Below are 128,893 nucleotides of genomic sequence, written 5' to 3' on the forward strand. Positions count from 1 at the left end.
GGACTTTGGGACACCATTTCGGAACACCGTGGCCTTACACGAGCCACCTGGGTACTCTCCCCACCTTTCGCCTTTAGGTGCTCTAGCCATGGGCTTAGAGCGAGGTTCCGTTGAGCCACGCCTGGTATCCAAGTAGGTAGTGCCACCCACACTTGGACTGGGAGCATCGGCCAGTCGATCTCCCGGGGGAACTAGAGCCGGCTCTTGAACACTTCACCAAGCTACCCCGCTTGTCGGTCCGTGTTCACTCTAGTTTTGGACTTCCCAGTGGGCAGCTCATCACCCAACACTGGGTCCGGCCTTCCTGGGCCAAACTGGCCTTTCCTGGCCAAACTGGCTCCATTGCAGTCCTCCCCCCTACTATACTTTTGGAGCTCACCAAACCCCCCAGGGTCTGGGAGACGAACGCTTTGGGCTTTCACCCTCTCAGGCTCCGGACTCGGACTCGGACTCGGACTCGGACTCGGACTCGGACTTGGACTTGGACTCGGATTCGGACTCGGACTCGGACTTGGGCTCGGCCTCGGTCTCGGTCTCGGGCTCGGCCTCGGTCTCGGTCTCGGTCTCAGTCCCGGTCTCGGTCTTGGTCCCGGTCTCGACTTTGGACTCCATCTCAGGTCCATCTCGGACTCCAACTCGGACTCCATCTCGGGTCCATCTCGGGTCCATCTCGGGTCCATCTCGGGTCCATCTCGGACTCCATCTCGGACTCCACCTCGGACTCCGTCTCGGGTCCACCTCGGACTCCGTCTCGGGTCCACCTCGGACTCCATCTCAGGTCCATCTCGGGTCCATCTCGGACTCCATCTCGGACTCCATCTCAGGTCCATCTCGGACTCCATCTCGGACTCCATTTCGGGTCCATCTCGGGTCCACCTCGGACTCCACCTCGGACTCCATCTCGGGTCCATCTCGGGTCCACCTCGGACTCCACCTCGGACTCCACCTCGGACTCCATCTCGGACTCCAACTCGGACTCCACTTCGGACTCCAACTCGGGTCCATCTCGGACACTTCCATGTGTCATGTGTTGGTCCCTTTGGGTCCCTTTTTGGAGCCTCGCTTATTGCTCGCTTCGTGCTCATTCCTCGAACACTTTGTTGGGAGTTCCACTCCCGCTCTCAACCTTTCAAGTCGGAGCTTTTAGTCCAAACGTTTTACGCTCATTTGGCTTTCGCTTCGGCCACTACCACGTGGCACCTCTCCAGCTCCACTCTGGGGCCTAGGGACTTTGTGTCTCACATCACGCATGAGATAGCTAATTCTTTTGTGGTATACCTGTTTCTTTCTAATATGATCATGTCTGATTTGGAGTATGTTCATGGGCATAGGGCTAGGGTGGATTCCATTCAGGAGGAGTTTCGTGACGTATTTCCGAATGAGTTACCTGATGGTTTGCCTCCCAAACATGGCATTCAACATAAGATTGACTTGGTTCCTAGAGCTACTCCTTATCAGCGACAACTGACTTGTACTAGTCCTGCTGAAGACAAAGAGATTAATAGGCAGTTTGCTGAATACCTTCGGAAAGGGTGGTTACGGATTAGCAAGTCCCCTTAGGCTGCTTCAGTGGTGATGGTCAAAAAGAAAGATGGTACATAGCGTCTCTATGTGAATTACAAGGGATTGAATGATAGGATAGTGAAGAATATGTTCCTGATCCCTCATATCGATGATTTGCTTGATCGTCTTCATGGTGCTCAATATTTTTCGAAGATTGATTTGAGGCAAGGGTATCATCAGATTTGTGTCAAGCTAGAGGATGTTCCAAAAACTACATTTTGGACAAAGATAGGTCACTATGAGTTTGTAGTGATGTTGTTTGGTTTGACAAATGCTCCTACAACTTTTTAGAGATTGATGAATCAAGTTTTACAACCTTACTTAGGAAAGTTTGCAATTGATTATTTTGATGATATCCTGGTATTCAGCTTTTCTATGGAGGAATATGAGATGCATGTGTGAAGTGTTTTACAACTTTTGAGGGACAACAAGTTCTACTCAAAGTTATCCAAGTGTGAATTTTTTTTAGAGGAGATTGAATATCTCGGGCATTTGATTTTAGTACATAGCATGAGAGTTGATCCTGCAAAGATTTAGGCCGTGGTTGATTGGCCTATACCTTTGATAGTGCATGATCTCCATAGTTTCTTTGGTATGGCTGGAGTTTTTCGACAATTTGTGAAGGACTTTTCAGGGATAGCAGCCCCTTTAACTGATCTTCTCTAGAATATGTCAAAACATACTACTATTCATGGTTGGGATGAGAACTGTGAAGTGGCATTTCAACGTTTGAAATAGTGTTGTATCTTTGCTCCAGTGTTGAAGATTTTTTATCCTAAAAAGCTTCTTGTGGTTGAGATAGATACAAGTGACATTGTTATTAGAGTTGTATTTGTCGCGAATGTGACTTTGGATATCGAAAGTTATCTGTCGGTCAGTCCTTACGGACACTCTTTCCTTACTGCCACGATGGTAGGGGGTTGGTATTGCTGAATTCGTTATCAATTTCCCACTTGAGTTAGTTGAGAAACTGGTCAATGACCATGTATTTAGATTGGATAAACATAAGGTAGGAACCCTATGTGTTTCTTGTTGAGCATACTCGGCCTGGTTTGAGAAACTTGAGTCATTGGCTTGCACTTACTAGTATCAAGAACCCCCGCGATATTAAGACTAGTCCCTCAGTATTTGCTAAATGATAGCTTATTGTGTTTGCCAAACACCCTCGCTATCATGCCTTTTGTGTTAGTTTCATTTCGGTCTTAAATGCTATTTATAGATTTGCTCATTTGGCATATCTACGGAATGTAGAGATTGGCCTGAACACAATGGTGTTCGTCCCGTGTCCAAATTCGCAATCTAGCGCCATTTCATATTTAGTAAGTTTCGAGCTTGTCCCAGAGATTAACTCCTGATACTAAGGGAGGCTTGGGGTGAAAACCCAAAGCATGTGTTCCTCAAGGGGGGGGGGGGCTGTGGGGGGTTCCAAATATATAGTAGGGATAGTGGCTAGGTTGAGCATGGCCGACCAACTTGAGGCATAGTCTAGCTCCTGCTTGCGTGCTTGTCCTTGTTTTGCATCCGGCTTGGGTCTAAGCCCAAGTTCCATTCCATGCTAGCTGGTGGAGTACCCATGTCCATGCATTAGGCCACCGATATGCCAAAATAGCACTAGACTCAATTTGGCTCTGTTTTGCGTGTTGGTCCTGGCATTGGGATGCTAGTTACTTTAAGACTGTTCCAAGTCGCTCTGGGCTCCTGTCCCTTCGCTCCTTCAGCTGTATGCTCGAGAGTTACTCCGTGGTCCGGTTCCGTCACTCCTTAGCCCCATGCTTGGGAGTTTGGCACCGTTCCTTTGTTTAGTAGCCCAAGGCCCTGAACCTTGGGTTCCACACCACCATCCTTTGGACACATGGCATGTGTCACGTGGCATAAAGAGGGTTTAAGTTCCGCTTCGTGGTGTTATCCTATGGTAAACCACCATAGGATAAAGGTCAAAACCACATGCGCTACAGTATTGCTTCAAGTTGGGCATCCTTTTGTGTACATGAGCCATAAGTTTGATGCCATACAGCAGAACTGACTCGAGACAAGGAGTTGTATGTTGTGATTGCTGTTATGAAGGAATGGCGACATTATTTATATGGATCGGACTTTTATGTGGATTTAGACCATCAGTCTCTCCAATATTTTAGTCAACAAAAGGATCTTCTTGGCTGCCTTGCTCGTTGGCAAAAGTTCCTATAGGAAATGTCTATTAAGATATGGTACAAGCATGGAGGTGAAAATAAGGTGGTTGATGCATTATCCAAGATGGTAAATTCTATCTCGTTCGTGAAGTTATCCAACGATCTCTTGGATGAGCTTAAGGAGTTTGCTGACTTCGACTCCTTTATCACTGATATTTGCGTGAAGGTTTTGTTGAGGGACACCTCTACAGATTTGAAGAGTGACAAGTTTGCGTCATTTGAAATACAAGATGGAATCCTGGTGAATAAGGGACATGTAGTGGTTCCTTCATATTGACAAACTCATCAAACGGATTTTGGTTGAGTGTCATGATGTGCCAAGTGCTGGGCATCCGGGGGTATTGAGAATGTATATGTTGGTGAAGAGGCATTTCTTTTGGCCTGGGATGAAGTCAGATGTTGAGAAGTACGTACTTGGTTATTTGATCTATCAGGTGGTCAAAGTTGATCATCAAAAGCTTGCTGGCCTCTATCATCCTTTACATATATCCGAGAATAAGTGGGATAGCATCTCAATGGACTTTATCATTGGTTTGCCCAAAACCTTTCAAGGAAATGATGCTATTTGGGTTGTTGTGGATCATTTGACGAAGGTGGCTCACTTCTTCTTTGTGAAGACAACAATAAAAGCTTCTGAACTTGCTCAGTTATTTGTAGACCAGTTATTCAGTCTCTATGGTTTGCTGGGTGACATTGTGAGTGATCGGGATCCTAAGGTCACATCCAAGTTTTGGCAAACGGTCTTTGAAAAGCTAGAGACTAAGCTGAGCATGAGTAGTGGTGAGCATCCACAATCTGATGGGCAAACAAAGCACATGAATCAACTATTAGAAGATATGCTAATATCTTTTATGGGAAACTTGACTTGATAGGGAGTATGGGAGAAGTATTTGCCTTTGCTTCAGTTTGCTCACAATATTGCTCATCAATCAGCTATTGGCATGTCTCCCTTTATGGTGATGTATGGCTATGAGCCTAAGTCTCCTGTGAATTTGAATTTAGCTTTGGTTCGGGTTCCTTATGCTTATGATTTCCTGGAGGATATGCAAGACAAGCTTGAGTTGGCAAAATTGAACATGAGGCAAGCTCAAGAGCGAGACAAAAGATTGGCTAATGAATATCGTCGTTATCAAAAGTACAAAGTTGGTGATAAGGTTTTCTTTAAGCTGTTGTATGCACAACAGTCTCTAAAAGGAGGTGGCAGTGCTAAGTTGTTTCCATGGTATTATGGACCTTGGATAATTTTACAGTGTGTGGGGGATTTTACATACACTTTGGACTTGCTAGTTAGTTTGAAGATTCATCCAACGTTCCATGTGAGCAAACTTAAAGCATGTTTGCACTCTGGTGATATCGTGGATCAGTCCATCATCCAGGTTCCAAAGATTGATGCAAAGAAGGCTGGTCCAGCCAATATTCTTGCTCAAAGATTGGTGAAAATACACCAGAAGACAACTAAGGAGTTGTTAATTCAGTGGAATGGTTATTCCATGGATAAAGCTATATAGAAAACTAAAGATGACATGAAGAGAGTGTTTCCGAGTTTTGGTTATGACTTGGATGACATTCCTGAGGAAGGGGAGAATTGAATTCTATAGCCGTATTGCTATATGATTTGAGCCATTTATTCTATTCTCATTCTTTTGTTTCCATGACCGTATTGTCATGTGAGAAAGCTGTATTGCCTTCTTTCTTTTATAGTTGTTTGTCACGATGTTGGTGTTGCTATTTGCACATTTTTTCTCCATGGCCGTATTGCCTTGAACTCCCTTCATGTGAGGCTTGTTTAGCTTCTCGAAGTTGTTATATAATGCTAGGTTATGAGGGAGGGGACACAAACTATATGAATATTCTAAGAATATTCCATGGCCTATGGGATTTAAGGCCATAATGCCTCAAGGGTTGGGAGGCTAGCCTAGGGTTCACTCTCTTGTTCGTTTCACTAGGCAGGATTAGAAAGAAAAACTTTCTAAAAAATTTCTAGCTTCAAAGATGACATCATCCTTTAAAACCCTCTCCAGAATCTGCACGACAGAAAGTAAGTTTCACCAATCAAAGTTGCACCATACCTTTGGATAAGAAGATTTTACAAAATAATGATTCTTTTTTAGAACTAGTTTTACTTTGCCATAGTTGAGAGTCAACTCTTTGCCATTCCATCACTGTAATAACTATCTGAGACTCAAGACCAATGGAGAGAGCTGCATACAAAGAATGTGGTGTGAGATTGTACTCGTGCATATGTTCTAGCCTGGAATAAAGTTTCAAAGAAAATACTTGAGTGTAAGAACTTCTAATATCAGCGAGACCTGAAGCTTATTGACACACCAGCTTGGCAGTCACAATGAGAAAGTCATATGCTTGCTTGTGTAGCAGAGAAAATGTCCTATCAGGTCCAACCCAGAGTGGTCTCTTCTTGTGGTCTGGCTTTAGCTCGAACTTGCTAAAATCCATTACCAGTATGGGGATAAAGAAGAGGAAGAGCAACACAGTTCACAACAAATCCTATCCTTCTAAAGGTTAAAAGGAACTAGAAAGAGAAAAAAAAAAAAAGAGAGTAAAGAGATGAATGCTCTCTTCTTTTATGCCGTGATCAACAAGAATTTTGGGGGGTGGGTGGGGGCTTGACCAAAATTTCATCAAGGAAGAGATCTTATGGTGACTGTTAAATCAACCTTAACTAGAGCTGTTATACATTAAGACTGAATTGTACAAAATATTTCACTAAGGTTTTTGAAATGGAGAAAAGAAAAAAACTTAAAATGATAGGGCAACATTGAGAGTAGCACCAGCCAAAGTGGTAGTAACAGTCACAGTGGTAGTAGCTAAAGGAACATCAACTGATTTAAACACAACAATTGGAGAAAAGAAAGAAGAGTGCTGGCAATTTATTTCTATAAAGGTTTAACATTTGGTTAAGTCATTTAAATCGCACAATGAGATTTTGAAGAGTTTTTTGAAAAGGTGTGCTCTATTAAAATTTATATGGAAGTTACATTAAAATTAGTATTAATTCAATAGTGACAACATCATGTGCTAGAAGATTGGTGTGGTTCTTTTGGGTTATGTTTGAGTGGTTTACTTTCCCATGCGAAAAAGAATCAATTACTCTTACCTGTCCAAACATCCTCCAAAGCAGCCTCAATTCTCTCTCAAACCCCTCTGGTGGTGCTGGTCGGCTTGCGAAGGCAAGGATCTAGCTCTTCTTCTGGCATTGCGTTGGCAATGTCAAAATTCATAAGGTCTTTTGATCTGCTTCTGTGACACTGGCCGAGTTGCGAAGTTCAATTGAATGTTAGTCAGTCGTCACGATTAATGTTAAAATGTCTGAGCCCAAGTTCACACAAGTGCCCGACAGAAAATTACCATTTGACAATTGAGATTATAGAAACAGCTTTTGTGTTAGGAAGTGCAGATTATTTTCTGATACGATCTCAAAACTGTGGCACTAGGAACGTCAAATTTCAACTACAGTCGCTTTGGTGCAAGTGACCGAGAAGGTAACCAGACTTCCAGTGAGGCTCATAGGGGTGCGGACAAAGATGATTCTTTGAAATACCTCTTGTTTTCCCGTTGGCGAGAAGTAGAGAGTCCGGAGAACTTGGAAGAAGAGCAGAAGAAAGAGGAATTCCTCCAGGGAAGTCAAAAGCTTCAATCTGACAAGTCTAGCTTCTCACCAGACACAAGAAACTTTGGACTTTTTCTAGAGCTTTTAAACCACTTTACACGTTTCTGCCATGGATCATCACAGCGTTTCCCTTCGGGCTCGTGGTGGTGTTGATCACTTCATTCGCCAGCTCCACCGCACAGCAATTCTCTTCCTTCTGCAACAAGAGATGCGACTTTGCACTTGTTCTGGCAGCCCCATTTGCAACCTTGTTAACCAGACTTGCGATGGCAATCCAGGAGATACCCCTTTATTGCCCAATTCCCGATTGTGAGCCTGCCCAGAGCGGGTAGAATGCACAATTCAGTATCCTTTTTTATTTATGGTGAGCCCCATTTGCTTATTTGGATTTGCATGCCACTTAAAGATTCTCAATAAGATAAGAAAAAATAAGATTACTATCTTGAGCATGATCTAAAGAGAATGATGAAAAAAAAGAAAATATAAAAAGGAATACAAAACACAATGAAGGAAAACTTAAACCAAGCTTAGGTTATATACTTATAAATCCACTACCAGTTAATAACATCTACTAATTATAATTTAACGTTACTAATTTAAATTTAGTCGCTCAATATTTAGGGCTGCGTGGCACAAAGCACCAAGTGAGCGTGGCAAAAGAGTAACCACGTAAGAGAGGGTGCATTTCTCCCCCAGAGCTTCATCTACTTGAATGCCACCGCCCACAACCCAGGTATCAGTACTTCACTTGCTCACTGTGCCCCTCACGACGGTCACGATGTGAGTCTTGTCCTTGTCGATGAGCTTTGAGAATCCAAAGTCGGCGGGCGCCCATGTGGTGCCCATCTTCTTATCCAGCAGGATGTTCTGGGGCTTGATGTCGAGATGGAGTTGGCATCCTTCGTGAAGATATGTGAGCCCTCGGGCAACATCAAGCGCGATGAAGAGCCTGGATGCCCAAGCCAGGCACTTGTCCTTGGCGAATCCAGCGAGTAGACGAGCAAGAGTGGAGGCAAAATCCAATCATCTTGACGAAATTGAGGTTGTGAATGCTGCCGATCGACATCACGTCATGATCGACATCACGCCTTGGCAAATCCATGAGATTGCCGAGATCAAGCGGCCCCACGGCAGCTTGGAAGTCCGTCGCAAGAACTTCCACCACACTAGCCTTAAGAGCGCCAAGCTGATGAACGGCAGCAATGGCAATCTGTCTAGAGTTGGAATTCTCGCCCTTCCAGCTCCAACCGACAGCCAAATCGAAGTAGTGCTTCTCACACCACTCGCGTCCCTCCCACCACCTCGATGCCGTGAAATTAAAAGGTTCCGAGTGCCTCCATTCTCGTGTCACGCACAAGACCGACGTGTTCCAAAACCTGTCCCGGGACCATGGGGGTATGGTGGAATCTTTGGTTCCAACCTGAAGTGTGCCGGGATTCGCGACAAGCAGCACCCCACGATTTGGAATCGTCCTTCTGCTGTTTGCAGCATAAAGGCCGTGGAGTGTTCCTTGGACTCGGACTCGCAGATGGACGTCGTGTTCCGCTTTCAACAAGCTCCACAATGGAAACTCCGTAGTCTACGACCAACTGCTCAAAGCCAAGGATGGTTTCTTACCAACTGCTCAAAGCCAAGGATGGTTTCTTTCTGAGAGGCTTTCGAGCACATCGTCCAGATCGGGCTATGATCAGTTGGATCCCTTGCAGCGACCAGTTGTGATGAAGATTCTCAAGGGGTGCCATGGATGTGTTGGTGTTCCCTCAGCTGGAGAGACCTGCTGCACAGGCTTCGTCCCTCCTCATGAGCAGCAGTGCAAGTTCAGGAGTATAAATCTCTATCTCAGATAAGAAGGCGTTTTTACAAACAAGGAAACTTTGCAAGAAGAATTTATTCTATAGTGAACTCTTGGAGCAAGATAAAAATTATTTTTTTGGGTTGCTTAAGCAAACCTGTACATAGATTACGATGGTAATGGATATACCTAAAATATACTTGAATATTCTAGAATATTCTAGAATATTCTAGAATATTCTACCATCTAACGGTTGTTATTCATTTAGATTAATTTTGTATTTATAATTTATAAACTTTCTTAAACTTTTCAAGTATATTCTTTTTTATTCTATCATATGCAATAAGATTAATTATAATTATAAAATTTACTTGATTAATTGAATTAATAAGTAAAAATAACACTACTATTAGAAAATCAAACATTGCAATTTATTTCTTTTTCATAAAGAAAATTCTCTTATATAAATACTGTTTTAATCACCCACCGAATTTGTTCTTGTAGTCTGTCCACAAATCCTGTAAGCTCTTTCCAAGCAAATCACTGAACACAGACTCACTCCACGCATCATTTGCAAGCCTCGCATTCATCTGCCACACAAAATCTCCCCAGAGGCTATTGCAGTAATCGAAGAAATAGGCAGTAACATCGTAGCCCTGGTCCCAGCGATCACCACCACCCGGCTTCACCCAGTGAGATGGAGCGAGCCCGGCTTTGAGCCGGACATAATCAGCCACTCCTTCAGTCACTCCACTGGGAGTTCCTTGCCCAAAGTACTGCCAGACGTGAGCCATCTCGTGGTATATTACCCCTGTGATCCCCTCGTAGTTATCGGCAGATGGAGCATTAAACTGGATCTGGAACTCGCCGGGACACCGTCCCAAATGTGATAGCAACCGCACCCTGCTGGAGCTGCTTCTCGACCGTGAAGACAACCTTGGTCACTAGTTTTGTGGGAACACTGTCGAGACCATTGTGCAACAGCGGCGGGATGAAGTTGATTGCATCGCCCAGGACTTTGAAGGCCCCGGAGATCCCCATCACCGAGTTGAAGCGCTTGCCACCGTCGGTGTCCTCGGCATTGTTTGCTCCGACCAGGACAATGTCTGCATGGACACGGGAAGTGATAACGAGAACAAGGGACAAGCAGCTCAAAAGATGTGCAGTGGAAACTCTCAGACAAGTTTGCGTCATTGTTAATCGCAAAAATCAATATCGTGTGAGGAACGCAGAAAGTTGGCTCATGAAGGGGTTTATAAAGTGTTTGTACGCGGTTATGGCTACGAAGTCAACGTATTTTGACTACGCGGATTTGGCTTCGACACGGCACTATATGGAAAAATGCTTGAGCCCGGGTTGACTTCTAGTGTGTGAGACTAGCGTGATGACCAACTACACCACCCAGACTGTGACACTAAGTTGGTTTCCACAACTAATTTACAATGAAGCTGATTGCTTTTCCAGAGATATTTCTTGTGGGACGTTTTAGAGTTTCAATATAGTGGTGTAACATTACAAACTGGTGGAGCTGAAGGAGGATTCAGGTGGTCGCAAGCTAAAGTTTCTCGAACTACCATCACTTGAAGGTGGTGGCAACTCAAGAACATCTATGCTACCGTCGAGCATATCCAATACGTTTCTCATGGAGGGTCGCATTGCTGGTTCGGCTTGGATACACCACAATCCAATCTTCAGGTATCTCTCGGCATCCTTGAAATCCAAGCCACTGCTGCTGGCGATATCGTCGTTTAGATTATTGACAAAGAGCTTCTCGTCAATGAGCTCCACAACTTTGCCACTGTAAAACATGCTCAATGCGGCTGTACCAAGGAAGTGCACTGTCGGTTGTGAGGAGGAGGAGGAGGAGGATGTCAAAGGATGAAATTCCAAGGCCCGCTTGGAGGTTACAAGCTCAAGCAGCACAATTCCAAAGCTGTAGACGTCGGTCTTGTCCGTGACTTTGGTATGGAGCCACTCGGGCGCCATGTATCCGGGAGTTCCTCGCATGACAGTCACCACCTGACTCTTTCCTCGCTCGGCGAGCTTGCTCAGGCCAAAGTCGGAGATCCTGGCTCGCAAGTTCTCGTCCAGGAGGATGTTTTGCGGCTTGATGTCCAGGTGAAGAACTTGCTCCCGGCATCCCTCATGGAGATACGTGAGTCCTCGAGCAACATCTATCGCGATTGAGTGTCTCTGGTTCCAGTCCAGCAGGATTCCGCCAGCTTTGCCATCATTGTATTCGGTGAAGATCCACTTGTCCAATGAGCCATTGGGCATAAACTCGTAGACAAGCAATGCAGCTGGTCCCTGGATGCAAAATCCCCGGAGCCTTACCAAGTTGAAGTGATGGATGCTTCCAATGGACATCACCTCGGCCTTAAACTGTGACTGTCCTTGTGTAGAGCCTTCTATCTCTACATCCATTTTCTTGACAGCAACCAGGCTTCCATCTGCAAGCTCCCCCTTAAAGACGGATCCAAATCCGCCAGCTCCGAGCATGAACTGTGGAGCAAAGTTTCCAGTCGCTGCTCTCAAGTCGTGATAGCTAAACTGGTGTGGAAGTAACTTATCGAGCCTCATTCCATCCATGAGCGCTTGCTCATCTTTTCTTCGCCTCTCAAGAGATCTCCTCCATCGCCTGGTTGCTGTGAAGGCTGCGACACTAACCAACACCACCACCACAGCACCCACTATGCCAGCAATTAATCCCAGCTTGCGGTTCATGCGTCTTGGAGACGGTAATTGTGGAGGATTACTGTTAGTAGTGATACTCCAGGTGATATTTTCTACGATTCCAATGCCTGGATCATACCCAAGCTGCCTCCACACTTGCTCGTTCGCTGCCACGGCATTTGGAGCACAGGGCTCCGTGAACGAAAAATTGCCGAGACACCCTCCCCCGGAGTAGCATTGAGCCACGACTCTGGCCACCACAGTTCGTCCATTTGGAGCTAAAACTTGGATATTCGTGGAGCACAAGCTTCGGTCTTGGTTATACCACCCAGTGGCCACCGCCGCCATGAGATCAAAATCCCACCCGAAGGACGTGCACGACCTGAGAGAACCCGGATTTGAGAGATTGAATCTTGTGACATATAAGACGGCATTGTTGGTCTCTTGAAAAATTGGAGAGCAAGTGAAAGTCCTGTAAGCCAGGCCTGGGACGCAGCAATTTGGGCAGTCTGGAGCGATGGTGTCATTGAAAACAAAGCTGGAACTGGGCTGGCAAACGTCTGAATCGCTAAGGTATGGCTCGGATCGATTGCTCGCTTGGTAGCAGGACGAGTTCCGGAGTGAACGGTTGCCGCCGAGCATGGGCTCCGGGAAACAAAGGGACCCATTTTGGCAATCGGTCGACGAAGAACATACCTGTTGTTGGGCTTGCGAGTAGTGGAAGCTCTTTGCGCTACATGCTAGGACGATGATGAAGCACAGGAGTACCTCCATAGCTGCAGACGACCACTGTTCATAGCGACGACCATGGGATTATATGATCAAAACTTCAAATAGATGAGATCGGAGAAGTCGCATCAGTGCTTTTTCTATGGTCATGTTTAGTGTGAAGCTCTGGCAGTATCCTGATGGCAAGTAAGAAAAGTCAAACAAGGATCCTTGGAAGGTTCATATAGCGCTTCCAATTCTTAAAGTTTTTCATTGACTTTTAGATAGAGCTTTTAAACTAACTTACCTGGTCCAGGGCAAGCTCCAGCCATGGATCGTCGCACCACTTTCTTCGCGCTCGCGATGATCTTGATCTCTTCACTCGCCGGCGCCACCGCACAACAGTTCTCCTCCTCCTGCGGCACGAGATGCGACTCTACGCGCGATTGTTCTGGCGGCCTCGTTTGCAATCCTATTAGCAAGACCTGCGATGGCGATCCATCAGCTAGCACTCTTTCCTGCCCAATTCTCGGCTGCGAGCCCGCCCAGACCTTCGTCTACTCGAATGCCACCGCCCACAACCCAGCACTTTGCTTCGACAACACCACCTACCAGTTCTTCAATTGCTCGCCGCAAGAACAGCCTCGCAATTTCGCGGCATTCTACTTCATCGAGCTGGAGGAGTCCCCTACGAGTTGCAATCGCTCGACGCCGCCAAGGAATTCGGAGCTCCTGGCGTCCATGTCCACGGGGTGGTTCGCCAATGGATCGTCGTGCCACAGAGAGATCGTGATCACGGCGGAGAATGGGCTGAGCGTGACGGCGACAGTGATCGACCAGTGTGGATCGAACATCGGGTGTACCGCAGACACTGGATTCTATGGGCCGTGCTCGCCCAGATCGCTGGGAGGGACGAGAGCGGTGTGGGAAGCGCTGGGGCAGACCTACTTTGATAATGTGTTGGCGGTCACTTGGAGCTGGAAGGGCGAGGATTCCAACCTGAGAGATCGCAATATCGCCATTGCCGTGGTTTCCAGTGGAGCGATCGTCGTCTTGGCGCTCCTAGGGCTAGTGTGGTGGAAGTTCTTGCGACGCTCATCCAATGCTGCCGTGAGGGAGCGGCCGCTCGATCTCGGCAACCTCGCGGATTTGCCACGGCAATTCAAGTACCAGGAGGTGTATCGAGCGACCAAGGGATTCCAGAGCAAGGTGGGACAAGGAGGATTTGCGAGTGTGTTCAAGGGAACGTTGCCCGGCGGGGAGATTGTGGCAGTCAAGAGGATCGGAGGTGGAGTGCGGCAGAGGGACAAGCAATTCAAGGCGGAGGTGATGTCGATTGGCAGCATCCATCACCTCAATCTGGTCAAGCTGGTTGGATTTTGCCTGCATTCTCCACACAACTTGCTCGTCTACGAGTTCCTCCCGAATGGCTCGCTAGATGGATGGATTTTCGCCAAGGAGAAATGCCTGTCCTGGGGATCCAGGCTCTCCATCGCGCTCGACGTTGCCCGGGGGCTCGCCTATCTCCACGAAGGATGCCGCGAGAAGGTACTCCATCTAGACATCAAGCCCCAGAACATCCTCCTGGACGAGAAGATGGGCGCCAAGATCGCCGACTTTGGGTTCTCCAAGCTCATCGACAAGGACGAGAGTCACGTCGTGACGGTCATGCGAGGCACGGTGGGATACATGGCTCCCGAGTGGCTCCACTCTCGAGTCACGGAGAAGACTGACGTCTATAGCTTTGGGGTCGTCCTTCTCGAGCTCGTTTGCGGCATGAAGGCCGTGGAGTGTTCCTCGGGCTCGGGCTCACAGATGGACGTCGTGTTCCTCGGACAAACCGCTTTCAACAAGCTGGACAGTGGAAACTCGATGGACTTGGTGGACGATCGGCTGCTCAAAGCCGAGGATGGTGGTGGTTTCTCCTTGACTGGCTTTGAGAACATCCTCCGGATCGGGTTATGGTGTACGCAGGAGGATCCCTTGCAGCGACCAACGATGTCTGTGGTGGTGAAGATGCTCGAGGGTGCCATGGATGTGTTGGCATTCCCTCAGCTGGAGAGACCCGCTGCACAGGCTTCTCCACTCCTGGCGAGCTCGGGGCAATTCTCCATCTCGGTCTCAGGAAGAGATCGTCTCAACTCTCGGATGGAGCTCGATAAAAGCTAGCGTGTCAGCTTTCGAGTGTTTGGCCTGGATGAATGGAGTGTTTTGCTTTCCTGCTAGAATTCTTTGACCTTCGCTCGCGTGATCTTTCTCTTCTCTACTTTCTTTATTCTTGGCTAGTTAATGGAGCCACAGTTATATCGGATCTCTCCTCCAGGTTTGTTCACTTCCAGCAGGCTCATCTTGAGCATCGCGGCTGCAAACTTCTGGAAGAAGATCTCTGTGTTGTTAGCGAACTGGACAACAGTAGCTCTCGTGATGGGATCATTCACCAGCGTCTGGTCCGATGTAAATATACTTTTGCTTCGAAGGATGTCCCTGTAGTAGACTGTGTTCACCTTGGAAGTGGAAGGCTCCGACTCCATGGGAACCGTGTCATCGCTTGTGGCTGACTGGGGGCATTTTGCCTTGAGCTCTCTCGCATATGTTGGATCCAGTGATGGATCCTGGTCACCATTTCCCGTGAAGTTGTACAAGCGATCCTTGAACGAGGAGCAATGCGATTCTCCAATGGTGTGAGCTCCTACAAAAGAAGGTTTTTCTCAAGAGTTAATCGGAGTTTTCGTGACAAGTTTTACCTGAGAGAGTTGCGAGCTCTTCGAGAGTGAAGTTCTTGGCTGCAAAGTTGGCCTTAAGCTCGCTGACGTTCATTGTTGGCAAGGGCAAAAATTGTGTAGCTCTCGAAGCTTTAGAGACTCGACCGTCTAGTCGTCCGCCTGGGAGAGCATAAAAAGGCCCTCCATCCTAGCACAAAGAAGAAAAGTAAACTTTGGAGTGATTTAAAAAATTTTCTTACCAGCCGGACTCCATCGCGAGCTGCAAACTGGATGATATCAGCACACGAGACTGTGTTTGGGCACAAGATCTCGAGCTGAAACTTTGCAGCGTCTATCAACTCAAAGCCCTCCAGAAACTTATTCACGGACGCATTCATCTCGGCTAGATTTCCCGGCGTGGACTTTATCAAAGCTGAAGCATCGCATCCCTGTCAATGAAAGAGTTCACAATCACTATCAAACCCGACTTGAATGAATTACCTCTACAAAAGCGTCGTGGAAAGCCAATCGAGTAACGTCCGAGGTGATACCGGCATGCAGCTGCTTAGCAATAACCATGGTTTGATAGATAACTTGCTCGGCTAGCGGACAGCTCTTGGAGTAATAGTTGTACGCCATACCCGCCGGAAGAGTGTCTTCCGAAAAGAAAAGTCTAAAACCAAACGCCAGGAAGAACACTAAAACCAAACAGCCATACGTCATTTGTGGCAAACTACTTGGTTATCAGCTTCACAAAAAGCCTTTAAATTAGAAAATCATATTAAATCAGCCACAAGACCGTCATTTTATGGTTATCGGCTTCACAAAAAGTCTTTAAATTAGAAAATCATATTAAATCAGCCACAAGACCGAACTATAAGAATCATTTTATGGTTATCAGCTTCACAAAAAGTCTTTAAATTAGAAAATCATATTAAATCAGCCACAAGACCGACTGACTGTAGCTAGGTGCAACTATATGAATCAATGTTGTAAGCATGACTTACGCCATAAGACTTTCAGAAAACAATGATTGATGTGAAGCAAGGAAATCGAGTAGTACACATGATGCTTTGGAGGGACACAGTACAAGTTGAAACTTTCAGAACAATCAGTGGTGTCAAGCAAACGAATCAAGTAAAAGCTTCCTACCAGACTTTCACGCTTTCCGGATGCTTCGGAGGAACATTTGCTAGCCTGATATCTAGAAAAACCGAGCAAACAAGAATGAGAACCCGTAAACTCTAGCTTGATCAGTATAGACTATATAAACAAAAAAAAAAAGTTCCCTACCATACTTTCTCCACGTTTAAAATCGACTCGATCATCTTGTCAATGCCGAAACAAGGTCACACAAAGAGCTCTTGGAATTCTCCATTTGCCATCTGACAGAGCTGGTTGTAGATCGACATATCTAGCAAAAGAGAAGACAAAAAGAATCGAATGAGGAATCCGCAAAGAGAAAGAAATGTGGGTACCAAAACCGCCTCCAAAGCTCGTGCACGTCTCCGCCCGGATGCTCCTATCGCCCTCCGCAACGCCGATCACCTCCACGAACTCGGTGAGCGCTCCCACAGGAGGCGCCCCCATTTGCTTGACAGTCACCTGGACATTGTCCGCCGTCTGCCCGACGATCACACTGCCCCCGGCTTCCATCCTCGACACCCTGATCACGCAGCGCACTCGCCGCCCAGGGTAGCGCCTCAGCAGCTCGCCATTCACCATGGGGCACGGCGACGATGTGTCCATGCCTCCAACGCTAGAACCCTAAAATGTGAGCAAGAGCCCTAAAAAATAGAAAAAGAGAAAAATTTGCCCCCAGCTGGCTGTGGAGCCGGGAGCCGGGACAAGGCCGGCAGCTCGGGAGATTTTAGGGATCGATCGACCGATGAGCGGGGGATAGATAGCCGGCGCGCGGAATGGGAATCATCTCGAGGCGCGTGCTGCCGCTGTGTGGGCATTTGTGCGTGTGCTGCCCCGGTTTGAGGGCTAGATCGCGGCAGCCGGTCAAGCGCTACAAGAAGCTCCTCTCTGATCTCTTTCCCAAGTCCCAGGTGAGTTTCTTCTTCTGGATTTCCCAGCTCTGGTGATAGAATTTTCTTTTTCTTTCGCTCACAGGCCGAGCAACCGAATGATAGGAAGATCTCGAAGCTAACGGACTACGCTGTGAAAAATCCCTTCCGGATACCAAAGGTTTGGGGGAATTCTTCTCTTTTATCTGTAGCTCATTTTCCTTTGCGAATAGATTGCCAAGAACTTGGAGCTTCGAGGCTACAAGGAGCTGCGACACGAGCACCATGGATCGGTCAGGGTTATCATGCGCACATTTTTTAAGCTCTTCTCGACGTGCAAAGATCAAATGTGAGCAGCGAGAGAGTATCTTTGTGTCAGCTACTAACATGTCAGATGCGCAGGCCTCTACTGGCCGTCAGTGCCTTAAACATGATTCATGTGCTACTGGAGCAACAAAATGATGAAATGCGTGTTCTTGGATGCGTCACAGTCGTGGAATTTATTTACCAACAGGTAGCAAGCGCAGATCTTTTCGTTTTGATGGCGTTCTTAAAGGCTTGGAACAGGTTGATACCACGTATATGCACAACCTGGATAGTTTTATACCGAAGTTTTGCGCTCTTGCCCGAGAAACTGGACCCGAGCCGAAGCGAAGTATCTTACGAGCTGCAGGACTGCAAGCTCTTTCCGCGATGGTAAGAGATTTCTGGCTGTGGTCTATCCTGTGTCCTATGATTTATATCTTGTCTACTTCCAGTTATGGTTTATGGGGGAGTTTTCTCACATGCCCTCCGATTTTGATGAGGTGAGGTCTATTTTGTGCTTTAAGATCTTGTGTTTTGACGTCAAACGTGCAGATCGTGCGTGCTGTTTTGATGAACTATGAAGCGACTGTGACCGCAGTAGAAACCGAAGGCGGTGAAAGGGAGCCGGCACAAAATCTTGTGAAGGGGTTCCTGAAAGGAAGTGTTATGCGTGATGCACTGGCGCGAATGTCCTTCAACATGGAAAGTATTCGCATCAAGTATCCCAGAAACCTCACCAAGTATGTATCGATCGTTCTTGAGTTTGTTTCTGATCATCTTTTTGTCTGTTGCCAGAGAAGAATCTGAAACGCCTAAGGTGTGGTCGCAGATCTGTGTCCAGAATATGGCATGCTTAGGCAAGGAGACAACAACTATACGCTGCGTTTTGGACGCTGCCTTCAACTATTTCGACTCAGAGAAATCATGGTCGCTAGAATCTGGAATCGCTCTCCCCGTTCTTCGCGATATGGTGTTTCTAATGGAGAAAACAGGTGAAATCTTTTTCAGCATCAAAGAAAAGGTTTCTTATGCTTGAGCTCTCTTTGCAGGTAACGATCATCTTGTTCTTGGCGCGCTAGTGAGACACCTAGACCATAAAAATGTTGCGAATGAGCTGCCAGTGAAGACCGAGATTGTCAGGGTCACAACAGTCCTAGCACGGCATTCGAAACCCAAGAGCAAGCATTCGGAAGTCGGTATCATCAACGATCTGTCACGCCATCTTCGTAGAAGTTTGCAACTCTCTTTGGAAATGTCTAGTGGTGTCAACATGGAGCACTTGAACGACTGTCTTCAAGCAATCGAGCGATGTTTGATAGAGCTAGCACGGAGGGTAAATTTTAAGTGCTCTATTTCAGCTGATGTTTAACGTCGTGTGATTAGATCGGCGAAGCAACTCCTATCCTGGAACAAATGGCCGTTATTCTGGAAAAGCTTTCGTCCAAGAATACAGTTGCCAGAACGACTATCGAAGCAGTGGCCGTCCTTGCACATATTGTTGTATCACTTCCAAATGAAGATCTGCACATAAAGGTACCATTTTTGCACCTAAAAGGCCAGGAATTTCATGCTGTAATTGCAGGCATTTCCAGAGGCGTTGCTTTACCAGCTTTTGCGAGCAATGGTACACCCCGACGTCGAAACTCGTTTGGGTTGCCACCATATTTTCTTTGTTTTGTTGATACCTCCTTCAGGGGGAGATGCGGTTCTCGTTAAGAGCGACGTGAAAGTTCTATTCCGGACACCTTCTAGTGCAGCATCTTCTCTATTTGAGAAAGTTATGAAAGACAAGCAAAAGAGCGTCGAAAACATTGACGAGTTCAAGGACGCTGAAGAATCTCTCGCCGTGAAGGACACATCCGCCAAAGAAGTTGTATGTATGTTCTTCAAGCTGTGATGATTGGACTTACAATCTTATTTGCAGGAGATGACGCCTGCCAGGTTAAGCGGATATCAAGCATCGCTACTTCTTTCGAGCTTATTAATTCAGGCTACAATGGCCGACAATGTGCCCGTCATCTTTGAGGCGCTTGGCCATACTTTTAGCTTAACGCTGCTTTTTTCTCGACCCAAGGTAAATTCTTGATCGTGCGAAGGTCTTTGTTTCTCATCTTATGGTTTTCAGACTTCCAGCAATAACACTTGCATACGAGCTTTTCAGCTTGCTCTGACTCTGCGAACTCTTGCTTTAGATCCCAGCGGTATGTCATAACGTCGGGATTACTTGCAATGTACTTATCTTTCTTTACAGCTGTGAAAAGCTCGTGCCAGCGCCGGTCGCTGTTCACACTTTCGACTGTCATGCTTATCGTTGCTGCCACAATTTACGATGTTCCCCATATCATACCCCTTGTCAAGGCTAACCTTACAGCTGAAACGGTATTGTTGACGTTGGCTGCTTTACTTTATTGACGCATTTTTCCAGAGGGATCCGTTCCTGGAAGTTACGGAGGACAACAAGCTTAAGCTTTGTTCCGGTGCGAATTTTAAGAACTACGGCTCTATAGATGAAGAAAGATCGGCTGCAGCTGCCATGTCACAGATTTCCATTGCATCCGATGCTTCAAACGAGAGCATTGCTTCCATGATAGTCAAGCTCGCACCACCACACCTTGAGGTACATTTTTTTCTGCATATAACGATTTTTCCTTCTGGCTTTTGACTCCACGTACTACAACTAGATGAGTGGACCTGAGCAGTTGCTCCAAAAGTTTACTCCAGACGACACACTTGTTTTGGGCTCGAAGATACACTTGGAAGCTTTCAACGGTCACATGGGCATGGAGTCTATGTCTTTTGACGACGTGAGGATAAAACAAGTAGTTTGTATTCAATGTCTTACTTTTCGCTGTGTAGGTTGTACCCTCGGCTGATGAGGATGCTTTGAGTCCAATGGCTTCTATTGGTCTTCCTCCACTACTGGCTGATGTCCCGGTTCCTCCCCCAGCTGCTATGGGCGTAAATCAGCTTCTAGAATCGGTAAGACGCTCACTTTCCTGCGTGCTCAAGCAAAGGCAATGTGTTTACAGGCACTGGAAGCTGCCGGCCAAGTCGCCAGCATCACAACCCCGAACTCTCCGGTTTCTTATCATGCTCTTGCAAGCCAGTGCGAGGCCTTCGTTGCGGGAACGAGGAAGAACATGTCAATCGTGATGAGGCTTGATAGCAATCTGAAACCGAGCACGCCATCAGCGGACGTAAGTTTTCGCAAGGCTTTTGAGTTTTTATCAATCGCTTACGCTCCCTTGTTTCCAAAAGGCCAAGGGAAAGTGGACGCAGGCTATCGGCTCCAGGAGCAAGAGCTTGAACGAGAGCCCCGTCTTTAGCCCTCCGTGGTTAACACCATCGGCTGACGAGACATGGCCGCTGGTAAAGCTCCCACCCGCGAGCCCCTACGACAATTTCCTCAAGGCTGCCGGCTGCTAAACTGCGACGGTTTGGTGTAAATAGCTCGGTATGTTATACTGTTTTTTCGTGTTTCTAACTGCGGGACATTTAAAAGGTTGAGAATGTTCGAAGGTGCTGCAAGTGTCGGCGTCCTTCATACTCAAAAGTATTAAGCATCTGATGTCAGAGTGCATAAGTAAGTGCCTAGAGCCATCGCAATCAGCCACTAAGTTGCTTGCAACTGGCGAGAACATTGCGGGGACACGGTAAGTAATTTCGTTTAGAACAAATGAAAGTTTTGCTTTCTTCTTCGTTTGTCACTCTGGCTTTTTGCTCTTTGTAACAGCAGGTCGCCTAACAATCCATCACGCCGTGTGTTGAGAAGAGTTAACAAAGAGAGAAGAAAGCACAAGCAAAACAAAGCACAGATGTATGAGAGTTTGTCTCGACGGAGTTTGTTCGCTCTTGAAGAGTTGAAAGCACGCAGCGTTTGGCGGGGAAAGAGCGAACAAAAGGAGGAAGAAAAGTTGGCGATGGCGATGGCGACTCTATCGTCTAGGGAGGTGTTTAAGGCTGGGGATTAGGTGCTTGGCCATTTTTTCTCTCCTCTCCTCCGACTGTATGGTGAAAGAATGTGACCCACTGTTTCTATCTCGCCACCGGCGGTAAATCTGGAGCGGTAACAAAAAAAAAGTGAGAAAAATTTGACAGCGGAGTTTCAAAGGGAACTTCAGAAGAGCTGCATTTTTCAGAGAGATCCTCATGTATCTCTGCATGCATGCAGCAGCAACAACACCACCACAAAGAAATCTGTTAAGTGTGTGAGTATGTGTGATAAATATTTAGATGGTGATTGTTTTGCTTTGCTTTTGGAGGGTGTGGTCGTGACATCATTCAATTGCCCACCTTGTGGAATGCCCTAAATTGAATGCATGTGTGTTCTTTAAAACAGATCTTAGCAGATCACCAAGGATGTTCCTCCTATTATTCTCACCTAACAAGTTTCTGGGTGGTGGGGAATTCTGGGAGACATATGCCCGGTCTCATTCATCCAGACCCCCCACTAAAAACACATTAACCAAAGAAAGTGTTGTTTTACTTTTTTTTTCTTTCACCTTACACTGTTTCTAAGCTATCTAATTATTGACTTGATAGAAAATAAAATATATTTTCTATTTATATTATTATTTGGTATTATTAAAATTATCACTATTATGATCAAGGAAAAAACAAGCTGTATTGTCACAAAGTGTAGCCGTATCTATGGAAATCTTACCCAACTGTGGTGACAACACACGCATAAGTTTCAAGCCCCAACTCCATCTCTCTCACTCTCTCTCTCTCTTCTCAAATCTTTAAAATACTTGCTCGATCCGTGACAAGTTTTCGTAAGCACACGAGTGAGGAATAAGGTGGCGGATTTGTTGTGTTGTCGTGGATTCTATGCCCTCTTTCTTCTTAGGTAGAGGATTCCGCGTCTTAGTTTAGCTTAGGGAAGATAGGCCAGAGCTTACACACATATTATAGGATTAAAGATTTAACAATTTGTATGGTTGTGGCAATGTGATTCATAAGCACAAGTAGATGGGCACTACCAAACAAGGAGCCAAATCTTGTTTGTTAGCTGTGCCCAACTGTTTGGTTTTGTGTGGTGGCGGCCAAAGATGGGTCACACTCATTCCATTATCACTGTTCCTTATTAGCGGTAAGTAACGTTGGCATTAACAACAATTAACTCGGAGATCCATTCCCCTCGTCTTGTTCTTCCTTCTCTTTTTCTTCCATCCCAGGTTTTCATTTTAATTGACGAGTCTTTAAAGAGAGGATTTCATGTCTTTCTTAGCAAGGACAGGACTGCTACGAGAGCGCTGATCTTTTTAATCTATGCTGCGATCTCTCCTTCAAAAGAATATATAGTTTGGAGAGGAGGATGTCCACAAGGGCGGCAATTCGCAACAGTGGCCAAGAGCTGGAAAATTCGTGATTGGAAGCGCAAAAAAACTCCACGAATTTCCAGAGCAGTAGAAGGAGAAGGAGAAAGAGATCGGCTACTAGCTCGATCGATTCGAATGGCAGCTATGGAAGTATCCTCGGCCTCGCCTCCTGGTTTCATGGCTGCTAGTTCTCACTCCCAGCATGGATCCCCGTCTAGCGGCCCCAGTAACAAGAGGAAACGACGTCCTGCTGGAACTCCTGGTAAGTTTGCTTCTTCTTTCTTGGATGGCATCTTCTTCTTCATGATTTTCTTTCTTCTTCTTCACGGTTTCTTTCTCCTTCTTCATGGTTTCTTTGCTACCGGAGCAATCAAAATTTTCTTCTTGCTATACTGGATGATCCATGAATTCCCTTCAAAAACTTCCTGTCTTGTTCTTTTGCATTGGCTTCTCCGGTCAAATTCCCTTGATGCTGCACCGCGTTGTTGTGAGCTGTATGGCTTGTTTTCGCGCTGATTCGAAAGAAGTTCTTATCGTTTTTTCCTTTTCCTCGTTTTGTTTTGTTCTTCTGTTTCCAGATCCCGATGCCGAGGTCGTCTCCTTGTCACCCAAGACGCTCATGGAATCCGACCGCTACGTATGCGAGATCTGCAACCAAGGCTTCCAGCGCGACCAGAACCTGCAAATGCACCGCCGGCGCCACAAAGTTCCATGGAAACTCCTCAAGCGCGCCACTCCGGAGGTGCGCAAGCGCGTCTACGTCTGCCCGGAACCGTCGTGCCTCCACCACGATCCCTGCCATGCGCTGGGCGACCTGGTCGGCATCAAGAAACACTTTCGCCGCAAGCACAGCACTGAGAAGCAGTGGAAGTGCGACAAGTGCTCCAAAGGCTACGCCGTCCAGTCCGACTACAAAGCCCACCTCAAGACGTGCGGGACGAGAGGCCACTGCTGCGCTTGTGGGCGTGTTTTCTCGAGGTAAAGATCACATCCAGATCATGCGCAAGCTTTCTTCTTTCTCTCTCTTGATCGAGTCCTCTGAGAGTTTTTTGAAATTGATGCTCGATGATCTGTGGCTGACGAGCTTAATTTTTGATCTTGCAGGGTCGAGAGCTTCATAGAGCATCAGGACACTTGCACGGTGGCCAAAGAAAAAGCGTCGCTGGGTGACAGCGATGTGAGCGCGAGTCCGTCAAGCAATTTGCATTTCCTGCTCCTGGGCGGCCAGAGCACCGGTAGCAGCGGTGTTACCACCGCCACCACTCGCGGCGGTGGCCACTATCCTCCTCCCACCTTCACGCCCAGCTCGCCAGATCTTCACCATCCAGGCAGCGCTAGCGTGATGAGCACCAGATCTCTCTTCGAGCCATCGAGCAGTAGCCGTAGTCCGCCTCCGCCTCCCAGCCACCGCTGTCCAGAACAACGCCACGAGCTCCAGCTCATGCCAACGAACAGCGATCCTGGACGAGTTTTTACGCTGCCGACCAGCTATAATACCATGCTCGCCAACAAGAGCGCGAGTTTGCAGCCCATTTCAAACGTCTACCGGTTCGTCTCAAGACCCTCGTCCGTGCTCGATGACTGTCTCAAGAACAGCACGATGATGGTCCCGGGAAGGAAGTGCCATGATGGTGATCGAGCATCACCAGGAGAGGAGTCGAGGCTGCAGCTATCGATCGGGCTCTCGACGTCGAGCGACGATCCAGTCGACACCTACGAGGCCAAGCCGAGGAGCCCATGGCGGGAGGAGAGGCTACTCCACCACCAGCAACATCATCACCCGTCCTTGGGAGCCGGGCATGGCGCCATGAATGCAGCAGCCACTGTCGGGACAGATTTGCGATTGTCCTCCCCGCTCATGGCCGAGTTCGCAGATCGGGGGAAGCAGATTCTCTTGGAACGGCAAGCCAGGGGAGGAGGATTAATGTTTGGCGCCAACGAGCTCAACAGGCTTGTGCAATTAGAGAGCGCCGCAATGAGAGGCAACAAGGACAACACTAGCATACACACGACGAGCAACAGCGCCGGTTTCTACTTATACAACGGAATGCTGCTGCACAATCACCACCATGATCACCGCCACCACCTGGATGCCACCACCAGGCAGCGAGCAGCCGCTGCTGCTGCAGAGATGCATCTTTGGCCACAACAAAGATCCATTCCGCAGGTGCCGCAGGGTGGCGGTGGCGGTGGTGGTGGTGGTGTGTGTTTTCCTGCTCCAGGGGGTGGCATGATGATGTTGAGGGTGAATGATAGCCTGCTGCACCGTGCGGGATCGTCTATCCAGCAGCAGCAGCAGCAGCGATACCAACACGATCAGATGGAGCACGAGGAGAGGAGCAAGAGACATCTGTCGGATTTGAAACTGGAGCAGCTCAGACACGAGGCCCGGACGCAGCTGCGTCTCTCGACAAGCGATTCCAGCGCTGCTGCTTCCAGTCTCGCGTCTCGAGGTCATGGTACCGATCATTCCTCTGATCATCTCCACGGCAAGTATCAGATCGTTGGACAGGCTGTAAATGGCGATCAGGTGGGCGAGAGCAGCGATGATCATCCAGTTGCCCAGCAAAGACAAGCAGCAGTATTTGGGAAGAACATCATGGCAGCCCAGAGCCACGAAGAATCCAATTATGCCACCAGTGTAACAATCAACAACAACAGTAACAGCAACAACAAGAACAGAGACTCTGGTTCGCAGTCGGGCACAACTTCAAACTCGGATTCAAACTCAAATTCAAATGCTTCGACTGGTCAAGTCGAGTCTCTGACTGCTGCTACTACTAGTTTATAAAAGAAGAGGAAAATGGAAGTTTTCAAAGCAGGTGCGTCAACTTTCTGGAGGTTCAAAGGCCCAAAATGCTGCCTGTTGTTCATAGAATACAAATTTACACATCAAAAAATTGATTGATTACATATCCTCTCCTTTTGCTGATGAAATGTGGGGGCTCTGATATTGTTTATGATGAGCAACACGTGCAGTGGGCCTTTCTAGTGCTCGACCTTAGAACAACACATCAATATTTTACAAATATTTTCATCTCATCCTTTCTATGCATAAAAGAAAAAGGTGGTAGAAAAAAAAAGAAAAGTTTGAAGCTCTCTTTGTCTTTTCTTGAGCTTTAGTTCTGCAATCCTTTGGAGGGAGCTCCAAGACATTGGTCTGAGTTCATCATACGAGTGAGAACTTGTTTATGAGAAAGAGCACTTTCTCTCTTTGAAGAGGTGGTTTATTTTCTTGGAGAACTTTAGTTGTGTGCTTTTAGGATGGTGGCATTTGGTGCTCTGCTTGCCCCCATCATTCCCAAAGCCATGTTTTCTCCAGTGTCCTTCCTCGCATATATTTGTCCTTGTTTAAAACCACAGGCATCATTGGGTTATGCCAACTTGGGGCGCGGGGAATTCACTCCATCCCCAAACTTGTGACTTGGTAAAATGCCAAGCAGGGGCAAAACATATCCTGAGGGGTAAAAACTGGAACAAGGAAGCTATGGCTGTATAGAATACGAACAACATCACAGCACCATCACTAAATGCACAGTCTCCCAAGCATAAACAATCTTGCAAATTCAGGGAAGTAAAACTTTTCCTCGAGACTGTTGAATCTTCCCAAAACTTGGAGGAGAGAACTTGTCAAATTTAGAGAGTGTTCATGTATGGCCACTAGAGACAAAGAGCCCAAGATTTATACCCAGCAGCGGAAGCCAGCATCAGCGTGACGTTGTGCAAAAGCCAAGCTCTCCACCCTTAAAAAACGATCCGGATCGATCAACTATTGCTATGGTGCTTTGGTACGATCTATGAAGCAAAGTAAAAAACTAAACTCCTTTACACGCACCATGGAAGCTTTTAGGGGCATGTCTGTCGTCAAACGGAGCGTTTATGATATTAATCTATGGGTGATTCATCTGTTTTGTCTTGGATTGGGAACAAGGGGGCCACCAAGTTCATATCTACAGACAAAATAATCTTCCACCCAGCGCGATGTGGCGATCAATTTTTTGGAGGTGGCAAACATTTACCTCTTTGTTTATATCCCCAGTCAAGCCAAACCACGCACGCAAAAGAATTCCAGTGTTGCCGTGTGGAAGAGTTACCGGGATCCTGCAAGCATTTTCTTCTGGATTTGTCTCCTTTTGTTGTCAAGAATCATTTCTACTCATGCTCACCTCTATTGTTTTTCCCATCTGGGAATATATCACTGATTCGCTTTGATCGAACTGGGCCATGCCATCCATCAGCCCCCAATCACTGCGAATCCAATATAAAGAGAGCTCATAATCCTGTCTTAACAAGAGAGAAAATTATTAGATCACTGGTTTCAAGGATGTTGCAAGGCATGATTCTACTTCACAAGCCAGTGTTGCCACCCATGATGAATCCAGGACACAAGCCAAGAGAAAAAACAAAAGGACTTGATGGTTTAGTTCCACTCACCGCAGAGATTTTGGTCCCTTTTTTTAAAGTGAGACAAAGCAGCCTCCTCCGCCTAGCAACAGTGACACTGATACAAACGAAAGCGAGTGAGCATTGGCAGCGATTGAGAATTTCTGGGCTACGTACTTGGAGGTTCCTGGGAGCACTTCAAACAGCTTAAAAAACAGGGTCGCTCCAACATGTAGCTTGTCCCTCGTTGCGTTTGGTCCCCACAGCCAAAGGGAGCCGCTCACTGCAAAAGATAGAAAACGCGAAACGAAAAACAGTTTGAAGGGACCCATCAATCTACATAGTTAGAATGGTTCTATGTCTGGAACTGAGAGGAAAATAAAAAAGAAAAGAAAAAACACGCAAAGTACCTAACACGCGTGATCACCTCGTAAGACAAGGAGCATGGAGACAAACATATTATGCCGTATGGAGCCTTCTCCCAGCAGTCCCTGAGATGAAATAAATAAGGAGAAAAAAAGAACAAGAAAAGTTGAAATTGTTATCTTGTGAGGAAAAAGTCGCGGATTCTATCCTCCAACTGGATGAATCTCAAACTGTGGTGCATCCGGACAAAAGGATACGCCAGATTACCAAGTCTTCCAGGTAGTTTCGTTTAAGCCGGGTCTGCACAAGATTGTCCCACTTAAATTTGTATCTAGATAAAATCAAAACAGAAGACGCGTACCTGTGTGCGTATCTAAATCACTCGGGATGGCACCCCCGACTCGCCTAGTTGGATTCGACTTTACCTCCTGGGAAACTGTTCACAAGCGACCAGAACCAAGCGCTTGACTTGGAACTTTCAAAGTCTGGATCGTCGACAAGCTCTGCCGCAGTTACCGCCTCGGCTTGACCCAAAAGTTTGAGGGCCGGTATGGCGTCTTGTTCGCGTCCGCATTGCACTGCGACACAGGCGAGGTTGTAGAGCACGTCACACTGCCGCGAAAAGTCTATATCATGCTCGCCTACAGTTAAGAGAAGCGACTCGCATCAGGAAAATACAGAGTGAGACATAAAGTAAGGAGCTCTTTATGACCCACCTGATTTCAAAAGTTCGATGCATCTCATGTGGTAGGTCGTACTCTGATCGGAGTGATCATGTGAGCCTCGACTGTTCCCGAGAAGCCTTGACGATCTCGATGCCAGGCGATGAGCTTCGGCAATACCAAGAAGCGCATCCATGTTAGATGAATTAATTCGTAGAGCGGTTGTAAAGCTCTCGACTGCAGACAGCATGGTGCTGTATCGCTGTGGGATTAAACACAAGACGGATACAGATAAGAACTCAACGCAAAACAAGTTACCTTTTCGAAAAATGGTGGCTCCTCAGGTAGCCTCTCGAACTCAGCAATGTAGGAATCTCCCAACGCAGTGAAAAGAGCTATACGAGTTGGGCTTAGCTTTGTGGCCGCACACAGCTTCTCACGAGCAATTCCATACAGCTCCAATGCTTCCAAGTAGTCAGGTACATGCTGGAAGTTTCATACGTGAGTAATTGCCAGGAAATGAAAATAAATAAATAAATACCTCGGCTTTAGAAACTAAACCTGCAGCCAAGTTTTCCAAGAGCGTGGACAAATCGTCACCCTTCTTGGTATCAGCCACAGAGCAAACATATTCATAAACTTCGAGTGCCCGGTCGAAGAGCAACTTCGCTCGATCCCACGACTCCGACGAAGAAGGTCCTTGCGATAACAGTTCTGCCTGCCTAATGCAACAGTCAGCCATGTTCGCATGAACATCTAAATCGTCTGGTGACGCTGAAAGAGCCGCAGAATACCTATACTGCAACAGCACATTGAGTGTAAGCCATAGAGAAAGAAATGGATATAACACACCGTTCATAAGCGTCGGAGCAGAGCTTCATTGCAACACCCAAGCCTCCACCTTGAGTCTCTGGAAGCTCAACCAACACTTCCACTAGCTCGCATAGAACGCTCCCACTATTTGTAAGAGCTTCAGCCTTGAGCTCGCTGAGCTCTATCTTATCGAAAATCTCAAAGCTCTTCCTGAAAAAAGAATGAACAGAGATTGAGCTGCTAAGTAAAAAAACAAACAAACAAAGATAAAAAGAAAAACATACGTGAAAAGTGGAGCAGCGCGAGCAAATGCCTCCAATTTCAGTACTTCTGCTCTCGCCTTCTTGGTATCACCAGTTAGAGGAGTTGCGAGCGATGGAACAGCCGTAGCGATGGACTTGGCCCACAGAAAACAAGTGTCCGCCTGTTACGCAAGCAACGCAGTCAAGAACAACGACTAGAAAGGAGAAAGTGCGAAAAAGAGACAGTGATCTATCCAAATAAGAACAGTACCAGGTCAAACAGGCACTCATCGCGATCCTGTTGCAAGGCCTGCTGTCCAAGAGCTGACTCAAAAATCTCTGCGCTACGCGCCAGCAACGGCTCTCTGGCGATGCCCGATTTCCTCTCCGCCTGTTGCTTAAGCCTGCGCGCCTCTGATCAACGCCCGGGCGATCAGAAACCACGCGAATTTCAGGAATATCTCACCAGTTAGCAGTCCTGGCTCCGCCGATCGACGCGCATTCCTCCCGCGCCCGGGCGCCATAGCCAAACCCCTATAAACCCTAACCTTTGGAACCAAATATTTGCTTGTTGCTTGCATTGATAGTTTACTTCGTATTTACACACAATCACTGGCCTCTCACTTGCGAGAATTCTCGTCATTGGCACAGAGGAAGGCGCTCTCCAGTGCCTGGAAGAACCACCAAAGGAGCAATCGATCAACCAAATGGAGAGCGAGCAAGGGGGAATCGCGAACTAACCTTGGGCGCAACTGGAGGAATGAGCTTTCTCACGGGCCGGCGATGGTTCCTCCACAGCAATCCCCGCGAGATGGGCGAGACGAGCGAGTCCGTGGGGCTCAAGTACCTAAGAAGAAATCTCTCCATCTCACTCGGAACCAGAAGAATCGATCCCTCTTACCTCTCTGGATGGGAGCCAAACATCATCCTAGGAGGAACCCTCACGACTGGCTTCGCCGCCGCCACCTTCTTGGATGCCTCCACGCTGCCAAGATCGTCGAAGCGCTTGTTCCTCTCCTGGAGCACGGACTGAGAGCAAGAAATCGCGATTTCGATCGCCGGAGCCGCTGTAAGCTGCTGATTTTGCTCCAGCGGCGCCGCTTCTTCCATTGCCATATCCATTGCCTTGACCTCGCTGGCGATGGCGCTGGCGCTGGCGATCTCCATGCCCTAGACTCGGTGGAAGAAAGAGGATAGAGCTTGCTTTCAACGGTAAAAATTGGCGGAAATAATATGCCGAGAATATGCTACACTTAAAACAATATCCTTGACAAAATGCTTTTCCCATTAACTGCGTTCTTGGAGATCTCGATGATCTCTTCTTCCTTTCGTTCTTTTCTCTCGCCTTCCCTTTAGCTGTTTGATACGCTCTTGGCTCGATGATCGATCCAGTTGCGAAATCTTTGCGCTCGGCCGCGTCTCGAAGCTATCGAGCAAGATGAAGGGATCTTTCGTCTGGCAGGGACACTGTTGGTGCGATGGAACAAATCCTCTGTGTCGAGTACGTAAGACACCTACATTCATAGACTATTTAGTTCCCGACTCGAAACTACTAAGCCTCTACAAGCCTGAGGTTGATTTACCTTCGAGGTTTTGCAGGAGATTTTGTATTCCAGGCCGTTCAGCACTCGCACGCCCTCCATGGCGGTGGTCACGTCTTGAGGGTCCTCGTTAAATGGTGAGCTTCGCTTGTTCCTAGAAGGACGAGCGTAAGCGAAAGGAAAACATCTACACGCATGGCTTACCTCTTTAGAAATACGCCTTTGGCGGCTTTCGCATCCGGAACCGTTAGTAGGAACCCGTTCAAGTAGTTTGAGAATGAAAACTCCATTGCGCTTGCCGGCACTTCGAGCTTTTCAGAAGCGCCGCTCATCAGCTGAATCGATAGCTCTGTTGAGTTTGGGTCCTGTTACGTGAAGGAATTAGACGCGACAATGCGGACTCCAGAGTGAAAATAGCTTACAAGTTCGAAGCGGTAGATACTCTCGTCGTGGAGGAGAACGCACGTATTAGCATGGTACACGGGATCATAGAATCCACCCGGACCACGAGACTTCTCGTACGCATAAAGCGCAAGAAGCTTAGTTGCGGTTTCATCCGCCGCGACGGCTTGCAGCTGCAACATCCAGAGTAAGGATCGGATGGCATGCAATCAGCAGATTACCTGTTTTACAAGCTTGTATATCAACTTATCCAGCGTGAATAGAACATATGATTGTGTTCCAATTATTGACCTGCACTCGTCCTCAAACTTCGCGTTGTCGGCCGTGCCATCAAGGAGATCATAAAGGACACGCACAAACCTGGAGAGTTTATCATGAATTAATGCATGACAATTAGAAGGAGAGGTTACTTACTTTGCATATAAGTTTGGAGGTGTGTTGTCCTTCAGCGACTTCCACTTTTGCTCCGCCGCAAGAGAATTTGTCTTCGCGGAGTGCATGCGCTCGTAAAAGGTCTGCGGCTCTGTGTTAGCACAAGCAAGACTATATCAGAGTCTTTACCTGATGAAGTCTGAAGAGAATGTAGAACATGTCGTTCCCATAAAAGACTGTGCTGTCTTTCTGAGCGTCCAGAGAGCCTGCATGAGATGCAAGCGGCTTGCAAAACACGGAAAACCGGTCGGGAGAAGAGATGCCGTCGGCGTCGGTGTTATCTGCATCCGCCATGCCTTCACATTCGCTCTCAACCTTTTGTTCGTGTTCTTCATCTGCGTCCTCTTCTTCATCCTCGTCATGGTCATCCCGTGAACCATCGGGATCACCAGCATCACTGCCAGAGACTTCTTCACCTGCCTCTGAAGCGTTCTCATTTTCACTATCATCGCTAGACTTTTGTCCACTTTCTTCCCCCTCGTCACCACCATCTCCATTGTGATCTACATCAGCGTCTGCATCACCTGAACCGTCTTTTCTCAGAACATTCTTTCCCTCGTTCCTCTCAGGTGATAGCTCCCCTTCCTCCCTCTCACCCTTTCCATGAGCACTTGTTCTATGAGAAGATGTTGCATTCCTCGTTGTCTCCAACTCATGCTGCAAAATAATGTCAAATAAAGAAGAAAAAAACTAATTTATCCGCAGACCTCGTGCCTCGAAGAGCTTTTAGCCTCTGTAGCTGCCAAAAAAGAAAGAAAAAACAAGACAGCCTTAGGAACGGAACTTACCAACAAAAGCTAAAATTTACCATCTAAGCCGTCTTTCCTTTCAAGACTGGCTTCTCGTTGCATGGCAGCGTTGTCACCATGTCTTCCTTCCTCACCTTTACGTTTTCTTCTGGAGTCGTGCACAACTGAGTTTGCTACGGGCCGACTAGAAGCCGTTGCGCATTCTTCCTGAGCATTCTTTCCCTCGTTCGCTGGGCTCCCTGTTCCACCACTTGCAGCACTTTCACCGGAGCTCGACTGTTCCTCTTTGGAGACACAATTCGCCCTCACCGCCTCCTCTGTATCGTCGGTGCCACGAGGTCGAGGTGGCACACCAAATAAAAGCTCCAGGGACATGGTCCATACACGCATTATTTTATCGGACTGCTCCATGGTGTTGCATACTTCGTCCGCAGAGTACTTCATGATTTGGAACAAATCTTCGTGAATAGACGAGTCGGGATAGCCGAACTTCATATCGGGAGTAGGTAGCCTCTTGTTTCCCATTATCAAATGAAGAACAGACTCGTCTTCTTTCCTCTTCTTCTCGTGCACATCCTTGATTTCGGCAAGAAGTCCTGAAACCAACCGCAGCATGCTATGAGAAAAAACGAAAACAAGCAAAAAGAAGAATACCTTTAGAGCTCAAGCTCTTTTTGTCTTGCTGCTTGAAGTAGAAACTTCGATGATCTAGAGACTTGTGATAGTTTTTAGTATATACTTCTGCCCACACTTTGTTCATGTCGGCTCGACACTTGGCCCATTCCTCCTCCTTTTGTCTGAGACGACAATGGACAACAGCAAGTACCGAAGATGCGTTCTTTCTCATCAAATCGATTATATCAAGCCCATGATCGCCATATATTCTCTCGATACAGCGTAAGTTGATCGCTGCACCATAAATGTTGTAAGCTTTCTGAAACTAGATTTAAAAAATTGTACCTGACAGGTAATCGTCAATACGAATCGAAGGGTCTAATTGCCCGGAATCTAACTTCTCAACCAGCTCTCCAACACGTTTTGCGGTCAAGGCGGTTGATTCCAGGAGCATATCGAGCTCAAACCTGAATATCAGTATTAGAGAAGTTCAAAAGCATCTATAGCATGCCATACCGATCGTCTTCACAACGAAATAGACTCTCTTCGTATTGGTTCCGTCGCATGTGTTTGAAAGAAGAATCCTCACTTCCAGAAGTTACAGACACCCAAGAGTCGTTTAAAACAGAATTCGCTAGCTCGTTACGATGGTTCGATGGTAGACGAGGGTACTGAAATGTTGCGTTAAGCACAAAAGGCAACAGGCAAATACAAGACTTACATTCTTTGGTAGCAGACGATAGCTTGGAGTGCATGTCTCGCAATTGGAAAGATCAAGTTCGGATATTGGTTTGTTCGTAAACTTGTCTTTGCTAGGCAGTAGAGACATTTTCTGGCCAGTCTTATCGGACGCATACCGCTCCTTATCCTTGTCTCTATCCTTCTCCCAGTCTTTTTCTCTGTCATGATCTTTATCTCGGCCTTTCGAGGCTACACCTTCCGACTCCAATCCTGTCAAAGTACACAGATTAGAATGACACTGTCTGTACAAATGCAGCTTACTTCGAGCAAAAACACCACCCAAGCATCCCTCTGAAAGAGAGACGGAAAAAAAAAAAAAACTGAGTGATTGTGCAAGACACACAAACAAAACAGAAGAAAAAAAAACAAAAACAAAAACAACCGGGAAAGCCAACAAATACTTACCGGCGTTTTCACCTTGAAGAAAGTTGTTGAAGCCTTCCAGAAGATCAGGATGCTTTCCTAAAATGTCTGTAGCCTATACAACACAAGCACAACACCAGGTTAGGCAAATTTGTATGATGGTATAAAGTAACTTACAAATGAATGCAACTCTCCACGATTGATAATCTGCTCGGTATACAGATTAATAATCTTAATCAGCTCTTTGTACGAATCACGATTTCGCAGCCTTCCTTTAACCTTTTCAAAAAACGCATAATCTATCTGTGTGCTTGTACCTGAATAGAGAGTGAATTACTGGCAAAACAAATCGCAAGTTTCTTACCTTCCGCGGTTTGAGATTGCTTTCGGATAAGTTCATCGGCTCTCCGAGCTGATTTTCGTTTGTGCGGCAAGCGTTGTCCATCTAAATCGTCCCGATCCAAATCCTCTTTGTCCCTGTCTCTCTCGTGCTCATCATTCCGATCTCTCTCTCTCTCAAGTTTTCTTCGGTGCTCCTTCTCAGCTTTGAGAGATGAACGTTCTGTCTCCTTCTGAACAGAGAAATTTTCAGAAAGAACGAAAGCACACACGCGAGTTTCACCTTAATCACAGGATACTGAGATGATCGGCCTGAAGGACCCTTTTCCTCTTTCCGTTGGTTGGATGTTCCTTGTCTAAAGGACGTCTGAACAGCGTTTCCTGTGTCCGGAAGAAACCGAGTGAACTCGTCCAGCAAATCCGGATGGTCACGAAATAATGAAGCAACCTACACATTGCAATTTATCACATTGCAAGAGATGGAATGAACAAGCTTTACCTCGTCATATACTTCATTGATCGATTTCGTGCCCTTGCGGTACTTATTCAAAATTTCCAAAAAAGCTTTGTACACATGTTCATTGTCGTTGAAGCGGTTCTGCGCCACAGCAGCGAACGAGCTTAAAACACATGGGCCAAAAAAAAAGAGAACAATACCTTGATTTTGTTGACAAAATTAATAGCCTGATCGAACTCCACAGGCTGTTTCTTCTCCTCGGGAAGTACTATTTGATAATTCTTAGGCAAGAACGTGTTGAAGCCAAGAATGAGCTTGTTGTGACCCTTAAACAGGTCTTTCACCTTGGCGATAACACCAGACGTATCGATCCTTCACAATCAAAGAACCACAAACATCAGATCGCGTCCCAAAACCCATAAATCCACCGAGAAACCAACCTTTGCGCCTTGAAGTCTTTCATGACCTCAAGAAACTCGGCATACTTCCCATTGTCATCTTTAAACTTCTCCTTGACCGCCTTGAGATAGAGCATGGCATCCTCGGTTGTGAGGCGTGGCTGCTCCGACCTGAGACGAACAGGGAAAAAAAGTTAAAAAAAACATCCATGAAGAACACCCAAATCTGAAACAAGAAGAGGGGAGCGGCACTTACGATTCACCAGCCGTGCGCTTGAGCTGTGGCCCGGATGTACTATCTTCCCTAGCACGCTTCATGCTTGATACCTTCCTAGTGACAATGCCTGTGCTTGCGCATGCTTAGGGAGCTGGCGCCCCCCAGCCCCGAGAACCAGAATGCCAAAATTGATCGATTGCGCGGGTCGAAACACAGCCACAATGAAGGGAGCGCTGCCACTGCAATCACCGGAATCAAATCGGCCAGATGCAAGAAAAGGAGCGCCCAATCCAGGATCTCCCCGCGCCTTTCGAGCCGAAGCTACGCCCTGGCAGCCGGGGCTCAGCGAGGGCCAAGGAGGAAATTTCCCAACACCAGAAATCTGGCCAGACCTGTGACAGCCGCGCGCCGCGGATTTAGCTCCAAGCTCCAAGACCGCATCAAGCGCGCCCCGGCGCCGCGAGCGATACTCGGTTCGTCGCGCTCGTCACTGATCCTTGCGTCTCTCCCGTTTTGAAATACCTAAACCAAAACCACAACAATGAACACGTCGCCCAATGGAGAGGCGGGTTTGCAATTTTATGTTCTTTACATCCAAGGCGAATGGTTTAACCACGACTGTGTGGTTTTGGCGATGGGTTAACCCTCTGGGTGGTTAAAGCTGACGTGGACGGGTGACGTGTCACCCCCCGTCGCGGGCTCGACTCCGGTCCCTTCACGAAAACACCAAACGCGTCGCGGTTCGAATCGCCTTCCCGTGTTTAGCCGGGTCGCGGGTTCGAATCCGGCCCACTCCCAAAAAATCCAGGCGCGTCGCGGTTCGAATCGCCTTCCCTGCCAACCGAGTTTAACACCTCGAGCTTATCGTTGTGAGAGTGCGTGAAGCCAATGCGACGTTCTTCCTCCACGGTCTCTTTGCTGCGAAACGCGATCACCCAAGCTCTCCTCCAGCTATCCGAGCTGACATTGCCACTGGATCCATGGAGCAAGCGTTCGTGGTGGACGGTCACGTCGCCCCGGCGGATCTCCATGGCTTTTGGAGCATCGGCTGGCGCGAGAGTAGCGAATAGAGTGTGGGATTTCTCGCGATCGCCGTGAGCCGGGCCGTGGTCGCGGAGCTGCTGCTCGAGGTGTGTTCCTGGGACGAATTGCAAGCAGCCATTCTGGATAGTGGAGTCGTCTATGGCGAGCCAGAAGGAGGCGGTCCTGGTGTCCTTGGTCACTGGCCAGTAGGCTAGATCTTGGTGCCTGGAAGAAACCATGACGAGCACAGTGATGGAGAACTTGGGCGATCTTACCACTTGAATACGGCGTCCGGCTTGTTTGGAGGCTTTGCGAGGAGTTGATCGTAGTCGAAGACCATGCCATCGCCCAGGAGTTGCTGTGAAATCGAGGCGGCTCTCCGCTGGTAGATGTTTCCTTTGAGAGAGGGATTGTATCTGGAAGAGGAGATGGATCACTCATCGATCTATCATCTATCGATAAGAATAAACGAAAGTTCTTACTTGGAAGGAAGCATGATGTTGATGATCGAGAAGCTCTCCACTGGCTTGGAGTAATCCGCGGACATGTCGCAGAAATCCCGCCCTTCCACGCGAATCTCACGCCTCAGGAACGCCATGAATTCACGCTCGAGCTGCGCGATCTCATCCTCCGCCAAGACTCCCTAATCCGGAGAGAGATCAATCCATCGAATCGATCGAATGGAGCTCTTACCTGGAGATGCACGTAGCCATCGCGGTGAAATGCCGCGATTTCTTCCTCGCTAACGCGGTAAGAATCCCCTTGGCGCCTTTCCCACGCAATGCCATCATTTTCTTGAGGAACCCTAGCCATGGAGGTTTAGGGCTCTTCGATTTCCTTGTATTCCAGAATGGAAGCGGGCGTTCCAAGCGCCAAGAAAGCCCGGCGGCTTCCCGAGGTCCTCCTCCCAACAGTGCCATCGCAATCCATGGTAGGTCTCGTGAAATCCAAGCAGCAGCAGCAGCAGCTACCGATGATCCAGCCCTTCCAATTCCAGCCGCCGCCGCCGCAAGAACGCAAGCGATCGATGCTCACGCCGGCGCCTCCTCAGGGAGCCCCGATCTATCACTTCTACCAGCACCAAATCCAGCAGCAGCAGCAGCAGCAGCTCCATCGAATTCCCTCCCAGAATCTCCAGCAGCCTCCCGTTCCAAGACGAATCCACAAAAGAATCGAAGAGTTCCACGACGACAGAGAGCCGCCCTCGAATCCTCCATGGGCCACCGCCCCCGCCGCGATGCCTCTCCCGGTATCTCTCACCATGCCGCTCCATGCGCTCTCGCCAACGAGCTACGCGGCCGCCATAGCTTCCCCGCCACCTCCTCCAAACGCTGGCCCGGTACGACGAGTGGGATCAAAGCGAGCTCCAGCGCCAGCGACGGAAGATTGGAGATTTGCCAATGGTGGCGGTATGAATTTCATGGCAGGGCCGCCGCCACCGCCGCCACCTCCGCCAGGAGCTCTCGCTAGCGGTCCTGGAGGATTCTTGGTATCGCCGGCTAGCTTTGCGGGACCGGTTAGCGTGTCCGTGGCTGGAGGGGCGTCGCAAAGGATGTCTTCCACACCAAGTCCTCGGCTCTCTCCCGTGACTACTACGAGCACTGCCAATCCTGCTAGAGGTAAACAATGTGTTCTAGCGCTCCAAAGTTTTATTCCTTGGTGTTCTAACGTTTCTTTTTCCAGCTGCTGCGATTGAGAAGAGAAGATCCAAGCTCAAACAAGTGTCCGCTGCTTACCACCTGGAGTTGGAGTCTCAGTGCCAAAAACTACTGCTCCTCCAGCGCGAGTGCCGAGATGTAAGTTAGTCTCTTTCAAGACTCCATTGTGTTGTTGTGATCTAACTCCAAGATGGCCAGAGCGATTGTACTGCTGCTGCTGCTGCTCGAGATGTTTCGGGTATCGCAGTGTGAGTGAACGACGAGCTTCCGGGTTTCTAGATTTTCTACTTCCCCCACATCACCGCGTCAATCTCGTCTCGGGCGTTTTTGTACAGCTCCAAGCGCTTTGCCAGTGCGACTCTCCGCTCCATCAATGCGGGGTCTTCGTCGAGCATTTGGAGGAGCTGCTTCTCCTGTGCCATTAAAGAGGGTGTCACGATCGGCCGGCCAATAAAGCGATCTACACGACGTGTTACCTCTTTTTTGCCAACTTGAGTATAGAAAGTATCCAGCAATGTGCGCTTGGCTTCACGCACTTGACAGTGTACTACTGCCTTTGGAATGGAATGCCGCAAGGTTTCACATACGATCATAATGTAAGAGGTTACGTGAGACCCTGGAAAGATAGAACTGGTAAGCTTTTGAGACCAGAGAAAACGGCAAAGAGAACTCTACCAATCTTGCGGAGATGAGCTTCGGTGTAGCGATCAGCAGTCGGGGCGGAGGGATTCCCTCCCTTTTCCAGCTCTGGTGGAAGCTTGCGAAAGTACTCCACAGTCAAGTAGCTGGCTTCCATGTCCACCAGTCTGAGGACAAACTTTCGGCTCTCGTCCCGGAATCTTTCTAGTGCCTCGGTCGTGGCAGCAGCTAACTCGGCTTGGAGCGTTGGAAAACGCTTCAGTTCCTGAGATAAAAAAACTGACAGTGATGCAGAGCTGAAAGAGTACTTACTTGAGTTTCCGCAATTGCTTTCCTTACGAGCTCTTTCAACACGGAATGTACCTGCACGAGATTTATCAGTTAAGATCCAGCATGAAGTTTTGGCATACCGCATCCACAACCGCCTCTGCTGGCCCTCTGAAAAGGCCCAGTGTCCCTTCGATAAGGCGTCTATATCCTTGTTCCGGAGCGATCAGGTGTGGCTGGTATCCATCGGCCTCCGTTACAATCTTTCTCACGTTTTGCATGGATAGATGCTTGTCGACTGGTAGTTTCTTGAGAGCGGCAGGAAGTTGATTGTCAAACACGACATAGATGCGCTCACCGCCAGGCCTTCTGCAAGGATCTGTAAGAATAACTGACTTTTGTAAAAATAATATTACCCTCCATCCAAGTGAGCTTTGAAAACGTGATCGAAGGCGCGGCAAAGCTCCAAAATCGTGTACAGTTGCGCCTGAAAGAGATAATAGCCGAGTAAGAACTTACGCATGAGCAAACACGGTGGAACCATACTCCGGCATCGTGGGAGATCGGCCGCCCGAGCTGATTCAGTTCCTGTTCTAGTTCATCAATACTCTTGTTTATCAACGCCAGAATGCTCGGCAGGCGAGTTTTGATCACAGTTTCAAGGTGCTGCGACAAGTAAAAACAATGTCAGAAGTCAGTTGCACATGACACGAAAACCGCACCTTGGAGAGCATTTTTGCTAAATACTCCGATCCCATACGGTTTGCCAAGTGTCCATAGTCAGGGCTGCTTGCAAAAAACTCGCGTTCCTTTTTTCGCGCTGCTATCATGTCCACGCTTTTGTTAATATCGGCTTGCGAACGATTGACAACGCCAACCCACTGAAACTGTAAACGATACGCACGACCTTCCAGAACCTGCGAGAAGCACGATATTCTCCGATTATCCCAAGTAAAGAAAATCGATAACCTCGAGAGCGTTTGTACCCTTGTCCATGAGGTCAAGTTTTGTCAGCACTCCAAAAGTTCGTTCGCCTGTCTAACAGATTTGTGGCATTCACAACTAAATACGAGAGCATGAACTCATACCTGTTGGATCAACTTCTTTCGCCAGTTTCATGGCATCAGAAGTAGCAATGTCTTGGTTTGCTGGAGAGATGGCTAGAATGATGCTGTTTTGCTGTACGACTGTCTCAAGTAAACAATTTGGAAAGTCAGTGAACACTAGCATACCTTTTCGACATAAGATCGGACCATATTTTCAATGTCTGCCACTATGCTATCCGGTTGACCCTCTGTAGCGAAAAAACACGTATAAGAAGGCACATCATCTTAGAAAAAGAAATGCACTTGCCGACAGCAATTTTAGTCAATCCGGGCAAATCAATGAGAGTCAGGTTGACAACTGAATAGACAAACCACGGCATTGAAAACTTCACAGGATGAGAAAGACAAGTACCATTTGGAGAGTAGATGCTCAAATGAATAGGTACTGGTGATATTTGCTTCGTATGGCCAGTCATTCTGTCAGTCTCATCCTCGATCTCCTTCCTCACAAGTGCTGCCAGGGAACTAAAATAAGGAAATAAATTTCCAAAAGCTTGTTTGGAAGATTGGAAACTTACAAAAGTCCGAGAACTTGGTCTTCGGGTTATGCAGAAACTCCGCATACTCCTGGCCACCCTCTGTTTTGTGGAGCTGGAGCACCAAAGGCCTCCTGGTAACAATGCCTACGTAGCAAACGCTGATAAGATCCAGATTCTTTGTGGTTCTTTGCTTTTTCTTGTGATTACCTGATCCTCTGGGAAGAAAGTCGCGGCCGACGACGCTTTCCAGCACAGATGATTTGCCCGAGCTCTGATTGCTGTCAAGATTCAGAAGAAAGAGATAAAAAGAAGCCCTGGCATTTACCTGACCTCCAACAACAGCCACGGACGGGAGCGATTCCCACAGCGTCGGCATGGAGTGATCGCCTCCATAATCTCCGAGCACAGTGCACGCCCTCTGGATCTTGTTCACGAGCCCGATCAAGCTCTCCATCGCGCAAACAAGAATGCCCCAAAAATCACATGAGCCCTAAATTTCAAAAAGCGAGGGAAAAAGTAGCCTTTTAAAAAAGACACCACTGCCACGTGGCGCTCTCTCTATCGTTGGAGTTGCCCTCACAACAGGCATTAAAAGTTTGTCAATGGCGTCCCAGGAGATCGCCAGGGAATTCCCCGATGGAGTGTTCTTCGTGGATCGATCCTTTGCTCGCAAATCGATGCCCAAATTCCTGAGAGTTCCAGCAAATCCCAGCGCCAGTCCAATCGCCTCAAGGGACGCGGTGATCGACGAGGAGCACGGCATTTGGGCGAGGATCTTTCTCCCCACCGATCAAGCCCAAGGTAAGGGCGAGGGCGATTCTTCCAAGCTCCCAGTAGTGCTTTTCTTCCACGGCGGGGGATTCGTGACCTTGTCCGCCGATTTCTGCGTCTTCCATGTCCTCTGCTCGAGCATCGCCGAGAAACTGGGAGCCCTCGTGATTGGCGTGAACTACAGGCTAGCTCCCGAGAATCGGCTCCCGGCAGCATACGAGGATGGATTCGCGGCGCTCAAGTGGCTCGCGGACGAGCAGGGTGGGCGCAGAGATCCATGGCTCGCTTCCCATGCCGATCTGTCCAAGATCCTGGTGATGGGCGATAGCGCCGGGGGAAATCTCGCGCACCATGTCACAGTGCGAGCAGCAGTGGAGGATTTGGGCGAGATGCGGATCATGGGACAGGTCTTGATCCAGCCATTCTTTGGCGGGATTGCTCGGTTCCCATCCGAGACCAAGCCCCAACCGCCCAATTCGACGCTCACGACGGATCTGAGCGATCAATTGTGGGAGCTCGCGCTGCCAATCGGAGCGAGCAGGGATCACCCGTACTGCCATGTCGTTGCGCCGGATCTCAAAGCCCAGCTGCGCGAAATCGAAGCTCTGCCCAAGGCCTTGGTCGTCGCTGGCAGCGAGGACGTTCTGTGCGATCGCGTGGTGGAATTCGCGGAGGTGATGCGAGAGTGTGGAAAGGATCTTGAGCTCCTGGTCGTCGAGAATGCCGGTCACGCCTTCTACATTGTTCCAGAGTCCGAGAAAACCGCCCAGCTTCTCGAGAAAATATCTGCATTCGTCCATGGTTTAATCCCAAAGATTAATTCCAAGGTTTAGAAATTGGCTGGCATAAGCAATCTCACCGTATTCCATCTCCTCAAGGTCCACGCGCCATGGTATCGCCGTCTTTAAAGAAAAGTATCCCTATAAGTCCGTGATATCGCCGTCTTTAAAAAAAAGTATCCCTATAGCATCTTTTAACAATGGCGCCCAAAGTTGCTATGGAATTCCCGGATGGAGTGTTCTTCGCTGATCGATCCTTTGCTCGTAGATCCATGCCAAAATCTCTCTGCGTCGAGGCAAATCCCGGCGCCCATCCAATCGCCTCGCGAGACGTGATCATCGACGAGGAGCGCGGCCTCTGGGCGAGGATCTTCCTCCCTGCCGATCAAGTGATCCACCACTCCAGGCAAGTTCCAGTAGCGTTCTACTTCCATGGCGGCGGATTCGTGTGCTTCACCGCCGATACCATGGAGTACCACGTCCTCTGCGAGCTCCTCGCCAAGAAAATGGGCGCGATCGTGATCTCGGTCAACTATCGGCTAGCTCCCGAGAATCGGCTCCCCGCGGCGTACCACGATGGATTCGCGGCGCTCAAGTGGCTCGCTCAAGAGCAAGGAGGGCGCAAGGATCCTTGGCTTGCCGCTCACGCCGATCTCTCCAAGACCTTGCTCGTGGGCGACAGCTCTGGCGCGAATCTCGTCCACCATGTGCTCCCGATGCTTGCGGCGGCCGAGGATCCGGCCATGAGCGATATCCAGGTCGTGGGCACCGTCCTGATCCAGCCTTTCTTTGGCGGCGTCGCTCGGGTTCCATCCGAGACCAAGCACCGGTCGCCCACTCCGCTAATCAGCACGGATATGTGCGATCGATTCTGGGAGCTCGCGTTGCCGATTGGGGCCGACAGAGATCATCCCTACTGCCGCGTAGCAGCGCCAGATCACCCCCTGCCCAAGACCCTCATCGTCGCGGGCGGCGAGGACGTGCTCTGCGATCGAGCAAAGGAATTCATGGAGACAATGGGAGGTTCTAGCAAGGATCTCGAGCTCCTGGTGATCGAGAACGCTGCACACGCCTTCTACATCGCTCTGGAATCCCAGGAAACGGCTCACTTCCTCGACAAGGTAGCTACATTCGCCCAAGGTATATTCGCTTAGCCCTAAAAGTATTATCTGTCCGTACATAAAATAAAGCTTTATCCGTACTGCAAGTTCACGCATCTAGTCGTGTAAGAACGAGGAATCCATGAGTTTGGACGTGCTCTCCGTACTACCGTTCAAGTAGAATGCGTGATCACAGCTCTCAAACTCAACAAGCTTGACATTTTTGCCACACTCGCGGAGAATCCCGGAGTACTCCACGCCGTGATCGCGAAGAACATCCAGCCCTCCCACAACGACAAGCGTCCGGGGCAGGAGGATCCCCGCAAGATCGCCCCTTGCCACCGCGATGTTGCAGAAAGGATGATCTCTGCTCGCCCCAATCGGCAGAGCCAGCTCCCAGAACCGATCCATCATCAGCGTGCTGGGCGAGACCTTGCTTGGATCGTCGCGCAGCATCCCCGACGGCTTCCTCGCCACGCTCGCGAAAGTGGGCTGGATCAACACGCGGCCCACGATTCGCACGGGTCCCAGATCGCCCCAGCTCGCAGGAGCGGCCGCCCGGACGCTCAAATGTTGCGCGAGATTGGCACCAGAGCTATCCCCCACCAAGAACACGCTGGAGAGATCGGCATGGGCCGCGAGCCATGGGTCGCTGAGCCCTCCCTGATCTTGTCCCAGCCACTTGAGCGCCGCAAATCCATCCTCGTACGCCACTGGGAGGCGATTCTCGGGCGCTAGTCGGTATTCCACGGAGACGACGAGCACTCCCAGCCACCTGGAAATCTCCTCGCAGAAGTCATGAAAACCAAAGAAGCTAGCGCTCATCGCGACGAAGCCACCGCCATGGAAGTACATCAGCACTGGGGATTTTAGGGCATTTGGATCCACGCATTCGCCTTTGAGCCGCTTGGGCAGGAAGATCCTCGCCCACAGGCCGAGGCCATCGTCGATGGTCACATCCCTGGAAACAATCGAACTAGATGAATCCGATCTCGCTGAAACAGGATGACGGATAGCCTGGCGCGAGAAAGATCCATCCGCGTGAAGTGTCGCGCCTGGAAGAACAAGATCGCGAGCCACATTCTCCGCCATAGCCAGAGCTTCAAACCCTAGCCGCCAAAGAGTAGAATTTAAATCTGCCACGTATGATACACACGTGGCATACCACGTCAGCTTTTGAGAGGTTTAAATACATGGGGCAGAAGAGAGGAGCACCATGGAATTCCATGCGAGTTTTCTCGTGCTGCTGGCGGCGGGGAGTGGAATCTTTGGGGGATTCTTGGGCGCATCTTCGGCCTGTGTGTTTCCTGCCATTTTCAACTTTGGAGATTCCACCTCCGATACCGGAGGAATCCAGACGGCATTCCCGACTTTCAGCCAATCCGAGTTCCCACCCTATGGCATGACGTTTCCCGGGAGGCCATTCCTGAGATACAGCGATGGCCGCCTTGGAATCGATTTCATAAGTGAAGTGTTTCACTATACAAGCTTGAATTGCACTGAGTTCTTCTTTGTTGTTTCACTGCAATAGCTGAAGCTCTAGGAATTCCATATCTAAGTTCCTTCTTCCAAGCGGTGGGATCCAACTTCACCACTGGCGTCAACTTCGCCACGGCTGGAGCGACGTCCCAAGCCGTGACTTACATCAGCCCTTTCTCGCTGAACGTCCAGCTCAACCAGTTTCGAGAGTTCAAGCAAAAAGTCCTTGTAACAGGCAAGGATATGAATCCCCGGATCTATTCCATTCCGTTCTCTCCAAGATTGATAGCTACATTGCCCGCTCATACATTCTTGATCAATCGTTATGTTCCCAGGGAACTCTCTCAACGCTCTTCCCGCCAGGGATGCCTTCTCTCGAGCGCTCTACATCGTCGACATTGGCGGGAACGACTTCAGCTATGGATACAACCGAAACATGAACTTCGACCAGCTCAAAGCATATATTTTCCGGGCAGTGGATGGAATCATCGCGCTTGTCAAGGTCGACGACATGGAAAACCTCTTACATATAGATTTCGCTGAAGATACCTTTTGTGTGTTTGCATTGAATCTACACAGGGCGTGTATGCCGAGGGAGGACGGACATTCCTAGTCTCGGACGTTGGGCCCCAGGGCTGCATCCCATATTTCCTCACAAACTTCCCAAATCTCCGGGTGAGCTACGATCAAGCTGGGTGCGCTATCGAATTCAACCAAGTCACCCAGCACTATAATGGCTTGCTCAAGCAGGCTTTGAGCAGCCTCCGTAGCCAGCTCCCAGGCAGCACTATAATCTACACGAACACTTATGACATCAAATATTCGCTTGCCCTCAAGGCTGCGAGCAATGGTAACACCACAAGAACATAAGCGGTCAACGAATCTCTGACCACGGTTGACTTTACAGGATTCCAGTTTGCCACCAAGGCCTGCTGTGGGATTGGAGGGAACTACAATTACAACTTTGCGGTGCAATGTGGGGAGAGCAAAGTGATGGCTGGGAAGACGGTGGCGTCAACGACTTGTAAGAATCCATCCGCGTATCTCAATTGGGATGGAGTTCACTACACCGAAGCAGCAAACCGGATCATCACGAGGCAAATCTTGAGTGGGAGCTTCTTCGACCCCAGTTTCCCCTTGGGCATGCTGTGCACACTCAAGAACATCTAATCATCTGTGGATTCATAAACTTTGACGAACATCGATCACTACAACCATTGTTCTTTTGGATCCAATCCAGCACCTATCAAGCACTATAGGTTGGAAGGGAATGCGCAGTGGAATGAGAAAAGGCTGCCTGATGACACCGCAAAGACAAAAGGAAGAAATGCCATCCTCGTGAATGGCTGCCAAACCTTGTGTACATCCAATCCCGTGAGCTCTGACAGCCAGTCAACTCGTCAGTCAACCAAGTCCACCTTATTCAACAATGGTCAACAGCGGTACAAAGCTAGCGATTTCGTCCAAGACAAGGACGGATTCCTGGCAGCTAGCGTCCCCCACGAGGTAGAATCCATGGGAAGAGTTTTCATACTCGATGAGCTTCACGGCATTGCCAGCGTCTTTCAAGATCTTTGCAAACTCTACCTGGCGATCGCGGAGGAGATCCTTGCCGCCCACCACCACTAGCGCTCTCGGCAGTCCCCTGGCCCCCAATCTCGCGAGATCTCCAGGCAATTCCAGCGTCGGGTTGCAAAATGGATGGTCGCGGTCGGCCGCGCCCTCGGGGAGCGTCGCCAGCCAGCAAAACTCGGTGGTGTCGAGCGTGAGCATCGGTTCGGAGGACCCGAGCCTGAGCTCCGAGTCGGTCCTGGACGTGCCTCCATAAAAGGGCTGGAGGAGGATCTGGCCGGTGAGTGGGATTCCATCCTGGTCAGCGCGCAATGCCACGCGGGCTGCGAGATTTCCCCCGGTCGCCCATGACGAAGATCTTGGAGAAATCCGCGTGAGCGAAAGCGTCTTGATCGCTGCTGCTCTTGGCGATCTGTCGGACCCAGTTGAGAACGTCGTAGCCATCGTCATAGGCCGCCGGGAGCCTGTGCTGTTGAGATTAGATGCTCAGGTCGATGCTTAGCTAGGCAGTTAGGATGATGTGGCATTAGGCAGTTGCCACAGCCCATGTATATATAGCTTCATATATACAATATTTTTTTATCATGTGCTCCGGAGCTAGGCGGTAATTCACAGACACGACGATCGCTTCCAGCTTCCTGGACATGGCCTCGCAAAACTGTGAAAGATCGCATTCGCGGCGCTCACGTAGATGAATCCTCCCCCGTGGTAGAAGATCACGATGGGCAGCGTGCTGCGATTCTCCAGCTCTTCCGGACGGAAAACTCTCACCCAAATTCCCCGATCCTTGTCGAGAATCACGTCGCGGCTCGCCACGCCGTCTTGGCGGGAACCTCCGCAAAGAACCCCGCAGGGCCTGTTGGTGGAGGAGCGCGCACGCAAGATCCATCCTCTACAAACACAAAGCCTCCAATTTGCTTGCGCTCCTCGTCGCCCATTCTTTCGGTGCTAGGTGGGTGGCCTTCCGGTCTCATAACGACACATTTAAATCGTTGAAATGGCCAAGAGCCGGTTTGCGGAAATTCTAAACCTTTCCTTTTCGTTTCTATGCTGGTATAAAAAAATTCAAATTAAAAGCTCTCTAAGCATTTTATAGGTCTCTTTAATTTAATTAATACTACATACATTAATCTTTTTAACTAAACTATTTACTGCTTAGGGCTCGATAATTTAAATTAATACCGTAACTATAAAGCTCCGATATGGTGGCACAACTCAGGAGAAAGCTCTTGGATGAGTCTGTGATTTTGGGTCAAGTTCTCGACAATGTGCAGTGGCAGTACTCGGCCTTATACGGCGTTGTGGACGTCGCTCTGTGCAGGTTAGAACACAGGATCCAGCGGGTGTGGAGCAATGCCTGCAATCAGGCCAATGTGAGTGAATATGCCGCCACCAAAGCCATTGTCCGCGAGAGGCCGTCATACCTAAGCGACGACAACTTGTGCTACTACGGTATTTGGGACGACGACCTCACGTACACCAACGTTTGCCTTTGCATCGACAGCTAACAAGAGGAGGCCGACATCGATAGAGGCAGTCCAGGAAGAGCTCCAGCAGCAGCAGCAGCAGGAGATGCCGTTGCTTAGCTCGCCTCTGATCAAGTACATCAGGGCCAAGCCCAGCATACCCCGTGAGATCCGAGGGCGTGGCCCGGGATCGCGAAAGTTTCGGCAAGAGCTGGTTTCTTGGGTGGAGCGGGACCTGTTCGGTGGTGTTGGGTCGCTGGACATGCAGGCGCGGCTGGTGTTTGATGAGCGGATGCTGGCGCACGAGTGGCAGGCGCTGTTCGGTTTCAGGTACTGCAAGTATGAACAGCCGGTGGACAAGGACCTGAGCACGCCTGATGTTGTTTTCGATGAAACGTGTGGTTCTTTTGATCACGAGAAGTATGACGAACTTGTCGAGCATCTGGAAGCGGGAAAGATTATCGCGGTGTGTGGTGGCTTCAACAAGCTTTCCGCTTGGCCGGGGAATGCGTGCGTGGATCTCTTCAACTTTCAAGTGGGGGCGTGGAGGAGCTCATCAAGTGGTACGGTGGGCTCAGATTCAAGGTGAATCCGAAGAGAAGACGAGCATATGACCGCAACACCGAATGAACACAAGTCTTGGTTGGATAGATGGACTTTTGGTAATAGAGTTTGTGTAGCTTACCTCTTCCTATATGAGATTCATGAGTGATCTTGGACGAAAATATACAACACATACACACACACACACATGGAGCATGATGTCAGCCTTGGTTTACATTCACAAGCAGCGGTTGCTGGCCAGAGAGAAGCTACGAGAAGAAACCTAGGGAGGCGATCGAGCACTCACTATGAAGTAGCTCATTGAAGAAACTTTCATGGCTGATGAAGCATCTTCTGGAAAGTCTCTAAGCCTTCTCGACTTCTAGCAAGCCTTGGATCTCTGGGACAGTGGAAATGTTGATCCCGCAAAGACCAGTAGAACGTTTGCTGGTGATGTGATCGTCACCGCGTGGTTGAGGTTGGTTTGTTACCACGAAAAAACCCCTCTTGTCAGTGAAAAACCCATTGTTGCCTTTGTTAAAATGCTTACTTTGCCAAGTTGATGGACTCGAGGCTTGTGCTCGTCCAGAAGATCTACAAGTTTTTTGGGCTCACACTATGCTGAGTTTGATTTTCCACAAAGAGCATTCTATGTTGCCAAATCTTTTATCTTAGCACCATTGTCAAGATCTCTTTTGCTTCACCCTCCAGAGTGCACTTCTCAAATTAGTAAGCCATTGGTTCTCAACAATGCAAATGCTAGACAGATGTTAAGTATGCTTCCACATTGCACTATTCAAATTTGGTCGAGCTTTGGCTCTCTTAACAAGGCCAACTCCTACTTTCTTGCGTGACCAGAAATGTTTTGCTGAACGAGGAACGTCCCCTATGCCACTTAGATCTAGCCCATCATCTTGTCCATGTCAGTGTCAGAGCTTGGATTACATAACAACAGATTTCTCTAGTCCCTAGCTCCTTTTCCTCTGCCACCATCATCACCACAACAGTGAGTGCTCAATCGCCTCCCCAGGTTTCTTCTCGCAGCTTCTCTCTGGCCAGCAACCGCTGCTTGTGCTCCTTCTTCTCCTGGACCGTGAATCTCACCTTGTTCTGTGCTCTGTCACGACGATCATATGCGTTGAGCAGCTTGGGCGGATGTCGGAGGCTCCAAGTCTATACGAAGAGTGGCCGATCAGAAAAAGGCTTGAAACCAGAGAAAGAAAACTGGATATCTCTCTGCCGTGAACTTCGCTTGAATCAAGATGGGCGATAGATGGTTGCTCGCGCTGCGCAAAAAATGATTAGCGTCAGTGAAGATGTTTGCTTTGTCTAGCCAAACCGATCGTTGGATTGCCATAAACAGACAAGGCAGTGGTACTACCATTTACCCAGCGAATCACCACGCCACATTTGATCATCCAAAGAGAGACGAACTTACCGGACTTTCCATCGATGTCGTCAGAAGACGTAGTGAGCTCCTCGTGAGTTTCATCGTCCATGGCGGTCGTATGATCACTGTGGAATCCATCTCTTTCTCTTCCGTATGTAAATGCCCCGCGTCCACGCTGCTTGGGAGCTACGTCTTCGGCCTCCTCCTCTGCGGTTTCTCTCGCGTTTTCTCTGGAGTTGGAGCAACGCTTGGGAGTTGAATTGCACAAAGAAAGTTGGGAGAATCGAAGAGGGAGCTGTGGTGGCTTTGATCGTGAGCTGCTTTCTCCCGCAAAGAAAACTTTCAAAGCTCCGCTATCCTTCCTCTTCGTCATCTTCCTTTTCTACGCTTGGAGCATTGCTTCTTCTTGCTATGTACGCGTTTAATCTGTGCCGGATGACAATGGCGGAGCTGCGCAGCGAAGCGGCCTTAGCCCTGCCGCTCGTACAGCGGCCCGATTCGCGACCCGATTGCACGTCCAGAGATATTAGGGTTCTTGAGAGAAGCGCCTAAAAAACATTTCAATGACGCCAAGCAATGGCAGCTCGATTCGATGCCTTCCAAGCGCTCCAAAGCGCACTGGCAAAAACGCCCGACACGAGATTGACGCGGTGATGTGGGGGTAGTAGAAAATCTAGAAACCCGTTTTCGTTGGGGCGTGGATCCTTTTGTGGATTCGTCTTGGAACGGGAAGGCGGCGGCTGGAATTGGATCATCGGTAGCTGCTGCTTGCGAGCTGGGGGGAGCCTTAAGAGCCCTAAACCTCAAGAAAGTGATGGTTACAAGGCGATTCGAACCGCGACGCGTTTGGAATTTTCGGGAGTGCGAGCCCGCGACTGGCGGCGACACGTCAACTCTCTCAAACCAGTTTCGCCACGAATCCATTCCATTCCGTTCTCCAAGATTGATAGCTGCATTGTAGTGATTTTTGCTCTCGCTCGATCAATCGTGACGTCCCCAACCCAGGGGGAACGACTTCAGCTATGAACAGCTAAAGGGATTTTCCGGGCGGTGATTCGTTACTCTTTTGTGTGTTTGCATTGAATCTACACAGGGCGTGTATGCCGAGGGAGGACGAACATTCCTGCTCTCGGACGTTGGGCCCCAGGGCTGCATCCCATACTTCCTCACAAATTTCCCAGTTCTCCAAGTGAGCTACGATCAAGCCAGGTGCGCTATCGAATTCAACCAAATCACGCAGCACTACGATGAAATGAGATGAGATGTCATTCTGTTTTGCTAGTCTTGATTGTTCAAGTAGGCTTTGAGCAACCTCCGTAACCAGCTCCCAGACAGCACTATAATCTACATCAACACTTACGACATAAAATACTCCCTCACCCCAAGCAAGAACATAGCCGGTCAACGTGTTTCTGGCCATAGTTGACTTTACAGGATTCCAGTTTGCCAACAAGGCCTGCTGTGGGATTGGAGGGAACTACAACTACAACTTTGCGGTGCAATGTGGGCAGAGCAAAGTGATGGCTGGGAAGACGGTGGTGTCAACGACTTGTAAGAATCCATCTGCGTATCTCAATTGGGATGGAGTTCACAACACCAAAGCAGCAAACCGGATCATCATGAGGGAGCTTCTTTGAGCCCAGTTTCCCCTTGGGCATCCTGTGCGCACTCAAGAACGTCTAATAATTTGTTTGGATTCATAAACTTTGATGAACATCAATCCGTTGGTCCATTGTTCCACTACAACCATTGTTCTTTTGGATCCAATCCAGCACCCATCACCGGTTGGAAGGGAATGTGCAGTGGAATGAGAAAAGGCTGCCTGATGACACCGCAAAGACAAAAGGAAGAAATGCAATCCTCGTGAATGGCTGCCAAAGCTTGTGTACCGTGACCTCTGACCGCCAGTCAACCCGTAAGTCAACCGAGTCAGCTTTATTCAACGCGGGTCCACAGCGGTTAGCCAGGGGTCACTCTCGCAAGAAGCTAGCGATTTCGTCCAAGACAAGGACGTATTCCTGGCAGCTAGCGTCCCCCACGGCGTAGAATCCATGGGAAGCGTTTTCATAGTCGATGAGCTTCACGGCATTGCCAGCGTCTTCCAAGATCCTTGCAAACTCTACCTGGCGATCGTAGAGGAGATCCTTGCCGCCCACCACCACTAGCGCTCTCGGCAGTTCCCCGGCCCCCAACCTCGCGAGATCTCCCGGAAATTCCAGCGTCGGGTTGCAAAATGGATGATCCCGGTCGGCCGCGCCCTCGGGGAGCGTCGCCAGCCAGCAGAAATCGGTGGTGTCGAGCGTGATCATCGGATTGGAGGACCCGAGCTTGAGCTCCGACTCGGTCCTGGACGTGCCTCCATAGAAGGGCTGGAGGAGGATCTGGCCGGCGAGCGGGATTCCATCCTGGGCAGCGCGCAATGCCACTCGGGCTGCGAGATTTCCCCCGGCGCTGTCGCCCATGACGAAGATCTTGGAGAAATCCGCGTGAGCGAAAGCGTCTTGATCGCTGCTGCTCTTGGCGATCCCTCGGACCCATTTGAGGGCGTCGTAGCCATCGTCGTAGGCCGCCGGGAGCCTGTGCTCCGGAGCTAGGCGGTAATTCACAGACACCACGATCGCTCCCAGCTTCCTGGACAGGGCCTCGCAAAATCTGTGAACGATCGCATTCGCGGCGCTCAAGTAGATGAATCCTCCCCCGTGGTAGAAGATCACGATGGGCAGCGTGCTGCGATTCTCCAGCTCTTCCGGACGGAAAACTCTCACCCACAGTCCCCGATCCTTGTCGAGAATCACGTCGCGGCTCGCCACGCCGTCAATGAACGAGGGATTGGCGGGAACCTCCTCAAAGAACCCCGCAGGGCCTGTTGGTGGAGGAGTGCGCACGTAAGATCCATCCTCTGCGAACACAAAGCCTTCAATTTGCTTGCCGGAGCTCTTGCGCTCCTCGTCGCCCATTCTTTCGGTGCTAGGTGGGCGGCCTTCCGGTCTCACAACCACACATTTAAATCGTTGAAATGGCCAAGAGCGTGACTTGTCGGTTTGCAGAAATTCTAAAGCTTTCCTTTTCGTTTCTACGCTGGTATGAAAAAAAAATCAAATTAAAATCTCTCTAAGAATGTTTAAGCTTTTCTACTTAGGGCTCTTTAAGTTAATTAATACTACATAACTAAACATACTTAATCACAACGACTAATCTTTGTAACTGAGCATCGTGCCCTAAAGCTCTCCCAGGATATGGCGGCACAGCTCAGGAGAGCGTTGGATGAGTCTGGATCTAGTACTGGACAATCTGGGTCTTTTTTGTGGAAGATCTCACCAATAGCTTTTCCTTTGCTATTCAGCAGGAAAAGAAAAACAAATGCAAACTAAACATCACATAACACAATGATTTGCTAACTGCCCTGAAAACGGCTTATTTAATCAAATTAAAAGCTCTGATTAATCCATTTTAGCTAAACTCACAAAGCATCGTGCCCTAGGATATGGCGGCACAACTCAGGAGAAAGCTCTGGGATGAGTCTGTGATTTTGGGTCAAGTTCTCGACACTCTGGGTCACAGGCAGTGGCAGTACTCGGCCTTCTACAGCGCTGTGGAGTTCGCTCTGTGCAGGTTAGAACACAGGATCCAGCGGGTGTGGAGCAATGCCTGCAAGCAGGCCAATGTGAGAGAATACGCCGCCACCAACGCCATCGTCCGGGAGAGGCTGTCGTACCTAAGCGACGATGAGTTGTGCTACTACGGTATTTGGAGTGACGACCTCACTTACACCAACGTTCGCCTTTGCGTCGACAGCTACAAGAGGAGGCCGACATCGATAGAGGCAGTCCAGGAAGAGCTCCAGCAGCAGCAGCAGCAGCAGGAGATGCCGTTGCTTAGTCCACCTCTGATCAAGTACATCAGGGCCAAGCCCAGCATACCCCGTGATATCCGAGGGCGTGGCCCGGGATTGCAAAAGTTTCGGCAAGAGCTGGTTTCTTGGGTGGAGCGGGACCTGTTCGGTGGTGTTGGGTCGCTGGAGATGCAGGCGCGGCTGGTGTTTGATGCGCGGGTGCTGGCGCACGAGTGGGAGGAGTTGTTCGGTTTCAGGTGCTGCGAGTATGAGCTGCTGGTGGACAAGAACCTGAGCACGCCTGATGTTGTTTTCAATGAAAATTGTGGTCCTTTTGATCAGGAGAAGTATGACAAACTTGTCGTGCAGCTGGAAGCGGGAAAGATGATCGCGGTGTGTTGCGGCTTCAACAAGCTTTCCACTTGGCCAGGGAATGCATGTGTGGATCTCTTCAACTTTCAAGTGGGGGGTGTGGAGGAGTTGATCAAGCGGTACGGTGAGCTCAGGTTTAAGGTGAATCCCAAGAGAAGACGAGCATATGACCGCAACTCCGAATGAACACAAGTCTTGGTTGGATAGATGGACTTTGGTAATAGAGTTTGTGTAGCTTACCTCTTCCTATATGAGATTCATGATCTTGGACGAAAATTTACAACACACACACACACACGGGGAGCTAGCGCAGTAATGGAGCCGAGGCTACCACAACCAGGGTGGCCCTCAGGCTTCTTTTCTTGCGAAGAAGAGCCTTCTGTGTCAATTTTTCTGGAGTGAGATGGCCTTGCTCGGCTCTGTCGACATAGAGATGTCCATATGATCTTTTCTGGCATGCTGCCAACCACTGAGTTTTCCTCAGCTCCGATATCCAGCCATCGACCGTTGCATAGCGATGATCCTTCTCGTGCTGGATGCTGTTATCGACGACTGAGGTCTTGTCCGCCGACAATGTCGTTTGGCCTGCTAAGAGCATGCACTTGAAATGGCCAGCATCGAGTTCCAGTAAACCAAGATCTTGGTTTCGAAGCTTTATGCTTGGGCACAGGGACAGTGCTCGGTCGATGTTGACGCAGGAGACGATGTTCTTCTCCGAGTGCATGCTCTTGGACGGTAGCAGGCCAAGCGACATTGTCGGCGGTTGCCTGGACAAGACCTCAGTCGTTGATCACAGCGTCCAGCACGAGAAGGATCATCTCTATGCAATGGTTGATGGCCGGTTATCGGAGCTGATGAAAACTCAGTGGTTGGCAGCATGCCAGAAAAGATCATATGGACATCTCTACGTCAACAGAGCCGAGCAAGGCCATCTCACTCCAGAAAAATTGACGCAGAAGGCTCTTCTTCGCAAGAAAAGAAGCCTGAGGGCCACCCCAGTTGTGGTAGCCTTGGCTCCATTACCACGCTAGCTCCGTGTTGTAAATTTTCGTCCAAGATCACTCATGAATCTCATATAGGAAGAGGTAAGCTACACAAACTCTATTACCAAAGTCCATCTATCCAACCAAGACTTGTGTTCATTCGGTGTTGTGGTCATATGCTTGTCTTCTCTTGGGATTCACCTTGAATCTGAGCTCACCGTACCGCTTGATCAGCTCCTCCTCACCCCCCACTTGAAAGTTGAAGAGATCCATGCATGCATTCCCCAGCCAAGCAGAAAGCCACCACACGCCACGATCATCTTTCCCGCTTCCAGATGCTCGACAAGTTCGTCATACTTCTCCTGATCAAAAGGACCACACTTTTCGTCAAAAACAACATCCGGCATAGGAAGAGCTCCAGCAGCAGCAGCAGCAGCAGCAGCAGCGGCGGCAGGAGATGCCGTTGCTTAGCCTGCCTCTGATCAAGTACATCAGGGCCAAGCCCAGCATACACTGTGAGATCCGAGGGCGTGGCCCGGGATCACGAAAGTTTCGGCAAGAGCTCGTTTTTTGGGTGGAGCTGGACCTGTTTGGTGGTGTTGGGTCGCTGGAGATGCAGGCGTGGCTGGTGTTTGATGCGCGGGTGCTGGCGCATGAGTGGGAGGAGTTGTTCAGTTTCAGGTGCTGCGAGCATGAGCCACTGGTGGACAAGAACCTGAGCCTCCTCTTGTAGCTGTCGACGCAAAGGCAAACGTTGGTGTACGTGAGGTCGTCGCTCCAAATACCTTCGTAGCACAAGTCATCACTCAGGTACAAGGGCCTCTCGCAGATGACGGCCTTGGCAACGGTGTATTCACTCACACTAGCCTACTTGCATGCATTGCGCCACACCCGCTGGATCCTGTGCTCTAACCTGCACAGAGCAAACTCCACAACGCCATAGAAGCCCGCATACTGCCACTGCCTGTAACCACCCAAAATCGCAGATTCTCCAGAGCTTTTTAAGTATGTAGTTATTAATTAAATTAAGTATTTAAGTAGACAAGCTAAAACATGCTTAGAGAGCTTTTAATTAGTTTTTTTTTAATTATGTGTATATTAGAAACGAAAAAGAAAGCTTTAGAATTTCCGCAAACCGACAAGTCGGGCATTTCAATGATTTAAATGTGTCGTTGTGAGACCGGAAGGCCCACCCACCTAGCACCGAAAAATGGGCGACGAGGAGCGCAGAGCTCTGGCAATCAAATTGGAGGCTTTGTGTTTGCAGAGGATGGCTCTCCACCAACAGGCCCTGCGTGGTTCTTTGCGGAGGTTCCCGCCAATCCCGCGTCCATTGACGGCGTGGCGAGCCGCGACGTGATTCTCGACAAGGATCGGGGACTTTGGGTGAGAGTTTTCCGTCTGGAAGAGCTGGAGAACCGCACGCTGCCCATCGTCATCTTCTACCACGGGGGAGGATTCGTCTACATGAGCGCCGCGAATGCGATCTTTCACAGATTTTGCGAGGCCCTGTCCAGGAAGCTGGGAGCGATCGTGGTGTCTGTGAATTACCGCCTAGCTCCGGAGCACAGGCTCCCGGCGGCCTACGACGATGGCTACGACGCCCTCAACTGGGTCCGAGAGATCGCCAAGAGCAGCAGCGATCAAGACGCTTTCGCTCACGCGGATTTCTCCAAGATCTTCGTTATGGGCGACAGCGCCGGGGGAAATCTCGCAGCCCGCGTGGCATTGCGCGCTGCCCAGGATGGAATCCCGCTCGCCGGCCAGATCCTCCTCCAGCCCTTCTATGGAGGCACGTCCAGGACCGAGTCGGAGCTCAGGCTGGGTCCTCCGACCCGATGATCACGCTACGCATCACCGATTTTTGCTGGCTGGCGGCGCTCCCCGAGGGAGCGGTCGACCGCGATCATCCATCTTGCAACATGACGCTGGAATTACCTGGAGATCTCGCGAGATTGGGGGCCAGGGGACTGGCGAGAGCGCTAGTGGTGGTGGGCGGCAAGGATGTCCTCCACGATCACCAGGTAGAGTTTGCAAAGATCTTAGAAGACGCTGGCAATGCCGTGAAGCTCATCGAGTATGAAAACGCTTCCCATGGATTCTACCTCGTGGGGACGATAGCTGCCAGGAATCCGTCCTTGTCTTGGACGAAGTCGCTAGCTTCTTGCGAGAGTGACCCCTGGCTTGCCGCTATTGACCCGCGTTGAATAATGTTGACTATGTTTACTGACGGGTTGACTGGCGGTCAGAGCTGACGGGATTGGATGTACACAAGCTTTGGCAGCCATTCACGAAGATGGCATTTCTTCCTTTTGTCTTTGCGGTGTCACCAGGCAGCCTTCTCTCATTCCACTGCGCATTCCCTTCCAACCAACAGTGCTTGATGGGTGTTGGATTGGATTCAAAAGAACAATAGTTGTAGTGTTAGATGTTCATCAAAGTTTATGAATCCAAACGATTATATGTTCTTGAGTGTGCACAGCACGCCCAAGGGGAGACTGGGCTCAAAGAAGCTTCCACTCAAGATTTGCCTCGTGATGATCCGGTTTGCTGCTTCGGTGGATGGATTCTTACAAGTCGTTGACGCCACCGTCTTCCCCACCATCACTTTGCTCTGCCCGCATTGCACCTCAAAGTTGTAGTTGTAGTTCCCTCCAATCCCGGTGGCAAACTGGAATCCTGTAAAGTCAACTATGGTCAGAAACACGTTGACAGCCTATGTTCTTGCTTGAGGGTGAGCGAGTATTTTATGTCGTAAGTGTTGATGTAGATTATAGTGCTGCCTGGGAGCTGGCTATGGAGGTTGCTTTCAAAGCCTGCTTGAACAATTAAGACTAGCGAAACAGAATGACATTTTATCTCATTTCATTGTAGTGCTGCATGACTTGATAGCGCACCCGGCTTGATCGTAGCCCACTTGGAGTTTGTGAGGGAGTATGGGATGCAGCCCTGGGGCCCAACGTACGAGAGCAGGAATGCTCGTCCTCCCTCGCCATTGAATCTGTGTAGATTCAATGCAAACACACAGAAGAATAAAGAATCACTTCCCGGAAAATGTATGCCTTTAGCTGTTCATAGCTGAAGTCGTTCCCCCTGCGTTGAGAGAGTTCCCTGGGACATCACGATTGATCGAGCGAGAGCAAAAATCACTACAATATAGCTATCAATCTTGGAGAACGGCATGGAATGGATTCGTGGCGAAACTAATTTGAGAGAGAGGTGGTCGTGGACGGGTGACGTGTCACCGCCGGTCGCGGACTCGAATCCGGCCCACTCCCGAAAATTCCAAACGCGTCGCGGTTTGAATCGCCTTCCTTGTAACCATCATTTTCTTGAGGCTCTTCAAAGTTCAAATTCCTCGTGCCGTTCCGCATCAACGAAGAGCAGCGCCATCGCAAGCAGCAGCAGCTACCGATGATCCAATACCGATGATCCAATTCCAGCCGGCGCCTTCCCGTTCCAAGACGAATCCACAAAAGGATCCACGCCCCAACGAAAACGGGTTTCTAGATTTTCTACTTCCCAGTGCGCTTTATTGCTTGGCGTCATTGAAATGTTTTTTTAGCGCTTCTCGCAAGAGCCCTAAAATCTCAGCTATGGTGGCACAGTTTTTGCAGGGACGAAGAAGAAGGATACCGGAGCTTTGAGAGTTTTCTTTGCGGGAGAAAGCCGCTCACGACAACCCTGCATCAAAGCCACCACAGCTCCCTCCTTATAGACTTGGAGCCTCTGACATCCGCCTACAAGGAGATTCACGGTCCAGGAGAAGGAGGAGCACAACCAGCGGTCGCTGGCCAGAGAGAAGCTGCGAGAAGAAACCTGGGGAGGCAAGTGAGCACTCACAATGAAGTAGTCAATTGAAGAAACTTTCGTGGCCAATGAAGAGTCTTCTGGAAAGTCTCTAGGCCTTCTTGACTTCTGGCAAGCCTTGGATCTCTGGGATGGTGGACATGTTGATACTGCAAAGACTAGTAGAACGTTTGCTGGTGATGCAATCGTCACCCCGTGGTTGAGTTTGGTTTGAAAAACCCCTCTTTGTTAGTGAGAAACCCATTGTTGCCTTTGCTAAAACGCTTACTTTGCCTGCCAAGTTGACACACTTGAGGCATTTGCTTGTCGAGAAGATCTGCAAGTTTTCTGGGCTCACACTATGCAAGAGCATTCCATGTTGCCGGATCTCTCATCCCAGCACCACCGTCAAGATCTCTCTTGCTCCGCCCTCCAAAGTGTGCTTCTCAAGTTGACAAGTTGCGGGCTCTTAGCAATGCAAAGGCTAGACGGGCGCTTAGCATGCTTCCACACTGCACTACTCAAGTTTGGATGAGCTTTGTCTCTCTCAGCAAGGCCAACTCCCATCTTATTTGATGCAATAGGGGGCAGGAGCTTTCTTGGGTGACCGAAGAAGCTTTGCTGGATGAGGAAGCCCCCTGTGCTGTAGACATTAATTATGCATAGCCATACTAAGTATGCATGGGAGCTTTTTTTGGCAATGAAAATAAAAGATCAAACAACATGGAACACAATCATAACTGCATTTGCTCAAGAAGGGCATTTTTGCGAAACTGCAAAAGTTCAAGACAAAATGCCTAATCTGAGGGGGGCATTTGCTCCATATCAATTCTGGACCAATTGTAAACTTGGGACATGTGCTCTGTGCTTTTACAGCATTTTAGAGTGGGGAACTAAACACATATTTGAAGTTGTACAGCAAAATCTTGTTACAATGTATTGAGTTTCTCATCCAAATGTGGTGGCCCTTGCTTCCCAAGACCCCAACTCGTCACTTGAAGAATACTTTGTGAAAACCAGAATGCAAGATGTTAAAGGAGTTCACGAGATTCTCATCAATGGAAATTCTCCAACAAACCAAAAGGAAGCCGCAAAGGTTTGGAGTTTCTCTATGGCCATTGGTCCACTGCAATTTGTGGGAAGAACCTACGATTTAAACTAATCACGTTGAAAAGATTACAATTCTATAGACTCTTTTTTGCTCATTGTGTGGAAGCCTTGGAAGGCCGTGGAAACACAAGTTCTTTTTTTTATAAGATCAAACCAAAGCATGCTAGGGTGGGAAAGGATGTACTTAAAAAGATTGAGCACTGGGAATCCCATGGTAAACTTCCAGACGAAGTTCGGGGATTGGCAAAACCCTATTGCAAGATCTGTCTAATGATGGGCAAGCTCTTGCTGTAAGCCTGCTTGCTTGACCTTGTGTTTGACAACATCCTGAAATAGCCCAGGCTCCAAGCATCGAGTTCTAGTAAACCAGGATCTTGGTTTCGAAGCTTTACGCTCGGGCACAGGGACAGTGCTTGGTCGACGTTGACGCAGGAGACAATGTTCTTCTCTGGGATGCTGTCAAACACAAGGTCAATGATCATCATGTTCCAAGCAAGCAAGCTCATAGCAAGAGCTTGCCCACCACTAAACAAATCTTGCAATAGGCCTCTGCCAATCCTTGAATTTCGTCTGGAAGTTTACTATAGGATTCCTAATGCTCAATCTCTTTAAATGCATCTTTTCCCACCCTAGCATGCTTTGGTTAATTGTTATAAAAAAAAGAACTTGTGTTTCCACGGCCTTCCAAGGCTTCCACACAATGAGCAAACAAGAGTCTCTACAATCATAGTCTTCTCAATATCATTAGTTTGAATTGTAGGTTCTCCCCACAAATTGCAATGGACCAATAGCTATAGAGAAACTCTAAAGCCTTTGCGGCTTTCTCTTGGTTTGCTGGAGAATTTCCATTGATGAGAATCTCGTGAACTCCTTTAACATCTTGCATTCTGGTTTTCGCAAAGTATTCTTCAAGTGACCATTTGGGGTGTCGGGAAGCAAAAGCCACCACATTTGGATGAGAAACTCAATACATTGTAACAAAATCTTGCTGTATGGTTTCAAATATGCACTTAGTTCCCCACTTTAGAATGTTGTAGAAGCATAGAGCACATGTCCCAAGTTTACAATTGATCTAGAATTGATATAGAGTAAATGCCCCCCTCAGCTTAGGCATTTTGTCTTGAACTTGTGCAACTTTGTAAAAATGCCCTTCCTGGGAAATGCAGTCATGATTGTGTTCCATGTTGTTTGATCTTTTTTTTTTTTTGCCAAAAAAAGTTTCCATACATACTTAGTATAGCTATGCATAATTAGTGTTTGCAGCACAAAATTCCAAACCCGAATGGGTTTGAAACCGATCATTCTCATGTTTTTCATCACATTTTGCAGATTCCCATTTTGGACATCTGCAAATACATAAATAATCCATGTCACAAAATTTTGGTCACTCCACCATGTTTGTTGCTACTGCTGCAGTGATGAGAGAGGAAGAGGAGGAAGAAACTTGTTGCTCTAATCTCGTCTGCAACACCGACATGGATGAGACAGTGGGCTAGATTTGAGCGGCATAGGGGGGCTTCCTTGTCCAACAAAGCATCTCTAGTCACACAAGAAAGCTCCTGCCCCCTGCTACATCAGATAGAATGGGAGTTGGCTTTGTTAAGAGAAACAAAGCTCATCCAAGCTTGAGTAGTGCAATGTGGAAGCATACTTAACACCCATCTGGCCTTTGCATTGTTGAGAGCTTGTGACTTGCTAACTTGAGAAGCACACTCTGGAGGGCGGAGCAAAAGAGATCTTGATGCTAGTGCTGGGTTGAGAAATCCAGCAACATGGAACACTCTTCCATGGCGTGAGCCTAGAAAAGTTGCAGATTTTCTTGACGAGCAAATGCCTTGAGTGCGTAGATTTGGCAAAGTAGGGGTTTTAGCAAAGGCGACAATGGGTTTCTCAGTGACAAAGAGGGGTTTTTTCGTGGTAACAAACCAACCTCAACCACGCGGTGACAATCGCATCACCAGCAAACGTTCTACTGGTCTTTGCAGTATCAACATGTCCTCCGTCCCAGAGATCCAAGGCTTGCCAGAAGTCAAGAAGTAGAGACTTTCCAGAAGACGCTTCATCGGCCACGAAAGTTTCTTCAATCGACTACTTCATAGTGAGTGCTCACTCGCCTCCACAGGTTTCTTCTCGCAGCTTCTCTCTGGCCAGCAACCGCTGCTTGCGCTCCTCCTTCTCTTGGACCGTGAATCTCACCTTGTTCTGTGCTCTGTCACGACGATCATATGCGTTGAGCAGCTTGGGCGGATGTCGGAGGCTCCAAGTCTGTACGAAGAGTGGCCGATCAGAAAAAGGGCTTGAAACCAGAGAAAGAAAACTGGATACCTCTCTGCCGTGAACTTCGCTTGAATCAAGATGGGCGATGGATGGTTGCGAGTGCCCCTCGCGCTGCGCAAAAAATGATTAGCGATCAGTGAAGATGTTTGCTTTGTCTAGCCAAACCGATCGTTGGATTGCCATAAACAGCCAAGGCAGTGGTACTATCATTTACCCAGCGAATCACCACGTCACGGCTCGCGCGGATTCAATCAAAAGAATGCTAAGAACTTCCACATTTGATCATCCAAAGAGAGACGAACTTACCGGACTTTCCATCGATGTCGTCAGAAGACGTAGTGAGCTCCTCGTGAGTTTCATCATCCATTGCGGTCGTATGGTCGCTGTGGAATCCATCTCTTTCTCTTCCGTAAGTAAATGCCACGCTGCTTCGGAGCTACGTCCTCGGCCTCCTCCTTTGCGGTTTCTCTGGAGTTGGAGCAACGCTTGGGAGTTGGATTGCACAAAGAAAGTTGGGAGATTCGAGGAGGGAGCTGTGGTGGCTTTGATGAACTCCCAGGGATGTCGTGAGCGGCTTTCTCCCGCAAAGAAAACTTTCAAAGCTCTGCTATCCTTCCTCTTCGTCGCCTTCCTTTTCTACGCTTGGAGCATTGCAAAGAAATTCCTGAGAACACTCATGCGACGTACGCGTTTAATCTGTGCCGGATGACAATGGCGGAGCTGCGCAGCCAACCGGCCTTAGCCCTGCCGCTCGTACAGCGGCCCGATTCGCGACCCGATTCGATTCGCTCTGCATCTCGTCCACACTGTGCCCTTCAGTTCTTCACCATATTATAGCTGAGACTTTAGGGTTCTTGAGAAAAGCGCCAAAAAAACATTTCAATGACGCCAAGCAATGGCAGCTCGATTCGATGCCTCCAAAGGGGAAGTAGAAAATCTAGAAACCCGTTCTCGTTGGGGCGTGGATCCTTTTGTGGATTCGTCTTGGAACGGGAATTGGATCATCGGCTGCTTGCGATGGGGATTGGTGGAATTTGAAGAGCCCTAAACCTCAATAAAATGATGGTTACACGGAAGGCGACGCGTTTGGAATTTTCGGGAGTGGGCCGGATTCGAGCCCGCGACCGGCGGTGCGTCCACGGCCACATCTCTCTCAAACCAGTTTCGCCACATTCCATTCTCCAAGATAGCTATATTGCAGTGATTTTTGCTCTCACTCGATCGATCATGATGTCCCAGGGAACTCTCTCAACGCAGGGGGAACGACTTCTCCAAGTGAGCTACGATCAAGCCGTCTAATTCAACCAAGTCACGCAGCACTACAATGAAATGAGATGAGATGTCATTCTGTTTTACTAGTCTTGACTGTTCAAGCAGGCTTTGAGCAAATTTGTAGCAAGCTCCCAGGCAGCACTATAATCTACATCAACACTTACGACATAAAATACTCCCTCACCCTCAAGCAAGAACATAGGCGGTCAACGTGTTTCTGACCATAGTTGACTTTACAGGATTCCAGTTTGCCAACAAGGGAACTACAACTACAACTTTGAGGTGCAATGCGGGCAGAGCAAAGTGATGGCTGGGAAGATGGTGGCATCAACGACTTGTAAGAATCCTCTCAATTGGGATGGAGTTCACTACAACGAAGCAGCAAGCTGGATCATCACGAGGCAAATCTTGAGTGGGAGCTTCTTTGAGCCCAGTTTCCCCTTGGGCATGCTGTGCACACTCAAGAACATCTAATAATCTGTTCATAAACTTTGATGAACATCGATCACTACAAACATTGTTCTTTTGCATCCAATCCAGCACCCATCAAGCACTGCTGGTTGGAAGGGAATGTGGAATGAGAAAATGCTGCCTGATGACACCGCAAAGACAAAAGGAAGAAATGCCATCCTGGTGAATGGCTGCCACAGCTTGTGTACCGTGAGCTCTGACCGCCAGTAACCCCTAAGTCAACAGAGTCCACTTTATTCAACGCGGGTTCACAGCGGTCAGCCAGGGGTCACTCTCGCAAGAAGCTAGCGATTTCGTCCAAGACAAGGACGGATTCCTGGCAGCTAGCGTCCCCCACGGCGTAGAATCCATGGGAAGCGTTTTCATACTCGATGAGCTTCACGGTATTGCCAGCGTCTTCTAAGATCTTTGCAAACTCTACCTGGCGATCGTGGAGGAGATCCTTGCCGCCCACCACCACTAGCGCTCTCGCCAGTCCCCTGGCCCCCAATCTCGCGAGATCTCCCGGCAATTCCAACGTCGGGTTGCAAAATGGATGATCGCGGTCGGCCGCGCCCTCGGGGAGCGTCGCCAGCCAGCAAAAATCGCTGCTGTCGAGCGTGATCATCGGATTGGAGGACCCGAGCCTGAGCTCCGACTCGGTCCTGGACGTGCCTCCATAGAAGGGCTGGAGGAGGATCTGGCCGGCGAGCGGGATTCCATCCTGGGCAGCGCGCAATGCCACGCGGGCTGCGAGATTTCCCCCGGCGCTGTCGCCCATGACGAAGATCTTGGAGAAATCCGCGTGAGCGAAAGCGTCTTGATCGCTGCTGCTCTTGGCGATCCCTCGGACCCATTTGAGGGCGTCGTAGCCATCGTCGTAGGCCGCCGGGAGCCTGTGCTCCGGAGCTAGGCGGTAATTCACAGACACCACGATCGCTCCCAGCTTCCTGGACAGGGCCTCGCAAAATCTGTGAAAGATCGCATTCGCGGCGCTCATGTAGATGAATCCTCCCCCGTGGTAGAAGATCACGATGGGCAGCGTGCTGCGATTCTCCAGCTCTTCCGGACGGAAAACTCTCACCCACAGTCCCCGATCCTTGTCGAGAATCACGTCGCGGCTCGCCACGCCGTCAATGAACGAGGGATTGGCTGGAACCTCCTCAAAGAACCCCGCAGGGCCTGTTGGTGGAGGAGTGCGCACGTAAGATCCATCCTCTGCAAACACAAAGCCTCCAATTTGCTTGCCGGAGCTCTTGCGCTCCTCGTCGCCCATTCTTTCGGTGCTAGGTGGGTGGCCTTCCGGTCTCACAACCACACATTTAAATCGTTGAAATGGCCAAGAGCGTGACTTGTCGGTTTGCGGAAATTCTAAAGCTTTCCTTTTCGTTTCTAGGCTGGTACATAATTAAAAAAAAATCAAATTAAAAGCTCTCTAAGAATGTTTAAGCTTTTCTACTTAGGGCTCTGTAAGTTAATTAATACTACATAGATTAATCTTTTTAACTAAGGCTCTTTAATTTAAATAGCACTAAGGAAGAAAAAAAAAAGAGAAAAAAAGAAAAAGAGAACCCATACTTAATCAAAACGACTAATCTTTGTAACTAAACTCGGTGGCACAGCTCAGGAGACAGTTGGATGAGACTGATTTTGGGTCTAGTACTGGACAATCTAGGTCACAGGCACTATGCGGGCTTCTATAGTGTTGTGGACTTCACTCTGTGCAGGTTAGAACACAGGATCTAGCGGGTGTGGAGCAATGTGGCCAATGTGAGTGAACCATTGTCCGCGAGAGGCCGTCGTACCTAAGTGACGACAACTTGTGCTACGAAGGTATTTGGGATGACGACCTCACTTGTGCTACAAAGGTATTTGGGATGACAACCTCACGTACACCAATGTTCGCCTTTGCGTCGACAGCTACAAGAGGAGGCCGACATCGATAGAGGCAGTCCAGGAAGAGCTCTAGCAGCAGCAGCAGCAGGAGATGCCGTTGCTTAGTCCGCCTCTGATCAAGTACATCAGGGCCAAGCCCAGCATACCCCGTCCCCGGGATCGTGAAAGTTTCGGCAAGAGCTGGTTTCTACCTGTTCGGTGGTGTTGGGTCGCTGGACATGCAGGTGCGGCTGGTGTTTGATGCGCGGATGCTGGCGCACGAGTGGCAGGCGCTGCTCGGTTTCGGGTGCCTCTCGTATGAATCACTGGTGGACAAGGATCCGAGCACACCGGATGTTGTTTTCGACGAACACTATGGCCCTTTTGTTCAGGAGAAGTACGACGAGCTTGTCAAGGACCTGGAAGCGGAAAAGATGATCGCGGCGTGTGGTGGCTTCAACAAGCTTTCCGCTTGGCTGGGGAATGCGTGTGTGGATCTCTTCAACTTTCAGGTGGCGGACGTGGAGGAGCTCATCAAGCGGTATAGTGAGCTCAGATTCAAGGTGAATCCCAAGAGAAGACACCGCAACACCAAGTGAACACAACTTACCACTTTTCATTCATGAGTAGAGTATTACAGAGACTCTATTAAATTATAGTAGTTTAGAGCTTTTAATTTGATTAAATAATGTTGAAAGTTTATTGCCACAAAAAAAAAGATCAGACAACAGATTTGGTCGACTGGGTACATGCAATTAGAGACTTTCCGGAAGACGCTGCATTTGAGAGTGACAAAAGTTTCTTCGTCTACTTCAGCAACTCAGGCTTCTTCTCGCAGCTTCTCTGTGGCCAGTTGTTCCAGGGCCGACCTTGGTCTGTGCTCTGCCAACGATGCTTTGGTTTTTGAGAGCTCCGACGATCATTCGCAGAGACGCTCTACAAAGAGCCGCTCTGTAAACGGAGAAACCTCTCTCGGTGAAAAGGCCGTGAACTTCGCTTGAATAGTCGTAAGTTTTCAGCAGGCGGGCCTCTCGTGCTGCGCAAGGAAAGAAAAGAAATTATTTGCGTCAGTAAAGATGTTTGCTTTGTCTAGCAAAACCAATTGTCGGATTGCTGAAAACTGCCTATTCCCAGCGAGTGGTCCGCTCCACCCAAGAAACCAGCTCTTCTCTGTGGCTTTCCAACCACTCGAGATTTGAGCCAGCTCTCCAAATCTCGAGTGGTTGGAAAGCCACAGAGAACCAAAACATAGCTAGCTCAAAAGAAAAAAAATACCAAACAAAGACTTCCAGCTTTGCAGAGAGAGACGAACTTACCGCACTTTCCATCGAGTCGTAGGGCTTTAGACTCCACAGCGACCATACGGCCGCCATGGACGATGAAATTCACGAGGATGGCCACGCTGCTTGGGAGCTAACGTCCTCGTCCTCCTCGCGGCTCTCTGTGAATCAAAGAAACTTTCTTCTTTAGCGAAAAAAAAGAGATGGCCGCGCCCTGGAAACTACGCAGCGCCATACGCGCTACGAGAAGAGCGCAAAAAAATTAGTTAATGGCGATTCCTTCTGCATGCACTTTAGGGCTCCAGGGATGGCGACGCAGCTGCTCAAGCAAAAGCTCTTGGGACGGGGATTTGGGGTCAAGTTCTAGACAATTTTGGCAGTATGATGGCTTCTACGGCGTTGCAGACTTGGCTCTGCGCAGGCTAGACCACAGGATCCAGCAGGTTTGCAGGTCAGGTGTGAGTGAATATGCAGCCATCAATGCCATTGTCCGCGAGAGGCCATCGTACCTCAGCCATGACGTTCTACGAAGGTATTTGGAACGACGACCTCACTTTGTTAACGTTCGCCTTTGCGTCGACAGCTACAAGAGGAGACCAACGTCGATCGAAGCAGTCCAGGAAGAGGCAAGAACAGCAGGACTGTTTAGCCCGCCTCTGATTAAGTACATCAGGGCCAAGCCCAGCATACCCCGCCAGATTCGAGGGCGTGGCCCGGGATCGAGAAAGTTTCAGCAAGAGGTGGTCTCTTGGGTGGAGCGGGACTTGTTCGGTGGTGCTGGATCGCTGGAGATGCAGGCGCGGCTGGTGTTTGATGTGCGGATGCTGACGCACGAGTGGCAGGCGCTGCTCGGTTTCGGGTGCTTCTCGTATGAATCGCTGGTGGACAAGGATCCGAGCACACCGGATGTTGTTTTCGACAAACACTATGGCCCTTTTGTTCAGGAGAAGTACGACGAGCTGGTCGAGGACCTGGAAGCGGGAAAGATGATCACGGCATGTGGTGGCTTCAACAAGCTTTCCGCTTTGCTGGGGAATGCATGCGTGGATCTCTTCAACTTTCAGGTGGGGGAGCTCATCAAGCGGTATGGTGAGCTCAGATTCAAGGTGAATCTCAAGAGAAGACGAGCTCATGATTGCGACTAAGGCGAGAGCAATTCGTCTTGGATGGGGGAATTCTTCAATTTTGTGCCACCCTCGCATACAAGAGCCCTAATCATGATCTTTAGGGCAATTCAAATTTTCGCGCCAAAACTCAGCTTTTTAGGGCATTTTGATAATTTACACCAGTGTTGTTAATTTGGAGCGTAGTATCCCCCAGTTCCATTCTGGCCGGGCTGTGGAGCGGGGATTCCATACTGTGCGCCAGCGTACTGCGGGGTATACTGCGACGCCATGGTCGCGATTCCAGCGTACGCAGCCGAGTAAGCTGGCACGGCGGTGTGCGGACTGAAGCCCAAGATGGTCCCCGGCGGCGGTGGCCTCGCGTAAGCTGGGATGTTTGGATTCACTACGTTGTAGCCGGGCTGTGCTTGCGGGCCTTGGCTCGGGGCTGATACCTGTGGAGCTTTCTCTTTTTGGCCCTCGGCCGCGAGCTTGACGATAACATGGCGTCCCTGGAGAGAGGAGAGAAAAGTTCGCTCACGCTAGAAAGGAAAAGAAAGCTGTGGCTTACTTCGATCGTCTTGTTGGGATCGTCGATGGCGTTCCTTGCTGCTTCCACGGTTTTGTAAGTGACGAAGGCGAATCCCCTGGAAAAAAAAGCCGTGCTCGTAAGTTTGGAATGAGGAAATCGACTGGGAAGTAGTGTTTCACCTTGATTTGTTGGTGTTCTTGTCGTAGGCCACAGCGCCCTCCTCTATCTCGCCGTATTTCGAGAAGATGTTTAACAACGTCTCGTTTGAGGTCTCGTATGATAAGCCCCCGATGTAGAGTTTCCTTTGCGCTTGATCGTTGGTGCCTCCGCTTCCTGAGGTTCCCACCGAGGCCAAGTTACAAACCGTAATCCTTCCCTGCGGAGATCGATCAACGAGTGTAAATGCCTCGGCAAAGAGAATATGAAAACTTACATCGATCGTTTTGCTGGGTTCTTTCAAGGCTCTCTGTGCCGAGTCCATATGCTTAAACGTGATAAATCCAAATCCTCTCGACTTGCCAGTGGCCTTGTCGATGATCACAGCTCCTTCCTCAATCTCCCCGAATTGCTCGAAAGCCTGCAAAGCATCCAGCAAGAGCATCAGGCATCCAGCGAGAGAAGCAAAGAAACTTTAAAGACTATGGCACGACCAAGAACACCAAGTTCATGTTCAAGCCAGCCACCAACCCATGCATGAAAAAACACTCACGTCACGCAGATCCTGTGAAGTAGTCTCCCAAGCCAGCCCACGCACAAAGAGCTTCCGATGAGCAGGATCTTTGCTCGCAACTTCTCTAATATCATCTGCAACCGCAGAGTATTGAGAACCTCTGCAGATACAAAAACCCACAAGGACAAGCATTCCCAGTCAATCCATCCAGAAAAATCCAGGATGAAAAAAAGAAGAATGAGGAGCAAATCAAACACAAATACTCCACCAATGTCCTTCGAAACAAGAAAAAACCAGTCCACAAGTAAAACCATAACACCATCGCTGCCCTCTCTTTGCGGAATTCGGATCCAAATCGAAGCACAAAGGTGGAGTACCGGTATGATCTGAGAGAAAAGAAAGAGAAAGAAACGAGCGAGAGAGAGAAGAGAGGCCTTACGCGTCGGTGAGAAGTGCCACAAGTTGCTCCTTGCTCAAGGGCTCCAGCAATCGCTTCAAATCGTCCCGAGACAAGCGCAGCGGCACCGGCGCCTCGTATCCCTCCATTGGCGCATCGTGAAGATCCGACTCCTCCTTGATCTTGCGCTTCTTGGAATCCTCTTGGTGCTCCATTGCCCAAGAACCCTAAACCTAAAAACCTAAAACAAAATAACAAATGGAAGGGGATTTAAATTTAGGATAGATCAAGAAGAAAGATTTTTCTCAGCTCGCGTAGTAGATGCTCGATTGCCGCTGCTGCATCTCCTCCACGAAGAAATCCATCTCCCGGGAGTCCGCCATGGATTTCACCGCGTACTGGAGCATGCTGGAGAGCTCGCTGAGATTATTCTCGGCCCGGGCCACCATCGCCATCCACTGCTGGTACTGGAGCCAGCGCCTCATGTTCCTGGATCCCAGCTCCTGCTCGCAATCGATCGAGATCTCGTCGTCAGCGCCAAGATTTGCCGAAGAGATCCTTGGATCGCCATCGCCGGTGAGGCCGACGCAAGAGAGCCGCGGCGGGGGAGATTTTGGCCCGGATTTCTTCGCCGATCTGCGAGCGCTGCTGGAGAGGGACGACGATCTGGACAGGCGGTTCTTCCCAGCTCCGACCAGCTGACCGAAGATCTTCTTCATGATCCCGGGGCCGCTGTTCTTGCCCGGCGAGCTGGCAAGATCGATGTCGAGGCTGCGCTGGTCGAAATCCTTGCTGTGCTGCTCGAAATCCTTGGTGGTGGTGGGGAAATCCGAGAATTCCGAGGGGAGAGGGCTCGTCGCGCGGCTCACTGAGCACGCATTGAGCTGCCGCGCGGTTGCGGAGCGCTTGAGGTGGGGCTGGCCGTCGAAAAGAGGGGAGATTGTGGAGAACTCGGACGCCATGGGGCTGGTGGCCCTGCTGATCGAGCTTGCGAGATTCCGAGCGATTCCAGACCTCTTGTAGCGCTGGCTGCCAAAAACCGGGTAGCCAGAGCTCCTGGGAAGCAATCGCCCGCTGTTGTTGAGGATCCGGATGCAGTGCTCCCACGATAGATCCTCCGGCACTGCGAGGTCGGGGACGAATCCATCGAAGGCCGGCGCTGGGACTGGAGTGGGATTCCAGTGGATCGGCGACGAGCGGCAGCTGGAAATATTGTCGAGAACCACTGGCGGCATCGCGCGTGATCGATCGACCTTGGCGGACGAGACCGGCCAAGAAGCGAGAGACAAAGAAAACGAATTTTCCCCCTCCACAGGTCATTCGAAAACGGGGCAAGAAAATCTGATCCGTTGAAATCATCCGCCGCCACGTGTCACAACCGCAAGAAAGGAATATCCAGCGATTCCAAATTTTAGGGTTCTTGGAAAATGGCAGTACAATGGATGCTCGTCACTGGCTCGATCTGGGGCACCACGAATGCGCTGATGAAGCGAGGGACCTCCGCGCTGGATCGCCGAAATCGACAGCTCGGCGCGCGTCCATCGGGTGGTGATTCGTGGCTAGGCGCGGTTGTAAGAGATTGGATCCTCCTCCTGTGCACTTGGGAGTATAGCTTGCCCCTGGCGATCAATCTCTCGGCCTCTCTCGTGTTCTTCGCCAAGCTCTCCGAGAGTCCTCTCTCCCTGGCAGTGCCCATCACCAATGCCACCACATTCGCCGCGACCGCTGTGGCCGGGAGCGCGCTAGGCGAGCGCCTCCGGCTCAAGCAGACCGCGCTGGGATTGCTTCTCATCGTCACAGGGATCTGGCTGTGCTGCCACAGCGCTAGAGATTAGCCATCAGCTGGTAAGAAGTAGCGATCTTACTGTCGATCTCCAGGCACTTCTCGAAAGACAGCCTTCCAAGGCTTGGGTTCTTCCACTTGGAGCACCAAGTCAGTATCGTCGTCCAAGTCACTGCTGTCGGTTTGAAAGGCATCGTTCTTGCGAAGTTCATGGCCTCGTCCAGATGGTTTGTCCTGCCAAGAAGATCGATCACGGCGTGGTAATGCTCGATCTCGGGAGACACTCCATACCTCCTTTGCATCCCGTGGAAGATTTGCTTCCCTTGGGTGACCAGCCCGGCATGGCTGGAGGCCGTGAGCAAGCACAAGAGGGTGACACCATCTATGCTCAAGCCATTGTCCAGCATGTCGTGGAAGATCTGGAAGATCTTTGTGGAGCCATCCTTTCCCTGGCGGCACAGTCCTGCCATGAGCGACGTGTGAGCGACAGCGTCCGGTGAAAGGAGCGACAGGAATACCTTCTCGGCGTTGTGAGCGCTGCCGCATTTTCCATACACGTCCACCAGCGCGTTTGCTACGAGCTCTCCATGCTCCAAGCCATGCCTGCAAATCTCGCCGTGAATCACTTTCGCCAGCCGCGAAGCCACAGCCTTACCACAAACTTTGAGAAGAGCGACGTAGGTTCGAGCGTCCGGAGCACAGCCATGGCTACGCATCCGGACATAGATCTCCAGAGCCTGTTCTTCGTTGCCGCTGGAGTCCGCGTGGGCGAGGATAAGCGCCGTCCACAGCACCACGTCGTCGAAGAAACGGGCTCTCTCGAAAACCACGCGAGAATCGTCCAGGCTCCCACACTTCGCATACAAATCGACCAAGGAGCTCGTCACGTACCTGTCTTGGCAGCCACTCTTCACGCAAAGAGAATGCAAAGCCATAACTTTCTCCAAAGCCACCACCTTGCTCATTCCATCGTCCAGCTCGAGAGGATTTTCCCTTTCTTCCGCGGCAAGAGCAGCGATGGCTTTCACTGCGGCAAGAAAAGTCCGGGGATTTGGAGAGCATCCCTGGCGCTGCATGAGCTCGAAGAGCTGCAAGGCCATCTCTCCCTGCGAATTCTCTGCAAATCCCAGTATCAGCGACGTCCAAGAGACCACATCCTTGTAAGCCATGCCGGAGAATACCTTGCTTGCGTCAACCAAGCTTCCACACCGCGCGTAAGCGTCCAGAAGCGCGTTTGCGACGAAGATGTCCACTCCACAGCCAGTTTGATCGATCACAGCGTGGAGAGCCACGACGCTCTCCAGCGCTTTGATCTTCACGAGCTCGTCACCGAGAGCTTGCATCGCTTCTTTCGCTGCAAGACGAGAGCAAGCTTTTAGAACAGCGACGAAAGTCCGGCCATTCGGCTGGCAGTCTCCTCCAGCTCTAGCCATGGCGGCAAACAAATCTAAAGCTAGGAGCTCCTCCTTGTTCTCTACATACCCTTGGATGAGCGCTGTCCAAGAAACCACGCTGTGGCACGGCATGGCGTCGAAGATCCGGCGCGCCTCCCTCACGCTGCCACATTTGGCGTACATGCTCACCAGGCTGCTCGCCACGAATGGATTCGCAGCGGCGCCGCTATCGACAACCTGGCTATGGATGGATCTTCCCCGCTCCAGATCCCTCGCCATGGCGCACAGCTTGAGCGCCGCGAGGAGATTCGACGTCGCCGTCCTTTGCTGGAAGGGCGGCGCTGCGCCAGCGGCATCGAATCGAGCTGCCAAGGAATTGCCTGGCGCCATTGAAATATTTTTTTGGCGCTTCTCTCAAGAACCCTAAAATCTCAGCTATGGTGAAGAACTGGTCGGAGCGCGTGGAGGAGCTGCTGGACGAGGGCAACAGCGATGGCGCTGCGCAGTTCTTGCAGGGCGTCGTGGACGAGATGCAGAGCTTGCAAGGCGCGGACGCGAATCTCTCACTGGCTGCGGCTATGGAGGATCTGGGGGCGCTGTACGAGCGGCAGGGCTTGTCGATCAAGGCGGATTCGCTGCGCAGCTCCGCCATTGTCATCCGGCACAAATTAAACGCGTAAGTAGCATGAATTCTCTCTTTTCTCGGATGATTCTAAGAATTTCTCTGCAGAAGAAGCGATGCTCCAAGCATAGGCAAGGAAGACGACGAAGAAGAAGGTACTAGGTAGACTTCCAAATCAAACTTGGAGAGAATGGCGGAGACCTGAAAGCTTGCTTTGCGTCACAGAGTGGGAGAAAGCCGTTCACGACATCCCTGGCAGCTCATCAAATCCACCACCATCGCGGAGAGCTCCATCGCCTCCTCGATTCTCCCAACTTTCTTTGAGCGATCCAACTCCCAAGCGTCGGTCCAACTCCAGAGAAAACGCGAGAGAAGCCGAGGAAGAGGCCGAGGACGTAGCTCCCAAGCAGCGTGGACGCGGGGCATTTACTTACGGAAGAGAAAGAGATGGATTCCACAGCGACCATACGACCGCCATGGACGATGAAACTCACGAGGAGCTCACTACATCTTCTGACGACATCGATGGAAAGTCCCGTAAGTTCGTCTCTCTTTGGATGATCAAAGGTGGAAGTTCTTAGCATTCTTTTGTTTTTTTGTAGTTGTTTATGGAGCTAGCCATGTTTTGGTTCTCGGTGGCTTTCCTCCCAAGACAACCACTCGAGATTTGGAGCAGGTTGTCATGCCTTACGCGAGCCGCGGCGTGGTGATTCGCTGGGTAAATGACACCACTGCCTTGGCTGTTTTTCGCAATCCAACAATCGGTTTGTGTGAGTCATTGTCTAGATCTCTCACTGATTTTCTTCTTTCCTTGCGCAGCACGAGAGGCACTCGCAACAATCCGCCACCCAAAGTACGTGCTCAAAACTTACGACGATTCAACTGAAGTTCACGGCCTTGTCACCGAGAGAGGTATACAGTTTTCTTTCTCTGGTTTCAAGCTTTCTACTCTTTGTGCAGACTTGGAGCCTCCGACGACGAGGCCAGCGACATCCGCCCGAGCTGCTCAGCGCATGATCGTCGGAGCTCTCACAAACCAAGGCATCGTTCGCGGAGCACAGACCAGGGTGAGATTCACGGCCCAGGAGCTGCAAAAGCAAGAGGAGGAGCGCAAGCAGCGCTTGCTGGCCAGAGAGAAGCTGCGAGAAGAAGCCTGGGGAGGCGATTGATTCACACATACAGCACTAATCTACATCTCTTCACTTCTCAAGCCTGCTGAGAGTCGAAGGAATAGACCCCAAGTCTTCTCGACTTCCAACGCTGCTAATAACAACGCTGATCTCTGGTAAGCCTTGGATCTCTGGGACGGCTTGGTTGGATACGTCATGTTGATCCCATAAAGACGAGTAGAAACTCTCCTTTTTTGGACGAGGATCTGGCAATAGAAGGTCCTGTGACGTAACGATAGTGTCTACTTTCAGGAGTCTTCTCTACAATCAAGGAGCTCTGCTGGATTGCTTTTTTCTGTTTTGATGGCTTACATGGTGTTGCTGGCGCATACGCTGCAAAACTCTTTATCCACGAGCTGTCAGCAAACTAGAGCTCCTTCTGTAACTAACTACATCCACAAGGTTTGTGTTCTATGCTGTTCTATGCTCTTAACGTTTTCTTTTTTCAATTCTTGGTATGATCTCAAGGTAATTTTCTGGCTTGTTTGATTTTTTGGTTTTATTTTGTTAGGATCCTACATGGAAACCTACATAGCAATGTGGAGACCTACATGGAGGAGGCATGGAAGCTCTCCCAGAAATGAAAGCTTTGGGGGAGCTTCAAAAGAGAGCAAAGTTGACAAGAGAGAGAGAGTAAAAGGTTTTTGATAAAGTGGAGCATTCCCTGGACATTTATTTCTTCAAAGTGTTGGAGTTTTCCTTACTTTAATATGACAGAGCTAAATTTAAGATCAAGAAAGATTAAAGTAGCATTGCAGTTTCACAAGCAAAAACTGCTCAAAGCGTCACTAGAAGAAGAAACTTGATTGAAAATCAATTTTTTGGTGGAAGAGGGACATGTATGTTTTTTTTGGGGTCATTGGCATTAGACCAGGGTTTCTTGCAAGCATGGAAAGAATCACCCCAATTTAAAGATCACTAAAAAGGAGTGCATTGGAGAGAGGGAAATGGAACCATTTAATATTATGTGTGATAGAATTGGCACCAAATAATGTAGGTACCATTTGTGCTAAGAGATACAATTATTGAGCTTTGCATTTGATTTTGCCGTTATTATAGCAATATTTTTTATAATCCTATATAAAATATTAAATTAATTTTTTTAATAGCTACTCATGAAAAGGAGGGGCAACTTCCTGGTGGACTCTGTAGTGTATTGTCTAGGATAGAGGCAATGGCATTACATGGCCTTCTGCACCATTGTGGAAATGGCACTTCAAAGGCTAGACTATAGGATCCAGCATGTATTCGGTCATGCATGCGAGCAGGGCAAAGTGTCGGGTATCAGCAGAATCACGATGGAGGCCATCGTCCACGAGAAGCCCACGTCCTATGAAGAGCAATATGAAGGTATTTGGGACAATGACCTCACTTACACCAATGTTCGCCTTTGTGTCAATGGCTACAAGAGGGCACCAACAACGATCGAAGCAGTCCAGGAAGAGCTCCAGCAACAGTAGAAACAGCAGCAGCCACAAGAGATGCCATTGTTTAGCCGATGTCTGATCAAGTACATGAGGTTAGGCATGATACCCCGTGAGATTCGAGGGCATGGCCCGGGATTGAGAAATTTTTAACAGGAGATGGTCTCATGGGTGGAGCGGGACCTGTTCAGCAGTGGATGATCGCTGGAGATGCAAGTGCAGTTGGTGTTTGATGCGTGGATGCTAGCGCATGAGTGGGAGTTGGTGATAAGGAGTTTCGACAAGTCTAAGTCATTGGATAGATTGCTGCGGATGGACACAGACTACTCACTTGATGTTGAATTCAATGACGGGATGAGTCAAGAGGATTTTGATCAAGAGACTTATGATGAACTTGTTGAGGACCTGGAAGCTGCAAAGATGGTGGCACAGAATGGTGGCTTTGACAAGATTTGGGCCTGGCCAAGGAACACATGCATAGATCTCTTCAACTTTCAAATGGGGGGTGTGGAGGAGATCTATAAGGAATCGACTCCCCGAGGTGTTGAAGGCTAAAAGACCCCCAAAGGCATAACCAAAATGATAAAGAGTTCATTGGATGAGACTGAGTCCGAGATCAAGTCCGAGACTAACTCTAAGACCGAGTTCGAAACTAAGTCCGAGAACAAGTTCGAGACTAAGTCCGAGACCAAGTTTGAGACTGAATCTGAGATCCAATATCGAGTCTGAGACCAAGTCCAAGATCGAGTACAAAACAAAGTCCGAAGTCGGGTCAGATATCAAGTCCAAAATTAAGTCCAAGACTGAGTCCAAAGCCAAGTTCGAGATCGAGTCCGAAACCAAGTCTGAATACTAATATAGGTCGTGGGGTGAAAGCCCAAAGCGTGTGTCTCCTGGGGGGGGGGGGGGGGGCTGCAAGGGGTTCCAAAAGTATAGTAGGGATAGTGAGGTTCAAGAACTAATCTTGAAAGAACTCTCCAATGGTGCTTCCAAACTAACTTGAGGTTGAGACTGGGGCTGAGGGGCCTTGGGTGGGAGTGAGCATGGACTCGGGTGGTGCTGAAAGGGCCACCCAAAGAAGTGCTCAAAAGTAACTCCCACTCCCATAAAGGAAACCGATTGTAGTGCTCTCAACTCATGGGGAGTTGTGCCCCACTTGAGTACCTTGGGGCTCATTAGTCTTCATCTTTTCTAAGGGCTTGGGCCTTTTCTTTGGGATGGAAATGGGGGGGTAAAGGTACTTATATTAGGCCGTTAGGCCCTAGTGTTTCCCTTTGACGTCCCGAAGTTAGTGTTGCACCCAAGGCTTAGGAATTAAAGGTCCCATGATTGTACTAAGGGATGTTAGGAACCTAGAGGTTTGGTGTGCTTGATTGCTTGTACATGTAGGGAAGGTAGCCGAATATTAAATCTAATCTAACCTGGGGAGGGGGATTGGGAGAGATTTTGGAATCTATGGATGGATAATTAATGCTTCGTTGCTCATGTAGGGAATAGCTGAAACCAAATAAAACTAAATAGGAGTTGATATAATAAATAGAAACCTTGGCGAGGGAACTTAGTTAAAGCTAAGGCAATATTGGTTGAATAGACGAGGTAAATTGGCAAATTAGAAAGGAAAAATTTGTGGCTTACAAGATCATCAAATGGTATAATGAGCTCAAATTCAAACCCAACAGAAACGATGAATACAACAACAATATTGAGGATAACTTCAAACTGGGTGAGCACTCAAATAGGTAGCAAGTGAAATACAAAATGACCAAAAGAAGTCTGCGACCTCTCAGAAAAAGCTCAAGCTCTGATCCTAGCAAGGAAGAATAAAAAGTATTGAGATTCTTGTTAAAGTTAAATCCAATGCTGTAAGTCACAACAGTCAATAAGGTCCACTTTATTCAATTCTAGGGTCTCTCACTAAGCTGGCAAAAGACAAAGACAATTTCCTAGGAGCAAGTGCCACCCTCCATTCTCTTACTTTCTTTACGAGTGTTGAGGATTTCCTCACTGGAGCTGGAGCACCTTTTCTATCTAATGTATATGCTGTTTTGATAGAAAGATAGACTAATGATGCAACAATAGTGGTTGATGGATGCTAGAATTGGCCACTCCAGTTCTCTCCTTTGTTTTGAGGGATTCAGGTCAGCTTCAATGATCATCTCACGAGTCGCTAACATTTGGAATGATGTTAGCACGAATCATTCATTCACTTCTATTACTTCCTTCTTTTCTTGTAGATGCAAAAATCCAGTTGCATTCTTCTCAAGTCGTGATGGGTCATATGGCATCGGCTACAAAACGCTTAGAAGACGAAAAGTTTTGTGACGAACCAGTGAAGTATAAACGCATTGCTCGTCTTAAGTTCCAACTTTCTGAGCTACAGATCCAGAAGGATGTGAGAAATCTTCACAGTACAGCGCCAAACGCGAGCGATTCCAGAAAAAAACCTCTGCTCCTTGCTTGGTCTCACCGGCACTTGGCGTGAAACCTTTCGCAACGATGAAAGATTTCAACTATGCCCAAACATAAAATGCCACTCAGTTCTTCACCACTTTATTTTTTACTCTATGCATGGGTTTAGGTTATGGCTGGAGTAGCAGCACCGGCATGGAGCGCGACGCTTTGGCCTCCGCAGCCTCGATGCAGCTCCCAAAAATCTCTGGCCCGGTCTTGCTTCTGTGCCGCCAGCGACGAATCGACATCGACCCTCAAGAATGTGAGTCATCCTTTCGATTGTCCGGCAGGCACTGTGAAATGCGATCGATCTTTCTTTGTTTTAGGACTTTCGGCTGAGGACCTCAAGACAGGAGGATGACTCCGATGTTCTAATCGAATGCCGCGACGTCTACAAATCCTTTGGCGAGAAGCACATCCTCAAAGGAGCCAGTTTCAAGGTGTGGATTGAGCAGCATAACGACTGTCACTCTCTAAATCCTTTTCTTTTTGTGCAGGTCCGCCATGGTGAGGCTGTGGGAATTATTGGACCTTCTGGAACAGGAAAGTCCACGATTTTGAAGATTATGGCTGGACTTCTTGTTCCTGACAAGGTTTCATCCGTTTTTTTTTTTTTTTGTATTTCTGATTTGCTCTTCCTCGATGTTCTTCAGGGAGAAGTTTTCATCCGAGGAGTAAGACGGGATGGATTAATCAGTGACCAAGATGTTTCCGGATTGCGAATAGGACTGGTAACATACTGAACTACGTCTTTACCGCCCGTGTATTATCGGCTTACGAGCTTTGCAGGTTTTTCAAAGCGCAGCGCTGTTTGATTCGCTCACAGTTCGAGAAAATGTCGGATTTATGCTGTAAGAAGCTGTGGTCGTTCTCTGTTTTCTATCCGAGTACTTGACTTGATTGTTTTGGGCAGCTATGAGCGGCAAAGTCTTCCCAAGGAGAGAATCAACGAGCTAGTAAGGGACAGTTTGGCGTCAGTCGGGCTCAAGGTGCTAAATCCTTTTTTACGTTATTGCAGTGTTTGATGTGTGTTTGCTTGTTCAGGGAGTTGAAGAAAGGTTACCAGCCGAGCTCTCTGGAGGAATGAAAAAACGGGTGGCGTTAGCTCGCGCTATAATTTCAGACGAACGCGAGGAAACGAATGAACCCGAGGTTAGTTTTTTGCTAGCATGATATTCGTAGATCAGAATTCTCCTTCACAGGTTGTCATGTATGACGAACCAACTGCTGGACTCGATCCCATTGCTTCGACTGTTGTCGAGGATCTTATTCGGTCAGTACACATCAAAGGGCGTGATGCAAGAGGAAAACCTGGACAGATTACGTCTTACGTTGTTGTGACACATCAGCATAGCACGATACGACGCGCTGTGGACAGGTGATTTTTTTCTCGTTTCCACTTAGCTTGGACGATGACTAATGCTCGGTGTTTTAGACTACTTTTCTTGCACGATGGTAAAATCGTATGGGAAGGGGAGACTTCCAAGTTCGGTAATACTTCCAATCCTATAGTTCGTCAGGTTCGTGTCGATTATTTTGGTCGTTGATTGAGTGAGATGGCCTTGTTTGTGTTACAGTTCGCAGAAGGCAGCTTAAATGGCCCAATTCAGTATTGATTGGTTTCAATCCTTCCAGAAATAAAGTTCTTCGTCACACGTCCACGGGCAGGCTCATTCCTGGAGGCTTCCTCACGCCACAAAGCAGCGACTTGTTCTCGGTTACCGCAGCAGTGGAAGATGGTTTCGAAGGAAAGGGAAGAAAGGAGTGGCTTTGAAAGCCTCGACTGCTGAATGCCAGCAGACTGCCGAGACCATTACGTTGGACGGTAGACGACTTCGTACAGACAGCGCAGAGAAAGGCATGGTTTTAATCATCTCCTCGGCCTTGGACAACCGGCCAGCTCGTCCGAATCGCATAGAATGCTTCTTTTTGTGCTGGACGCCGTGATCAACGACCATCGACGTGAAGTAGTCCCGGCTCTTGTCCAGGCAGCCGCCATGGCTGCAAGCACCGTGGACAATCGCGATGCTGATCTCGTTTGGCCTGCTACCGTCCAGCAGCATGCAGTGGAACGTTTCGATGGCTAGCTGAAACTCTCGAGTAAGCACAGGTCCAAGCACAGGACGCTCGGGCATCTCCAGGAAGAGGGACACTGCTCGGTCGACGTCCATCCCGAGAGCATACGCTTGCAGGAGAGCGGCCCAGGGTCCAGGAGACGATGTTCTTTCCGGCATGCTGTCAAACACTGCTCGAGCCTCGGACAAAAGTTTGTGCTGCGATCATGGCTGTCAAGGAACAACGCTGTGCTGCGGCATTCTCGACATCACTGGGTGTTGCCGCCGCCGCTGCTGCTGCGTCGATCATCGTGTTCGAGGAAACTACATTCCTCCGCGGCAGACTCAGTGTCAATGGCAGTGGAGGGAACCAGGCCGTGCTCGGGCATCTTGGCGGCTCCGGCCTGCCCGAGAGCCACCATGGTCGCCGTCCACAACACGACGTTTTCCTCGAGAGTTTTCGAAGGTAAACATGGGTTCCTCCAAGAGCTTTCGTGGAGTGGGGTCTTCTACCATCGCCAAAGATTCAAACAAGGTACCGTGAATGGGCATATGCCACCAATCCTTCCAAACCCTTCTTGTTATTTGTTTTACGACCATTGCATGCATTTGCGTTAAGAAGTTTAGATGCCGCACCGCGCCATCTAGCTGGGAGCACTAAAGGTGTGATCTGAACAAGGTGTTTTGGATGTCGTGCATGGCATCCAGGTCAACTTTTATAAGAAGAATCTCCACAAAAGAAGTTTTGTACACTGCACCGACTCGCAGGGAATTTTCTCTTGTCACCAGTGAACGCATTCCCGCTGCTGCTCCTCTCGTGTTCCAATTTGGTTTCAATCCTTCCAGAAATAAAGTTCTGCGTCACACATCCACGGGCAGGCTCATTCCTGGAGGCTTTCTCACGCCCTTGTCCTTCATCGCCTTCCACAAAGCAGCTACTTGTTCTCGGTTACCAGTAGAGGCATGGATATTAGCGAGCAAAACATAAGGTGAACTGTTACCTGGGTCCAACGCAATTAGCCCCTCAGCTGCTCGGCCTCCGACTTGAGCATTACGTTGGACAGTAGACGCACCGAGAAGAACTTCGTACTGCGCAGACGCAGGCACGAAAGGCATGGTTTTGATCAGCTCCTCCGCCTTGGACAGCCGGCCAGCTCGTCCGAGAACGTCAACCATGGCATAGTAATGCTCCTTTTCGTGCTGGACGCCGTGATCAATGACCATCGACGTGAAGTAGTCCCGGCTCTTGTCCAGGCAGCCGCCATGGCTGCAAGCACCGAGGACAATCGTGAAGCTGATCTCGTTTGGCCTGCTTCCGTCCAAGAGCATGCAGTGGAACGTTTCAATGGCCAGCTGAAACTCTCCCGACTGAGCACAGGCTCCAAGCATCGAGTTCCAGGAAACCAAGTTACGCTCCGGCATCTCCTGGAACAGGGACAGTGCTCGGTCGACGTCCATGCCCAGAGCATACGCTTGCAAGAGAGCGGTCCAGGAGACGATGTTCTTCTCCGGCATGCTGTCAAACACTGCTCGAGCCTCGGACAAGAGTTTGTGCTGCGACAAGGCGACGATCATGGCTGTCCAGGAGACAACGCTGTGCTGCGGCATCCTCGACATCACTTCTCGAGCGTCACTGGGTGTTGCCGCCGCCGCCGCCGCTGCTGCAACGATCATCGTGTTCCAGGAAACTATGTTCCTCCGCGGCATTAGATCGAAGACTTCCTTAGCATCGGCGGAGCGGCCGTTCTGGGCGAAGGCAGTGACAATGGCAGTGGAGGGAACGAGGCCGTGCTCGGGCATCTTGCGGAAGAACTCGGCGGCTCCGTGAGGATCTCCGGACTGCCCGAGAGCCACCATGGTCGCCGTCCACAGCACGACGTTCTTCTCGCGAGAGTTTTCGAAGATAAACTTGGCTTCCTCCCAAGAGCTTGTCAAGCCGTACGCCGTGATCATTGCGCTCGCTGAAACAACGTCGTGGCTGGGCATCTTTCCGTACAGTTCCTTGGCTTCTTCAAAGTGCCCACATTGGGCATATGCGTGGATCATAGGACTCCAAGACGTGATATCTCTCTCAGGCATTATATCGAAGAGTATTTTTGCGTTTGTGGATTGGGCTATTTGGCAGTAGCCAGTGATAATCCCATTCCAGGACACAACGTTATACTGTGGCATCCTTTGAAAGACAGCCTTAGCGAATTGCAAATGCCCGATTTGGGTATTTGCTTGGATTAGGGTATTCCAAGATACTATGTTTCTGTGGGGCATAGAATCGAAGGTCTCTTTTGCGTCGATCGCGCGGCCGCATTGCGCGTAGGCCGCAAGAATCGCATTGGTAGCGACTGGATCGCGCGCTGGCGCCAAGCCGTGGATCGATCTTGCTTCTTCCAGGTGCCCACTTTGGGCAAATGCCGCAACGAGGATGTTCCAGGAGAAGAGATTGCGACAGGGGATGGAATCGAAGGCCTGACGCGCCGATCCGACGCTGCCGCATTGGGCGTAGCTCGCGACGACGAGATTTCGCAGGAATGTGTTGCCGCGGTGGCTGGTGTGGAGGATCTGGGCGTGGAGCTGCCGGATGCGCAGAGTGTTCTTGGCGTTCTTGAGGAGGTGGGCGAAATAGTCTTGCTCCTTGAGAGCCTGGGCCCTGCAGCTCATCGGCTGACACGTGGCGGTCGTTTGTTGGCTGGCATTCTATCGCTTAAACCCTATCGCATTTTTGTTTTCAAGGCGATGGAAGCGCGGGAGGTGCACATTGGTGCGATGCTCCGCGCCATGGCGCTGTCGTGCAATCTCTAGCGGGAGATCCAGGACGGATGGCGCGTCGCCGCCCTCTCCAAGGGATTGCAAGGATTGATCCAATGCGGGAGCATCAAGCCAAGAAAAGCTTGAAACGAGGCGGCCTTACGAGCAATCTTCCGCGTCTATTCTGTAGCGAGAGGTCTCCTGCATGGTTTTGTCAGATGTTATTGCCGAGGAACAAACAGAATTGGCAAGCGCTTTAATCTCTCGACAAGCACCTCCCGTAACTTGGTATGATTCTTGTCCAATTTCATTGCATATCGCGAGCTTCACCGCTGCAGCCTGGTCGTTGAACTTCACTCCATAGCTGCACAGGTAGGTTCCCAGGCGAATCTAAAAGGTCTAGACCATCGACCACCTGCATGGAACGATGTTTGTGCGTATCATTATAGATGAGAATAGACATCAAAGCTTTACCTTGGTGCAGCTTCACATATTTTGTGTTTCAAGAGCCGATTGATGCTTGCCTACATTCGGAAAACCAACGACTGCTACCCTGGCCTGTTCCAATTTGGCAGGGGAAAACAAGAGAAAAGAAAGTATGAACGAGCGAGAAAGAAAACCTTTGTCTCTTCGCTTCGAGTTTATGGTAGACAGGCTCACATCCATGCTGCGAGACTCAATAGTGTGTGAGATCTAGGAAGATTGAAGTACACATAACATTCTCCATGACAAATTTAAGCAGTAGCCAGGAATCGTTGGAGACAGTCCAATACCATTATATTAGCATATTCTAGGCATAGTTATGTTAGCTGCTACTTTTTCCCTAAACGGGTTTACAGCAGTATGATCCAAAACAAAAAAAAAAAGACCACTCATACGCACACCTCCGTGGTGTCGTCAAAATAAGTGCACCGATGGTGGATCGCAGTGTAAGGCGCCTCCGAATCAAACTTGGCCTTCATGCAGCGCCAGATGACATCACAGCGCCGCGGCACAAACCGGATGGGATGGACCTTGACACGCCCTGAGAACTCCTCGCCGAGCTTGACGATCGCGCGAGGTATCTGGGTCCGAAACTTGGGCGGCTTTTTGGTAGCGTACACAACCCCGCTCACGTCCAGGCGTGTCACGCAGCTGCTGCTCTCCACGAGCTCCCGCACAAAGCTGATCTCGTCGCGCGCCCACCCCGCTATTCCGCAGGCCACCTCAATGCGGACACACAATGGAGCCTCCCTGCTGCTCCACTTGTCGAGGCTCAGGCACTAGAGGATCATATACCACGTCTTCAATGCAGAGAAGCTGTCAAGAGAATGTAAAGTTACCTTGATGGACGAGTGAGAAAGTGTGAACACCTCGAGGGCGGGGAATGGCTCCAGAAGCTGCGCAAGGTTGAGGGACCCCGGGTCGAAGATGGACGATTTCACAAACAAGTCAAGCCGCGTGATGCCACTCACGGCCGACGGTTGGCAAACAAAACGCTTGAGAATTTGCGTGACATCGGCAGCGCTTTGGCAGGTGTTTGTGAACGTTAACTTGTTGAGCTTGGACATGCGCAGGCCCTGGATGATCCGCACGCCCGTGTGCGGCTTGATCCACTCGACGTTGCACGTAGACGGCAAGAGCTCCAGGCGCAGCTCCAGGCGCGGCACCGCGCTGACGAACATCCACCTGAGCTTGGGCATGTCCAGGGCGAGAGAGAAGTTGGCGACGCTCTTGCCACGCAATGCAAGACAGTCGAGGCTGTGGCTCTTGAGCAAATACGTCCCGGGCGACTCCACCAGCAGCAGCATGAGCTGGATGTAGACGAGCGAGGGGCACAAGGCGAGGAGCTGCTGCATTGTGCCCACGTCCAAGCCTGTGAGCATGACGCAGTAGATGAGACTGGGAAGCATTGGAGCCGCTGCCGTCGTCGTGGTGATCGCGCCGCCAAGCTTGACATCGTTGATGATGTGGAGGCACCGCAGCTGCTGGCAGGCGACAATGCTGGACCAGAAGCCATCCACATCGACGCTGATCGTAAGGGAGTGAAGAGTTTTTCCGATCGCCGGTAGCCAGCCAAGGGAAGAGCGTGGAGCGCTGTGAACGGACAAGGAGCGGAGATTGCTGGCGCTGCTGTCAAACCAGGAAAGGAAGCCGTACTGCTCATCCTCCAGGCTGAAATGTGTGACGAGCTTTGCCAGGCGCGCCCACCTCTTGCTCACCAGACTGCACCAATACAAGTGGCGCGAGGAGACGATTAGAGACAGGATCCGGGCGAGCACATCGTCGGGAAGATCATCCTCTCCACACGCCATTGACCTAACCCTAGGGCTGCAAGCACCGAGGACAATCGTGAATTTGGCCTGCTGGCCAGCTCAAACACTCCCGACAAAGGAGTGATATATCCTGTGACGTCAACGGGCAAAGTTAAAAAGGACAGGATCCCTTTCTAAGCTATAAAAGGTTTCATCGTCCTTTTTTATTCTTCTGGTGCTTGTTTATTGTTTTTGTGTCTGTTCGCGTTGACTGTATGCTGCCATAGTAGCATCCATCCGACTTGGGAGCAGGACGAGAGTTATCGCCACGAAGAGATAAAGAAGACACACTTAGACAACGTAAAGTTTATCCAGGCGGAAAATCAGAAGCAGAATGACTATGTTCTCGAGGCCAACAAATTCGCATATCTGACTACTGCAGAGTTTCGACAGAGGTTCTTGACGAACATCACGCTGCAAAAGCCTCGAGAACCGTTTGGCAGCTTCAGTCACTCGGCCACACCGGAGGCTGTCGACTGGCGGACAAGAGGAGCAGTCTGTCCGGTTCGATCAGGCTCACATGGTATCTTATATCCTTTTCTTTTCTTTTCTATGTTTTCACCACCTGGAAGTTATGACAGGAAGCTCGGTGGTCTTCTCTGCCGCCGCAGCAGCTGAAGGTGCCAATGCCATTGCGACCGGAGAACTTAAGTGTCTGTTCGAGGAGGCGTTCTTCAAGTGCAGCAAAAACGATCTCGGTCACTACGATAAGGCCTTCGAGTTCATCATCGAGAATGGTGGCATAGACAGTGAAGGGTTTGGCCTCAACTTCCGGAACAAAACTTGCTTCTTCCTGGAGGTAGGGGCACTCCCTTTATAGTTCTAAGCTGATCACACTCTCTCTGTTCTGCTGTCTGTTGTAGAGGGACTTTACTATCGATGGCTACGAGCATGTTCTTCCAAACAACGAGGAGGCCCTGAAGAAGGCCGTCGCTCATCAGCCCGTGAGCGTGATGATCGACGCAGGATGCCCCGCTTTCAAATTCTACAAATCAGTAAGTTTTTCCTTTCCAGTAACAAAGGTGCAATGATTTTGTCATAACAGGGAATCTTGACAAGCTCTTGTGGAACAGACCTCAATCACGCGGTGACGATCGTAGGATATGGCACTACCAGCGACGGAAAGAAGTACTGGATCGTCAAGAACTCATGGGGAACCGAGTGGGGAGACGATGGTTACGTTTACATGCAACGAGACACTGGAGTTTCTACTGGTCTTTGCGGGATCAACATGAACCCATCGTATCCAACCAAGCAGGGATTCCCAAAGATCCAAGACGAAGGTCTTTCGACTTCCAACGCTGCTAATATCAACGCTGATCTCTGGCCAGTCTCGGGCCTCTACTTCAGCAGGCTAGAGGAGTGAAGAGACGTAGATTAGTGCCATATGTTTAAATCAATCGACTTCTCTCGCAACTTCTCTCGCGCTGCTTGCTTCCCCCTCTTGCTTTTGCAGCTCCTGGGTCACTTTGGTCTGTGCTCCGCGAACGATACCTTCGTTTATGAGAGCTCCGACTATCATTGGGTGGATGTCGCTGGCCTCAGCGTCGGAGGCTCCAAGTCAGTGGCCAATCACTGAAAAAGCTTGAAACCAGAGAGAGAAAGCTCTCTCGGTGACGTGACGTCGTAAGCTTTTAGCAGCTCTCGTTTTTTTAGGCTTTTCTCGTATTGTGTTGCTTCTTTCGGTTAGAGCTAAGTTCGTATATGTTTTTCGAAAATCTTCCTTCCCATCATTAGGGGTTAGCTGTGATATAATATTTTGTGATTGTGATATATTATGTGTTTCATTATGTCTGCTCAAGAAGAGCAACCAAAAAAAACACTGGAGATTAGAAGCCACTGCAGCGCACAACACACAATATTTAAAAACCTACAGAACTCATCGGCTGACGCGTGGCGTGTGTTTATTGGGTGGCATTCTATCGCTTAAACCCTATCGTTCTCTTTTTCTTTCAAGGAGGATGGAAGCGCGGGAGGTGGAGGAGGACGCGCACATTGGCGCGATGCTGCGCGCGATGGCGTCGTCGCGCAAGATCTTTAGCTTGTCTAGCGGGATATCCAGGGCGGATTTCTTCCGGCGCGTCGCTGCCCTCTCCAAGGGATTGCGGGGATTGGTCCAATACGGGGAGCGCGTCGCGATTGCAGCCCTTACGAGGTTTGTGATTTCTTCTTAGAGAATCTTGGGACAGTCGATTTGTTTTTCTCTTGCAGCGAATACTATCTTGAATGGATGCTGGCAGTGCCCTGCGCTGGTGGAATCGTTGCACCTCTTAACTATAGATGGGTATGAGCTTTCTTTTTTTCTTTTCTCTCTTGGATACTTGTGACGCTGTTCTTTAGAGTTTTGATGAAGCAAATGCCGCAATCCAGCTTGTCCGGCCTGCGATTCTCGTTTTGGATGAACAATGCCGGCACTGGGGTGAGCCTCTAAGTGAACTATATCCGTGGATGATGCAAGTTTTTTTAGAAGAAGATTGCGAGAGTAAGTTTTTCTTTTTCCTCTCGTTTTTGAGGATCTCTCCTTCATGGCAGCTCTTCGTGGAGAGTCTATAATGCGTTGCAATGGAGAGACCGAAACAAATCTGGATCTGTGTTTCGCTCCTAACAACATTGCTTTGATTTGTTTCACTTCGGGTTTGCTGTTCCCAGCTTTGACATACTTTGTGTAGGACGTAACTTTGCATGTTTTGGTTTTAGGAACCACTGGAACACCTAAAGGAGTGTCCCTCACTCACAGGGCTTTGGTTGCGCAGTCCTTGGCAAAGCTTGCCATTGTTGGTTATTCGAGTATGGATGTATGTTCGAGGTACACTCTCCTCTACAAACGTTATATGTTTCTGGTCTTGATTAAGTGTTTCTATCAGGTCTATCTTCATACTGCACCACTTTGCCACATAGGTGGGATTTCTTCTGTGCTGGCCATGGTCATGGCTGGAAGCCAGCAGCTTTTTCTCCCGAAGTTTGAGACTAGTGCCGTCCGCCAAGCCTTGAAAGACTACAACATTTCTACAATGATTGTGGTGCCGACAATTCTGCGAGACATTTTGGAGCCTGGGTGAGTCCATGTCTATCTTCTTAGATCTTCTTTTCTAACAAAGCATTTTCAGAAAGAGTGGAAGTGATCAAGTTTTCCCCAGCATGCTAACAATTCTGAACGGTGGCGGGTCAGTTCCATCGCGTCTTCTTCCTGCTGTCAAGAAAACTTTCCCAAATGCACGGCTCTTCTCTGCATATGGTAAAACACGTTTGCTTTCTTCAGTAGCTGCTGAAGCCTTTTTGTTCCACGTCCAGGAATGACCGAAGCGTGTTCTTCCATGACATTTTTACGGCTTGATGGACATGTCCCACTTGGTGTGGGTTCGTGTGTTGGGAAGCCGCCTCCTCACGTACAAGTCGGGATAAAAGATGGTCGGATATTCACCCGGGGGCCTCATGTTATGCATGGCTACTGGGGACAAACCATAGAAACAGCAGGTGTTCTGCAGCAGGATGGCTGGCTTGACACTGGAGACATTGGAAAGATAGACAAAGCTGGAAATCTGTGGCTGCTGGGCAGAGCGAAAGATGTAGTGAAAACCGGTGGCGAGAACGTATACGCTTCAGAGGTGAGTGCGTATTTCCATCGATGAAAAACACTCATGCCTGCCGCAGGTGGAGATGGTTCTTTCTCAGCATCCATCGGTTTCTTCTGTGGCTGTTGTTGGCGTCCCTGAGTCGCGGTTGAGCGAGATCGTTGCTGCCGTGGTGAGGCTTCACGACGGATGGACATGGTCAATAAGCGAGCATCCCATGACGGTTTCTGAAAGTGATTTACGACTGCATTGCAGCAAGCAGGGGCTTTCGAGGTAACTCTGGGATTCAAGGCTTGATGCATGATTGACCAAAGTGATTGTCACAGATATAAGATCCCAAAACTCATCGTTCAACGGCAAGATCCATTTCCTGTGACGTCCACGGGGAAAGTTAGGAAGGACATGATTAAGGCTGGCCTTTCTAAGCTATAAAAGATTTTTTTATTTTCCTTCTTCTGCTTGTTTATTGTTTTTGTGTATGTTTGCGTTGAGTGTAAGGGCGGGGACAGAAGGCAAGATCTGGAAGGGCTCAGCGAACGAACGGACGGCTCACTGAAATCATCAAAACAGCTACTATAATCCGTCAATCTCATGCTTCTTGGTGGGCGCCAATGAATGAATGAATGAATATAACATCAATCCGTGTAGTACGAGAGTTATTTAAGCTTATAATGAGCGGCAACAACACTTTGAGGAAGAAAAGCGTGCAGCAGGCAGAAGAGCTCGAGAACTGTTGAATCGCAAGCTAGTTAAAGTTTGAAAATCAATTTCCAAAACTATGCCTACGTTGACCCAGCACTTCTTAATGTTTCTGCTGATGCTGCATCAAACCAGATGAAATCACTTTAAGTATACATTTAGATAGTTTTAATTGGTGGTGGACACTCTGGTGATGTCCATAACACACCCCACTTAATGAACTATGGTTATCATACACTACTATGGCATTTCTATCATCTCAGATTAGCATCAAGTTCCTTTCTTTTTTGAGTGAAGAACAAGCAAGCGAATTTTGATTTAAGATTTTTAAAAATTTATATTATTGATATTATTAATTGGTAATTTTATTGTTAAATGTACCAAAGGCACCCTAACAACACAAGATGCAGCAGGGAGAGCATTTGCCATGGATGTAGTGGTATGTATATACTAAGATCATAATGCTCTGAATTAGGCCATTTTCGAGGTGGAATATATTTTGTTTTGAAATTTTGAAAATTACACTAAGAGCAATTTATGGATAATCCCTCTTCATTTAATGCATTGTAATTATTGTTTAAGCATGGCAAAAACAATGTTTAAATGCATTGGACCTATAATTTAAAATATAAATATAATTTTTTATTAGCACCATACCCTAACCCTACAAACTGATGCTAATTTTTTTTAATTTTTAGAGTAAAGAATGTACTTAGAATATTCAAATAAGATTCTCTTTCGTTTTGCAATATATTTTCTTGCAACATGTACAACAAGAAATAGTGGGAAGTTCCTTAAGTCTACTGTTGCTAGGCAATCATAGTGTTCCTCTTTTCTGGGAATGAAAATGGTGGCATCTGTTTTGGTATCTAGTGCAGAGTGTCTGGTAATCTTGTATAATAATAAATATGTGAGAGTTCAAATTATTAAAGCTAATAATAATCAAGGAGGACTTAGCATTGCATTGAACGAGGCCATAGAAAAATGCTATGTTGTGAGGTCAAAGAGGTTGGAATTGAAAGCAAAAGCAAGCAACAACTACTCATGCAATAGATGAGCTCTTTACTATTTTCAATTGGGTCTGCTTAGAGGAGTTTCATTGGTCTTGCAACTACAAGTGTGCCACTGTTTGTGTGTTTTACAACCTGAAAAGCCAAAAAGTTGTCATATATAAACTAGTTGAAAGTCCCCATCCATAGTGTACTGAGACGACAAACAATCGGAACACTAGAGCAATACTAAATAGCTTAGCCTTGCCAAAATATATAGAATGTTCTTGGTTTTAGCAAACCATAGTGAAGTCTTGAAGCCAAAACCATTCACTGCAAGAGGTTTCATAATGAAGTGTTGTGTGCAATCAATAGGCTTTATAAACATTAGAAATAGGAGGCAATTTTATCTTCTTTCCTTTGGTGCTACTGCACGTGTCTTTGATGTATAGAAGAGTTGGCTTGACTGTGCTGAATCTCAAGTGTTTAGTGTTCTCAAAAGACCAAGGATAATAAAGATTTTGACGAGAGCAAGGGATAGGGTTCATTATAAAACTTAAGTGATCTTTTGCTACTTTTACTACTTGATTTGCAATAAGTATAGTTCCTACTATATAATAGTTATATTTATAGATATAATATCCTATATTTACATACATATTCTATGTATAAGCTCAAATTCACAGAAGCTTTTCGTGTCTCATTAAATTTTTGATTCGTTGGTAAGAGGTTTGTAGTTTTATCAATTGCCTTGGAATGATGCCACTGAAAATCCACCTCTCAATATCTTCTAATGAACTTCTTGCTATCTTAGCTTCTTGCTCAGAAATTTGCCCCTTCTTTTGCCCCTGCTTTTGCCCCTGGAGTGCCTTGTTGAGTACTGCCTAGAGTGCCTAGTTTTGCACCTAGAGTGTTGCCTGGAGTGCCTGGTTTTGTCTTTGGAGTGCTGCTTGGAGTGCCTGGTTTCACTTTGGAGCGCCTCTGTGCAATGTGCAAAAACATTCCAAAGCCTTCGTAACTTCATCACCTCTTGGTTGAGCTTTCTGACATCATCACCAAACACGCTTCTAGATGCACCAAGAAATAGTGCATCCAAGAAAATCAACGAGTGATAAGGATTGTTTAGACGAATCCTGTTGACTAAAAAGTGGCGAAGTTGTTGATGCTAGGCCTTCTTGGTGTTGCTCTTACAACATTGAAAATAATCTTCAAGGGTTTTAATATTCTTGTTGTGCCCTTTCCCTATTGGGGCTATGGCCTGGACAATCATCCACTCAGGCAACCCCATCACTTTCAGATCTTCTCTCATGATAGGAGCCTAGGTATGTCTTGAGCTCATGAGCTCACGACTTCTCAAACACAAGGAAAACATTGGTTTGTCTTGAACCAACATCTTTTCATTTTTCAAATTTTGCTTTAATCTATATTTCTAAATAAATTCAATCAATAAAATACAAATATAAATATAGATCCAAACACCAAAAGTGATCTAGAAACACTTCTCAAGCTCTGCAATTGTAAGGCTTGCATGATGGATGTGATGGTCGACCTTAGGATCTTGGTTTAGTTTTTACATAAAAATGTAATAAATGTGCTTGCAGGCTAAATATACCTTTCCCTTGTTCTCCCTCTGTGTAAAATCTGGACAGGTACATGATGGATTTTCACAAATTCTGATAGTGTAGCTCATACCCTTTGACGACTCAATCACAACAACAAACCCCTTAGCTACAGCACTGATGTAGTTTATTGTTGTGATTGTGCATTTCAACACCTTTGTCAGCTTGATTTTCTTTTGTGCACCTTTTGAAATGGAACACCTATATTGTACAGCCTTCCCATTTCTACCTAGTCGTGTATGCCAGTCTAGTGTTGACATTGGTGGCATAGCAGTATCAATAGCAACATTTGAGGAAGTCTTTAGCTTGAAACCAACTCTCTCCAGACTTTCAATCTCTTCTTTTAAAAGATTGTAGCTTTGCTCAACTGGCCACTCCTCTAGCACGGAATCTGGCTTCGAGATAATTGAGTTGTGGATCCGGTTTGTATGAGTAACATTAGTCCCACAACAGTAAATCCAACTTGACTGGCAGCCCTTTACCCCTAGATCTTGACAGCCCCAGAAATATGGTACTGCTGAAGAACTTGAACTTGAGCGCACAAATGCAACACACTGACCTCGACTCCCAATCATTCCAGAGCAATGCACATTACTCTTGGCATTGACTCTTCGAATTGCCCAGTTGATACGAGAAACTAGCTTATGAGCAATAATCTTCTCAACCTCTGGCATTGGATTTACTTGTGTAACAATTGGCACCTCCTCCACTCCATGTTCCTTAGTTCTTTTTTGGTGTCGTGAAATAGAATGGTAGTCAAACTCTGGACAGTGAGAGCTAGAAGGAGTGATGTTGGGCCCATCAAATGTCTGTCGACACTTCAAACAGGTTGTCCTCATATCCCCAAGTGGTTCATAACTTGATTCCATAAGAGTTCTAATAACAACTTCCCCCACCATCTTAGATATTAACCTTATTGTTGGTGTAGTCTTTTTACCAACCTACTTTCGAAGCTTTTCTAAGTTTGGACTTGTACCAACAAACCTTGCTTCTTGTGCAGCCAAAGCTTTTGATGACTGCTCAAGAGATTTAGTGAGGTCGGAGAATGAATCTTCATAGAGGGACACTTTTCCTTTCTTTGCTTTGGAAGCTCTCCAACTCCAATGTTTGCTCTTAGAGAGATTAATTGTTGGTGTAAGTGTATTGTCATCAAGTGGTTGATCCTAAGAAAAATGCAATATTTGAATGTGACAAAAAAAGAAAATGAGAGAAAACTTATATGAAAAATATAATGGCCCCACTGAAACATTCGAACTTCCCACCATGCAAACCAACACTCCATTTGTGGAAGGTGTTCAATTGGCACTTTGTTTCCTTCATACCACCATATGCACATCTCATTTGGTTTTGCTTTGTGCTCCTCATTAGTTGGTGCATCCATCCATTCTTGACAAAGCTGCTTAAACTCGTAATGGAAGCTAGACTTGATGCATCGGCAATGTTCATTAATGCTCTTTGCCCAATGAAACTCACAACTCTTCTCTCTACCTTGTAATGGTTGACTTTTATCACCTTGTATGTATCACATTGAGAATACTTGTTGTATAGCCAACCAGTTAGCACCAGTAGCATTTGCCATGAAACCATGAAAGTTGGGTTTCTTCCTGGTTCATTGTTTAACAACTTTAGACATACATGTCCAAAAGACGGTTTATGCTTGGAAATCTTGAACCTTGAATTCGGTTATAACTATAGTCAAATTGCACTACAACTTATACAAAGAATGGTTATAATGTAAATCGGTATGAATCTTTAAAAAATGAATAACCACTTACTTGTGATCATAAACATGAGCTCCCATTGTTGATCAGCCTGAAACTCATTCTATATGGTCGAAATGGATTCAGGAATTAGCTAAGTCCCCGTCTCCATCGATATCCATTCGTTGTACAAGGTCCACACCAAAAGCAGGACCAAGGGTGGACATTTTAAAGATGAAAGGGCGTTGACTATTTGAAGTCACTTAGCCAATGAACAAACTCCCATAAATAAATTCATAGGGATATTTTCTTTTTAACTCTAAAATTGCATTCAATCCAGATTGAAACTTTCCATCTCACCCTTCTCACATCCAGTTCTTTATTTTGCTAAAAAAAAGAGTGTTTCTAGTGATAAAGTAGAGTTAAGTATTAACTTATACCTGTTTAAATTTGTCATAGGTTCTATATTTCGAAGCAAGTCCTTCAAGTTGTTCTCCATGAACTCTTTTTTGCCACTTACTTGTAGCAATGTGTCCACCACATAGTCCTTTAGTACAAATTGTTGAACATACTTTGGAGTTGCAGCACTTTTCTTCCTAACCTCTGTAGTAACAGCAGCCTTCAAATTGCGAAAAGAATCACGGCGGATTCCTTCCTCTATTACGTGTTAGTGGTATCTAACATGCACTGCTGCTCTACCTAAACATCCATCCCGTGGAAGAAAATAATACATTTTTGCATCACAACATGCTTGACAAATAGGTGTTGCCCCGCATTTGTGACATCTAAACCTTGTAGCAACCTTATCACATCTAAGGGGATTAATTGCTGAGCCTTCAAAGAAACACATATTCTTGCCATGATTAGAAATGCATTTCTCAGCGACACTTTGAAGCTTTCCACCACAATGGACTATGGACATAGATCCGTCGAAATGGGAGAAGTGGGTTGTCTTTACTCTACACCAATTATGTGGATCAAGATGTGTCTCCATGCCCTTCTTCTTGCTTGACAAATTGGCCAGTGGAAATTTGAAGAATATATTCCCATTATAGAAAGACAGGAACTCCTCACCTCTCACTAAAACTCCTTCAATTCCAACCATAGTGATTGAGATTGCCGAAATGCTTTATCCACCGCTTCAAAAACTGGTCCAGAAGGAATGCACTTATTTGTATGGGAAGCTATGTCGGGAAGCTCATCTTCTTCACTTTCATCATTGAAGAGAATAACAACTTTATCCTTCACTCCTTGCATAGTTGGCTGTGAAATTGACACACTCTCCTCTGCTTGCTTTGGAGATCCTATAACTAGAATCTCCTGACCTGTACATCTATCAAGATCCCATTGAATCCCATTCTCTCCTACATCACTATCGAGAAGAATGGATTTTTCTATCTGATTACCTTTATCCTGACATACATTTTCCAAACTAATTGATCCCAGCTTCAACTTGAATCTTCTGCAGAGGAAGCTCTCTCCTATAACATTCTTAGAGAAAACAATTGAAGGCTCTTGATAGAACTTCAAGTAGAATTCTTTCATATCTTCTCCTTGCTTGAGCACTTAGAAAAAATTTAAGGAGAAACTGACAAGAAAGAATAAAGATATTCTTCTGTATTGTGAGCTTTAATTAGCTGTGTCCTTGCAAAGGACAAGTTAAAGTTTTTAACAAAACATACAACCGTTTAGAATCTAGAGATATATGAGAATGTTAAAGAGCCACCCATATTAATCGTATAATTGATTATGAGAGGAATAATACTGTTGAAATGAATGGGATTATGAGCGAGAAGAACTGATTAATCATGAGAGTTGTAACATTAATTGCTTATTCTCCCTCTCATCTCCATGCTCTTTTCCCTTCAAAAAAGTTTTTATTCTTTTGTGATAAGTGAGAAAGACTTAAGCTCGAAAAGGTTGGTTTGTGCATGGTTTTTTCATGGGAAAAGAGCATGGAGATGAGAGGGAGAACAAGCAGTTAATGCTATAACTCTTGTGATTAATCAGTGTCTCTCACTCATAACCCCATTCATTTTAACAGTATTATTCTTCTCACAATCAATTATACAATTAATATCTAAAGCATTGAATGATTATCTCCTTGGAAAGAACATGTGAAATCTATGTTCATAGTGAATTTGTCCTATAAATATATCCAAGTACTGTTAAAAAATTGATCGTGACTATTAATTTTTAGGGTTTTACTGCTAGGGTTTGAGCAAGGAAGGGCGAGAGAAAAACGCTTGAATGCTTCAAGATGCTTCTCAATCAAGATGCTAGATGTTATTCAAGACACTAGAAAGACACTCCTCAATCAAGGTATACCTCCCTCTGCTGCTTTTCCATCTCCCCATCTTTTGCTCCTAGCTCACAAGTAACTTGCGCCTCACGGCTACTTCGCGCTGGAATGATCGGTTTGACAACAAACCAATCTTCCCAGCACATTAGATTCTGGAATTTTTTTTTTCTTGTCGTTCTATTGGTGCTGAGAAGATCAGTTTGGCGACAAACCGATCTTCCTGGCACATCAAGTTTTGGGTTTTTTTTTGTTTCTTGTCGTTCCATTGGCACTGAGAAGATCGGTTCGGTGATGAACCAATCTTCCCAATGCCAAGAAGTTCTATTTCGTTAAAGTGGGAATTGTCATTATCCCACTTGTAAAATAAGGTTTCCAAACCTTTATATAGTATATAAATATAACAAAATTCAATTGCATTGAGGCACATGCCATTTTATTTTAAACAAGGAAATGTCTACTCAATCACTTCTCCTCCCCCTGCCACTGCTTCACCTCTCTCTTCTCCTTGTCATCGTTGTCCAATTTCTTTCCATCCTTTTAATATTGGCTCAGTTGCTCCGAGTCTAGATGGAGCCCAAGTCCCCATTCAATCTTTACTTTCCCCTTATTAATAAAACAACTTCGCAGACTTCCAATAACATGCTGTAACACTTCTAGTATAATGCAAATCCTCTCAAAGAATTGTCTTTTAATATTAATACAATGGCATGGAACCCCATGCCATAATAAGTTACATTTTTAAATAAATACATGCCATCTCAGACTGTTATTTTTTGCCTCCAACGCCTATACAATAATCTTGGAATTTCATCACTCTCCACACTATCAGGATTTAAACCCAATAGTAATGCCATCTCTTCTCTAATACGTCCACGCTCATGTTCAGTGGTCGAAGAACCCATCCGGTTGAGCAGATTATGGAGATGCGGATAGTGCTTGGCTAGACAATATACATGCCATAAATGATGACTGGTGTCTGTCCGATCAAATGGCTTCTGATATACCGTTCCATCTGCCATTTGGTTGATTTCTGCAGCCACCTCCTGGACTGGCCGGTTCTCTATCACCATCGCTTCAAGCCGTTTTGCAAGGTCCCCCAGAACATACGGTTTCTTCTCCCTAGTTTCCATACTGCAAGAGATGGGGTGCACTGCATATGTGTGCGTGTTCACTGCAGTTTTAATCAGCGAGTCATCGATGATGAGGATTTCACTTGACCTAGCAGTCCGGTTCATCACTACAGCCTCTGCCTTGACGAAGATGGGCTTGCTACCCCTCACATGGACCATAGTCAAGCAATCCTCCTGCGTTAGGAGAAAGTCAAATGGTAATATTACTCGCGTCTGATCGTGCATCATCTGTAGCAACGTTAATGCATTGTGGCGCATCATGGATGTCCAAACTCCCAATTGCAAATTGAACCCGGCCCTCTGTTTTAAGTGTCGTATGGTCATTATTAGATCCCGCAGTTTCTCCCGTGTGATTAATGTGAATCTGTCTCTTTTGACCAACTTGCGACCGCAGGCTTTGGAGGGTGCAGTGACATTCGAGGACGAGCCACGCTCATGGGAGAAAAGGACACCGTTCAGATCAAAAACGATACAGTACTTTCGCCGTGACTCTGAAATGAAATGCGTCAGCATAAAAAATGGTACAAGTCAATTTTACCATCTACAATATTAGCGAATGGTGCTCCCGATGGTCGTTCAGAGGGTTTTGGTCGAGGAAACGTGAAGGGCGGAAATACTCTCCTCTGCAATGTGGGGTCAATCGCATCCGATGGCGTGTGGGCACATGCCATTTCAGCTGTAGACTCTGGTACAACTGGCTCAACAGTGGCATGGGGTGGTTCCGATGGCGTGTGATCACACGCCATTTCAGCTGGTGCCTCCGTTGGCAAAGTGGACATGACCGAACAGGCAGCAGGGGCGGTGTAGGGAGGTTCCAACGGCGCGTAGTCAGACGATTGGGCACACGTTGGAAATGAGGATACGACCGGCTCGGCGGCTGGGGCGGCCTTATGCGGGTCTAATGGCGCCTGGTCACCGTCAGTTGGATACGTGGACAAGATTGACTCAGTGGTATGGGCAGCATCAAGTGGAGCATGGTCAGCTTGCTTGGCGTTGATATGGATAGTAGCCTCCACCAGCTCTGATGACTCTTGCAGGCAAGTAGAGTCCACTGGTGGATCCATATGCATGTCCAAATATCTCCCTTCGATTGAGATGGTATCCTCCCGTGCTACTAAAAACAAATTCATTAGCACATTGAATCGACTATACTGTATTTACCATCAACTGCTATTGAGGAACTAGGACCGATATCACTTGGGCGCACTGTTGATTCTGAAAGATTGGACATACGTTTCGACCCTTGCTTGGCACTATCCTTCCTCGACACTAAAGGCTAGAGTTTGTATCTTAATTCAACTGAATAATCTCTACTTACCATTTCTTCTGCGACCTACATGGACAATGTTAGAAATGGTAAAAGGTTAGGAATGGATGTACTATTATTTACCTGATGGTTTGTCTTGTATGACCTTCCTCCGTTGCTCTTTGGCCACCTCAGGCTGGCCATCGTCGTCATCATCGTCATCGTCGTTATTGTGATCGTCACCATTGTGAGGACCATCCAAGTCCTCTTCGTCCTCCTCTTCTTCATCCTCCTCTTCTTCGTCCTCCTCTTCTTTGTCCTCCTCTTCGTCTTTCTGCTCTTCCTGCTCATTATCTTTCTCTGGCTCCTCATCCCCCTCTTGCATTTCTTCCATAGGCTGCTCAGGCTGGATGGCTTGTTTTTCCAGGACCATCTTGGGAAAATCATCTGGCCGAGTCTCCATCTCAAAATACAAGACATCCATAGCCTGTTTTAGTGCGTGACCTAGGACCGTATCCTCACCCGACTGTCTTAACATGGTTTCTGCATGTTCTTGCACCCTTCGAAGACGACGAGATGAGAAAAACGTGGCCCTGACTTGAAAAGCATCCCTCATCCATTGTACCTCTCCATTGAGATTGGGGAAGGGGAGTCCGCCATAGGAATCTGAGTCAGAAGGTGGTGACTGGCTCCTTTCACTCAGCCCTTGATCTGCAATGAATGGCATGAGCACACACGCCATAACCGCGAGGCATTACCTATCATCTTTTCGTTGCCCTTCTTCCTTTTCGAATCAAACGCCTCTGATCCCGACGACTGTCCAACGTGCTTTCGCTTTTTATGACCATTGTCAGTTTGAGCTTGGCTGGTGCTTGCCTGTTTTGCCTTTGAAGAAGTGTCTCCTGCAAGGAATGGCATGAGACCACACGCCATTGCAAATATAATTTGTACCTCCTTTTTTCCTATTGCTTGTCTGTTTGTCCTTTTTCGACGCGCCATCAGTGCGCTTTTCAGTCCTCGTGTCTGAATATTCACAACGATCTATAATCAAAATGGCGTGAGGCCTCACGTGACCTTACCTTGTGCAGGTTGTGACCTCGGCCTAACATCAGTAGCTGTTAACGCCGTTTCAGCATCTGAGGGTGGCCACGCTCCTGCATACAGAGCTTGTGAGATAACATTTAAACTTAAAGTGCGTACTCACCAGGTTCGTAGAGAAGATACTATTTTTCTTTGGCAACTGTAATTATATGCTCCATTGAAGTCACCTCTTCAATGGAGTTTGTCACCGCAACACACAGGACACCCTTGAGTAGTGCGGCTCGAAAGAATAGTCCGCCGCAGTTGTACTCGACAACGCATTTGCCCTTGGAGTCACCCGCTATTGCGTTGAAGACCCAGCTGAGCATTTCCCATGCTGCACCTGGAGCTTTCTTTGGATTCGAAAGCTCCATAGCCGTCTTCAGTTCCTCAGGCACGGGTAAATTGACCTCCCTCAGATCAATTCGATCGGCTTTGTTGAACGAAGCTGGGAAGTCACTCCAGTCCCACTCTGCTGCAGGACCAATAACAAGGGCGACTGTGAAGATGCGGACATTCGTCGGTATCTTCTTCTTAGCCATTATCCCATGGATCTCCCGCATCTCCTTGCCTTTCAACCGAGCCTTCACCTCGTTCAAGGCCTTCCAGAACTTGTGATAGGATTCGGAGTCGTAGATCATATAGTGGACTGAAGATTCCACCTCCGCAAGTCCCACCATTAAGTCAATGATGGAGCTGACTTCGTCTGCATGAGTGATCTCCTCGTTTGTGAAGTCCATCACACAAAAGATGTTCTTGACCTGCTCATCTCCGCGGGAAACGATGCTCCTCCACCTTTGATCCTCATCCGAATTCACGTATACCCGGTAAGGTTCTCGATAGGCCTCTGCTGCGGGGTCGAGCTGTTTCTGAAGCCGGCGGTCGACATCCCTCTTAATGAAATTTGGATACTGATCCAACTTCTCAGCTTTACTTTTCGTGGCATCCCGCAGCAGATCGATGAACTTGGGGGCCCCCTTCACGTACTCGTCGATGTCTTCATTTGACAAGTCCAGCTCTTCCATCATCTCTTGCGTGGTGTCGATGCTCACCCTCGCCACGGCCACTTGCTCGAAGATCCAATCCTTCAATAGCGCACGAGCTCTCAGAGTCGTGCACAAGTCCTCGTATGTCACAATATGGCCGGGAGTCATTTTGGTCTTGTTGAAGACTACCTCACCACGTAGAAGAGCATTAGCCACTATCAGAAGGTCGTCGTCGTCTAGAGACCGCGAGAAACGCAAGGCGTTGAGCTTCAAATCATTGGGCTTCCGGCCGTCCTCCACACCCATTGAGTTTAGCAACTCCCCGTCATGGTACCTCCTTAGCACATCTACCCATTTGTCAAAAACAACTTTTGTCGCGAGTAGAATGTTATGGATGCTGAGTGTGTCATTGACCCCCAGTGTTTTCGAGAGAAGACTCGAGAATTCCTGCAATGGAAATGGCGTGAGGCCACATGCTATGCCACATGCAACAAGGCTTACCTGCCAGGCGCTAGTTGCTAGTGCACATCCTTGTCCTGGTTTTTGTGGCTTCTTCAGTTGAACCCAGAGCTTCCGTGTTCGTGCCAATGTCTCGTGCAGACCCGATTTGTAGCACGTTTCTTGCTTGACATTCTGCGCGTGGGAGATGTATATGATAGATCGGAGGGGCGAGTTGCCTTTTATCAGGCGGACAACTCTTGTCTTGAAGACTTTCTTCACCTCCTCGCCCACCATAATATCCACAACTATCTGTTGCATCGCCAAGCTAGAATGCTGCCCGGAGACGGCATAGAACCGGATGTTCTGATCGTCCAACACCTTCCTATTGATCAAGTCTGGAAACCTCGTCTCGCCCTTCATTGTTCGGTAGTAGGGGATCACGTCTGCGATGTCGGGTGTTACTGGACTTGCCAGCATCTTCTGCTTCAGTTTCTCCACCCACTCATCAGATACTAGCCTGTGGTTGTATTTGCTTTGGATCTCGATACGGCTCACGTCGATTGTATATACTTTGTTGGAATAGTAACAAGTACTATTATCTGCGACGATTTTTGCTGCCTCTTCTTGCTCTTTCTGCTCTTTGCGGCTCTTCTTTTTGGTGGGTGTAGTGTTCGAACCCGAGGCAATGGCATCACCGAGTAGCTTCTTTTTTGGAGCAGCAGAGTCGGACGTCGGCTTGAGCTTGACCACCCTTTTTTGCTTCGGGGTAGTTTCCAGATCGACCCCCTTCCCCTTCGCTTCGCAAACTGGAGGCACTCTCAACGGCTCAATGTTGGAATATAGTTTTTGAACATCGCTGTAGGTGAGGTCCGTGGATTCCATGTGATCTTCATAGACCCGCAGCGTCTTTGAAATTGTGGGCCTCATGGACAACCTCTCCCTAGCTCCCTCTAGGAATTCCTCATAGCCGCTGCCCCCCTCCGGGAAGCCGCTAGGATGTGCAAGGTGGATCTTGAAGGCGGACGCTGTCTCTACCACAAGTGCCAGTCCATATTCTTGCATGGAACTGCATGGAGTGTCTGTCACTTGGATGAGGATCCCCATGCATTCTTTTCTCCCACCATCTGTGTTGTACAGCATCAGATCCTCGCCTTCCATCCCGAAAGTCCAACTGGTGAGCTCCTCCCCCTTCTCTGCATCCACATTGACAGTGGCTGGAAGAAGAACGCAATTCCTCGCCTGTTCAGAAATGCACAACAATTAGAGCTGACAGATGAAAAGCTAGCAACTGGAAATAACGTGAGGCCACACGCCATTCACCACTGCATCAGATGTCTTGAGGCTGCATCCTAAGATGGCGTGAGGCTACACGCCATCTGTAACCGGACTGCACTCGAGAGCCCAATCGGTGCATGCCAATGTTGCTACTGAATGGCATGTGGCCTCATGCCATTTTCTACTTGGTTTAAAAGACTTACCATTTGAAGCCGAATGGAGGCCGTGACAATCGAGGCCGGACTCGCTGGCGAATGTGCACTGTGTGTGCAGCGGATCGTAGCAGCAAGGCTACTCTGCCACTTACAGTTGGAGAGTGGTGCTGAAATCTCCCGGGACGCCAAGTGGGCTGCGTGTGGGTGGCGGAGTGGGCGGCGGAGTTGGCGGCGAAGTTACAAACTGGGTGTGTCTTGAAGTGGACGCCGATGCACACGAGCGCGATGCGAGCGCGAGTGTGATGCAAGCGCGAGTGGACGCCGATGCACACGAGAAACCTGTAGAGAAGTGAGCGTGATCGCGAGTGGGAGCGCGATGCGAGCGGGAGCGCGAGTGTGCGAGCGCGAGTACAAAGCAAAATGCAAAACCTAACCTCACACGCGCGAAATGTCACAACGGTTGGTAATCCCGCCACGTCATCATTCCTCGGACTTGGGCGCCACCATTAATTTCTGGATTGCCACGCGCATGCAAGCACGCAAAATCCAAAAGAAATCCGCAACGTCATCATTCCTCGGACTGCATGCACGCGAAATCCAAAAGAAAGATCATGATTGGGATATCATTTAATACCCTCGCTATATTTATACCATGCATGATTGGATATTCCAAAGCATCTTGTATTTCCAAAAATGGCAGATGTTCAGCTAAATAAAGAAATTCTATCTGTTTCTATTTTTCTCTCAAATCAATATTATAGCGTGTGGGCTCATGCAATTTTGAACCAAAGAAACCCAAAAAACGTTGGACCCAAAATATTTTGAAAAAACCCAAAAAACCCTAAACATTTTAAACCCAAAAATCCAGGCGTCCTATGGCGTTATTCCTTGAATGGCGTGTGGGCGCATGCCATTTTCAGGGCCAAATGCTGAATGGAGAAAAATTCCCTTTCAGTGCAAATGTTGCAAGAGGCAGATGCCGAGCACAAAGGACTGTAACTACCTCACATGACACAGATAAACTTTTCTCTATTTGGCAAAGATAAACTTTATAGCGTGTGGGCTCATGCAATTTTGAACCCAAAAAATGCACCAAAAAATTCTCGGCGTCATCTAGCGTTATCTCTTGAATGGCGTGGGGCCGCATGCCATTTTCAGGGGCATATAGGAGTATATTCCTAGGATATTCTGACACGCGCGAGATTTTTTTGAGTTTTCTGGAGATCCAACTGTTAGATCGCAACTAGATTTTACAGAATGGTATACAATGTCTTTCTTGATGACCCTGCAAAGAAGCATCTCGATCGGACACCACGTGAGACCACACGAGCCTTACAATGTTTCAGGGGCATTTGCCATAGATCCGACCGTTATTTTGCTCCAAGATTTTACAGTTTGGTGTGCATTGACCTTTCCATCGAAACTGCAAAGGGACATCACAATCAGATGCGGGATCACAAGAAACTAACTTCACTAACTCTGGTTTCACCAAGATCTACGTAAGGAGTTATGAAATGAAAAGACCCTTTCTATTGAAATGTGTTTATGGTCCTAGGGGCATTGTGACATATCAAAGGATTTTGCATTAAGTTCTGTATTTGCATGTTTATCAAGCTACTGAATTGCTAAACCCTAAACCCTAAACCCTAAACCCTAAACATGTGGCAAATGCTGCGTGAAGAAAGATGCCCTTTCTGGGCAAATGCTGTAAGAGGCAGATGCCGAGCAGATGTATCTCAGGCTAGCGAAGGGGACAAACGAAAGCTAGCTATAAACATGACGGGATGCAAATAGATTACTAGGCTGGTCCTACGAAAATCAAAAACCATAATTGAAAACATTGAAAATGCAAAAAGAAAGGTTTATAATATTTTTGAATTTTAAGCAACCAAAGGAATGTAAGTAGGGCATGTGTTTGTAAGTTTAAAAATGCCTCAACCACTTAAATTCCCAAGTAAATAAAGCTGTTTCTATTTTTGGTACAGGTAAACTTTATAGCGTGTGGGCTCATGCAATTTTGAACCCAAAAATGCACCAAAAAATGCTCGACTAGCATTATTCTTTGAATGGCGTGTGGCCTTATGTCGAGCATTATTCTTTGAATGGCGTGTGGCCTTATATTGCCATAAATGGACGTACACACACAGCATAATTATTCCTTTACACGGCGAATAATCTTGGCGCGGATCGCTAACATGGCATGGCAAAGTTCGAATCACTGACATGGCACAGCTGGATCGAGGCAAGGACATGATGTGACAAAGTTCAACCTCCGACAGCAAAGTCTAGAAGCTACTCAGTTTGAAATTTGTCAGAGGAATCATAAGATCTGGTTTGTCAGAGGATTTGATGTGACGTTCAAGCGTGTGTTATTTTTGAATTCTCGAACTCATTCCTAGGTCTATCATTTTTGTGCGCTGTGTTCTTGGTTCCGCTGAGCGCAGTGAGCGCTGCTTGTGTAAGCGGCGTTGTGGGCTGTGGTTTATGCGTCTACGAGCGGTTGCGGCATTGCGAGCGGCAGTTTATGCGAGTGGCAGTTTGTGCGAGCGACGCTACGAGCAGTTGCGGTGTTGCGAGCGGCGCTACGAGTAGTTGCGGTGTTGTGAGCGGCACTGTCTTTGGTGTGGCTACCGCTTCCTCTTGATATTCGGCACTTGTGCTTCCTGATATGTTCACCATGGAATGGCTTAAGACCACATTTAGAAATGGCATGAGGCCACATGCCATCTTGGGCCCTTGCAATTTCATGGCTAGCGTATTGTCATGTATGTTTTTACTTGCCTGCAACTGTGTGTATATCAAGATGGCATGAGGCCTCATGCCAATTTTGTGAATGCGAAATTTCACGTGGGTGTCAATAGCATGTTTGAATAATGGCATGTGGCCTCATGTTATTGAGGTTGTTTGGTATGTTATGATTTAGGCCATTCTCTAATCATTTTTTGTATGGTCTTAACTTCTTTTCTGCACTTTCAGAATGGCCTTCAGGGTTGGGGAAAAGGTTTACATTTTGAATGGTGGGAAGAGAGTTGCAAAAGGGACCCTTGTGTCTATGGATCGGAACTTTGTTATACACTGTCAAAGGCTTGGGGAAGGCAATGCTGCTGTATCAGTAAAGACTGTCTTTGATGGGAATGTGGTCGCTATTGAACGAGGAGAGATGGTCGTCGGGGTAAATGTTGTTGTTGCCTTGAAAAATCTTCAGAAGAAAGCAGATGTTGGGGACAGCGCAAGTGCGACGCATGTTCCCTCCGTGGATCTTAAGAACCGTGCTACATGGATTCAGGCAAAGGTGTTTCTAAACAACCCCGAGGGGGAGGTGGTAGCTGAGGGCTTAGCCACAGTTGTCGATCCAAGAGATGCGGTTGCTAATCAAGAATTGGGCTGGGATGATATTGGAGTTGCGATTTTAGAGGTTGTTGACACAGAAGAAAACAGTCTGACTATTGGAAGCATTGTGCGGTGGAAATTGAGGCACTTAGTGTTTGAGAATGTGAAGGATTCACAATCAAACACCACTACAACTGATGACAGAACATCTCTTCATGGGAAAAGAAAGTACACCTTCCTAAAGCGTAGCCAAAGGGATCTGAGCAACGAACCGAAAAGGCAGAAAATGGCGATGGAGGTTCGAATGGTCTCGACAGTTGCTTGTTGCAAGAGGAGGTGCTGTCAACATGCTGATTGGGATGCTATTGAAGAGGAGAGAGCAAGATACAAGACATTGTCCTGGAAGGCAGCTCGCAATTTTGTGTATGAGGCATTACGGTCATCTGTTGATGCTTCAGAATATCAGGTGGGGGGCATGGTCTTCCAGAGGGGTTTGGTCTGCATGAAGGCATGGAGAATCATTTATGGAGTCCCTCGAACCACATTCTACAGAATCAAAACTGAGTTCGAGGAACAAAGGGTTCAACAGGCAGTCCATGGGAACGACGGTACGCACAAAACCAGGGGTCATGTTGTATATGAAGAGGCAATCTTCAAGAGGTTTGTCGAGACATATAGCGAGCAGCAACCACATAAAACCCGCCTCTTGGAAGATGGAACACGAGACACCCAACGAGTCCTCCTTTCCATGTATACCAAGGGGGCCATATTGGAAGATGTGAATCGGGAACTCCAGAGTAATGGCTACAGGAAGCTGAGCCAATCTAGATTTAGTAGATTGTGGAGCAACAGGTTCAGGGATGTGAGTATAGGAAAGTACTCCAGCTTTTCAAAGTGTGACGAGTGCACTGCTATCAAAATGGCTTTTTCGAAGAATTCTTGCAGCGCTCAAGAGCGAGAGACGTTGGTTAGAAGGCGGCTCGACCACAACATCGAGCAGAGAAGCTGCAGGACTGCATATTATCATAACAGGATTCTCTCCATGGAGAGACCTGACTCTTACCTCTGCATCATCCACGACAAAATGGACCAGAAAAAGACGTGCTTACCTCGACTCAATCCTGCCCCCAAGGCAATCTCTTCATCCATGCAGCTGCCTGTGTCTCTGTTTGGCATAATCGCTCATGGGCATGGTGCCCAGAACTATGGGAACTTCTTTGTACCTCTATGGGGTGGCGGGGGTGCAAACATGATGATTGCGTCCCTAGCAAAACACTTAAGGTCTCTGCAAAGTGCGCAGACTGAGCTGAACGGCCAACCCTTGCATAAGGCCCTTGTCGATCGAACCCCATACAGGGTTCAGCTGGAGGAGGAGCAAAGGCTTGCAGTATCACATGGGGCCCCATGCCATCCCAGTGAATATGTTGGCCGTCAGATTGTAGGGTTATCACGTGAGGCCTCATGCCATTCCGACGAGGCTGGTCGCTCGGTGAATGCACAGCCTCATCCAAACAAAGCAGAATCTCAAGGAAGTTCTTGCGGCCGATGTGGCCTTCCACCCCATCTTCTGCTCCAAACAGACAATGCTGGTAGTGAGAACAAAAACATGTACGTCTTCGCGTACTTGGCGATGCTTGTTGCCAAAGGCATATTTGAAACGGTTACACTTGGCTTTCTCATGGTTGGGCACACTCATGAAGACGTCGATGCCATGTTCAGTCACCTGGCAGAGTCCCTCCGGCGATCCAATGTCCTCACCCTCCCACAACTCTACGATGAATTCCAAAATTGCATCAAAGGCACTGTTGAAGCTGCACTTCTGACAGAGGTTCCAGACTTTAAGGGGTTTGTAAGAGGCTACATCAGGGACGGATCCGAAACGCTGATTGGCCACTCCAAGCCTCTTCAGTTTCATTTCAGCATGTGTGACGGTGCTCCAGTGATGAGGTACAAGATGAGAGAATGGGACACAGTGTGGCTGCCAGTGGACGGCATTGAACTCTTCAAGAGAGATCCCATAACTGGGGAACTTATGATTCCTCAGGGTTCCCCATGGCCGATGCACCCGGATGGACTCAAAGACCAGGAAAGTATAGTGGCCAGGATTAGACAGCATATTGCCTTCTGGAAGAGGGGGTTGGTGTTTGGTGGAGAATCCTATTTTCAGAGGTGCAAGCCTTTGCTCGAATACTGGGAGAAGATTATATCTGCTATCCAAAATGGGCCGGTTGTATATGAAGAATTGGAAGAGTCCTTTTGGCCAGAACCCAGAGCACCAGATAGTAGCGGAACAATGTCCTCTGGAAATGCAGTGACAGATAACGATGTTGAGGATCACTATTGTGGGCCGAGGAACAAGAAGCCGGATTCAGCATTCAATCCAGTACAGGTCTGCAAAGGAATGGTCGTGCTTGTCAGACCCAGTAATAAAAAACAAATGATATGGGTGGGGCGCTGCATCACTAATGCAGAGGAGGACGCGGAAACTAACTCCTTCAATGTAACTGTGGAGTGGTTCAAGCCAAGTTCCGGATATACGAACGATTGCCTAGAAAAGAGATGGGTGCTGAATCCAAGGGATCCCAGCATGAGCATATCGGTGGATAATGTTGTGCATGGTTGGATGCGGAAGCAGAGTGCCACCATCACCTTGCCAGACCATGCAAGAGATGCAGCAAGAGCATTCATAACCCGGGTTCAAGGTGAGATTCATGAATATTCCTTTACTAAGTTTCTAATGTATTTTATTTCAAGGTGAACAATCCGAATCTAAATAAGAGGAGGCGTGATGGCATGTGGCCTTACGCCATTCCTAGGTGAGATGATACAAATAACAAGTATAAATTCTTAGTTGTTCTAGCAAATCTTACTTAAAGTTCAAGGTGAACAAGCCGAATATGAATTCATCGGATTGTTATAACAAATTGCGAGGTGATGGCATGAGGCGATACGCTATTTGAGAGTGGTAGCCATTCCTATATGAGGTGAGTGAAGTATTTATTAGAAATACCTCATTCAATTGTGCACTTCTAAGTCTTGATCCACTTAGTACTGTTTGCATGTTTTTATTTTAATTCTTTCTCTAAAATGTTATTTAGCATGTGGCTTCATGCCATTGCTCTCCACAATCATGCATTGAATTTCTATCCTTGCATAATACTTCTCCATATATATAGCATGTGCGCACATGTGATATGGTTCATTAGGCCTGATATAGTGTGTGAGGTAAAACAAAGATGATGTGACATATGCATTTACCAATCACACGTGCATAAATCTAATAATATGGCGTGTGGCCCATATTAATGGCACATAAACCCATATTGTGGGCTTACGTGCTTTATGTACCATCATTCCCTTGCAGCGAGTGTGTTGGTTTCCTTTTATAACACAACGAACTCCATATTTTAGGGTGAAGAGCGTTCTCATGGCAAGCACAAAATCTGTAAGTGAGGCAGAAAAGGAGACGGAGAAGGAGATAGGTGAAGATGTAGAATATATAAGTCTTCCAAACTCCCCGTACTATACTCCAGGTGATCATTTTTCTGAACAAACGGCAACATTAACAACTATCGAGAACGCCCCAGTAACGTCAGAGACAACAATCCAAAGCAAAACAACAGACCCGGAGAAGGATGATAGTACCGCTGAGAATACCAAAAAGGAGGTGTCCACTAGCGCTCAGGCTTATAATGGCATGTGCCCTCATGCCATTTACTTGATCACCAAATACCTTTTTCCCTTTGCACTAGTATATCTTAATACCGGTTTGAGAAATAGAATGGCATGTGCCCTCAGGCCTTTTACTAAATCACCTTTGAAAGAAATGCAAGCCTCTATGTCATAAAAAAAAGGTACTAGAGAAATTCCTTAATAATATGAATGTTATTTAGTTTCATGAAAATACACTAAGGGTCAAATGAGTTAAATGACTTCTCCAAACTAGCAATGCCTCTTGCTACACCTTCACAATTAGATTTGTTAGAAAAAGATAACATTGAATAATATCTAAATGTTCTCACCATTAAGTTATATGTCTGGCTAATAGGAATGACGTTCATCTTGGAAAGCTCACCACACGCTCAATGAACAAACAAATAGTGTGTGCGCGCATGCCATCGCTCTTCTTTAGCTTCAGATTCGGCTTGTTCACCTTGACAATGAGATTTATTATACAACCAGATGGACTCAGTCTGGACATAAAGTCACCGCGCTAGTCACCATGCCCCAGATATGTCTAGCCCCTGGACAAAAAACATATAATTTCACGTCATTTTCAAATACTTGAAAATTTGTACCTAGTCCCATTTTACTGAATAAATCCCACTTTAACGAAATAGAGCATCAAGGGAATTGCTTCTTTTCTTCTTTTTTTTGTTCTCTTAGCGCTAAGAAGATCTGTTTGGTGACGAACCGATCTTCCTAGTGCCAAAGGAATTGCTTCACGGTTTTTTTAATGTTTACTCAAGTTTATTTGTCATTTTCATGCAAATATATAAATCATGCCACAACAGAAGAAGCATGCCAGTCAACCTCAATGGACCTGTTCTCCAAGAAATCGACTAGATCGTTGTGCTAGATTCACTAGGGACACCTCACAAGTTCAAAGTGCTAATTCGGAGGAAGACCATAGTGGGAGCAGTGGTGTCCAAATCCAAGTAATGGTTGATCCTGATCTAGGTGTTAGCATGCAAGAGCTAGATGGTTCTAGAGAGCATGGAAATGTAGAAGCTAGCTATAGCACAAGAGAAGTTGCTGGTGGTAGTGCCATAGGTGGTGGTGTGGAACTTGGTGGCAGAAATGAGGCACCTAGTGCTATAGGTGGTGGGGTAGATCTTGGTGGTGGAAATGGCAGACATGCTATTGCTCCTGAAGGTCACAGAAATGAGGTGGTAACTATGCTAGAGGCCGACACGATCTTGAATGAGCAAGTACGCGAGACTATTGTCCAGGCTCAAGAATGAACTATCAACAGGGTGTTAGGTGAAATGGCTTGAAAAGGATCCCGACATCTTGAGATTCCACTTTGCCGTCTTAAGCAGAGTCACTGGGTGCGCTCAGCTTATGACCTCAACATGGCTAATTATACCTCTTTCACAGAGGTTGGATTCGGGCACACTGCTAGATCATTTATTGTGTTGTCATCATTCCCTGGAACAAATCACATAGACATTGTTATTCACAAGATTGAGCAAACTTAGGATCAAATATGGTAGAGGAAATCTCAAGAGTTTGATACTTTGATGGCATGCCACAAGGAAACACAAGCCTTTGTAGGCCGGATGTTCTTCATTATTGATGGAAACTACCGGTGGCTTGCGTTTTGGAGGTGTATCCAAGAGAAGTTTTAAGATGATGATGAGCAACATATTTGTGTTCCAGTGACACTTGTGGAGCCATAAGATTGAAACCAAATTGTGAAGCTCAACTTGGCATGTCACAAGATCAACATGTAAGAATCTTTTACTTGTAACCTTTGTTCTCACCAACTATGTTACAGGCTTAATCAATTTGTTTTTCAAGCACATACCTTGGTCCATGATATCGAGCACCTTCGATATGTTGGCATGCTTTCTCTCGATGAAATCCAGATGTTGTATAGTCGTGAAGTTATGGAAGCAGTTCAAGCAAAGCTTGTAGCACATAAAGGCCAAGAGTTGTTTACTTGGTATTAGGTGCCTATGGATTTTTTGGTTGCGGTCTGGGCAAAGGTATCCTTTTCTTGCATGAACTTGTGTTTTCTACTCACAAGTTTTCCTTTTAGCCAATTGTCAAGGTGGAGCAAAACTCATATTTGAAGATTATGCAAGTGATGGATGAGGTGCAAAAGAACCTTGAACTACAACAAATTGAGCAGTGCATTTTGAACTTGAAGAAATCAAAGGTGAAGAAGCTACTTGCGATTGCAGACATTCGCCGCAATAAAGATTGGTTGGATTGCATTGCAAAGATATGCTCTCATGGCAGTAAGTTAGTCCCTTTTATCTTTCTCATTCTAGTTTGAAATCCTTATCCTTGCAGGAAATGGTAAAGCACTTGAAGAATTGATCTATACCATCGCAAAAAGCAAGCTCTCCTTCAACAAACAAACCTCTTGCTTGGAACTCCTCAACACTTGGCATCATAACAATGATAAAAGGTTGGAGAGCAAACTTAAGAATGTGATGAAGGAGAAGCTCTATATCACTCAGAGTATTGCAGCTGCTAAGGAGTTACTTCAAGTATGGGATACGAAGTTCCTTACTAGTGCTTGCACTGGCATAACACTTCCAGAATATGTCCGAGCTTCCCTTCAAGAGCTTGGGTGTAGCACACGTGGTTTTGACCCTTTATCCTATGGTGATTTACCATAGGATAACACCACGAAGCGGAACCTAAACCCTCTTTGTGCCACGTGACAGATGCCACATGTCACATGCCACATGTCCATGCCACGTGTCCATAGGAACCCGAGGTTCAGGGCCTTAAGCCACTGAACGATAGAACAGTGCCAAACTCCCAAGCATGGAACCAAGGAGTGTCGGAACCGAACCACGGAGAAACTCCCGAGCATAAAGCCCAAGGAGTGATGGGACAGGAGCCCGGAGCGACTTGGAACAGTCCTGGAGCAACCAGCATCCCAATGCCAGGACCAGCACGCAAAACGGAGCCAAACGGAGTTTGGTGCTATTTCGGTATACCGGTGGCCTAACGCGAGGATATGGGTACTCCACCAACTAGCATGGAATGGAACTTGGGCTTAGACCCAAGCCGGACGCAGAACAAAGACAGGCACGCAAGCGGGAGTTAGACTATGCCTCAGGTTGGTCGGCCATGCCCGACCTACCCACTATCCCTACTATACATTTGGAACCCCCCACAGCCCTCCCCCCTTGAAGAACACACGCTTTGGGCTTTCACTTCAAGCCTCCCTTAGTATCAGGAGTTAGTCTCTAGAACAAGCTTGAAACTTACTAAATATGGAATGTCCCTAGATTGCGAATTTGGACACGGGACGAACACAATTGTGTTCAAGACGATCTCTACATTCTGTAGATATGCCAAATGAGCAAATCTGGACACTTTCCATAAATAGCATTTGGGACCGAAATGAGACCAACACAAAGGGCATGATAGCGAGGGTGTTTGGTAGACACGGTAAGCTATCATGTAGCGATATTGAGGGACTAATCTCAATACGCGAGGGTTCTTGCCAAGCCAGTGCAAGACAGAGCAAAAGAGAACTAAGAGCCAGGCCGAGTATGCTCAGCTAGAAACACATAGGAGTTCCTACCTTATGTCCATCTGGCTAAGTACAGGTGCTAAGCCCAGTAAACTAACACTTGAACAAGAGGGACTGATAAAGGGAACCAGCAATACCGACCTCCTGCCATCGTGGCAGTAAGGTAAGAGTGTTCATAAGGACTAGCCAACAAGTAACTTTCGATACCCGAAGTCACATTCGCGACATTGGGGATGGATGGCTTCCTGATGGCAGCTCAAGCTCTATGAATTTCAAGAACTAGCTGGGCCAACCATTTTTCTCACGCCGCATGGCATATAGGTATATTGCAAGAAATTGACTTGTTTATTTAATCATGGCTCTTTTGTAGGTATTTAAATCATTGCTCAGGTCATCTAGTGTACACAGCAAGTGTTTTGCTCAAGCTCTTAACTAGTGGGAAGAAACTTGGTATGTATGAGCCAAAGTTCTAGTGTTCCACTACGCGGGAGTGAGAACTTTATCCATGGTACTTGGAGTTGTGGAAGCAAATGCCATCATCACCTTTTGAGCTTGATCTCTACCTCGATTGTCATCCAAGTTTGATGAGTAAAATTTCCTAGTAGTAACTTATGTTTCTACTTTATTGTAGAGGCACTTTTGGAGGGAGTGGAGATGCCTCAAGACAGGGATGAGATTCATATTGAGTAGACCAAAGATGAACAAGTGGAGAACCCGGCTGAAAACTCTCTTGCCCCATCTCATCCTACAGTAGTTGCTCATTCCCCAAATCCTACTGCTGCTGCTTGTCCAGCCCCAATTGCTCAAAATGTACGAAGGCAGCTCCATAGTGACGATGTCCAAGAGAGTAAGAACTTGATTTCCAATGACCTTGCTTATTGTAATTTGGTTGTAGATGTCGGAGAAACCAGCCAACACGCTGTATGTCGATGTACAAATGCATTCTTTCCATCCCTCCCCACTGCTATAGAGGATGACCTCCAAGAGTTATCTTCATCGGCTTCATATAAACAGGTATGAAAAAAAACATGTATTAACTTTAATATTTCCTGGTTTTGAACACTATTTAGGTTTGCCCTCTTTCTCCTACGGGAAGTGTTGGCAATGTGAAAATAGTTATTAGGGATTACTTTTAGCTTTCTAACAACGTGAGTCGAGAGTCTTCTATGTTCCATCGATGGATGTGAGGATTGGGAATGAACAATACTTTCGGCATCGACCTCGCATTCTTCGACCTGCCTAATGCGTTACCACCTTTATAAGGTGACACTCCATCCTAGAACATCCTTCGACCGGACCATATTTCTCAAGTGCTCAATGTGGCATCCAAGGTGTTGTGATACGAGGGCATTATGCTAGTCATTCTTCCCCATTCTTTATTTTGGGGAGGTCTTCTTGCAACGATGGCGGAGAATGATGACTTTAGATTGGTTGAGTTTGCATTAGGCTGCCTACTCTCAAACATACCAGTGGAAACAAAAGGAGCAAGTGGCTGAATCCAAAAGGTTTGCATTTCCTTATTTTTCATATTTTAAATTGATTGCCTCTTTTCATTGTAGGTTTTAGTATGGAATTATCATGCTCTTTGCCACTACTCTTGCCATCACAATATTACACGAGCTGATGACCGTGCAAGTTTGGCATTGCTAGGATATGATAGCTCAACAGATATCATCCCAAATGTCATCAACGAGGACCATCATATAAAGTTCCCTGGCTATCGACACCGTTCACCAAAGGCCATGCAAATCCTCCTAGAGTTTTTTTATCCTTCTAAGGGGATTGTGCTTGATACTATAACAGGTTTTGGTTTGATGGTGCTAGCAGCTAAAGAGACTAGGCATGCAGTTTTTGCACTAGAGAAGGAGAGTGCATTTGAAAGTGTTCTTGGGACATTTCATAATAGGTGATAATAAAGTATAAATTTCTCTTTATAGTAATTCCATCATGGTTGTGTATATTAGGTGGATCGATGATGTGGGTTATAATTTGCCATGTTATGCAGAAGCAATGGCACAAGCTTATATACAACAAGAGCCCACAGTTAGAGAGTATAATACTATACAAACTGATCCTTTTGTGGATATGGATGCTAAGGAAGACTAAGTTTAGTTTTTTCTTTAGTCAAATTTTTTAGTGGTAATATAGAGTTTCTTCTTTGACTTATGATATTTGTTTTCTTATTAAACTTATATTATTTAGCTTTTTCTTGGACTGAAAATATGTCTTAAGTTTCGAATAGAATTGTTGGTCCCTCCCGAACCAATCATTTAAACATCAACTTTTGTATTTGGTGGACTATATTGACTTTCATAGACTTTCATTGACTTAAGCTTAGCTCAAAAACTACCTAGCCCCTCATGATAGCATACATTCTAGCTTCTCCCCAGCTGATAACGCTACAAAAGCAGAGGGCTGTGGTAGCAAGAACATGTTATTGCTATGTCTCTGCAGTTAGAAAACAATGAAGTGTCTTGGGCATTTTGGACTACAAGCTTGATGATGCCTCGAAATCCCCCTTGAGGGCAAATGCAGTGACTAGGGAGTTCCATGAAACTTCATCTCGGTGTTTTGGAATCATCCTAAACATCTCCATGGCCTCGTTAAAATTCCCGAACATCATTAGCATTTGGATCATTGCATTCCAGAGCCAGACGGGCTTTTCCTCTGGTCCTCCCATCACTTCAAGCATTTGTTGCAGATGTCCTTTTGGGCATGTTTTGAGGCATTTATGATCCATGAGAGCAACAATCTCGCTGCTTTGAATTGCTTCCCACTGCCTTGCATTTTCCTCCTTAATGTGGAAAACAAAGAAAGAGAGAAAGCAAGGTCGAGCAAGCAAAAGATCAAGGCCAAGCTCGAATCTGGACTCTATTGACTACTGTGAGTCACAACATTGGATCTAACCTTACAAGAATCTCATTACTTCTTATTCTTCCTCACTAGGATCAGAGCTTGAGCTTCTTCTGAGAGGTTGCAGACCTCTCTTAGTCATCTTGTATTTCACTCGTTGCCTATTTGGGTGCTCACTCAGTCTGAAGTTATCCTCAACATTGTTGTTGTATTCATCATTTATGTCGGGTTTGAATTTGAGCTCACCATACCGCTTGATGATCTCCTCCACACCCCCCACCTGAAAGTTGAAGAGATCCACGCATGCATTCCCTGGCCAGGCCCACATCTTGTTGAAGCCACCATTCTGCGCCACCATCTTTGCAGCTTCCAGGTCCTCAACATATTCATCATAAGTCTCTTGATCAAAATCCTGCTAATTAATCTTGTCATTGAATTCAACATCACGTGAGCAATTCATGTCCATTTGCAGCAATCTAACCAACAACATGGACTTGTCAAAAGTCCTCAACACCAACTCCCACTCATGTGCCAGCATCCGCACATCAAATACTAGCAGCGCCTGCACCTCCAGCGATCGCGCACTGCTGAACAGGTCCCGCTCCACCCAAGAGACCATCTTCTGCCGAAACTTTCTTGATCCCAGGCCACACCCTCGAATCTCACGGGGTATCATGCCTAACCTCATGTACTTGATCAGACGTCCGCTAAACAATGGCATCTCTTGCAGCTGCTGCTGTTCTGCTGCTGCTGGAGCTCTTCCTAGATTGCTTCGATCGTTGTTGGTGCCCTCTTGTAGCCGTCGATGCAAAGGCGAATATTGGTGTAAGTGAGGTCATTGTCCCAAATACCTTCGTAGTGCTCTTCATAGGACATGGGCTTCTCCTGGACGATAGCTTCCATCATGATTCTGCTGATACCCGACACTCTACCTTGCTTGCATGCATGACCGAATACATGCTAGATCTTGTAGTCTAGCCTTCGAAGTGCCATGTCCACAATGGCATAGAAGGCCATGTAGTGCCATTGCCTCTGTCCTAGACAATACATTATAGAGTCCACCAGGAAGTCACCCCTCCTTTTCATGAGTAGCTGCACCATACCATAACCCTACAAACGGATGCTAAATTTTCTTAGTTTTTAGAGTAAAGAACGTACTTAAAATATTCAGATGAGATTCTCTTTTGTTTTGCAATATATTTTCTTGCAAAATGTACAACAAGAAATAGTGGGAAGTTCCTTAAGTCTACTGCTGCTAGGCAATCATAGTGTTCCTTTTTTCTGGGAATGAAAATGGTGGCATCTACTTTGGTATCTAGTGAAGAGTGCCTGGTAATCATGGCAGCAATAAATCTTGTATAATAATAAATTTGTGAGAGTTCAAATTATTAAAGCTAATAATAATCAAGGAGGACTTAGCATTGCATTGAATGAGGCCACAGAAAAATGCTATGTTATGAGGTCAAAGAGGCTGGAATTGAAAGCAAAAACAAGCAATAACTCCTCATGCAATAGATGAGCTCTTTACTATTTTCAATTAGGTCTGCTTCGAGGAGTTTTATCGGTCTTGCAACTACAAGCTTGCCACTGTTTGTGTGTTTTACAACCTGAAAAGCCAAAAAGTTGTCGTATATAAATTAGTTGAAAGTCCCCATCTATAGTGTACTGAGACGACAAACAATCGGAACACTAGAGCAATACTAAATAGCTTAGCCTTGCCAAAACATGTAGAATGTTCTTGGTTCCAGCAAACCACAATGAAGACTTGAAACAACCACTTTTTGCCGTGCCAAAACAACTCACTACAGGAACAAGGTGTTGTGTGCAATCAACAGGCTTTGTAAACATTAGAAATAGTAGGAAATTTTACCTTCTTTCCCTTGGTGTTGCTACACACGTCTTTGATGTATAGAAGAGTTGGCTCGACTGTGCTGAATCTCAAGTGTTTAATGTTCTCAAAGACCAAGGAGAATAAAGATTTTGACGAGAGCAAGGGATAGGGTTCATTAAAAAACTTAAGTGATCTTTTGCTACTTTTACTGCTTGACTTGCAATAAGTATAGTTCCTACTATATAATTGTTATATTTATAGATATAATATCCTATATTTACATACATATTCTATGTATAAACTCAAATTCATAGAAGCTTTTCGTGTCTCATTAACTTTTTGATTCGTTCGTAAGAGGTTTATTGTTTTGTCAATTGCCTTGGAATGATGCCACTGGAGATCCACCTCTCGATATCTTCTAATGCACTTCTTCCTATCTTGGCTTCTTGCTCAGAAATTTGCCCCTTCTTTCGCCCTTGCTTTTGCCCCTAGAGTGCCTGGTTGAGAACCACCTGGAGTGCCTAGTTTTGCACCTGGAGTGTCGCCTGGAGTGCCTAGTTTTGCCCCTAGAGTGTCGCCTGGAGTGCCTAGTTTTGCCCCTGGAGTGCTGCCTAAAGTGCCTTGTTTCGCTCATAGAGCGCCTCTGTACAATGTGTAAAAACATTTTGAAGCCTTTGCAACTTCATTACCTCTTGGTTGAGCTTTTTGACATCATCACCAAACACATTTCTAGATGCCCCAAGAAATAGTGCATCCAAGAAAATCAACGAGTGATAAGGATTGTCTGGATGAATCCTGCTGGCTAAAAAGTGCTGAAGTTGTTGATGATGGGCCTTCTTGGCGTTGCTCTTACAACATTGAAAATAATCTTCAAAGGTCTCAATATTTTTGCTATGCCCTTTCCCCATTTTGGCCATGGCTTGGACAATCGTCCACTCAGGCACCCCCATCACTTTTAGATCTTCTCTTATGATAGCATACATTTTAGCTTCTCCCTAGCTGATATCGCTGCAAAAGTAGAGGGCCGTGGTAGCAACAACATGTCATTGCCATGTCTTTGCAGTCAGAAAACAATGAAGTGTCTTGGGCATTTTGGACTGCAAGCTTGATGCCGCCTTGAAACCCCCCTTGAGGGCAAATGCAATGACCAGGGAGTTCCATGACACTTCATCTCGGTGTTTTGGGATCATCCTAAACATCTCCACGACCTTGTTAAAATTCCAGGACATCATCAGCATTTGGATCATTGCATTCCAAAGCTAGATAGATTTTTTCCTCCGGTCCTCCCATCACTTCAAACACTTGCTGCAGGTGTCCCTACTTTAGTCACTTAACCACACTTCCGACCACTTGGAGGAGTCTCACTCACAACCTCCATAAATCCTATTTCAAACTTACGGCTTGCTATCCTCGAGAATGGCATCCATGCCACTCAACCTTTGCACTTAGTCCAAGTGCTCCACGTGTTCGATCTCATGACTGACACCCCAAGGTACCACCGACTTATCAGCCCGTTACGCTAAAGCCATATCCCTTCACCTGGGTCACACCGGTGGTCTAACACCACCTGCATCACAGTCCCGTATCTCAAAGACTGGGCCATCCATCCATGAGTGATCATCTTAGATCCATTCCTTAGCATCCTTAGGATGCCCACAGACAAAAGGAATAACCTTCCCCAATATCCTTTTTCTAGTCCTCTCCAAGTCCCTTTTGTCCATGGTTATGTTTGCCAACACTGCCACTAGGTCAAGGCCCACAGGCCCGACCACTAAGTTCCACAGTCCTCTAGGACTTCCTCAGCACACGACTACATCCTTGGTCACTACACCAAAGGACTGCTCCTTTTCCTTCCCACAGTCTGGGCCTTTGGGACAACATTTCGGAATATCGTGGCCCTATGCGAGCCTTGCGGGTACTCTCCCCGCCTTCTGCTTTTGGGTGCTTTAGCCATGGGCTTAGAGCTAGATTCCATTGAGCCACGCCAGGTATCCAAGTAGGTAGTGCCACCCATGCTTGGATTGGGAGCATCGACCATTCGATCTCTCAAGGGAACTAGAGCCGGCTCTTGAACACTTCACCAAGCTACCCCACTTGTCGGTTTATATTTACTCTAGTCTTGGATTTCCCAGTGGTCAGCTCATCACCCAACACCTGGGTACAACCTTCCTGGCCAAACTAGCTCCACTGGGCTCCAACCCCCACACTCTCCCTATTATACTTTTGGAACCCCCTGCACCCCCCCCCTCCCCCGGGGGGATGATCGCTTTGGGTTTTCACCCAACAGCCTGTATTAGTATTCGAACTCGGACTCGAACTCGGTCTCGGTCCTGGTTTCGGACTCCAACTCGGTCTCGGTCTCTGTTCCATCTTGGACTCCATCTCAGACTCCTTCTCAGGTCCATCTCGGACTCCATCTCAGGTCCATTTTAGGTCCATCTCGAACTCCATCTTGGGTCCATCTTGGACTCCATCTCGGGTCCATCTCGGGTCCATCTCAGGTCCATCTTGGACTCCATCTCGGGTCCATCTTGGACTCCATCTCAGACTCCATCTCGGGTCCATCTTGGACTCCATCTCGGACTCCATCTCGGGTCCATCTCAAGTCCATCTCGAACTCCTCCACGTGTCGTGTCTTGGTCCTCTTGTGTCCCTTTTCTAGAGACTCACTTATTTCTTGCTTTGTGCTTGTTCCTCAAGCACTTCATTGAGAGTTCCACTCCCGCTCTCGACCTTTCAAGTCGGAGCTTTTAGTCCAAACGTGTTATGCTCATTTGGCTTTCACTTTGGCCACTGCCACGTGGCACCCTTTCAGCTCCACTTTGGGGCCTAGGGATTTTGTGTCTCACACAAACACAATCACTACATCGAGGCAACTGAGAGGGGATTCCATTTGGTTGCAAGCTGTAAGTTGACAGTTTTGTTATGATAGTAGTTCTTTGAAGGGGAAATTGACTCTCGCTATGAGTGCAGCCTCACTTGTCGAGCACATTTTGGATGCTGGAAAAGTTCCATCACCATGAGCATCGTTGTAGAAGCAGCGCTGGAGAGGCTGCTCAACCGATCCAGGGCCGAGCTCGCGTGGCTAACTCCAGCGTGACGATACCAAGATTTCCTTGTCCAAGAAAATCCTTGAAATTGTTCCTCTCCCAGCTTGCTTGCATTTCTCTTGCATCCTCCTTAATCTATAGCGTCAGAAAGAAAATAATGAAACACAAGAAGGAGAGATGCTTGGCCCTTATGGCTTTTTTGATATGATCTCTCTTTTGTTCTTGGCCATTGCTGCTGTTATGTGAGAGAGAAAAACTAGTTGGTAGTGTACAAAACTACCAACTGAAAAAGGAAAAAGAAAAATTTCCTGCACATTCACTGCATACACTAGCCTTGGTATTTCCAATCCTGTGTGGAGGGTTTTAGATTTAATTCTGCGACTCCTCCACACCATTAAATGCAGTCTGAGTATCTGTAAATTCTGAAAGAAAAATAACTATTATCTGCCCATCGTAAAGCATCAATTCTAGCATCCATCAATCACTATTGTTTGGAAAGGTATATGTAGCAATGAACCATCTTGCATCTTTAGTCTATCTTTTTATCAAACAGTATATACATTAGATAGAAAAGGTGCTCCAACTCTAGTGAGGAAATCCTTAACACTTGCATGGTAGTTTTCCGGCCACAAAAGTAGGAGAATGGAAGGTGGCACTTGCTCCCAGGAAGTCGTCCTTGTCTTTTGCCAGCTTCGTGAGAGACCTTGGAGTTGAATAAAGTGGACCTTATTGACTGCTGTGAGTCACAGCATTGGATCTAACTTTACAAGAATCTCATTACTTCTTATTCTTCCTCGCTAGGATCAGAGCTTGAGCTTCTTCTGAGAGGTTGCAGACCTCTCTTGGTCATCTTGTATTTCACTCGCTGCCTATTTGGGTGCTAACCCAATCTGAAGTTATCCTCAACATTGTTGTTGTATTCATCATTTATGTCGGGTTTGAATTTGAGCTCACCATACCGCTTGATGATCTCCTCCACACCCCCCACCTGAGAGTTGAAGAGATCCAAGCATGCGTTCCCTGGCCAGGCCCACATCTTGTTGAGGCCACCATTCTGCGCCACCATCTTTGCTGCTTCCAGGTCCTCAACATGTTCATCATAAGTCTCTTGATCAAAATCCTGCTGACTAATCCCGTCATCGAATTCAACATCAGGCGAGCAGTCCATGTCCATTCGCAGCAATCTAACCAACAACATGGACTTGTCAAAAGTCCTCAACACCAACTCCCACTCATGTGCCAGCATCCGCACATCAAATACTAGCAGCGCCTGCATCTCCAGCGATCGCACACCGCTGAACAGGTCTTGCTCCACCCAAGAGACCATCTCCTACTGAAACTTTCTTGATCCCAGGCCACACCCTCGAATCTCACCAGGTATCATGCCTAACCTCATGTACTTGATCAGATGTTAGCTAAACAATGGCATCTCTTGTGGCTGCTGCTGTTCTGCTACTGCTGGACCTCTTCCTAGATCTTCTCTTATGATAGCATACATTCTAGCTTCTCCCCAGCTGATATTGCTGCAAAAGTAGAGGGCCGTAGTAGCAAGAACATGTCATTGCCATGTCTCTACAGTTAGAAAACAATGAAGTGTCTTGGGCATTTTGGATTGCAAGCTTGATGCTACCTTGAAATCCCCCTTGAGGGCAAATGCAGTGACCATGGAGTTCCATGACACTTCATCTCGGTGTTTTCTGATCATCCTAAACATCTTCACAGCCTCGTTAAAATTCCCAAACATCGTCAGCATTTGGATCATTGCATTCCAAAGCCAAATAGGTTTTTTGCTTTGGTCCTCCCATCACTTCAAGCACTTGCTACAGGTGTCCCTTTTGGGCATGTTCTGTTGGGGATAGTTTCTTTTCTACTTCCAAGAGAGCAATTTGCTATGGTGGTCGAGGATTTACGAATGGATCATGACAGTTGGAATTGCAAATATACAGCAACGGAGGTGCGGCTTGTCATCTCTCTTTGTTTGATATTTCAACCAGGCAAAGCAGCTCTAGCAAAAGCAAAGCAAATTGTAACCAACTAAATTTTCCATTCTACTTTAGTCATTTAACCACACCTCCAACCACTTGGAGGAGTCTCACTCACAACCTCCATAAGTCCTATTTCGGACTTGGGGCTTGCTATCCTCGAAAATGGCATCCATGTCACTCAACCTTTGCACTTGGTCCAAGTGCTTCACGTGTCCGATCCCATGATCAACACCCCAAGGTACCACTGACCTATTAGCCTGTTACGCTAAAGCCATGTCCCTTCACCTGAGTCACACCGGTGGTCTAACACCACCTACATCACAATCCCGTATCTCAAAGACTGGGCCATCCATCCATGAGTGATCATCTTAGATCCACTCCTTAGCATCCTTAGGATGCCCACAGACAAAGGGAATAGCTTTTCCCAATATCCTTTTTCTGGTCCCCTCCAAGTCCCTTTTTGTCCATGGCCATGTTTGCCAACACTACCACTAGGTCAAGGCCCACAGGCCCAACCACTAAGTTCCACAGTCCTTTGGGACTTCCTTAGCACACGACTGCATCTTTGGTCACTACACCAAAGAATTGCTCCTTTTCCTTCCCACAGTCTGGGCCTTTGGGACAATATTTCAGAACATTATGGCCCTACGCAAGCCTTGCAGGTACTCTCCCCGCCTTCTGCTTTTAGGTGCTTTAGCCATGGGCTTAGAGCCAGATTCCATTGAGCCATGCCAGGTATCCAAGTAAGTAGTGCCACCCATGCTTGGATTGGGAGCATCGACCATTCGATCTCTCAGGGGAACTAGAGTCGGCTCTTGAACACTTCACCAAGCTACCCCACTTGTTAGTCTATATTCACTCTAGTCTTGGATTTCCCAGTGGTCAGCTCATCACCCAACACCTGGGTACAGCCTTCCTGGGCCAAATTGGCCTTTCCTAGCCAAATTGGCTCCATTGGGCTCCAACCCCCATACTCTCCCTACTATACTTTTGGAACCCCCCGCAGCCCCCCCCCCCGGGGGGACGATTGCTTTGGGTTTTCACCCAACAGCCTGTATTAGTATTCGGACTCAGATTCAGACTCAGTCTCGGTCCTGGTTTCGAACTCTAACTCGGTCTGGATCTTTATTCCATCTTGGACTCCATCTTAGACTCCTTCTTGCGTCCATCTCAGACTCCATCTCGGGTCCATTTCAGGTCCATCTCAGATTCCATCTCAGACTCCATCTCAAGTCCATCTTGGGTCCATTTCAGGTCCAGCTCGGACTCCATCTCGGGTCCATTTTGGACTCCATCTCGGACTCCATTTCGGGTCCATCTTAGACTCCATCTCAGACTCCATCTTGGGTCCATGTTGGATTCCATCTTAGACTCCATCTCGGGTCCATCTCGGACTCTATCTTAGCTCCATCTCAGACTCTATCTTAGACTCCTCCATGTGTTATGTCTTGGTCCTTTTGTGTCCCTTTTCTAAAGACTCACTTATCGCTTGTTTTGTGCTTGTTTCTCAAGCACTTCATTGGGAGTTCCACTCCCGCTCTCAACCTTTCAAGTCGGAGTTTTTAGTCCAAATGTGTTACACTCATTTGGCTTTCACTTTAGTCACTACCACGTGGCACCTTTTCGGCTCCACTTTGGGGCCTAGGGATTTTGTGTCTCACACAAACACAATCACTGCATTGAGGCAACTGAGAGGGGATTTCGTTTGGTTGCAAGTTGTAAGTTGACAATTTTGTTATGATAGCAGTTCTTTGAAGGGGAAATTGACTCTCGCTATGAGTGCAGCCTCACTTGTCGAGCACATTTTGGACGCTAGAAAAGTTCCATCGCCACAAGCATCGTTGCAGAAGCAGCACTGGAGAGGCTGCTCGACCAATCCAGGGCCAAGCTCACATGGCTAACTCTAGCATGATGACACCAAGCTTTCCTCGTCCAAGAAAATCCTTGAAATTGTTTCTCTCCCAGCTTGCTTGCGTTTCTCTCGCATCCTCCTTGATCTATAGCGTCAAAAAGAAAATAATGGAACATGAGGAGAGATGCTTGACCCTTATGGCTCTTTTGCTATGATCTCTCTTTTGTTCTTGGCCACTGCTACTGTTAGGGGCTGGGTAGTTTTTGAGCTGAGCTCACGAGCTGAGCTCAAGTCAATGAAAGTCAACGAAAGTCAAAGGAAGTCAATACAATCCCTTAACTAGCGAAAGTTTAATGGCACTACCTTAGTTCGTCTCGAACCAAGAATTTTTAACATAAAATCTAGGTGTTTAAGGTATTCCATAAGCTCATGTAGATTATTGGTTCGACATGAACTAATCTTTTAGTCTACAAAAAATGAAAATAATATATTAAACAATATAATTTATATTAAAATCAGAATATATTCAATCTTCTTCTGCTTCCATATCCAGAAAAGTAGAAATGGGTATAGTGGAATGCTCCTTCACTATAGGCTCGTGTTGTATGTAATGTTGTGCCATACGTTCAGCATAAATAGGTAAGTGGAATTGACTTCGGTCCATATGATCATCCATATCATCAAGATCAAGCGTGTGGACTGAAACACTGTGTGTGATAAGTGTAGACCTAATAAAATAGAAACATTTGAGAATAAATATTATAGATTATTTCAAGCACTAACATCACCTGTCGCAAAATCTCCTAAGAATGTCCTCAAAGGCACCCTCCTTCTCAAGTGCAAAAACCGCTCGGCCTGTCTCTTTTGCTGCCTGCACCATTGATCCAAATCCTGCTGTAGCATCAAGCACAATCCCCTTTGGCGGACAAAATAACTCCAACAAGATTTGCATGGCCGTGACCGAACGATGTCGATAACCAGGGAACGCTGGGTGAAGAACATCCGAGTCAATCACATTTGGGATGATGTCTGTAGAGCTGTCATATCCTGGTAAAGCAAGAGCAGCACGCTCGTCAGCTCGTGTGGCATTACGCCGGTTCCCAATGTGGCATAGAGCATGGTAGTTCCAGGAATAAATCTGGAAAAAAAAATAGAATAGAGTTAATTTATAAATAAAGAAGTCACACACCTTTCCCGTCTGCCTGCTAGTGCCTTTTATGTCCACCGCCATACTTGAAAGAAGGCAGCCAGATGAAAACTCAACAAATCCATCATCGTTGTCAGCCAAGTGTGCGAGAAGGCCTTCCCACATTAGAGAGCGAGGAAGGATCATGACAACCACACCCTCGTATGTCATGAAGCTGCTCGCAACCTTTAAGGCTTGGGAAATGTGTTGGGCCTGCAACACATTCCATGACGGAGTATCCCCCTGCGGTGGTGCCATCCCATCGGGAAGATCAAAAAAGATGAAATCGATCTTCCCATAAGGTGTGAGCTGACCCAAACCATGGATCCACCGATCAAGCATGTAGAGCTCCCGACTAGTAGCATCTAAAAGCTGTGTGTAATCCCCAATGAGAATAGCAACTTCCCCAACACTGGCCGTTGGGGATAGAGGGCGAACCTGAAAATCAATTATTAGAACTAAAAGTTGAAGATAAAATTCATGCTTACTAACCTGTTTATGCATCGCTGCAGAGGAGAGCTCTTCTAGGTCGTCATCTGTAGCCGTAGGGAGGGATGGGAAGAATGTTTTAGTCCGCCGAAAAGACTGATGGCTGCTCTCTGCAACATCTATAAAAAAGAAAGTGAAGTCAAGAATGAATAAAAGAATGTTCCAAATCAAAGTCCTTACTCTCATGAAAGGCTTCATGACGGCCCCTTCGGGGGTTGCGAGGAGCAGGTACTGGAATCTCTTGTGCTGGAATTTCCTGTACAGTTTCCTCTGGTTCAACGGTATTTGAATTTGGCATCTCCTGAATGGTTTCCTGAGTGCTGACTCCTAGGTTTAGTTGTTGAACTTCAACAACATCGTTATCACAGTCAGAAAGAGCCTCTAGAAAATAAGAATATAACTCAAGGTTAATATTTCCTAGCTAAGTGCTAAGTTTCAAGTGAACCTGGATGACATTCAAAGTAGAGATCTAGCTCGAAGTCCGATGTTGGCATTTGCTCCACGAGTTCAAGGTACCACGGGCATAGCTCCCTCTCATGTGTACAAGGACAGTAGAACTCTGGCTCATACATCCCAAGCTTCTTGCCTCTAGTCAAGAGCTTCTCGCAAAACACCGGTTGTGTATACCGGTGCGCCGGGGCTATATTTTAAATATCTACAAAGTAAAACAAAAATATAAATACCAATATATAAATGAGAATTGAAAAAATACCTGTAAACCATGCGCCTCGCAAGAAATGGTTGTCCTGGTTGGTTCTTGAACTCAGCCGAGCTCGTCCCACCACGTGGAAGCCAACCATTCCCTAGCTCCGCAAGACAAGCACGAATATATTCTTCGAGAGTGATACCTGTGCGGGTGCTGGAAAGAAACTTCTCATCCCAGACTTGTAGCATCTTCTCACCAGTGGCAATACTCTGAGAAATGTACGCCTTCTCCTTCATCACCTTCTCCATCCTTATCTCGCAGCGTTTTTCGTTATTTCGTAGCCAAGTGTTGAGAAGTTCCAAGCAGACACTTTGTTCAGCAAAGGATATTTTACTCTTAGAGATGTTGTAAATGAGTTCCTCCGGTGCTTTACCAGTTCCTACACACACAAAGAGTTATGAAATGTTTCACAAATTTTATAAGAACTTACGAACGCGAGAACAAATCTCGGCAATGCTATCAAGCCATTCCTGCCCGCGTCGTATGTCTGCAATCGAGAGCAATTTTTTCACCTTTGTTCTCTTCGTATTCAAAATTCGCTGCTCAATCGCATGCCACTCCATCTCCTTCTGCTGCTCGTCCCCTCGGGCATTTTTAAAGAATGACGCTCTTTCTCCTTTGATTATGGGCTGCAAGAAACATTATGTAAGTTGATACATACTTCAATAATAATTTACCTTCGCCCAGACAGCAACTAGAAAATCAAGTGGTAGTTGGTACCAAGTCTGCAATTCTTGGCCTTTCCTAGCTGCTAGCTTCACTCGAATTGCTTCAAATACCTCACGATTGTACAACGTTTGGACCTCCTCTAGCGAGAGCATACCCATAAACCGAAGGTGCTCAATGTCATGTACCAATGTATGAGCTTGAAACGCCAATTGGTTTAGCCTGCAAAAACACGATATTAGCTAAGTTTACAAAAAATAAATTCTTACATGTTGATCTTATGGCATGCCATGTTGAGCTTCACAGTATGCTCCCGAGTCATTGGTTCGACAAGTGTGACTGGAACACTAATGTGTCGTTCTTCGTCATCTCGAAACTTCTCTTGAATGCACTTCCAAAATGCCAGCCACCTATGGTTTCCATCGATCACCCAAAAGAGCTTTCCAATGAACCCTGCTGTCTCCACATGTTGTCCTAAGAATCCATCAAACTCACGAGACTTTCGCAGCCATATAGGATCCCATTTTTCCTCAAGTTCAGTAGTCACTGACTCTGTCCGGCCGGTTCCAGGGAAAGTTGGTGAAACGATGAAGGTACCAGCTGTGCTCCCAAACCCGACCTCGGCAAAGGAACTGTAGATAGCCATGTTGAGGTCGTAAGCTGAGCGCACCCAATGGCTTTGAACCAATCGGCACAAAGGAACTAGAAATCGATGAGGGCCATTCCACGCCATTTCCTGTAACACTTTACTGACTGTCCGTTCTTGAG

General features: G+C 47.6%; 28 protein-coding genes and 2 pseudogenes across 35 annotated transcripts; 13 read left to right on the forward strand and 17 right to left on the reverse strand.

Annotated features, from left to right (window-relative positions):
- Nucleotides 1-9,651: 9,651 nt before the first annotated feature.
- LOC9645954 lies at nucleotides 9,652-10,366 on the reverse strand. The gene is made up of 2 exons (XM_024680933.1): nucleotides 10,118-10,366; nucleotides 9,652-10,029 (listed from the first exon to the last, which is right to left on the reverse strand). Exons 1-2 carry the CDS (start codon nucleotides 10,364-10,366, stop codon nucleotides 9,652-9,654), a joined length of 627 nt encoding a protein of 208 aa, XP_024536701.1.
- Nucleotides 10,367-10,580: 214 nt separating this feature from the next.
- Nucleotides 10,581-12,656, reverse strand: LOC112348432 (G-type lectin S-receptor-like serine/threonine-protein kinase SD2-5). Its single transcript, XM_024680892.1, has one exon. It carries the CDS (start codon nucleotides 12,617-12,619, stop codon nucleotides 10,685-10,687), a length of 1,935 nt encoding a protein of 644 aa, XP_024536660.1. The 5' UTR covers nucleotides 12,620-12,656; the 3' UTR covers nucleotides 10,581-10,684.
- A 150-nt stretch (nucleotides 12,657-12,806) lies between these two features.
- On the forward strand, nucleotides 12,807-14,864 carry LOC112348433 (G-type lectin S-receptor-like serine/threonine-protein kinase SD2-5). Its single transcript, XM_024680893.1, has one exon. The coding sequence runs from the start codon at nucleotides 12,884-12,886 to the stop codon at nucleotides 14,720-14,722; it is 1,839 nt and encodes a 612-aa protein (XP_024536661.1). The 5' UTR covers nucleotides 12,807-12,883; the 3' UTR covers nucleotides 14,723-14,864.
- Nucleotides 14,805-16,038, reverse strand: LOC9645955 (peroxidase 5). The gene is made up of 4 exons (XM_002976145.2): nucleotides 15,757-16,038; nucleotides 15,516-15,704; nucleotides 15,298-15,463; nucleotides 14,805-15,242 (listed from the first exon to the last, which is right to left on the reverse strand). Exons 1-4 carry the CDS (start codon nucleotides 15,976-15,978, stop codon nucleotides 14,836-14,838), a joined length of 984 nt encoding a protein of 327 aa, XP_002976191.2. The 5' UTR covers nucleotides 15,979-16,038; the 3' UTR covers nucleotides 14,805-14,835.
- Nucleotides 16,039-16,157: 119 nt separating this feature from the next.
- Nucleotides 16,158-17,026, reverse strand: LOC112348434 (replication protein A 14 kDa subunit B-like). 2 transcript variants are annotated; one of them, XR_002993031.1, is made up of 3 exons: nucleotides 16,734-17,026; nucleotides 16,549-16,669; nucleotides 16,158-16,459 (listed from the first exon to the last, which is right to left on the reverse strand). XR_002993031.1 is itself a non-coding variant. In XM_024680894.1 (2 exons), exons 1-2 carry the CDS (start codon nucleotides 17,002-17,004, stop codon nucleotides 16,605-16,607), a joined length of 336 nt encoding a protein of 111 aa, XP_024536662.1. In that variant the 5' UTR covers nucleotides 17,005-17,026; the 3' UTR covers nucleotides 16,484-16,604. The 2 variants fall into 2 exon arrangements, 1 of the variants encoding a protein (XP_024536662.1); XM_024680894.1 differs by lacking the exon at nucleotides 16,158-16,459 and having other exon boundaries at nucleotides 16,484-16,669.
- Nucleotides 17,027-17,049: 23 nt separating this feature from the next.
- Nucleotides 17,050-21,275, forward strand: LOC9646364 (annotated as a pseudogene).
- LOC112348435 lies at nucleotides 21,117-21,696 on the forward strand. 2 transcript variants are annotated; one of them, XM_024680895.1, is made up of 2 exons: nucleotides 21,117-21,226; nucleotides 21,307-21,696. In XM_024680895.1, exons 1-2 carry the CDS (start codon nucleotides 21,141-21,143, stop codon nucleotides 21,542-21,544), a joined length of 324 nt encoding a protein of 107 aa, XP_024536663.1. In that variant the 5' UTR covers nucleotides 21,117-21,140; the 3' UTR covers nucleotides 21,545-21,696. The 2 variants fall into 2 exon arrangements, with proteins under 2 accessions (XP_024536663.1, XP_024536664.1); XM_024680896.1 differs by having other exon boundaries at nucleotides 21,121-21,226; nucleotides 21,310-21,696.
- Nucleotides 21,697-22,904: 1,208 nt separating this feature from the next.
- On the forward strand, nucleotides 22,905-25,772 carry LOC9645956. The gene is made up of 3 exons (XM_002975947.2): nucleotides 22,905-23,156; nucleotides 23,473-23,872; nucleotides 23,999-25,772. The coding sequence occupies exons 1-3, from the start codon at nucleotides 23,030-23,032 to the stop codon at nucleotides 25,683-25,685; spliced, it is 2,214 nt and encodes a 737-aa protein (XP_002975993.2). The 5' UTR covers nucleotides 22,905-23,029; the 3' UTR covers nucleotides 25,686-25,772.
- Nucleotides 25,773-26,753: 981 nt separating this feature from the next.
- LOC112348447 lies at nucleotides 26,754-30,527 on the reverse strand. Its single transcript, XM_024680934.1, has 15 exons — nucleotides 30,262-30,527; nucleotides 30,102-30,207; nucleotides 29,827-29,894; nucleotides 29,632-29,764; nucleotides 29,403-29,542; nucleotides 29,158-29,328; nucleotides 28,847-29,099; nucleotides 28,624-28,791; nucleotides 28,360-28,567; nucleotides 28,005-28,284; nucleotides 27,688-27,943; nucleotides 27,455-27,560; nucleotides 27,329-27,395; nucleotides 27,061-27,174; nucleotides 26,754-26,995 (listed from the first exon to the last, which is right to left on the reverse strand). Exons 1-10 carry the CDS (start codon nucleotides 30,525-30,527, stop codon nucleotides 28,049-28,051), a joined length of 1,749 nt encoding a protein of 582 aa, XP_024536702.1. The 3' UTR covers nucleotides 26,754-26,995; nucleotides 27,061-27,174; nucleotides 27,329-27,395; nucleotides 27,455-27,560; nucleotides 27,688-27,943; nucleotides 28,005-28,048.
- On the reverse strand, nucleotides 29,910-36,109 carry LOC9645957 (paired amphipathic helix protein Sin3-like 4). Its single transcript, XM_024681095.1, has 23 exons — nucleotides 35,654-36,109; nucleotides 35,440-35,568; nucleotides 35,200-35,371; nucleotides 35,042-35,140; nucleotides 34,826-34,990; nucleotides 34,568-34,775; nucleotides 34,381-34,520; nucleotides 34,246-34,318; nucleotides 33,821-34,131; nucleotides 33,616-33,770; nucleotides 33,445-33,566; nucleotides 33,139-33,393; nucleotides 32,544-33,080; nucleotides 32,443-32,474; nucleotides 31,865-32,392; nucleotides 31,718-31,818; nucleotides 31,525-31,663; nucleotides 31,324-31,476; nucleotides 31,106-31,266; nucleotides 30,944-31,055; nucleotides 30,262-30,874; nucleotides 30,102-30,207; nucleotides 29,910-30,031 (listed from the first exon to the last, which is right to left on the reverse strand). The coding sequence occupies exons 1-21, from the start codon at nucleotides 35,713-35,715 to the stop codon at nucleotides 30,713-30,715; spliced, it is 3,816 nt and encodes a 1,271-aa protein (XP_024536863.1). The 5' UTR covers nucleotides 35,716-36,109; the 3' UTR covers nucleotides 29,910-30,031; nucleotides 30,102-30,207; nucleotides 30,262-30,712.
- Nucleotides 36,110-36,178: 69 nt separating this feature from the next.
- On the reverse strand, nucleotides 36,179-37,452 carry LOC9646365 (phytanoyl-CoA dioxygenase, peroxisomal). The gene is made up of 4 exons (XM_002976147.2): nucleotides 37,331-37,452; nucleotides 37,120-37,280; nucleotides 36,913-37,053; nucleotides 36,179-36,862 (listed from the first exon to the last, which is right to left on the reverse strand). The coding sequence occupies exons 1-4, from the start codon at nucleotides 37,448-37,450 to the stop codon at nucleotides 36,376-36,378; spliced, it is 909 nt and encodes a 302-aa protein (XP_002976193.2). The 5' UTR covers nucleotides 37,451-37,452; the 3' UTR covers nucleotides 36,179-36,375.
- A 24-nt stretch (nucleotides 37,453-37,476) lies between these two features.
- On the forward strand, nucleotides 37,477-38,580 carry LOC112348483 (ataxin-2 homolog). Its single transcript, XM_024681098.1, has 3 exons — nucleotides 37,477-38,256; nucleotides 38,321-38,433; nucleotides 38,494-38,580. The coding sequence occupies exons 1-3, from the start codon at nucleotides 37,488-37,490 to the stop codon at nucleotides 38,545-38,547; spliced, it is 936 nt and encodes a 311-aa protein (XP_024536866.1). The 5' UTR covers nucleotides 37,477-37,487; the 3' UTR covers nucleotides 38,548-38,580.
- Nucleotides 38,565-41,246, reverse strand: LOC9646366 (dynamin-related protein 1C). 2 transcript variants are annotated; one of them, XM_024681096.1, is made up of 15 exons: nucleotides 41,112-41,246; nucleotides 40,994-41,057; nucleotides 40,826-40,930; nucleotides 40,660-40,761; nucleotides 40,555-40,605; nucleotides 40,434-40,495; nucleotides 40,290-40,380; nucleotides 40,171-40,235; nucleotides 39,924-40,118; nucleotides 39,748-39,867; nucleotides 39,618-39,688; nucleotides 39,345-39,570; nucleotides 39,247-39,297; nucleotides 38,971-39,199; nucleotides 38,565-38,911 (listed from the first exon to the last, which is right to left on the reverse strand). In XM_024681096.1, exons 1-15 carry the CDS (start codon nucleotides 41,238-41,240, stop codon nucleotides 38,580-38,582), a joined length of 1,893 nt encoding a protein of 630 aa, XP_024536864.1. In that variant the 5' UTR covers nucleotides 41,241-41,246; the 3' UTR covers nucleotides 38,565-38,579. The 2 variants fall into 2 exon arrangements, with proteins under 2 accessions (XP_024536864.1, XP_024536865.1); XM_024681097.1 differs by lacking the exons at nucleotides 40,994-41,057; nucleotides 41,112-41,246 and having other exon boundaries at nucleotides 40,660-40,772; nucleotides 40,826-40,920.
- A 128-nt stretch (nucleotides 41,247-41,374) lies between these two features.
- LOC9646367 (probable carboxylesterase 120) lies at nucleotides 41,375-42,429 on the forward strand. The gene has a single exon (XM_002975948.2). It carries the CDS (start codon nucleotides 41,389-41,391, stop codon nucleotides 42,388-42,390), a length of 1,002 nt encoding a protein of 333 aa, XP_002975994.2. The 5' UTR covers nucleotides 41,375-41,388; the 3' UTR covers nucleotides 42,391-42,429.
- An 85-nt stretch (nucleotides 42,430-42,514) lies between these two features.
- On the forward strand, nucleotides 42,515-43,506 carry LOC9645958 (probable carboxylesterase 18). Its single transcript, XM_002975949.2, has one exon. The coding sequence runs from the start codon at nucleotides 42,537-42,539 to the stop codon at nucleotides 43,488-43,490; it is 954 nt and encodes a 317-aa protein (XP_002975995.2). The 5' UTR covers nucleotides 42,515-42,536; the 3' UTR covers nucleotides 43,491-43,506.
- On the reverse strand, nucleotides 43,507-44,528 carry LOC9645959 (probable carboxylesterase 17). The gene has a single exon (XM_002976149.2). It carries the CDS (start codon nucleotides 44,526-44,528, stop codon nucleotides 43,554-43,556), a length of 975 nt encoding a protein of 324 aa, XP_002976195.2. The 3' UTR covers nucleotides 43,507-43,553.
- A 124-nt stretch (nucleotides 44,529-44,652) lies between these two features.
- On the forward strand, nucleotides 44,653-46,132 carry LOC9646368 (GDSL esterase/lipase At3g26430). The gene is made up of 5 exons (XM_024680935.1): nucleotides 44,653-44,902; nucleotides 44,968-45,150; nucleotides 45,251-45,411; nucleotides 45,495-45,765; nucleotides 45,823-46,132. The coding sequence occupies exons 1-5, from the start codon at nucleotides 44,653-44,655 to the stop codon at nucleotides 46,083-46,085; spliced, it is 1,128 nt and encodes a 375-aa protein (XP_024536703.1). The 3' UTR covers nucleotides 46,086-46,132.
- Nucleotides 46,133-46,334: 202 nt separating this feature from the next.
- On the reverse strand, nucleotides 46,335-47,461 carry LOC112348448 (annotated as a pseudogene).
- Nucleotides 47,462-51,560: 4,099 nt separating this feature from the next.
- LOC9645961 (gibberellin receptor GID1) lies at nucleotides 51,561-52,897 on the reverse strand. Its single transcript, XM_002976150.2, has one exon. It carries the CDS (start codon nucleotides 52,841-52,843, stop codon nucleotides 51,857-51,859), a length of 987 nt encoding a protein of 328 aa, XP_002976196.1. The 5' UTR covers nucleotides 52,844-52,897; the 3' UTR covers nucleotides 51,561-51,856.
- A 3,201-nt stretch (nucleotides 52,898-56,098) lies between these two features.
- Nucleotides 56,099-57,506, forward strand: LOC9646369 (probable carboxylesterase 120). The gene is made up of 2 exons (XM_024681010.1): nucleotides 56,099-57,097; nucleotides 57,323-57,506. The coding sequence occupies exon 1, from the start codon at nucleotides 56,238-56,240 to the stop codon at nucleotides 56,913-56,915; it is 678 nt and encodes a 225-aa protein (XP_024536778.1). The 5' UTR covers nucleotides 56,099-56,237; the 3' UTR covers nucleotides 56,916-57,097; nucleotides 57,323-57,506.
- Nucleotides 57,507-61,858: 4,352 nt separating this feature from the next.
- LOC9645962 lies at nucleotides 61,859-62,690 on the reverse strand. The gene is made up of 3 exons (XM_002976151.2): nucleotides 62,556-62,690; nucleotides 62,298-62,360; nucleotides 61,859-62,237 (listed from the first exon to the last, which is right to left on the reverse strand). The coding sequence occupies exons 1-3, from the start codon at nucleotides 62,643-62,645 to the stop codon at nucleotides 62,079-62,081; spliced, it is 312 nt and encodes a 103-aa protein (XP_002976197.1). The 5' UTR covers nucleotides 62,646-62,690; the 3' UTR covers nucleotides 61,859-62,078.
- Nucleotides 62,691-63,986: 1,296 nt separating this feature from the next.
- Nucleotides 63,987-65,316, reverse strand: LOC9646370 (gibberellin receptor GID1). The gene has a single exon (XM_002976152.2). The coding sequence runs from the start codon at nucleotides 65,245-65,247 to the stop codon at nucleotides 64,261-64,263; it is 987 nt and encodes a 328-aa protein (XP_002976198.1). The 5' UTR covers nucleotides 65,248-65,316; the 3' UTR covers nucleotides 63,987-64,260.
- A 3,049-nt stretch (nucleotides 65,317-68,365) lies between these two features.
- On the reverse strand, nucleotides 68,366-70,055 carry LOC9645964 (UBP1-associated protein 2C). The gene is made up of 6 exons (XM_002976153.2): nucleotides 69,871-70,055; nucleotides 69,471-69,591; nucleotides 69,195-69,338; nucleotides 68,941-69,137; nucleotides 68,801-68,876; nucleotides 68,366-68,741 (listed from the first exon to the last, which is right to left on the reverse strand). Exons 1-6 carry the CDS (start codon nucleotides 70,041-70,043, stop codon nucleotides 68,421-68,423), a joined length of 1,032 nt encoding a protein of 343 aa, XP_002976199.1. The 5' UTR covers nucleotides 70,044-70,055; the 3' UTR covers nucleotides 68,366-68,420.
- A 1,175-nt stretch (nucleotides 70,056-71,230) lies between these two features.
- On the reverse strand, nucleotides 71,231-73,483 carry LOC112348474 (pentatricopeptide repeat-containing protein At5g16860-like). Of its 3 annotated transcripts, XM_024681061.1 has the most exons (3): nucleotides 71,903-73,483; nucleotides 71,694-71,845; nucleotides 71,231-71,641 (listed from the first exon to the last, which is right to left on the reverse strand). In XM_024681061.1, the coding sequence occupies exons 1-3, from the start codon at nucleotides 73,393-73,395 to the stop codon at nucleotides 71,571-71,573; spliced, it is 1,716 nt and encodes a 571-aa protein (XP_024536829.1). In that variant the 5' UTR covers nucleotides 73,396-73,483; the 3' UTR covers nucleotides 71,231-71,570. The 3 variants fall into 3 exon arrangements, with proteins under 3 accessions (XP_024536829.1, XP_024536826.1, XP_024536827.1); XM_024681058.1 differs by having other exon boundaries at nucleotides 71,694-73,483; XM_024681059.1 differs by having other exon boundaries at nucleotides 71,501-71,636; nucleotides 71,694-73,483.
- Nucleotides 73,395-75,097, forward strand: LOC9645965. Its single transcript, XM_002975956.2, has 6 exons — nucleotides 73,395-73,681; nucleotides 73,736-73,782; nucleotides 73,853-74,164; nucleotides 74,230-74,391; nucleotides 74,447-74,539; nucleotides 74,588-75,097. Exons 1-6 carry the CDS (start codon nucleotides 73,443-73,445, stop codon nucleotides 74,794-74,796), a joined length of 1,062 nt encoding a protein of 353 aa, XP_002976002.1. The 5' UTR covers nucleotides 73,395-73,442; the 3' UTR covers nucleotides 74,797-75,097.
- A 3,684-nt stretch (nucleotides 75,098-78,781) lies between these two features.
- LOC9645966 (protein TRIGALACTOSYLDIACYLGLYCEROL 3, chloroplastic) lies at nucleotides 78,782-80,601 on the forward strand. The gene is made up of 10 exons (XM_002975957.2): nucleotides 78,782-78,933; nucleotides 78,998-79,111; nucleotides 79,169-79,264; nucleotides 79,325-79,402; nucleotides 79,461-79,522; nucleotides 79,585-79,660; nucleotides 79,716-79,823; nucleotides 79,874-80,049; nucleotides 80,107-80,191; nucleotides 80,249-80,601. The coding sequence occupies exons 1-10, from the start codon at nucleotides 78,802-78,804 to the stop codon at nucleotides 80,285-80,287; spliced, it is 966 nt and encodes a 321-aa protein (XP_002976003.2). The 5' UTR covers nucleotides 78,782-78,801; the 3' UTR covers nucleotides 80,288-80,601.
- Nucleotides 80,602-81,586: 985 nt separating this feature from the next.
- On the reverse strand, nucleotides 81,587-82,582 carry LOC112348450 (pentatricopeptide repeat-containing protein At4g02750-like). The gene is made up of 2 exons (XM_024680936.1): nucleotides 82,468-82,582; nucleotides 81,587-82,386 (listed from the first exon to the last, which is right to left on the reverse strand). Exons 1-2 carry the CDS (start codon nucleotides 82,580-82,582, stop codon nucleotides 81,587-81,589), a joined length of 915 nt encoding a protein of 304 aa, XP_024536704.1.
- A 1,739-nt stretch (nucleotides 82,583-84,321) lies between these two features.
- Nucleotides 84,322-85,778, reverse strand: LOC112348464. Its single transcript, XM_024681011.1, has 2 exons — nucleotides 84,790-85,778; nucleotides 84,322-84,729 (listed from the first exon to the last, which is right to left on the reverse strand). The coding sequence occupies exons 1-2, from the start codon at nucleotides 85,759-85,761 to the stop codon at nucleotides 84,340-84,342; spliced, it is 1,362 nt and encodes a 453-aa protein (XP_024536779.1). The 5' UTR covers nucleotides 85,762-85,778; the 3' UTR covers nucleotides 84,322-84,339.
- Nucleotides 85,779-86,095: 317 nt separating this feature from the next.
- On the forward strand, nucleotides 86,096-87,127 carry LOC9645967 (ervatamin-B). The gene is made up of 5 exons (XM_024680937.1): nucleotides 86,096-86,103; nucleotides 86,205-86,284; nucleotides 86,373-86,560; nucleotides 86,625-86,756; nucleotides 86,807-87,127. Exons 1-5 carry the CDS (start codon nucleotides 86,096-86,098, stop codon nucleotides 87,125-87,127), a joined length of 729 nt encoding a protein of 242 aa, XP_024536705.1.
- A 596-nt stretch (nucleotides 87,128-87,723) lies between these two features.
- LOC9645968 (2-succinylbenzoate--CoA ligase, chloroplastic/peroxisomal) lies at nucleotides 87,724-89,787 on the forward strand. Of its 3 annotated transcripts, none has more exons than XM_024681127.1 (10): nucleotides 87,724-87,916; nucleotides 87,973-88,045; nucleotides 88,102-88,243; nucleotides 88,294-88,395; nucleotides 88,459-88,556; nucleotides 88,626-88,816; nucleotides 88,869-88,996; nucleotides 89,053-89,366; nucleotides 89,413-89,606; nucleotides 89,660-89,787. In XM_024681127.1, exons 1-10 carry the CDS (start codon nucleotides 87,765-87,767, stop codon nucleotides 89,763-89,765), a joined length of 1,500 nt encoding a protein of 499 aa, XP_024536895.1. In that variant the 5' UTR covers nucleotides 87,724-87,764; the 3' UTR covers nucleotides 89,766-89,787. The 3 variants fall into 3 exon arrangements, with proteins under 3 accessions (XP_024536895.1, XP_024536896.1, XP_024536897.1); XM_024681128.1 differs by having other exon boundaries at nucleotides 88,102-88,180; XM_024681129.1 differs by lacking the exon at nucleotides 88,294-88,395 and having other exon boundaries at nucleotides 88,102-88,180.
- Nucleotides 89,788-128,893: the final 39,106 nt, after the last annotated feature.

The sequence above is a fragment of the Selaginella moellendorffii genome, unplaced genomic scaffold, assembly GCF_000143415.4.
Source record: "Selaginella moellendorffii unplaced genomic scaffold, v1.0 SELMOscaffold_29, whole genome shotgun sequence".
Taxonomy (NCBI): Eukaryota; Viridiplantae; Streptophyta; class Lycopodiopsida; order Selaginellales; family Selaginellaceae; genus Selaginella; species Selaginella moellendorffii.

What these genes read in the sequence shown, in the direction of transcription:
- LOC9645954 (XM_024680933.1), bottom strand. Translation starts at nt 10,366, where the DNA reads ATGACGCAAACTTGTCTGAGAGTTTCCACTGCACATCTTTTGAGCTGC. An exon ending in ACAGTGTTCCCACAAAACTA is followed by an intron (nt 10,030 to 10,117) that starts GTGACCAAGGTT and finishes GGCGAGTTCCAG; the next exon opens with ATCCAGTTTAATGCTCCATC.
- LOC112348432 (XM_024680892.1), bottom strand. Translation starts at nt 12,619, where the DNA reads ATGGAGGTACTCCTGTGCTTCATCATCGTCCTAGCATGTAGCGCAAAG.
- LOC112348433 (XM_024680893.1), top strand. Translation starts at nt 12,884, where the DNA reads ATGGATCGTCGCACCACTTTCTTCGCGCTCGCGATGATCTTGATCTCT.
- LOC9645955 (XM_002976145.2), bottom strand. Translation starts at nt 15,978, where the DNA reads ATGACGTATGGCTGTTTGGTTTTAGTGTTCTTCCTGGCGTTTGGTTTT. An exon ending in CTCGCGATGGAGTCCGGCTG is followed by an intron (nt 15,464 to 15,515) that starts GTAAGAAAATTT and finishes TCTTTGTGCTAG; the next exon opens with GATGGAGGGCCTTTTTATGC. An exon ending in AGAGCTCGCAACTCTCTCAG is followed by an intron (nt 15,243 to 15,297) that starts GTAAAACTTGTC and finishes CTTCTTTTGTAG; the next exon opens with GAGCTCACACCATTGGAGAA.
- LOC112348434 (XM_024680894.1), bottom strand. Translation starts at nt 17,004, where the DNA reads ATGGACACATCGTCGCCGTGCCCCATGGTGAATGGCGAGCTGCTGAGG. An exon ending in GAGCTTTGGAGGCGGTTTTG is followed by an intron (nt 16,670 to 16,733) that starts GTACCCACATTT and finishes CTCTTTTGCTAG; the next exon opens with ATATGTCGATCTACAACCAG.
- LOC112348435 (XM_024680895.1), top strand. Translation starts at nt 21,141, where the DNA reads ATGTCAGAGTGCATAAGTAAGTGCCTAGAGCCATCGCAATCAGCCACT. An exon ending in GAGAACATTGCGGGGACACG is followed by an intron (nt 21,227 to 21,306) that starts GTAAGTAATTTC and finishes TCTTTGTAACAG; the next exon opens with CAGGTCGCCTAACAATCCAT.
- LOC9645956 (XM_002975947.2), top strand. Translation starts at nt 23,030, where the DNA reads ATGGCAGCTATGGAAGTATCCTCGGCCTCGCCTCCTGGTTTCATGGCT. An exon ending in ACGTCCTGCTGGAACTCCTG is followed by an intron (nt 23,157 to 23,472) that starts GTAAGTTTGCTT and finishes TTCTGTTTCCAG; the next exon opens with ATCCCGATGCCGAGGTCGTC. An exon ending in TGTGGGCGTGTTTTCTCGAG is followed by an intron (nt 23,873 to 23,998) that starts GTAAAGATCACA and finishes TTGATCTTGCAG; the next exon opens with GGTCGAGAGCTTCATAGAGC.
- LOC112348447 (XM_024680934.1), bottom strand. Translation starts at nt 30,527, where the DNA reads ATGGAGATCGCCAGCGCCAGCGCCATCGCCAGCGAGGTCAAGGCAATG. An exon ending in TTTGGCTCCCATCCAGAGAG is followed by an intron (nt 30,208 to 30,261) that starts GTAAGAGGGATC and finishes ATTTCTTCTTAG; the next exon opens with GTACTTGAGCCCCACGGACT. An exon ending in CGCGCTGCTCCACTTTTCAC is followed by an intron (nt 29,329 to 29,402) that starts GTATGTTTTTCT and finishes TTCTTTTTTCAG; the next exon opens with GAAGAGCTTTGAGATTTTCG.
- LOC9645957 (XM_024681095.1), bottom strand. Translation starts at nt 35,715, where the DNA reads ATGAAGCGTGCTAGGGAAGATAGTACATCCGGGCCACAGCTCAAGCGC. An exon ending in AAGCGCACGGCTGGTGAATC is followed by an intron (nt 35,569 to 35,653) that starts GTAAGTGCCGCT and finishes TGTTCGTCTCAG; the next exon opens with GTCGGAGCAGCCACGCCTCA. An exon ending in TATACAAGCTTGTAAAACAG is followed by an intron (nt 31,477 to 31,524) that starts GTAATCTGCTGA and finishes TGGATGTTGCAG; the next exon opens with CTGCAAGCCGTCGCGGCGGA.
- LOC9646365 (XM_002976147.2), bottom strand. Translation starts at nt 37,450, where the DNA reads ATGGCTAGGGTTCCTCAAGAAAATGATGGCATTGCGTGGGAAAGGCGC. An exon ending in ATGGCTACGTGCATCTCCAG is followed by an intron (nt 37,281 to 37,330) that starts GTAAGAGCTCCA and finishes TCTCCGGATTAG; the next exon opens with GGAGTCTTGGCGGAGGATGA. An exon ending in CCGGACGCCGTATTCAAGTG is followed by an intron (nt 36,863 to 36,912) that starts GTAAGATCGCCC and finishes GGTTTCTTCCAG; the next exon opens with GCACCAAGATCTAGCCTACT.
- LOC112348483 (XM_024681098.1), top strand. Translation starts at nt 37,488, where the DNA reads ATGGAAGCGGGCGTTCCAAGCGCCAAGAAAGCCCGGCGGCTTCCCGAG. An exon ending in CACTGCCAATCCTGCTAGAG is followed by an intron (nt 38,257 to 38,320) that starts GTAAACAATGTG and finishes TTCTTTTTCCAG; the next exon opens with CTGCTGCGATTGAGAAGAGA. An exon ending in TCCAGCGCGAGTGCCGAGAT is followed by an intron (nt 38,434 to 38,493) that starts GTAAGTTAGTCT and finishes CAAGATGGCCAG; the next exon opens with AGCGATTGTACTGCTGCTGC.
- LOC9646366 (XM_024681096.1), bottom strand. Translation starts at nt 41,240, where the DNA reads ATGGAGAGCTTGATCGGGCTCGTGAACAAGATCCAGAGGGCGTGCACT. An exon ending in CAGAGGCGGTTGTGGATGCG is followed by an intron (nt 39,298 to 39,344) that starts GTATGCCAAAAC and finishes AATCTCGTGCAG; the next exon opens with GTACATTCCGTGTTGAAAGA. An exon ending in AGCTCATCTCCGCAAGATTG is followed by an intron (nt 38,912 to 38,970) that starts GTAGAGTTCTCT and finishes CTATCTTTCCAG; the next exon opens with GGTCTCACGTAACCTCTTAC.
- LOC9646367 (XM_002975948.2), top strand. Translation starts at nt 41,389, where the DNA reads ATGGCGTCCCAGGAGATCGCCAGGGAATTCCCCGATGGAGTGTTCTTC.
- LOC9645958 (XM_002975949.2), top strand. Translation starts at nt 42,537, where the DNA reads ATGGCGCCCAAAGTTGCTATGGAATTCCCGGATGGAGTGTTCTTCGCT.
- LOC9645959 (XM_002976149.2), bottom strand. Translation starts at nt 44,528, where the DNA reads ATGGCGGAGAATGTGGCTCGCGATCTTGTTCTTCCAGGCGCGACACTT.
- LOC9646368 (XM_024680935.1), top strand. Translation starts at nt 44,653, where the DNA reads ATGGAATTCCATGCGAGTTTTCTCGTGCTGCTGGCGGCGGGGAGTGGA. An exon ending in CCTTGGAATCGATTTCATAA is followed by an intron (nt 44,903 to 44,967) that starts GTGAAGTGTTTC and finishes TCACTGCAATAG; the next exon opens with CTGAAGCTCTAGGAATTCCA. An exon ending in TGGATGGAATCATCGCGCTT is followed by an intron (nt 45,412 to 45,494) that starts GTCAAGGTCGAC and finishes GAATCTACACAG; the next exon opens with GGCGTGTATGCCGAGGGAGG.
- LOC9645961 (XM_002976150.2), bottom strand. Translation starts at nt 52,843, where the DNA reads ATGGGCGACGAGGAGCGCAAGAGCTCCGGCAAGCAAATTGAAGGCTTT.
- LOC9646369 (XM_024681010.1), top strand. Translation starts at nt 56,238, where the DNA reads ATGTGTCGTTGTGAGACCGGAAGGCCCACCCACCTAGCACCGAAAAAT.
- LOC9645962 (XM_002976151.2), bottom strand. Translation starts at nt 62,645, where the DNA reads ATGGATTCCACAGCGACCATACGACCGCAATGGATGATGAAACTCACG. An exon ending in CGACATCGATGGAAAGTCCG is followed by an intron (nt 62,361 to 62,555) that starts GTAAGTTCGTCT and finishes TTTTTTGCGCAG; the next exon opens with CGCGAGGGGCACTCGCAACC. An exon ending in GCGAAGTTCACGGCAGAGAG is followed by an intron (nt 62,238 to 62,297) that starts GTATCCAGTTTT and finishes CTCTTCGTACAG; the next exon opens with ACTTGGAGCCTCCGACATCC.
- LOC9646370 (XM_002976152.2), bottom strand. Translation starts at nt 65,247, where the DNA reads ATGGGCGACGAGGAGCGCAAGAGCTCCGGCAAGCAAATTGGAGGCTTT.
- LOC9645964 (XM_002976153.2), bottom strand. Translation starts at nt 70,043, where the DNA reads ATGGAGCACCAAGAGGATTCCAAGAAGCGCAAGATCAAGGAGGAGTCG. An exon ending in AAGAACACCAACAAATCAAG is followed by an intron (nt 68,877 to 68,940) that starts GTGAAACACTAC and finishes TTTTTTTTCCAG; the next exon opens with GGGATTCGCCTTCGTCACTT. An exon ending in ATCCCAACAAGACGATCGAA is followed by an intron (nt 68,742 to 68,800) that starts GTAAGCCACAGC and finishes TCCTCTCTCCAG; the next exon opens with GGACGCCATGTTATCGTCAA.
- LOC112348474 (XM_024681058.1), bottom strand. Translation starts at nt 73,395, where the DNA reads ATGGCGCCAGGCAATTCCTTGGCAGCTCGATTCGATGCCGCTGGCGCA. An exon ending in GAAGTGCCTGGAGATCGACA is followed by an intron (nt 71,642 to 71,693) that starts GTAAGATCGCTA and finishes GCGCTGTGGCAG; the next exon opens with CACAGCCAGATCCCTGTGAC.
- LOC9645965 (XM_002975956.2), top strand. Translation starts at nt 73,443, where the DNA reads ATGGTGAAGAACTGGTCGGAGCGCGTGGAGGAGCTGCTGGACGAGGGC. An exon ending in CGACATCGATGGAAAGTCCC is followed by an intron (nt 74,165 to 74,229) that starts GTAAGTTCGTCT and finishes GTTTTTTTGTAG; the next exon opens with TTGTTTATGGAGCTAGCCAT. An exon ending in TTTTCGCAATCCAACAATCG is followed by an intron (nt 74,392 to 74,446) that starts GTTTGTGTGAGT and finishes TTCCTTGCGCAG; the next exon opens with CACGAGAGGCACTCGCAACA.
- LOC9645966 (XM_002975957.2), top strand. Translation starts at nt 78,802, where the DNA reads ATGGCTGGAGTAGCAGCACCGGCATGGAGCGCGACGCTTTGGCCTCCG. An exon ending in CGACATCGACCCTCAAGAAT is followed by an intron (nt 78,934 to 78,997) that starts GTGAGTCATCCT and finishes TCTTTGTTTTAG; the next exon opens with GACTTTCGGCTGAGGACCTC. An exon ending in ATACGACGCGCTGTGGACAG is followed by an intron (nt 80,050 to 80,106) that starts GTGATTTTTTTC and finishes TCGGTGTTTTAG; the next exon opens with ACTACTTTTCTTGCACGATG.
- LOC112348450 (XM_024680936.1), bottom strand. Translation starts at nt 82,582, where the DNA reads ATGGTGGCTCTCGGGCAGTCCGGAGATCCTCACGGAGCCGCCGAGTTC. An exon ending in CACTGCCTTCGCCCAGAACG is followed by an intron (nt 82,387 to 82,467) that starts GCCGCTCCGCCG and finishes TGATCGTTGCAG; the next exon opens with CAGCGGCGGCGGCGGCGGCA.
- LOC112348464 (XM_024681011.1), bottom strand. Translation starts at nt 85,761, where the DNA reads ATGGCGTGTGGAGAGGATGATCTTCCCGACGATGTGCTCGCCCGGATC. An exon ending in TTTCTCACTCGTCCATCAAG is followed by an intron (nt 84,730 to 84,789) that starts GTAACTTTACAT and finishes ATGATCCTCTAG; the next exon opens with TGCCTGAGCCTCGACAAGTG.
- LOC9645967 (XM_024680937.1), top strand. An exon ending in GGTTCGATCAGGCTCACATG is followed by an intron (nt 86,285 to 86,372) that starts GTATCTTATATC and finishes CTGCCGCCGCAG; the next exon opens with CAGCTGAAGGTGCCAATGCC. An exon ending in AAACTTGCTTCTTCCTGGAG is followed by an intron (nt 86,561 to 86,624) that starts GTAGGGGCACTC and finishes TGTCTGTTGTAG; the next exon opens with AGGGACTTTACTATCGATGG.
- LOC9645968 (XM_024681127.1), top strand. Translation starts at nt 87,765, where the DNA reads ATGCTGCGCGCGATGGCGTCGTCGCGCAAGATCTTTAGCTTGTCTAGC. An exon ending in GCGATTGCAGCCCTTACGAG is followed by an intron (nt 87,917 to 87,972) that starts GTTTGTGATTTC and finishes TTTCTCTTGCAG; the next exon opens with CGAATACTATCTTGAATGGA. An exon ending in TTTGATTTGTTTCACTTCGG is followed by an intron (nt 88,396 to 88,458) that starts GTTTGCTGTTCC and finishes TTTTGGTTTTAG; the next exon opens with GAACCACTGGAACACCTAAA.